General features: G+C 40.8%; 10 protein-coding genes and 1 long non-coding RNA gene across 14 annotated transcripts; 4 read left to right on the top strand and 7 right to left on the bottom strand.

Annotated features, from left to right (window-relative positions):
* The first annotated feature begins 46,270 nt into the window (after positions 1-46,270).
* Positions 46,271-48,988, top strand: glulb (glutamate-ammonia ligase (glutamine synthase) b). The gene is made up of 7 exons (XM_056379586.1): positions 46,271-46,428; positions 46,850-47,032; positions 47,143-47,304; positions 47,395-47,541; positions 47,649-47,776; positions 47,871-48,070; positions 48,159-48,988. The coding sequence occupies exons 2-7, from the start codon at positions 46,867-46,869 to the stop codon at positions 48,475-48,477; spliced, it is 1,122 nt and encodes a 373-aa protein (XP_056235561.1). The 5' UTR covers positions 46,271-46,428; positions 46,850-46,866; the 3' UTR covers positions 48,478-48,988.
* A 10,083-nt stretch (positions 48,989-59,071) lies between these two features.
* sec16b (SEC16 homolog B, endoplasmic reticulum export factor) lies at positions 59,072-76,475 on the bottom strand. 3 transcript variants are annotated; one of them, XR_008828139.1, is made up of 25 exons: positions 75,847-76,474; positions 75,450-75,758; positions 74,986-75,083; positions 74,769-74,871; positions 73,285-73,487; positions 73,042-73,193; positions 72,887-72,948; positions 72,566-72,704; positions 72,251-72,481; positions 71,742-71,839; positions 69,866-69,947; positions 69,629-69,746; positions 69,423-69,534; positions 69,154-69,259; positions 68,892-69,029; positions 68,692-68,808; positions 67,196-67,280; positions 66,891-67,050; positions 65,490-65,650; positions 65,362-65,390; positions 65,097-65,204; positions 64,918-65,010; positions 64,755-64,824; positions 64,408-64,459; positions 63,007-64,311 (listed from the first exon to the last, which is right to left on the bottom strand). XR_008828139.1 is itself a non-coding variant. In XM_056379455.1 (24 exons), exons 2-23 carry the CDS (start codon positions 75,719-75,721, stop codon positions 64,804-64,806), a joined length of 2,688 nt encoding a protein of 895 aa, XP_056235430.1. In that variant the 5' UTR covers positions 75,722-75,758; positions 75,847-76,475; the 3' UTR covers positions 59,072-59,321; positions 64,755-64,803. The 3 variants fall into 3 exon arrangements, 2 of the variants coding, with proteins under 2 accessions (XP_056235430.1, XP_056235431.1); XM_056379455.1 differs by lacking the exons at positions 63,007-64,311; positions 64,408-64,459 and adding an exon at positions 59,072-59,321 and having other exon boundaries at positions 75,847-76,475; XM_056379456.1 differs by lacking the exon at positions 64,408-64,459 and having other exon boundaries at positions 63,007-64,108; positions 75,847-76,475.
* znf648 (zinc finger protein 648) lies at positions 59,287-62,400 on the top strand. Its single transcript, XM_056379457.1, has 2 exons — positions 59,287-59,343; positions 59,694-62,400. The coding sequence occupies exon 2, from the start codon at positions 59,725-59,727 to the stop codon at positions 61,255-61,257; it is 1,533 nt and encodes a 510-aa protein (XP_056235432.1). The 5' UTR covers positions 59,287-59,343; positions 59,694-59,724; the 3' UTR covers positions 61,258-62,400.
* gadd45ab (growth arrest and DNA-damage-inducible, alpha, b) lies at positions 76,273-79,777 on the top strand. The gene is given in 6 exon segments (XM_056378582.1): positions 76,273-76,295; positions 77,515-77,634; positions 77,636-77,794; positions 78,330-78,431; positions 78,541-78,748; positions 78,984-79,777. Coding segments are annotated over 6 exon segments (726 nt in total). The 3' UTR covers positions 79,098-79,777.
* A 2,835-nt stretch (positions 79,778-82,612) lies between these two features.
* Positions 82,613-109,219, bottom strand: gng12b (guanine nucleotide binding protein (G protein), gamma 12b). The gene is made up of 4 exons (XM_056378251.1): positions 108,976-109,219; positions 102,998-103,061; positions 84,743-84,863; positions 82,613-84,658 (listed from the first exon to the last, which is right to left on the bottom strand). The coding sequence occupies exons 3-4, from the start codon at positions 84,833-84,835 to the stop codon at positions 84,533-84,535; spliced, it is 219 nt and encodes a 72-aa protein (XP_056234226.1). The 5' UTR covers positions 84,836-84,863; positions 102,998-103,061; positions 108,976-109,219; the 3' UTR covers positions 82,613-84,532.
* Positions 84,872-87,575, top strand: LOC130170698 (uncharacterized). Its single transcript, XR_008828031.1, has 2 exons — positions 84,872-85,236; positions 86,864-87,575. It is a non-coding gene; the product is annotated as an uncharacterized LOC130170698 (long non-coding RNA).
* Positions 109,220-110,218: 999 nt separating the features above from the next.
* LOC130170694 (protein wntless homolog) lies at positions 110,219-113,684 on the bottom strand. 2 transcript variants are annotated; one of them, XM_056378248.1, is made up of 12 exons: positions 113,515-113,684; positions 113,069-113,332; positions 112,842-112,966; positions 112,597-112,752; positions 112,350-112,486; positions 111,624-111,792; positions 111,437-111,534; positions 111,287-111,350; positions 111,021-111,164; positions 110,826-110,909; positions 110,539-110,704; positions 110,219-110,425 (listed from the first exon to the last, which is right to left on the bottom strand). In XM_056378248.1, the coding sequence occupies exons 1-12, from the start codon at positions 113,618-113,620 to the stop codon at positions 110,325-110,327; spliced, it is 1,614 nt and encodes a 537-aa protein (XP_056234223.1). In that variant the 5' UTR covers positions 113,621-113,684; the 3' UTR covers positions 110,219-110,324. The 2 variants fall into 2 exon arrangements, with proteins under 2 accessions (XP_056234223.1, XP_056234224.1); XM_056378249.1 differs by having other exon boundaries at positions 112,350-112,474.
* Positions 113,685-113,823: 139 nt separating this feature from the next.
* On the bottom strand, positions 113,824-118,091 carry dr1 (down-regulator of transcription 1). Its single transcript, XM_056378250.1, has 3 exons — positions 117,189-118,091; positions 116,890-117,053; positions 113,824-115,023 (listed from the first exon to the last, which is right to left on the bottom strand). The coding sequence occupies exons 1-3, from the start codon at positions 117,406-117,408 to the stop codon at positions 114,877-114,879; spliced, it is 531 nt and encodes a 176-aa protein (XP_056234225.1). The 5' UTR covers positions 117,409-118,091; the 3' UTR covers positions 113,824-114,876.
* A 472-nt stretch (positions 118,092-118,563) lies between these two features.
* On the bottom strand, positions 118,564-122,246 carry zgc:109982 (uncharacterized protein LOC553564 homolog). The gene is made up of 6 exons (XM_056379268.1): positions 121,920-122,246; positions 120,391-120,552; positions 120,045-120,224; positions 119,867-119,960; positions 119,197-119,380; positions 118,564-119,067 (listed from the first exon to the last, which is right to left on the bottom strand). The coding sequence occupies exons 1-6, from the start codon at positions 122,014-122,016 to the stop codon at positions 118,828-118,830; spliced, it is 957 nt and encodes a 318-aa protein (XP_056235243.1). The 5' UTR covers positions 122,017-122,246; the 3' UTR covers positions 118,564-118,827.
* A 103-nt stretch (positions 122,247-122,349) lies between these two features.
* Positions 122,350-130,085, bottom strand: scinla (scinderin like a). Its single transcript, XM_056379267.1, has 17 exons — positions 129,962-130,085; positions 128,544-128,737; positions 128,265-128,419; positions 127,048-127,209; positions 126,802-126,951; positions 126,559-126,648; positions 126,335-126,467; positions 126,039-126,127; positions 125,718-125,933; positions 125,497-125,630; positions 124,568-124,658; positions 123,985-124,155; positions 123,710-123,884; positions 123,506-123,621; positions 123,325-123,402; positions 123,166-123,226; positions 122,350-123,082 (listed from the first exon to the last, which is right to left on the bottom strand). Exons 2-17 carry the CDS (start codon positions 128,722-128,724, stop codon positions 122,913-122,915), a joined length of 2,172 nt encoding a protein of 723 aa, XP_056235242.1. The 5' UTR covers positions 128,725-128,737; positions 129,962-130,085; the 3' UTR covers positions 122,350-122,912.
* A 7,262-nt stretch (positions 130,086-137,347) lies between these two features.
* si:ch73-389b16.1 (uncharacterized) lies at positions 137,348-138,754 on the bottom strand. The gene is made up of 2 exons (XM_056379327.1): positions 138,197-138,754; positions 137,348-138,084 (listed from the first exon to the last, which is right to left on the bottom strand). Exons 1-2 carry the CDS (start codon positions 138,495-138,497, stop codon positions 137,867-137,869), a joined length of 519 nt encoding a protein of 172 aa, XP_056235302.1. The 5' UTR covers positions 138,498-138,754; the 3' UTR covers positions 137,348-137,866.
* Between the last annotated feature and the right edge of the window lie 3,042 nt (positions 138,755-141,796).

Below are 141,796 nucleotides of genomic sequence, written 5' to 3'. Positions count from 1 at the left end.
GTGAAAACAGCTTGCACCAAATCCACCTGGGTTTATGCTGTGTATTTATAATGTTTGCATGTGCGTGTGTGTGCGTGTGTTTATGATGTGTAGGTGTGTGTGTGTGTTCCTGTTTGTAGTTTGTCTTCTTTTATGCACATGGGCTCACGCGTTTCTTCCATTGATCCTCTCCTCGCACATTTTCTGCTCACCACGCTCCCTGAGCCCCCCATCTTTTACCAAAGAGGATGGGACAAACAAAAATAACTAATGCTGCTGCGGTACAGTAGAGATAGATTCCTCACATATTCTCCCCTCACACCTGTACAGCCATATGGAGACACGTCAAACATGGCAAAAAATAACTTTTCAATGAGCCTGTTGAGCATGACGTAAATGCTGAATGCAGCTTTCAGCTACAAGCGACAAAGGAAATCTGTTTCTTTACTTTTTTCAGCAATGTCAGTTCGAATGTGCATCGCATGTGATTTGATTTTAACGACTTACTTGTAAAAATTCTTTCTTCATTCTCCATACCACAGATGATCATGTGTGCCACGTGAAAGCCATGGTCTTAAAATCTATGTATTAATGAGAATTGATCAAAAAGTCAAGTGCTAAGCAGCAAGTGAAACAGACGAGTCTCCCGGCAAAATACTGTGGCGGGTATAAGTAGATGTTGAGTGACAGATTGATGGGGTTAAAGACATAATTGCTCGAGATAAAAAGGAGTAGAAAGAGGGGGATGTATAAATATAACACACAGGACTCATAACCAAGCAATATTACCCCTCCAGGGCAGAAGAGGAAGGCATAAAAGAGCACGGTGGGTTGTATCCAGTCAGTCATTCTGGATGCTAAATTAATATGCAACAGCAAACACTAATATGCCCTTTGAGGAGGCCCGGCATATTGTGCGAGACTTTAAGCTTGTGAAGTTGCCTGAAGGCAAATTGCTATGAATAACATAAAATACAATATCATTCTCTGTAAATTGTGGAATTTTTACGGTGCCGCATATCCTATCAGTAGTCTTTTTCTCCCTTCTTCTACTTGTAATATTCACTAAATATTTCATAAAATTATGGTGTAACATAATACAGTAGTCAATATTTGCTCGTACTGAATATTAAATGCTCATAACTTTGCCAAAAACAGACAACAAGAAGTAAAATAGTCAGTGTTTTTTTGATGCAAATGCAGAAGCTTTACAGCGATGGAAATAATGTGAACCGCATAACACCACTGCAATATAATTCAGCACTGTTCAATGTCTCTGTGTTTCTGGTCTTACAATTTGGACCATGCAAAAGACACATAGGAGTCGTTTCTGAAAAGTATCCCATTCCCTTTAATCAGTGTACAAAAAAAAGAGTGCTATCTAGCCAATTAATTTACACCAGCCGACATGTGTATAATAATGACAGGCAGCACAAAGGAGTCCATGTTCCTCCTTATGTAGGCCTTCAATATTTAAACAAGAGTACATGTTTTTGGCAAGGCTACGGCGATGCATGTCAGTTAAACTTCTTAGACGTCAGCGTTCCCTGTGAACATCACATCATCAAAGATGACATTTCATCAACTAACTCAATAAATAATAGAACACAGTGCCTGCCATCTTAACCTTGGATGACAGCATCTGTGGAAATTGTCACCCTGTAATTTGTTTTCTTATGTCTTCTGTCATCTTTTATTACAGTTATCACCTGCATTTGTAATGTCCCTCGTACAGAAAGTGTGTTGTTAATGTAAAACTGCAGGTACATTTAATCTGTGAAATCTCAATGATATCTGTATTATATTCCTCTTTAAAAAAAAAAAAAAAAAGCTAGAGTAATATTTAAAACACGTCCATAGAGCCTGACTTGATTTGACATCCTTGCTTTGACCATAGATAGATAGAAATCAAGTAAACAGAGTGGACAGGGAGTGACAGTACTGTATTTGTGATCTCTTTCCAGTAGATGGGGATTGTTAGGGAGGGGAGCTGGAGAAATGTGCCAGCCCTAATGCCTTATGGCAACTCATGCTCAGCTGATAAGACAATATTTCATGTAGGGTCAAGGCCAATAAGGAGCCTTTTCAACACCACATAGACAAATGGGGCCTGACTGCCATGATCAAAATGCCAGCTACACATGCTCTCACAGGCACACACATACACACACAGGCACACACACAGGCACACACGCATGCACACGGGCACACACACACACACACAACTACAGTCCTGAGAATATAAAACAGGTGAGAGGGATGAAGAGCACCACTTACTGATGATACAAACGATCTCAAACTGAGTGAGAGGGTGTAATCAGGTCAGTGTGTATAGTGATGCTGAAAGCTGACTAGCTAACACAATGACTTACGACTTTGTTGTAATGTAGAAAGATGGACGTATATACAAGCTAGGGTGATCCTCCTCAAAATCCTGCTTTTAGACTTGGCTACCTCTCTGATGGCCCTCTGCACGGATAAATGCAATAATGCTGTTTTATGGGACTGTATGAGTAATGTAACATTGTATTTCAGCCTACTGTTGATTTAGATTATGAAAAATATGTAGGTCAGGGCAGAGCTACTAAGTCTATTTATATTAGCCTCTTTATATATTCCAAATCTTTTGGAACGACTTGGGGCATTTGTAAAGGTTTCCATGTAATATCATGACACGGTTTTAAGATTCAAAGCTAAAACACAGCCACTGGCTAATTCTGTGATTAAATTGTCCAAAATACAAAATATTTTGTTAATCCAAACTCCCTTATTGTCACCTTATAAAGCTATTGGGGCAAATCTATTAATGAACCATTAGCTCTTTACAGACCGAATAAACACAAAATAAAATGAGCATTCATTTGAAGTTGTGTCTTTGACAATCAGATGAATAATGTTCACTCCAAATTTATAGGATTTTTTTTTTTTTTTTTTTTTTTACAGAAGACTATGGTGGCCTGCAAGGGCAAACGCGCCCAAAATACTTCCGATATGAGAAACAAGCTGCGAATTCATAAATGGTGCAGATTCAAAAGCAGTTGGCCAGTAGAAGAGAGCTTATGGCCAGCTACATTTAAATATTATACTTACAAATGCCAGCATGTTGTATATGCTACTGAAATTTCATGATTTATGCCGCAAAATGCAGCATTTTACTGAAAATATTAAACCAGTGGTAAAAACTTTTTTTAAAATGTGACAGTGATGCAGCAGCTCTTGTGTTACTTAGAATGTCACGAGGCCCGCCGGCCCATCTAAGGACCTGTTAGAAGTTTCTGAATCTGTTCTGACGGAGGAAACGCTTTGTCACGTTTGTCAATATATACAAGCTGTACCTCCTTAGATCGATTAGTATCTCTAGATTTAAAATATATTCAGCTAATTTCGCGCTAACCATAAGCACATAAATATGATTTATTAAAATCTACCAGCATTCTGTACCAGCGAAGTGTGTTAACTGCCTACCGTTTAGAAGTGTAGAACTCCGATTCTCTCTCCATTCCTCCAGTATTTGTATTCCTTTCGTCCGTAAGGGTCCACGGATCACAAAAATCAAAAGGGTTCCTTATAAAAGTATTCCAGGTTATGAATATCATCATGAGAAGTCCAAAGCAGACGACTTCCCTCAGTTCTCCTCTCTTGCTCTCAGTCCCTGTGCTTCCCTGGCGCCCGCCGTTGTTTGTTAGCTTTCTGGCTACAAAATGGAGGCGTGCCTGCAAAGATCCAATCAGATTACACTTAGGGGGGGCTCTTGCAGCGTAACTAGCGTAACGATCGTAAGGAGCGTAAGATGTAATGACGTCGCTCTGTCAGAAAAAGCCTGTTTTTTTTTTCTCACAACTTTTCTGAATGACTCTAGCTTGAACATAGACTCTCCCCTGACCAATCAGAGCTAACTAGGGGGGTGGGCACTTAAGAGGCAAGGCCAATAGGCTGAGGGACAGTATTGTGGAACTTTTACATTTTTCTTGTGCAAAATATATCCTGTTGGTAGTTATGTAATATGACTTTTTTTTTTACAGGCGCTGACTGAAAAATACAAAAGATAAAAATAAATACCATGTATGAGCTGATATAGTTTACGTTGGGTTATAGTACAGTTCTGCTGTTATAAGCTTATTACATTTTCATACGCAAATGGTTGCAAATTGGGTTTAAAAAAGGTGGGCTCTAAGATGTTAGAAAATTTTGATTAATGCTGATATTTGTTTTGCCCACTACAGTACATATTATTTTCATTTAATCCCACTTTTTTTCCTTCATTTTGAAAGAGCATTACAGGGAAGAAGACAACCCCTATATAATAAATAAGCCTAAATAAATGAATAATTCCAAAATAAATTTAAATTTAAACTTAAACATGGCTGCACGGTGGTGCAGTGGTTAGCGCTGTCACCTCACAGCAAGAAGGTTCGAGTCCCAGCTCGGCCGTGGGATCTTTCTGTGTGGAGTTTGCATGTTCTCCCCGTGCACTCCGAGTACTCCGGCTTCCTCCCACAGTCCAAAGAGGCTAATTGGATACTCTAAATTGACCATAGGTGTGGCTGTGAGTGTGAATGGTTGTCTGTCTCTATGTGTTTGCCCTGCGATGGACTGGCGACCTGTCCACCCTGCCTCTCGCCCGAAAAGATGCTGGGATAGGCGACCCTACTAGAGGATAAGCGGTAGAAAATGGATGGATGGATTTTAAACATGCTCCTAAAAATAGATCACAAATTCATATGGCACCCATTACTACTGCTGGCATGAGAATTGTACGAACTAAAAACAGACTCATGAGAGGTTGTAACCTTTATTAAAATATTAGATTAGAGTTGGATTAGATTAGAATTAGAGTGTGACTCACAGCCTAGTTTTATCTTTCATAAATGGCAGTTACATTCATATCAAAAATAATAATCATGTTCAACATTTTTAGCCCCATGCTGTTTCAGTGCACTGATAATTGGATTACAGGCCAAGGAAGGGTTAAACCTATAAAGAGATATACAGTACCTCAGCTGTGACCCCTTGCTCTCCAAGGTATCTCCCCAGTGCAGGATTCTTATTCAACTTCAAACTGACAGTGTTTTTAATCTTTTCTTTGCTTCTCTCCTGGAGATTGGGGAAACAAAAATCAATACATTGTGGCAGGCGATCTAGAAGCCTGTGAATTACAAGGCCTGGATCTGGCTGAGATGGCCTGCTCGGCAGCCTTGAGCAGGGGACCGCGGGAGTATCATCAGAGACCAAGGGGAGGTCACGGGTTCAGGTCAGGAGCACAGACAGAAAAGCAAGGTATTTACTGTCTGTGCACAAAAATGAGAAATAAGTTCCACACGGCACCAAGGGAGCCTCGAATCTTCCCTCTTCATTTTTTTCTTCTTCCTGAGAATACTTGTAGCCCCCGTGCTTCTCTCCCACCACACTTCACTGCTGACTCCCTTTGGATGATATACTGGGCCTGAGCCTGTGATAATGCCCACACTACAAATCTGAGCGCAGAACATATCGACACCCGGGTCTGTCATTATCCGTTAATCACGCTGCTGACGTACGTTTCAATCCAGGCTTCTTGGCAGCCCACCAAGCTACATAAATGACCTCAGATAAATCCTTGGAGCTACAGAGCACATACTTTCGTCTTAACTCCCCACACTAACCAAACTTACACACCAAAACTCATCATTCTGCTCATCAGGACAGATGGAGATAGATTGACTGCAAACTAAGCATGTAAAATGTGAGTAAATTTAATTAAATGGTCCCCTAATAGGAATTAAGTTCCTCTTAAGGGGACTTAAGTTTTTTTAAGCAAATTGTCATATTATTTCTAAATAGAGCTGAAATATGAAATCAAACTTCCACCCATTAAGTTACATGTTTGTGTCTGTGTGTGCATGTTTGTGTACATGCTTCAATATAGTCACAGTCATAGGACTTCTTTCTGCCTCGCTTTATTGGGCAAGTGAAGCGTCCACTCTCCCATGTTCATGTGTTCAGACCTGTGCGTTAAAGAAAGCGTGTTTTTTTAATCTATGTTCTCTCTTTTCGTGGTCACGAATCCTCTCTGGATGTTTCCAATCACAGAATCTGTGGATAAACACTTACCTTCGCTATTATCGCAGTCAGGAAATTTATCAGGAATCAGGAAACTCCTGACAGGAGTTTGCAGACACAGCAGAAGAGTAAAGCAGCTATTCCCAGTGAAGTAAATCATTGGTGAGGGAGTGTGTCCTGCATCCAATTCCTGACTCCCTCACTGATGCAGGATATTTGGCAGCCCGGTTCTGTAGGGCTGTAGACCCTCTGTGGATCGCCTCTCTCTGGAGCTGCAGAGGGTCTTGTGCACTTAAACAATTTCCCCATTGCTCTAATGGTTAATCCGGCCTTGTTTGCAGAAAACTACAAAGATCAACAGTGTTTTCTGTCATGGTAGATAGGTTAGATATTATAATATTTGTCCTTTGTAGAATGAGAAGAAATATCATGGCCAGTTTATCATGTCTATCATCCCATACGACAGATTATGGAGTGAAGTCCATTTTTATGAAGTTCGTAATACTCACTCTGTGTTGATTAAACTCTTAAGACCTCACCAGCATCATGGCATTACCAAAGCCTCACCCCTTTATTTGATGATGATGAGGAAAGTTAGAAAAGTTGTCATAATGTGACCGTTCTGCCAACCATGTGGCCTTGTTTACCCAAAATGCATCTGCGTGTCAGGATGAAGGAAAGCCCATTGTGTAAAATTTTCTGACGTGTCTCGGAAAATGCAAATTAAATTGTTGAAATCATGATATAATTTGATCTTTTTTCATTACACTTGCTCTGGCTCCAGTGGCAAGAAGTTGGTGGTGATTTTCAGTTTTACTGAGATGTGTCTCTGTGACTGTGACTGAATATTTTGGAGCCAGTTATTAGATGTCCTGCAATCTTTGACTTTTTGACTCGCTGACTGGACTGTGATAAGAGTGACTCCTGCACCCTGCATGTCCCTGCGTCATTGCACAGTGATTCATATTCCCTGATGTCATCTTATTTCAAGAATATTTGCAATAATTCAGTAAAAAAATATAAATATATATATATTGCTTTGTAAACACCACATCATCAACATCACATCAAACATGGAGCATTTTGAGATTTCATTTTTTTTTTCCTCAGCAGAAATAATGCCTGATTAATTTTTGCTTGAGAGTCCAGCCTTAAGCACTTTGATCAATATGTGTGCAACTACCTGCCAATGTTGGACTGACTGAGTAATTAGTCTATATGCTTGGCGGGCCTGACGGGGGTAATGAAGTCACACAGGCTAAGAGCTGCCAGCAAGAAAATCAGCCCATTATTCCAATCCAAATAAAGATGCTCTCCCTTCAAAGCTCTGCATGTATACACAGATAAATGGAGAGAACGCTAAAGATGCTCAGATATGCTTTAACATCACAACAACACAAATCATCTCCGTCCCCACATACGTTGTCAGAAGCAGAGATTCATTTGCACGAATATTAATTCCATCCAAGACTGAGGAAGAGTGCTATAAATATCTGTGACTGCGTGATTACTCTGGGAAGATCAAACAGAGACAAACAATGTGCTTTTAAACAGTTTGTTCTGAGAGAATTATGACAGAAATAACTGACAGCTCTTGATGAACAGGAACATCCAAAGATCAGACAAGTTTTTATTGCATCAGAAATTAATTCTAAAAATGATACATCACTCAATGGCGTATTAAAAGCGTTCAGCTCCTGCTTGAAGAATTTTTGATTTCCCTGACAACAGAGTCTAATTAGACCAAACACGTCTCTGTTTGTCTGACTGAAATAACTCAATTATAGAAACTCCAAACATCTGGCTGCACACTCGCAGAATTGATTAAAACAAATTTTTCCTGAAATGATTAAATAAGACAGTAATCACTTTAGAGCCAGTTCCATCTCCATTAGAAGTACGCAGAAGTCAAAAGATGTGGAACCTCAACTAATCCAATCACTGCTGAACCCACACTCTTCATTATGAGCCGTTACATGTAAGAATGACGAATAATCAACTGCAACTGTACGACAACAAAATAGCTTTGGAACCGCAGCCACGTCGTGTCTGAACTGGATACAGTTTACTTGGCTTGGTCTCTCGTCAGTAATACCATGGATTCCTATTTGCTTTTATTTTTAGGTTGTTTTGTTTGTGACAGATTACACAGAGCTGGTTTCTAATTATGATTATGTGCAAATTGCCATTGGCTACATGCTTTTGCCGATGCTTGCCGCGATTGCTGGGAGCAAATTCTGAACACCAGACCAATACAGATGTGTTTTTTCGAAAAGGCTTAGGCCTGTGGACTTGTTACCCCTTCTTCTTCCTCCTGCGTATCCTCCATCCTGCCATCAGCCCATTCATTACCCATGCCAGGAGGACAGAGCAGAATCTGCTGTAGCCTTTAATTTCAGGAGAGGAAAGAAAAAAAAAAAAAACCTAATTGAAACTTTCTTTCAATGATTTGCTACTTGATTTGATGCTGGACTTTCCCATTGTCACAAAATCGATAGAGGCAAGACAGGCAAGGGCCTAACTGGAAAAGGCTTTTGGCTTTTCATGCTGAGGAAAGGCGAGTGAGAGCGTCAGGGTTAAGTGATGTCTTTCTGACGCTGAGTGGGTCTGGGACACCCCATTCGCTCTGCAGCCCTCTGGAACTCGCGGGCCTAATGGCAGGGCAAATCACTCGGGGGGGGGGGGTGTTGGGGGACTGACTTGGTGTGATGTGTGTGTAAGTGCGTATGAATGTGTGTGTGCTTATCTGGTGTACATGTGTGGCTGTCCGTTTGTGTGTGTGTGTGTAGAGGAGTCTCTAGGGCATTGGATTGTTCATAAAACCAAGTGCGAGCTGCAACATAATGACTTCACTCACCTCCCGAAATCAAAATTAAAAAGTGGGACATCACAATGGACACAGCTATTATCATTGTAATGGGGTAGCCACAATCTGCCAGCTGCTGTGTGTGTGAGTGCATATTTTGTGTGTGCATTAGGGCCATCTTTGTCTTCCCTCGTGTCACCTTCTATCTAATGAATAAATACAAATACAAGACAAATATCACTGCTGTCAGGCAAAAAAATCTTCAAAATGGCAGCTTGACAGGTTAGTGTCAGTTAATTTAAAGTTGTAATCCTTAAGATTTTCATTGTCTCTGATTTGATTTTTGACACAATTTATAGCTGCGACAGTCATCCGATGTATTGAAATGAATGAATTGTGCAGTTAGCTCTGCGACTGTCCTCCCTGAGACAAACCATAGCAGAGCATGTGAATTACTGATTGTTGAGAAAAGGTGAAAAGTGGAAAGACTTTTGACATTAAAGGTGCCATGATGCTCAAAACTAACTTGTTTGTATAATGTGTTGTCCAACGAAAGGCAAAAATATCTCAGTGGCCACGCTGGAAGGTGAGGTGAAAAACGTGGCGTCATAGCGGTGGTTAATTAATACATTCTGTCCCACTTGCACATGCAATTAACTATTACATGTGTGATGATTTGCCTTTAGCTTTCAGAAAGTTACAGAAATTGTCAGATGCAGCTTGCAGTGCAGGTTTTATATGAAAGTCGTAATAAACTGTAATTTTCCTTCAATTATTATAATTTTGACGGATTTGACATGATTTCATAGACAAAGAAGTTTAGACCTCTCTAAACCCATAGAAGGTTGTGTAATCCTTCAAGGTAAATCGTGACAATTTCAAGGTTTTCCCACAAAACGCAAAACAAGTTTGACATTACAATGAATGATAGTAATGAAGCGACCGACACTGAGTTCAGCGGAAAGGACTAGTCAAAGAGGTTTGAACCAGGAGCGTGAATTCCTGAGAAGCCTGAGTAAATGCTCTTAGGCAAATAGAGAAGGCCATAGCCATTTGGGTAAGTAGGGAGCAATTACACACGAGGATGATTTAGGGGGATGCTGTCACTGTGGTGAGGAGCCAGGACCTCTGCAGATGAAATGAAAATGGCCCATATAATGGCAGGAGTGACAACGCAGCCACTTTGGATGGACTGACTATTACTGCACGTCAACACAGGCAAGAAAAAGGGCAAAACTATGAGGACGGCAATTAGAGAACATGAAGGAAAATGGATTGTGGTGGCATCGGTGCTGAGGAGAATGTTACAGCAAAGGACTTCGGAGCAGGAGTTAATGCAATGATTTATAGAATTTGTCATCACAGACATGTATGTTATAAATTTCCTGACTGCGGTAATAGCGATAATGAGGTCACCAACTGTACAGTGTCATCTCAGCACTTTGGGGTTCAGGCGCGGTACTGAGAGAGGTCACCCACCCCGGCATTCTGAATCATTAGGAGACAGCATCAGTCACCACACGTTACTTTAATGCAAATGTCAGTCTGACTTTGGGTTGGTCTCTGTCCCAGGACAGCTCATCGCTCTGGGACGCTCAGATTAGAGGAGGAACAGCTAGTGATCAGTTGGGGAAGGTCATCATTCAAAATCTACAGTAAAAACAGTCCAGATATAAACACTCATCATCATCATCATCATCATCATCATCGTCGTTGTCGTCGTCATCATCATCATTATCCACGCAACCATCATCATCATCATAATCATTATGTAAATATGCTCTCAACATTTTGCAGTTTGGATCCTGGACGGCACAGCAGGCCCTGTCTTGCATTTGCATGTGCATGTTTCAGTGTTTTCCAAGAACGCTCCACAGCAATTAACACAGGATTAATTGGCATCTTTATCTCATTAGGGCCAATCTGATCAGAGTATGATGAGGTTTCGGTGCACTCCCATTTGTTTAAGCGGATTGTGGTAATTGCTGTCATTATTATGGGCTCTTTAGCGTCATCCGTGGGCCTCCTCTCCCTGCCTGGACCCCATAAAGCCCAGCCATGTGTCACGGCTCAGTTTAGTTAACCCCTGGAATGAGCCCAGTGGTGCCGGCGTGCGGTTAACAGCCAAGTGGTGATTAGCGCTCACACATCAACCCATTAACACGTCGCCCCCCGCTCAAACTGCCTTTGTGTTCACTTCTTGTTACAGTCGTACCTCCCCAAAATAAAAACTTTACAGGCCCCACGTGTGTGTGCACTCACAGTGTGGAATTGGGCAAAGCTGCGTTGACTACATGGTATTGTGTTTTACAAAGCCCAGGGGCTTCATTTGTCAATCTTGTAATGATGTGCCTCACAACTGTGGAAACAATAAAAGAAACATAGATATCACTATATAGACAATGAGAGGGAATTGTGGTTATTTCACACGCTGATATTAAAGTTTGAAGAAGGGCTGATTAGAAACTAGGAAGAGGTTTTTCCTGTTCCCAGAATATATGTTTTACAGAATCCTCACCATAATAAATATACTGTGGATCTAAAGCATGCAGCATCAAAAGGCAGTATTTCTGAGATAGGGAGCTATTTCTTCAACATGAACACAGATCTACAACCCACCAGAGAGACGTAACAGACGGATATTGAGATATAGTGTACAATAGAAAAAGGAAGCCATTGATCCCACAGAGTGCAAACTTTACACTTGCTGCTAAGTTCTCTAAGGGGGGCAATCAAATTTTATATGCTCGTAACTATTTCACCCCCTCTAAATGTTAACAACTGTGCACTCACGCTATATGGCCCGTCCCCTTTGTTGATCCACCACAGTGATGAGCCACATCTTCATGGATTTGCAATATAATAACAATCTGAGCCTGTGCCATGTAATGAACTGTGAGTGTTTCACCTTGACAACCAGTGTCTTAAAGTAAATTCATAGGGCCAATATACTGCCCTCGCAAGTCAATCAAGTCCTTTGGGTGCTCTAAAAACATATGGGAGAAGATCTATCTGTCAAACTCTTTGAACAAGGGCAGTATTGAGAAACCCAGGAGGCGCTCTGATATATCATCTACTCTACTCTATTACAGCTATGCATCTTGGGAAGGCTGACAATTTGTTGAAAGAAGAAGAATTAGGAAGCGTAACTACTGCTGTTCATCGGACTTTTGATGCCACCGTAAAATATCCAAAAGAACATTGTTAAGTCAATGCCCAAGCCATGACATTTTTTGAAAATTACTGATTATTCCATGAAATCGAATGTCGATGTCTTTCTTTAGAATTACAAAAAAAAAAAAAAAGAAAGAAGAAAAACCACCCAAAGTGCCATATGAATTCTACATTTTGGAAAGTTAATTGGTTACGACACCCTTTCAAGGCCCACTTATGTTAATTTTTCAGGTTTGTAGACCCTTTTGACACTTGAGGAGACATAAGAAATTACATCGAGCTTTGAGAAGAGGATAGACAAATACTTATTGAGTGTGTCGTGAAGGAGAACTAGTCAAAATTAGACAACCATGAGCTCCATCAGAGCCCTGACAGCCTATCCTTATATGACAGCAGCCGGCACCAGTTGTACCCACTCACCTATGCCTCTAAGCACAAACAAAGCTTTGATTTCTTCAAATTCCCCCAAAAGTAACCCCCCCCCCCCACATCCCCCTCCTCCACCGTGCATACCACGACGACGACAACACACTCCACCCTGCCGCCTCTCATCTTCCCTAACACAATCTGAGAAGGCGCGTAGCCATCTGTACCTCCGGGGAAGCTTCTTCTTCTTCAAAGAGCAACATGATCAGCATTATGGCATCTGAAAGACACTCTCCATGACTGGGGAGAGTAAATCAGTCACATAGCTGTAGACTGACACACTCGTAAAAACGCACGTCAACACCCACAGCAAAGCTGTGAGCCCCTAAAAACTTTAAATGCAGTCTGTCCTGTTGTTTAGGCTGTGATGTCACCTGCTCCAGCCTTTTTGTTTGTCTAATTTTTCAGTAAGCGTACTTGCATGAATATAGAAATACAATACTCTCAACATAAAACTTCCAGTGAACGTTTACTTGGTTATTATTTCATACAACTGAAAATTCTTTGAATGAAATGTAAAAGGTTTATATGCGAGGGAACATCCAATGGTAATAAACAACACAAATAAAACTGTACACTAGAGGAGTGGTACAAAACTATATTCAAATAAAACAAGAACTGATATTAAACATTATATTTGGCATATGACCGATATCTTATTTGGTTTTCAGTGAGAATTTTATAGAAATTAAAAAAAAAAAATACAGTGTGTGGATGAAAAATAGGGTGACAATGTCTTCCCATTTCATCAGGACTTATCTGTGTGATTGTCCACTTCACATTCATCCATTTTCTACTGATAATAAGTAAATTACTTGGATACCACTTCTTTTTTTTCCCAACAACTACAGCGCATTCAAAGGTCAAATACATGTACAGTATATTGAGTGACAAACTGCTGGTCAGTCACTGCTCACAATAAATGCTGAAAATATTAAATATTAAATGTGAAATTAATCCTGTTGTCAGTGCTCAGTGTAACTTTTAGCTGCTTCGCTAATGTTATAATTTCACTATGTTTGTTGAATTTCAGTTCTCACTAATAAGATGTGCTTATTATTTTTTGCAGACGATACCTTGTTCTACATTTGTATTTGGTAAAAGCCATGGAATTTTCAAAATACAATACAGCCAAAACAAAAAACAAAACAAAAACATTTTTATCACAGAGGCTTCGCTTTCATTGAGATACACCAGACAGCAGTGTTGTAGTCCATAATGCAGCCAATAATGCAGTCAATATACTTTGTGGAAAGCTTCAGGGATCATGTGCTCAATTACAGTTGAAGCACTGTGGGGCATCGACAGCAAATGTCTCTGATGCAGCAGAAATATTCATGTCAGTGGTGCCCTACAGAATCCAATAGGCCTGGCTGCCTTTGAGGAGAGACAGATGAATAATCAGAAAGGGGTGGAGGGGGATCCAACACGAGAGGAGCTTTGGTGAAAAAAAAAAAAGAAAAAACTGAAAAAGCGAAGCAGCCTTTGCTCTGCTGGGTCTTTGAAGTCCTTCCTCTAGCAGACACTGGTATACAGACACACACAAAGGCACACAGGCTCTCTCTCCGTCTCTGTCTCTTTCTCTCTCTCTCTCTTCCTCTGTTTTCTCTCTGCCTCTCTCTTTCTTCTCCCTCTTTCATCTCCTCCACATCCCTTCATCTTTACCCTCGGTTTGCTCCAGGGATCCCCCCTGTCCCCCAGTACTTACCACTCGTTTGCTGTCCAGGCTTTGATATGCGTTCGCAGAAAGATCAACAGCATACTTTGGATCCATTTCTCCAGCTACCACGGCTTTAATAACAGCAACAAAGCCAAGGCTTTTCAACTGCACTGACTCACATCTATTTGTTATTCATAGCCACTATCATTTCCCCAAAGCACTGAAACATATGCATGTGGAGCTGACTTCATGATTTCTCTAAAACATGAAAAGGGAGCATACGCTGTGTGGGTTTCTCAAAAGTAGTGAGTACCACTCTGAACACAAGTTCTGTAAAGAAAAAGTTGACTATGAACTGTGTGTTGTTGAACTCTTACAGTGAGCATATGTCAGGATGAAGCTATAAATTAGAGTAAATAATTTGGTTTACACAGTGGATCAAAACACATCTAGCTAAATTCAGTTTTTAAACACTGATAAGCATCAAAAGCCAGAATTTCAACCACAGGTGCAGTCATATGTGCATGCACACAGTCCTACTGTGGTTTGGTAATGCTCTCTGGCCATGCAGACAAATGCAGCCTGGTTCTGTCTCAGTAAAGGTTCTGTGAGCCTCCAGGCCAGCCATCACACCAGGCATGAATCATGGAAATGTCAAGTTCAAAGTCTGCCACAGAACACAGTGAAGAGCCCCTGTACTGGGAGGCACCAACCACAGCACACACAAAGCACAATACTGATACAGTATCAGTAATAGTGTAGCAACAATTACCTCATTTTTTCTCTTAATGACAAATATGTTCAGTTTGATGATTCTTTCCACCAGCACCACAAACAGCCAATCAAATTAGAGGAATAATGTTAATCTCTCCTTTACCCAAATGTGTCTCCACCTCCTTCCAGTTTGTACAAAAACATATTAAAGGAGCTATTTCTAAGTTTTTCTAATGCTACATAGCCAAAGTTAGCATTAACAGCTGATTTCTTTACCTTCCAAGAGCAGTCTAGCTGCTTAGCGTGCTAACCAGCTAGCCCCGGCTCATCTCATCACTTTCTGATAGGGACTCACTGCAGCCTCCAATCTGCGCTGGACGTATTATAACCTTTTGTCTTGTAACTGCAAAAATGGCCAAAGCTCTTCTCAAGCAACAATCACCACTAACCGCTCCGTGCAATTAACCACATTTGACGGCAGAGAAAAATTTATAAATAGCTCCTTTAAGGAGCAGAGCAGGGCAGAAAAAACTGCAAAACAAAAGTGTGTGATAATGGCCGGGAGAGTTTTTAAACATGAAACAGTGGTCAAACAAATCAAACAAACATTGTGCTTATGTGAAATGCACCATTTGGCTAACACACCTTCTACATACGTAATGTTTTATCCATTGTGTTTTATACTGTATTGAATTGGACAGCCTATTAAATGATATTGCATACTACTAATTTGTAATTTGATGAAAAAAAGGCTACTGCAGCCAAGTCGTTGTTAGGTGGTCAGGGTGGATGGTGGATGTACAAAGTGTAAAACTATTGATAACAAAACAAATGAAACATGTGAAATATTCAAAGGACTTTCTTTTTGTTGTGATTACAAATGTTATCTCATTATGTTGCCAGAAAAAGTAATTTTGGCAGCGTTATTTCTTTCTATTCTTTCCTCTATTGAAGAAAGGACTTCAGTATTCTAATCCAGCAGGACAAATATGTTTTAAAGCAAAGTGATCCAAAGCTGCTTCCAAAGTTTAAAGTTCTAACCGTTCTATTAACTTGTTTTAATTATTTAATTTTGAAAAATCTTTGTTTCAGGAAACTTATTTATAATATGGATTTAACAAAAGTAGCATATATCATCTACCAGTAACAGGCAGGCAGTCTAATCTATTGCACTTCGCTTGCTTTTCGATCTAAAAAGGCAGGAACAATGATGTAGACAACAGATAGCGGTCAGAGGATGAGATTAAGACAACTGAGATGTGCCCCTCGGCTCTTGTACTAAAAAGTTCACTTAATAAAACCTGTTGATTAAAGCTGTAATGGTTAAATCAATGTTCGCTTGCTCCCAACACATACAGCACTAACCTTTATACCATATCACCTTGAGGAAATGGGCCAGATGATTAAGAAGGTGTTAGTGGGCTGCTATTTTTACACTTCAGTCTCTCTCTCTCTCTGCCTGTATTATTATCTCTTTTTCCTTGTTTCCGTGAAACAAATTGTTAATAAGTGCTGGCCAAGGTGGGATAATGGTCTCTCAGCTCACTTTAAAATATTAAGAATTAAAGGGGATTTTTACCCACAGTGCATCGTGGCACACTGTGAATGGGAGCAAAGCTAGCTGGGTAACATGGAGTCAGACACCATGAGAGCCAAACTTCTTTATGGTGACAACAAATGTATGAAGCATCAAATTTTGATCCGCGACAGATTGCCAGCAACTGCAGCAGGTACACTTTGCCATATATGAATGCTCCTCCAACAGATGGATCAAAGATGTGCAGTGCACAGCAAATCTGGAACTCTTAATAATTCAGCAACTTCTTGTGTGACATTGACTGCAGTTTAGCTCACTCTCAAACTGGGCACAGATGGAAAGGCAGACGCGTCTCTTACAGCAAACACTACACTAACAGGAGAAGTCCCCAAAGAGAGCAGAGAAGAAGTGAAATAGGTAAGGACAGACAGACTGCTGCATGAGTCCCCCGAGACCCGGGGAGACTGCTCCTCAGCTGCGCCTGTTCAGCTGCTAACAGCTTGAGCTGCTGTGCCACATGCTGCTGGAGACACTTCCTCCTGTTCACCGGTTTAATTTGTGCTGAAATCAGAGTACAGCCAAAATATACCTGGTTCAAAATGACCGGACACAAAACAGCAGAAGTTAACCTTACTAGATTCAAAAAACTATTTTCTACTATAATGCTATATGTAGCATACAGATGTTTCCCATGTTATATTCACCAAAAAGTAAAGTTTATTATTAATTATACAATAAATGATACTGAACACGGAAACATAGTCTCTCAATGAAGATTTAAAAAACATTTACATACCACAGCATGAAAAGCAAAGGTGTAGCTACTATGACATGCCAGTTAGCCAACATGCAAAACAAACACCTAAATGTAATGCAGCCATCGTTAATTTTACTGATAACACCTGTGTTTGACAAGTCAAGAAGTCATGTGTGAGAAAGTCCATCCATCCATTAGCTGTGCCACTTATCCTTTGAGGGTCACGAGGTAATTCGAACTGAGAGGGGGGTGCACCCAGGACAGGTCACCAGTCTATCACAGGGCGGACATATGGAGGCAAACAGCCATTCTCGCTCAACATTCACACCTATGAGCAATTTACCCAACAATGAACCTAACCATGTGTTTGCATGGCGGGAAGAGGCCGGAGCGCCTGGAGAACATGCAAACTCCACACAGGAACCGTGTGTTCGAACCCAGAATCTTCTCGCTGTGACATGACAATGCTTGTGTGAGACAGAATTAACAAGAGTTATTTCAAAGTAAATACTAATTGTTTTAACTGAATCAGTCATGGCATTGACATCCTGTAACATTTAATCAGAATTTTACTTCCTAGCTCTTGCTAGCTCTGGCTCTTTCCCACTGTCATGGAAAAAACATATCTTAATATCTGATTGACAGAAGTTTTGCTTAAGAGTATTTAAAGAAAGTTACAGATGTAGAGTGGAGACAGCTAATAAGCTTAAAGTGACAGTTCGGGTTAGTTAGCGTGGGGTTGTGTGAGGTAGATTCAGATCAGCGCACTCCCAGTTCAGAGAAGCAGCCGGGAGCACTGGCACAGAAGCTGAGCGATGTGCTGAAACATGTTTTAGTCACAGAAAATATTAGTTCAAGTGCATGCTATATTTTGAACGCTTCACCTTCGCCGTTGAACAGTTTTCCTTTGGAACTATATTTTTATATAATTTTTTTTTTCCTATATTTTATCTATCGTATTACTACACTGATCCAAATCAACTGCAGATAATACTGTCTATAGATAAGTACCTCACACAACGCTATCTATCACTTTAAGCTAGTGTTCAGTTCATTAGATGTCTTAATAATTTAACAAGCATTTTACTTTACTAGCTAGCAAAGAGGATACAGAAAGACAGCTAACCTGCCTGTGTGGCTGTGCAGCGTGGAGTTTTCCTCTGGACAGAAACACGGGTTGGAAACTTGTGGAAATCTGAATTATTCCACACACAACTGCAGTAACCTCAGCTTCAGTATCTCTGTCATCATCTTGTATTTGTTCACCTTTAACACTTCAATGCGACAAACAAGTGGAGTGAGACAGTCCTCCCTTGTTCAGTGTTTCTGGCATATTTCACACCAAATTATATCCAAGCATTAACATGCTCTCAGAAGTCATTTATAAATAACATAATGTAGTCTGGTACATTGTAATAAATCACTGATGAAATCAATAATCTATTTTATTATGCCTGATTACAAGCTAGAATATACAGTAGATAGCACAAAGCTGGCATACATGGCCAAGCTTTTTACCTGAGGCTCAGAGGTGGAACTGTATCAGTTATAAACTAATACTTTAGATCGGGATAAAAGCTTTAATTCGATTGTATTATTGTGGAAAAAATAGTACACTCTGTTTAATGATTGTCATGAGGTGTCATGATGATGTGTGATCAATCGTGGTGCATGGACAGAGAATCATTTGACTGTACAGTAATGGATACACTGTAATGCTACAGCCTTAGGAAAACACATGACATACCATGTGTGGTAAGATTTTTCAAAAGATGGCTTTCAGTGCCGTAACTGCCTCTCAGACTCTTGCCCACTAATTATAACACAAACAAAAGCACCAGTTGTACAGTATGTCAAGACTTAGTCACCAGGGGTGAGATTGGCTTTTGCTCGCTGGAAAGAGTAACAATAAGAAAGAATGAAAAGAAATCAAAGTTTTATGACCTTCGCAAAGAGAAGTTAACTAATGGTTTGACAGGCAAGTTTGCTGGCAGCAGTTTTTATAAGAACAATTAGATTTCTTAGGTAGAAAGGGGCTCTGTTGACACGGAGGTCTTTGCATTATCCAGAGTAATTGGGAACTGTTTCTGGAAAAGACACGTTGCAGCTGAATTTTTCAATGCTTTGAGCACCACAAACAAAATTTCCTTCTCAATTGTATTGGGAAGAGGCAGAAGTTTCACAGAAGGATATTTCAAAACCTAAGCAAAAAAAAAAAAAAAAAAAAAACCCAAACTATGTGCTTGGTGCAGTGAGAAAATGTTCTTTGTAACTTGCCTGAACCAACCTTTTAATTATGTGAATGACAGCACTGCATTCATTTCATGTGGGAAGACAGTAAGCAATGAAGAAGATTCCCATGGTTGTGACTCATGTTATTGGGCAACTAAAGATAGTGACTGCCAGTGTTATTTGCACCCCAGGCTGAGTTGGTCAGATGAGTTAAAAAAAAAAAAACAACAACCCAGTATCCCTAAAAATCACTGGCCTGATGTGCAAGCAGAGACGAACAAGCCATTACCAAACAACAAGACTGTCCTCCAGTAAGAAACGAGCCCATAGGTCATCTGTGCAGCGGGTTATTATGACCCATGGTTACATTTAGTTGTTAGGCGACACCTAGTGGCCGTAGTAATTATGACAGGAGCAGATGAAGAAGTCGTAGAAGCACAGTGTTATTGTTGTAACCATGACAGATCGTCTAATGTTTGTACTTATTTTAACCCAAACTGTTATCTTTTCCTAAACCTAACCAAGTAGTTTTTATGCCTAAACCTAACTAACCGTTCATTATTATAAGCATTATTGAATTCATTATGCCTCTGATTCTGACTGTGCGTGTTTATCATTGTTACCATGACAGCGAAGGTCTGGTATGCCCACCAACGTAGGGGCGCTACTTCAGGAGACGCTCCTATGGGCCTTATTTATTTATTATATTTATAATTTATTTGAACTGACAGTAAACATTTCAAATCAGAGGATGTATTATAACCTGTTGTACTCTTGCTAAGACTGGTAGGCCAAAGTAAACAGCTGTTAATGCTAATGTTGGCTATGTAGCAATAGCAAAACTTAACAAATAGCTCCTAAAGAATAATAACTCTGGCTGAGCAAAATTATATATATTGAACCCTTTTTGAGAATAATCGAATCCCTCTTTAGTAGCGTTTTCTAAAACTAACAAGCAACCATTGCAGAGACTTTGTAACGGGAGTAATGCAGTTCTCTTTCTGGTCTTGGTTTGCAAAGCAACACTGCTGCCTTTGGGCTGATCTGCAGGTTATCCAAGTCTTTCTTCACAGACAAGTCTTGAAGTAATCAAGCCTGCCACTGACACACTCATGCATTATCTGTTAGGGAGAGAAAGAGCTCGGGGCTTGATGATTTTTTTTTGTTGCCAGAAATCCGCGTGCTGATTGTCTTTCTGCTTCTTTTTTCTGTGTCCAGTTGCAGACCTTTTGTGAAGCTCATAAACTGCTGTTGCTCTGAACCAAGAGACATAACACTAACGGAGATGTGTATAATTCTGTCCAATATTTCCTATCGATTAAAACAAAAACTCCAGTAGTATAGTCAGTGATTTTATGTGCACATTAGCAAAGATTCAAACATGCTTTCTGTGTGACCGCAGGGAGGAGGCTTGACTGCTCAGCCTGTTGGCAACAAGAGAAACTTCCACACAACTTGGCACAGCTCCTTCAAGACCTCTGAAAACCCCTCGCAGTGCATGAGTCACACACACACACACACACACACACACACACACACACACACACACACACACACACACACACACACACACACACAGTTCATGAGGATAACTTCCACTTCAGCTGCTTAGGTAGACTGCCTGGTCTCTCTCTTTCTCTCTCACTCTTTTTTTTCTCCCCCCATTTCACTCTTTCTTTTTCTCACTGCCTATCTCACGGACATCCCCAGGGCACCAGTAGTTGTTAGTGTCTCCTAGTGGAGGTGGCGGCGGGGGCTGAGGAGCACCATGGTCTCATTACCTCCACACGCTCTCCCTGCAGCCCGCAGTGGGGGCCTGAGATGAGGGGTGGCGGACGGAGCCTGATTCGTTTTGATGGTGCGCACATAACGAGGCTCCCTAGTGTTACTCCCTGTCTGTGAGCGGTGCCCCGGGGAGCCTGACGCGCGTACGACGCCGTGGCTGCATGAACGCCTTGCCGTGGCGTCCCCAGCAAACCTCACAAAGGTCAGGGAGTAATGTCTGCTGAATTTCTGTGTCCTCGGGGCTTTTCTCATTAGCAACCCGAAGTGGGTGGATCTCCAGCGTCAATCAAGAAACACTCTAAGGATCTCCCAGTAGGATAAAGAGAACAAATCCATGCTGTACTGTCTCCGTAACAAAGCAGACATAATACAGTTGGGACTCCTCTGCAACCAAACCACAGGAAGTTGCAACTAACCCCTCTATCCCCTGCTCGCATTCACACACACTTCCTCCCAGCCCAATTCCCGACCTCATGCATCGCACCGTCACACATATCCCACACTTAATCTCTACGGCTCGGCCTCCAGCCTGACAGTTGAGCTTGATAAGGTATCTGGTTTTCCATTATTGTGTCTGAGATGATGGCTGAGTGTATGTACACATGTACAGCTAACACCGAGCTGTGTCTGCCTCACTGATGCTTCTAACTGGTAGAGCCTAATATCACCTGATTGCCAGCGCTCAGAGAGGCTTAGCTCCCAGTCTGCCACCCTCTCCGCTGTTTCCTCTCCCAGCTCTGTTGTTTGGTCTCTGGAATAATCTAATAGGCACATCACGCCTGAGATGTTTCGGCCTAATATTTCCTCTCAGAGGCAGCGTGGATGTGGCTGGGAGTGAACAGTGGCTGATTGTTGAAGTATTCAGTCATGACAGTATGAGGGAAATTCAGTTGTATTTTTTTTATATATATATTTGAATTAGAATCAAAAAGATTTATATCAGTATCAATTTGAAAGAAAATAAAGTAACATTTCCACCATTTCTACAGTGCATACAATAATCTGCCTTTATCATTCGGCTACTACTAATGCTTCACTCACTATAACTACTACTACTACTAACAGAATAAAAATAATAGATGGTAATAAGTCTGCATGAAATTAAAGGGTCACTTCAACAAAATTACATTTTCTCACCTCCTGCTAGTGGTGAGCCATGCACAATTATATTTTATATTATATAGTTTTATTTACTCATGTTTTGATAAGCCTCCAATACAATGGAAGTGAATGCAGTTTTGTTTGTGGTGCTCACTGTAGTAAAAAAAACTTTCAGAAAATATTGTGTCACCGTGACTATGAATAAACCACAGAACAAACACTGGCTTGGCGAACCTTCTTCATGCAGACTATTTCTTCAGCAGAAAGTAGTTCCATTAGAAAGTCTTCACAGTAGCCAGGAACACTATTTCTGGAAGGATACAATACAACTGATATCTTTTATGTTTTATGTTTCAAAAAATACCTCCCAAACTACTTATTTGGGTGAAGCAACCCTTTAACATCACATAACCTTTAAATACAACACACACACTCAGTTAGGAGTTCATTAGAGACACCTAGATGACACTAATGCAGTGTAATACAACAGCTCTGAGGATGTAGATTGCGGTGCTGTTGAACTGGACTGAATTGTACAGCGAGGTGCTTCTATTAATTATGATATTAATTATACTCATTGATATTAATAGAGTAGACAAAATAATAGAAACACCTGTTGTTATAACACAGTACAATTTAAAAGCACCACAAACTACATCCTCCCAAAATGAATGTGAAGCGACACCTCTGTCAAACAGAAGCTGAACACTTATTTATTGCAGCGACACCGAGATTAAACGTGTCGATTGTGGAGTTGTCGTGTTGGACTGCATCAGGTGGACCTGATAGACTGCCAGCTGTAGTGTACGCTCTATATCGTTCAATGCTTCCAAATGCATTTCTTCCCCGCATGTTGCATTCGCTGATTCAATCCTGGTGATATTCTCTGCTGATTGATCTTAATGTCAACAAATTGCCATGAAAGGACAAAACCAGCAATTCATTGATCGTACTAATAAGAATTAGAGTCTGATATATATTCTATTACTTGTACAGCTCTTTTTTTTGTCACGCCACACCATTGCTCTGTTTGACATATTCCTCCTTTCTACTAAACAAGGGCACTGGAGTTCATTTTGTACACTATCCTGCTGCACACAAAGGCATCAAATGTGCTTCACAGTAATGTTTTGCTGAAAATATCATTTTGACTTTACAGGCACTGCAGAAGGGGCCTGTCTAATTTCTCTGTTTCTCACCTTCACTTTCTTTCACCTGGTCACCCTGTAATGCATGTGTCTCCAATATACGACTTCAGCAGAACTGCGATTGATTCCTTTGTGCCTGTCCTATCAGATGGGAGTTTTAAAAAGAGAGGTTTCCCTCAGTCTTCAAGACATCCACTCAGTCCTATCCTCTCCTCTCCTCTCCTCTCCTCTCCTCTCCTCTCCTCTCCTCTCCGAGAAGCTGCTGACGGACAGACAGGCGGACGGACAGCAGCAGGCAGGATGAAGCACACTTGAGTTTCTTCCTGATCACTATCTGAGTCAGGCAGGGGAAAGCAATCAGCACAGCTACCAATTCTTACTTTTCTCCTGCACCAGTATTCTATCACAGCAAATTTTATCTGCAACTGATGCAGAGATACCCAAGGAGCTGAGGACAAAAAATATACTGTGGAGATCAAATCAGCTTCTACCAACACATTATACCACCTGTGAATAACAACCCTCTATAACCTGTTTATCCGTCAGAGTCCAGTTTCAAGCTTGTTTAAAGTCAAACTGAAATTAAATTAGTTTTTGATAAGAAATGAGTACACGTATCCTTCATGTGTGTTTTGAATTGTATGTGTATTCAGTTTTAATTGTTATCTAAATAGATAGATAGATAGATAGATAGATAGATAGATAGATAGATAGATAGATAGATAGATAGATAGATAGATATAGATAGATAGATAGATAGATAGATAGATAGATAGATAGATAGATAGATAGATAGATAGATAGATAGATAGATAGATTTTTCCTGCAGTGATAGCGCCCCCTACATTAGTGTTCTCCAGGCTGCATGACTTCTTGGCTCCAACTAAAAATGATGCTACTGTAATATGATTGGTGCGATATCTGTGTGGATGGACACTAAGTAGTTTGTAATGTCACTTCAGTTCTAATAGATACACTGCGAGTTAAACCAGCTAGGTGCTTGTGGCTGAGTCCCGTCTGTGATTCCAATCTTAACGTACAGAGGGCCGAGGTTAATATTGTAAAGGGACTGCGGCTTAAAGTAATAGTGTCGGGATATTTGTATCTCTATGGGTCGTGTGAGATAGGCTACTTATCTATAGTCAGTGTATTAAACCTGCGGTAGATTCGGATCAGCGCGCTCCCAGTTTAGAGAAGCAGCAGGAGCACAGGCGGAGAAGCTGAGCGATGTGCTGCTGCGGATGGGGCCACAGAAAATAACTACTATCAGTTGAAGTGTGCACTTTATTTTTTTTTATATTTTCATCTCTTTACCTTGCTATCAAACAGTTCTTTTGGAACTACATTTTTTCCCCAACCGTTGAACTACCATATTCCTACACACAAGCACACCTGCACTTAGCTCTGTTTGACTCAAACAGCTGATCTGCGAAGTTGTTGCACTTGCGCGTAACAATACAACAGTTCAACGGTTCACAAACCCCCAACTATTACTTTAAATGTCACTGTAGCTCATGTAATGTGTGCTTGTTGACAAAAGGGGAAAATACCTTGTGTCAGGCTGCACAGTGTGATGTTCCCCAGTCAGTAGTGCACCACTGAAGTTAACACAGAGTCTTCTAGCAGCACCAGTCCTCAGATATCAGTCATCTGCCGCCATGGGAAATACCCACTCAGGAGCTTAAAGGTTAGACGCTTAAACTCAAAGTCTAATATAAGTTTGACTTTAAAAGAACTAATTCAAATAGTCAATTTACTGACTTTCTTTTATTTGATCCTACAGTATGTCGCTGTGTTTTCCTCATCAGACTTTACGGTATGTGTTTATCAAAGTGGGTCTGCGTTTCCAGGCATTTTTCTGCAGCATTCTTAAAATGGTTTGCAGTATGGTCTGGAAGAACTGGTCTGTTTTCTCTTACTCCGAAGCAGGAGATGGGGATCAGAGGGTGAAAAGTCAGAGGGAGGACAGCTTGACAGATAGAGCCGGGGTGGTGGAAGGGTCAGCGCTGGGAGGGCCATTTCCTCGCTGATTTTTATCTGTCTATTAACACAATACACCACCTGGCAGCTATAAACACACATGAATAAGAACATAGCGCATGTATGTATGTTGTGCAAAATATACTTTAGGATAAAACTTAAAAAAAAAACTTAAAAAAAACAAAAAAAAACAAGAATAGTTGAACATACATCTTATAGAGAAAGCCAGGAGCAGCTATGCTTTCAAAATAAAATCTTCCAGTGCATTCCTCTCGTAGCTCCATTTGAGGAACTGAGTCCCACATTAATCAAAATAACTTTGATGACAAACTTTGAAGGTAACTCTTTGTCCCAAGCAACCGTCTCTTTGATTGCATTTTCCTTTTATTCTTTGGTTTAATCAGAGGAGTCTTTTCAGTAGAGAATTCAATTACTCCACACACCTGAACACACAATGCTTTGGACCTCATTCAACATGGGTCATTGTTGGTTTAAGCATCGGCGTCTCTAATAGGAAATATTGATTCAAACTTCCTCGCCTTCTTTGTGTCCAGGCACCAGCATATATTCTGTTCTGAGGCTGAACAGATTCAAATCATAAATGAATGGGTGTTTATTTCATTTGGGGCGTATTTCCCTGTAGACAGTCGACGCCTCTTTGCAGTTTATTGCTTGGATTATCATCCTGAAAAAGCAATTAGTATGAAATGATCCCTTAAATTTATCACTACTGGGAGAGAGATGAGGAATCAGGGCCGAACACGTTAACCTTTCTATGCGGTCTGAATACCATTTGTAATAAGAACTGAAGCACTGAGAGCTGCTTCGTGTTACACAGTTAATATCCTTGACAAAGGTAACCATGTTGTAGCAGCAGAGACTGTAAAAGAATCATAATGGCAAGAAATACTTAAAGGAATGAATGCCCTTTGCAAGAGTGGTGGCATATTTTGTTAAAGGTCATCACGGCAGAGTAGAGGCAGAGAATAAACAGGAGAGCTCCATCCAGCTCTGGAAACACGCAGCTTTCTCTGGACAGCACCAATTTCAGATTCAGCAGTCCAGCCAAAGCCAAGTGGAGTATATTCATCATGTCCAGGTCTAAAGTGAACAGCGTCTACAAAGGACTTCTGCACAGATCACTTCATAAATCTACTAAAGCGCACTTAATGAAGGTCTACGATCCCGGCCACAGAGATTTACATACAAGTTATGACACTGCAGAAGCCTGCAAGTCGATGCCGTTATCTACTTTCATTTGGTTTCAGCTGGTGCAGAGGGCACTTTTTGATCCAAGTCTCTACATGCCAAGTATATCAATTTCATATTATGGGCAAGAGACACTTGCTGCAAGGCCATGCCATAAAAACATTTCAGTCGGTATTTAGCTTAGCATTGGATTTACACCTATTGTACTGGTAAGAAAACGTACTTTTAAAGGTTAACGTGTGCTGTGGGTTCATTTTATCTCATCCCTGGATAATATGTGACATTTATTAAACAGTATTAACCAAATCTGCTGTTTGCTCAGGGATTTAATCTGTTCCAATTAGAACTGTTAGACTTCCTGAAAAATAGGAAACCATTGAATTACACAGGCTTTTAACTGTCTAATGTATAATGTTGATATTTAGGGTTAATTAAAAAATCATTACAAATCCAATATAACTGGATTTGCCAGCAAGTAAACTGGGGTCCAATCATTCACACAATTCAGACCTGAAGGCTCACTGACCTGGAGCAGTTGAGAAGCCGAATGCATCGCTTAATGAGGCTCAAACGTGTGGTGTAACATGCATTTGTTTGCATGCCTGGTCCGACTCAGACACCCTCCTGCAGATCGCACTGCCATGATCCAGTCTGGGACCAGGACCAGGACCAGGACCAGGACCAGGACCAGGACCAGGACCAGGACCAGGACCAGGCTGCTGAGGATGAATCTGCGTTTAAAAAACTTTGCCAGTAAATAATTTCCTAGTCATGATCTTTTCCTAGTTTCAGTATTCTCTCTGAGTCTGAGTCACTGATGCTTCTTATTTGGTACGAAAACGTAACAGTTGTGATTAGTCCACGTTGGCAAAAAGTTGAGTTGACAGCTGGGCAGAACAGCTACTAAATGGACCTTGAGTTGATTGAGTAATGTTTCCAAGGTCAAGGATGAATTCTGAAGCTCGGATAGCAAAATGAAACTTCTGGCCCAACATATGCCTGGGTCCTCGGCCCGAGTCCGGCCCATATACGTCCACAACTGGGCAGAATTGGCCCAGATGTGGAAGTAGCATCTTACAATCACGCTATATATGGTCCAGATTTGGGCCGTGGAGCTGGGTTTATACTGGGCCAGAAGAAAACAAGCATGTGGCCCATGTATGGGCCAGATTCATTTGTGCCATCTGGGTAGTATTCTCCTTTTTAAATCTCTTAGTGACAGTATGTTATGTGCTGGTATGTTCATACAGGCAGCATAAAATCTCTAGTATAGGTTACAGCAGGGATAATGAAACACATATGGAATGTTTTTTGAATATATAATATATAAAAGTCCTCATCGTGTGTCAAAACAAAAATATAAATACTGTACTTTTTTACTGTTTTTTTTTTACTGGTAAGCTCATCCCTTAGTAACACAGAGAGGATTACAGTGTCATGTCTACAATGGAGCCTTCCTCTGTGTTTTCAGCCCTAGAAGGGAGGTGCTCTGCAGAGCATGTAGGCTTCACTGAGTGTGTGTGTGTGTGTGTGTGTGTGTGTGTGTGTGTGTGTGTGTGTGTGTGCGCGCTGTCTACCTGCCTCCACCACTGAACCCATTGCAATGGGAGGGAGGAATCCGTGATCTCCCATCAAGCGCCCAGGAGAGCGCAGCCACGCAAGATTGATGACACCCTCCGGAAGAAACAAAAGATCTGCCGCCTGCGAGAACTGGCTTATGAGACCTGATAGACTCGTCTCTTAATAAACATCACTGATATGTCAGCCACGGCATGTTTCACCCACAGCTGCATCGTGGAGGGTGCAGTGAGCAACTACACCCCTACTGTCACTGCACTCTCACAGTGAAACGCCATAGTGGTAACATCCAGAGTAGATGGGGAGGAAAATACTAAACCGTTAATATCAGGGTGGAGCTTTTTTTTATTATTTTTTATAGGGAATTTCATGGAAATTCTGTCATTCTGCCACATCAATGGCAATATGTAGCCTATATTTTTTAAATTTATTTTCCTGTTTTTTTTTTTAAAAGGAGGGAGGACAGTGTCAGCTGTTTTTAATGGCATACACAATTCAAGATAAAGCGGATTTAATAAGCATTTCATCTGAATCAGTATCTTTGTGGTCAGGATAGATGGGCTGGATTTTGACAGGAGAAAATACAGCATGTCACAGAATATCTGCTGGTGAAATTACCTATTTGCATATATTTGCCTGTGCGGCATAGTTTATGGTTTTCCACTAACACGTAATCAATACTTTAAAATCTGTAATCTCTTAATGTTTGCGTTTTAATAAATGAGGCCTGAACAATTGCTGCTGCTGCTGCTGCTGCTGCTGTTGTTGCTTATAAACCCTGAATGAATGGGAGTCCTGACAGTGGACATTATTTCCACAGGGAGGATGAGACTGAATGACATCTATACATACATGAGCAGCTTTCCCTCTCTGAACTCTGCCATATTTATACACTCCGCTGTTTACAATATTCTGTATTTCCACCATAAAAAATGTTGTATCTGTCACAATTCTATCTCCCAGACCTTCCCTCAGTGCTGTATAATGCCTTGTTAAAGTCAGCCGTGTGTGAAATGGCGTTTTAAAATAAATGAAACCGAGCAGGAAAGTGAGGAGAGGGGGAATATTGCGATGTCAAGCTGACAGACAGGCAGTGAAAATGTAACAAGAGCTATCATCTTAAAGAAAACCGGATTAAATAAGAACCTAGGACCGTCGGTGCATCTCCAGCCCTGATATTGACATGTCACTGGCTAGAGCCATTTTTCATTGTCTCATCAAGACAAAGCATTATGGGAGATCAATCTCCCCCCTCCTTGCATCAGATAGGCATATCCAGTTTAAAGTGCTGGGTGTTGGTTTTATTATTCCTGGTAATCCACTGAATGTTTTGGACACTGCAACGAGAGCATCACTGTCACACTCTGGCACGCCAAGTGGAGGAAGCTTAATTTTAACCTGGGAGGATGTATAGCATCTGTTGTCACCGCGCAGCATCGTTTCCCGGTGTGACCTTAATCAATAAAACACACTTTGCATTTATTTAGCCATCCCACTGGCCTCTTACTTCTGAAGAATTTAGTCAATTCAGATAAGAATCATGGCAAACAACATCTTCATTAATCTACACTCGTAACCACAAACAGTCTGCACCGCACTATGGCAACGCAAACCTCTGAAAAAATAACAAAAAATAACATCCTTCTCTTTGGCAGCATCTTTCTACTTGGCTTTGAGATTGGATTGAAAATTGTGGCCAACAGTAATGATGAAATGAAATTGTACAGCAAGCCTTTAACCTCAAGAGCTTGTATATCTTTAGGGGTCGTTAACTTTAAAAGTCAACCATTAACCTCTGGTGTAATGTGGAATGAGAGAGGTAAGGCAGGTCTCTATAAAAACAAACATCCATGCAGACGTGGCTCAGAGAGACACTGACGTTCTGCATAAGTGAGTAAAAGTAGAACAATTATGAAGTACTGAGCTGAAGAACGTTATTTTCTATTGTACTTTTTACTATAACACAGTAATTTGACTTCTTCAGTCTTTGCAGTAATTACTTCACAGATTAAAATGTCAAAACATATGAGTTTATAGCATGTGATGCACTGTTGTACATTAAACTACCTAACACTATATCACATAGTTAAACCTTCTCAATCAACTACAACAGTGAAATTCTATGTTAACATTATTGCATCACTAATATTACTCCTGCAATTATATACAATTATACATCTAGACACCAACTATAGTTATCAAATAAATGTAACGGAGTAAAAAGCACAATATTATTATCTAGTGTAGAAATACAAAGTATAATAAAGTATGAAATTATAAAATGGAAATCCTCAAGTAAAGTGCGTCATAGTTGTAGTGAAGTACAACATTGAGTAAATATACTTACTTATTGACAGTGACACCCTGAGACAAAGTAGTCCCTCATGCATATACATCTTATATCCATGAAAAAAAAAACAGTGTGGTTGATTTACTATATGTTTTTAACATATGTGAGATTTGCAGTAGGTTTATTTTTTAATGGTTAGCAGAAGGACCAAGCTGTGCAGTGTGTTCATCACTATAAAGTCTCTTTTCTCTTTTCTCATCTGAGATAACAAAAAATTAATAATTTTGTATAATGATCCACAATTTTTTAAGAGTCAGCTTTTTGCAAAACTAGTTGTAATTGTAAAGAATTTCCCCTCCATATGATCACAGCTCAACTCAAGCAAACAAACCACCGGGCTCCTCTGGCTGAGTTCGTCTTCCCCCACTGAGGTTGGTGGTTTGGTGGTTTTACCTTCACAGCCCCGCAGGGAGTTAGGTATGAAGCTCTGGCTTCGCCTGTTGATTGCTCTTTGACCGATCATTTCCTTGAAGTGCTCCAGAATGTCACATACAAAAAGCATTCTTCATTTGGAGCCCAGAACCCAGTGTCCACTGCGATCAAAGAGACATGAGTGCATTTGGCACTTTCCCACTCTCCCACAGAAACATAAGTCCTGAGTGTTTAGACTGCGCTGTCTATACGACTATATTTGGCTGCGTCAGAAAAAAAACACACAAGGTTTCGCAACATTCATCTCTTTCTTGTGAATAGAAAAGTCCAAAATATAAAAGAAAACCCAACATGAATACTACTCTGATGTTTAGAAGCTTTTTTTCCTTACATGTTTTTCCTCACACAATGGTACAAACAACAACTAACACTACAATGAGATTAAGCTCAGTGTACAACAAAGAGCAAAAAGAGAACTTGATGTGTCCTTCCCGAGGAGAAAATCAGACCCAGAGCTGTGTTTGTGAGGATTAAGATGTTTGATGACCAGGACCCCCTGACCGAGGCGGTTTCTGACCACAAATAAACATCAGCCTCAGCGGGTCCCTGTGCTCTGGCCTCTGCACGGTCAGCAACAGGAGCGCATCAATCACAGCTGGAGTGGGGGCTCCCCAAGGCGGGTGCACTGAAAAAAAGCCTCGGCCAGCTGCCGCCCCAACCCTTCACTCACACACACACACACACACACACACACACACACACACACACACACACACGCACAGGAGTGCACAAACACATAGTGTATACATACACACACGTACAACCATAGAAGCTTAATCTCCCTCCACAACTTAACTCTGATAGACACCCCGTGGCCTCGCTGAGACACAGATGACTCAGAGGCTGAGCAGAGAAGAAGAAGAAGAAGAAGAAACAATAAAATAACAACTTACACTACATGTGTGACTTTGATGACACACGTTACACACTTTCACTATTTCCTCATTTCATTTATCATTTTAAACATATTTGTTTTTTATTATTACTTTCATTATCTCAAAAGTGTGTTTGTTAAAATATCACATGAAATAGGAGGAAGGACATAGATTCTTTAAATAGCGAAAATTAGCAGTTAATTAAAAATTTTACCGACAACATAAATTTAATACATTTTACAGTAAAAGTATAAGAGTATTAGCAGCAAAATATAAAGTGCTCATTATGCAGAATGATCCCTTTCAGAGGTAATAATTTACATATTTTCTCATTAATACATTAGCATGTAAGTAACATTTTGAATATGCAACCAGTCAGATCTAATTTTAACCAGTTAATATAGTGCTGGGAATTTTCCTTAATAAAAGTGCATTATATTTTATTTTTGTTTTGTATGAAGATTTTTAGTTTGTAAAAGAACTTGGCTGTCATGTAATTGTAGTGGAATGACAAGTAAAATATATTCAAAAGGTACTGGAGTAAAAAATATAAAGCAGCATAAAATAGAAATACCTGAGTAAAGTATTAGTACCTCTAAATTGTACTTAAGTGCAGAACTTGAGTAAATGTATTTAGTTACTTTCTCCCACCTTCTAGAAGCAGTTGCAGTGTATCAGAAGCAAAGGTGAAGATCATAAAAACAATAAAGATGAGTGTAAAAAATACTGATGGATATACATTTCAGGAAAAAAAAAACCTCTATCGTCTCCTTCATGTGTGTCAAATGTGGTGTTTTGGATTTCTGCTCTGTTTCTGGTAGAAATTCAAACTTTCACTTCACTTGTGAAGGTGAAAGTACATTATGCAGTGATAATAATCCACTGCTCATGTGGTAGTCTCACTCCTTTTTCCCTCAGGAAGCGCTTAGAAACTGTTACAGTGAGTGTGTGTGTGTGTGTGTGTGTGCGCATGTGTGTGTGTGCGCATGTGTGTGTGTGCGCATGTGTGTGTGTGTGTGTGATGTGTTGCCTTTCAAACAACACACGCCTTTTTTTTCATGTGGGGGTTTGGAACAAAACGTGAAACAAAGTTGGATTGTGTGTAGCTTCAGTCAGTTTATCTGGTATCAAAGTGTCTCGTGCCTGTGAAGCAGGTGTTTGTTTACTTTGTGCGTTTCACAAAAAAGAGCTGATCATTTAAAGCAGACTTCTCTCTGTCGCAGCAGTTGTACATTTGAGGTGTATTCTCAATATTCAGGAGCAGTTTATTACATTCTGTGAATCATCTATGTGCATGTTATAATCAGGGTCAGTTATGCTTGTAGGTTATTTTTCATTTTCCACATCATAGTTTATCTATTTTTTCATTTATTTTAGTTATTTTCCTGGTGTAAAGTTTAATTCATATCATGCAATGTATGATTTCGTTCTACTGTTTTGGTTTGAAGTAACAAATGTTCTTCTCCTTGATTCCAGTTAAACCCTCCTCATTGTGTTCTTCCTCCCTCCTGGTTAACATTGCCCCCTGCTGGAAAACAACTAATGTTGCCATCTTTATGCTCAGAAACCACACTATAATAATAATAATAATAATAATAATAATAATGATGATAACATAATTAAAGTGAGGCTGCTACTAACTAACTATTTTCACTATCAATTAATCTGCCGCTTGTTTTCTCAATTAATCAAATCATTGTTTAGTGTAACAATTTTTAGGAACTAGTGAAATTGCACATGTCTTTGTTTTGTCTGACTCCAAAATCTACATTTATTTAATTTACATGTAAAACAGGGAGAGGCAGCAGATCTTCACACTTGAGAAGATGTGAAAACTTTAGCTAAAAATGATTTAATGATAAACTGGATTTTCCGTCAGTTCACGGAGCAATTAACGGACTGATTGTTTCAGCTCTGAGTGAAAGAAAATAACGTTATAACAGAAGGATCCACATTATCGTCATTAACTTTTCAACTTTATTTAAGCGACGGTTTGGGTGAAGTTAATTCCAGGAGAGATACATTCTCTGGCATCCTTTGTATTAAATAATTAGTGTATTGTGTAATAACTGGTGTTGACACACCTTTACTCAGGTGACTGCTATGACACATTTACCACCTCACTCACAAGCATGTTTTATTTGTCTTAAATCAGAGCAGTAATACCACTCTGTAAAAATACTCCATTACGTTTAAAATGCTGCATTCAAAATGGATGTAAAGTGAAAGTATGTGAAGTGTTTTTATCAAAATGTACTTTAAATATCAAAAGTAATGCACTTCAGGAAAATGGCTGCAGCTGCAACTGAGGACAATGAGATCATCGACTTGGAGGGAGTTAACATTTTACAATTATAATCTTGATAAATATCTCACAGACTGAGTTTATTTAAATTTGACTTGTAGACGGATAGCTGGATCAAAGTAGTTGTAAATAACACGGTTCCTTATGTTCCCTAGAATTTTATTCTCTCAAACAACTTAGTACTTGTGTTGGGATATAAAATGAACCAATAGAATAACAGAATACAATACAAAAATGTACAGACTTGGGAGATTGAGAGTATTTTGATGGAACTTATCCAGTATTAGGATCATTATCATTGCTGAATTGTGTGTAAGTAGCATTTTAACTGTTATAGCTGGACAAAGTCGAGCTAAATTTGAACAATTTTATAGTTTAATCTGTAACAATGCCTCATATGTTAAAAGTCATTGTGTATTTTGTATGTAAAATCTTTATTTGAAAAGTAGCTAATAACTGTAGCTGTTAAACAAATGTAATCTACTGCAAAATACAGCATTCTCCTTCAAAATATACTGGAGTGAATCATAAAGTAGTAAAAAGTTCAGCTAATTTCTTTTATAAATGCAGATATATTTCTGGCAGTTGGTTGTGGTTTTCTCAGCACAACTTCACCTGGCTTTCATGTTGTAGTAAATGCACTGAAAAAAAAAAAGAAGAAAAATAGTGCTAGCAACTGAATGTCTTCAGCATGCATTAACTGCAACGCTCTATCATCAAAATGCTGAATATTCATTTCCCAGGACGCAGCGTGAGCAAATTAAAACAGCTGACCTCATCTGCTGGATTGATTGATATCTGTCAAAAGTGGAAAAGCAACCAGACAGAGCAAAGATTCACCTGACAGTGTCTGAAGCACCAGCTCAACCTCGACAATCTGAAAACCAACTCAACATTAACTGCTGTATATAACTTTTAACAATATACGTCGTTACAATGTCGCTATTTCTTCATAAATGTCAGCTGAAGTTTCTGTAATAAAACTCCATGTTGAACAAAGGCTGCGAATCCTGACCTAGATGTGTGTTAGTGCATGATTTGTGTTATAATTGAAAGCTGGTTTGGGATGCATTAATTAGTCAAGGGTTTTTTCCTCCTCTGCCATTTGCAGTCATTATGAACATTGCCTACACAAAGCTCTCCATGTAATTGATATTGTGAACAAAGATCATAAAATCTACCTAAATCAAATAAAAAATAGTTAATTGGCCGACTTATTACATTCCAGAGTCCATTATGAAGAATTACATTATATTCCTTTTTCTGGGAGGTAATTGAATTTCTAATAGAACATTTAGTTTTTGAAATGACCTTTTTCAATTAAAGCCTTTTAATTGAAACTATATCTTTTTCAATCACTGTATGTCATTTAATTAAACCATATCAGAGATATATAGGACATTCTGCCTTTTTTTTTTTTTTGACATTTGACACTTTCGGAATATTTGTGCCTTTGGCAAACTGACATCTGACAAAATAATATTCACGTCAAACTTATCATTGCATTATTAATTGTAGTAAAATAGGCATGTTACACAAAATCACCGGTTTCATTATATTTACACACATATACTATTGTAGGCTTGTCATAAATTTCGACGGAAAGAAAAGAAGAGCCAATACTAACATAATGACAAAGATCAAAAGAAAGAAAGAAAGACCCATCCCATGTAAATCTGGAGCAGACAGTCAGAAAATTTTCAAAGTAAAACACAAGGAAAATAACGATAAAACAATGAGGGGCATATAAAGAATAAGAAACAAAATCAGGTAAAAAACATTGCTAAATTCTGAGAGGGGTTTCCAATGAGAGTGAGTTTTAAGAAGTGATTTTAAAGATGCTACAGAGTGCCTGAGATACGCAGGCTGGGAGTTTCAAACCCGAGGGGCTGGAGCAAAAAGGCCGTGTCACCCAAGTAATGATTGAGTAGCTGGAACCACCAAGAGAGTAGTAACAAAAGAACATATCGATATTATTACCATAATGAAAGGGTAGAGGGTGAGTAAACGTCCATGGTCATGCCTAAAAATAACAAACAACAACAAAACAAACAGTTTTGTCGCTCTATGATGTCACCTGACTTCCTCCTTTGCTCTTGTCATAATTACCAGAGTTTTGTCACATGAAGGTAAACAGATGTTTTGTCGCACCGGCTGAAATGATTCATGCTGTCATTCTTCTCAAGAGGACAGACTCTAAATGTGTGCTCCTGTGGAGGTATGAAAATGTGAAAGAAGAGAGGGCCTAAAATTGATCCTTGTGGGACACCATCGGTGAGAGGGTTAGCCATGAGGCTCAATAACCAGAGTTGGCAGAAAGAAATGGTCTTGAAAGAAAGAAGAGCCAGAATAGCAAATTTTACTGTTGTTCATAAGGAGAATTAATTGAATGGAAATGTTTTTTTAATCAAAAATCTTATTTCTGTTAAAATTTCCTGCTCCATCTACAAGCAGGTTTTTGGTTTTCAATGTCAAACAGTAAGCAGCTATCTTCCACGGTTACATATTTAAGGATGAAATGTCATTTTGAGAGAGAAAAACAAGGCGGCGCAGTGAAAAATCCATCACCCATAAACAACATCTGACAAACAAAGTGCCCACTTTGCCCAATGCTGCTGTTGCCCTGAAATGTTTTTGTTTTTGTCTCACCTTTCGGCATTGCACTGTAATGCTCCATCGCTGTCTGCTCTCTTTCTTGCAGCAGCTGCCCTTGCGCTCCCCCTTTCCCTCCTCCCTTTTTTTTCCCCAACCCCCTCAAAATCACCTTTTCTTTTCGAATCAAGTTCGACATCTGGAGGAGGAAGAAGTCCCCGAAACTGCTTTTGTTCTGTGTCAGAACGGATTTCAGACAGGCTGAGGTACGACTCAGGGCAGCTGCAATGATTTGTCCTAAACAGGGTGGATTTTAGCAGCAGGGACCGACTGAGGAGGGCGTTCACAGCTTCTGTTTACATTTAGGATTCCTCAATTAGGATTTCTGCCTCAGTGTGCCCAGAACTGGAGTGCATCCAAATCTTATTCCAAGTCTATAACCTATTAAGTTTTGGAATAAATCACACTCATCCCACACAAAGAATCTTTGTCATCTCATTAAAACATTTTTATCCACACTCCCCTGACAAATACAGTAGAATGAAAAACTGAAAAGAGAAGATTTGACAGCATAACATTTTTAGTGATATCAGCGTAGGTGCTGTAATCCAGTGGCATATTCAGACTCTATTCAATAAAGGGACCCAACAGTAGGGCCCACACTGGATTATGTCAACTTGAGGCCTAAACTCAACTGTAAATGGTGCAGATCTCTGACAGTATTTGACCAAAAGGGTCTAATAACTAGGGGAAAAAAACAAACATCAGGGCTGCACAGCCGAGCGGTTTATTTCCAGTGTGTATCACCCCTCAGAACACAGGATGCCTTTACATGCAATGTGACAAGACTTCCTCTATTCTTAACTTCTGATTCTGTGGCTGCTGGGGTGGAGGAGGGCAGGGCTGGGGCACGAGGGTTGGGGCGGGGGGGGGGGGGGGGGGGGGGGGGCACGGGTGTGGGCTCCTGGCATTGGTCTGACGTAGGAATGTCTGACAAACAGCTTCAGCCTCAGCCTCTCCGCTCCGCGTCCGTGTGCCTGCAAGACAGCACACAGCCATCTGCTGGATCCCCCTCCGCCATCACCACCACCACCACCACCACACCCCAGACCCTCCACCCTCCCACCCACCCCCTCATCCGGATGCTGCTATAACCACTGACAATGCAACAAGCTAATTAGGAGATTTACTGTGCTAATTACACATGCACAGAAGTGTTGCTGGAGATTTCTATTTGGGGCTCGGCTCTGTGCACAATTTCCCCTCGATTAAAGGCAAATGTAGCATGTAAAACTGTGTGATTGTCTTTTACACCCCTGTGTGATGTTGATTCACTATGACACCCGACAGGCAGCTGGAATGGCTGAGGGCCACCTGACTTCCGAGGGCTGTAAGAAAGAGATGTGCTCCAAGCCCCTGCAACCAAAGTGAGAAATGAGTTGTGCGTTGAGCTGAGGGGATGCTAGACTGGAGATAACACCCACAATCCATAACATTCTGGTCTACTTTCTCTGTCAATTAAGAGACAAGGAACAAGACGACTACAAAGGCAACAACAAGCCTACAGTATGGAACGCCCGCCCAACAAACCCAGCAGCTTCTTTTTGATATCAAAGTCAGGTTTTACTGCAGAGCTTTTCAAAAGTTGCATTGAGCCCCAAAGGAGGAATAAAACAGGTATCAAATTTATTCTCAAGAAACGGAAATGGCAGTGTTATTTTGAGTAATATTCCCCTGAATCTTACACTATTAGGTACTTAAAATACTTCAGGTGAACAAAAAAAAATCTGTGACTTCTATTGCTAAACTCTGTGACCTTGTTCAAGCTGAAATGAACACAGTAAAAAAAAAAAAAAGCAAACTCCTTTAGCTGCTAGTTGCTCCCAGCTATTTGCTAACTGATAGCTGTTTGGTGCTGGGCAGTGTCACAGTTCATTCATGCATTCATTCAATCTCTGCCAGCTTTTTAAAAAAAATTTTTTTATTACTAATTCTCTGTCATTTCAGACCCTGCCACGCCCTCCTGCCCTGCAGCAACCCCCGCTTTCCCACCTTTCAGTCACCCGACTTTTCCCAACCCACCTGCTCACCAGGTTCTCCTCCCTAATCAGCTCTTAGTATGTGTAACAGCTCATTTCCACTCATTCCCAGACAGATTGTGTATTGTGCCTTCCATGTCGTGCCCTCGCTTTTGTCTGCTTTTGCCTGGTAAATCTGCCAACCTGTTAATGACCACTGCCCACGCTTTGACTTTGCTTACTGTTTGCCCTTGCCTGTATCAGCCTGCTGGGCCTTAATAAAGGTGAACTGTTTTACCAGTGTCTCGCTACAGAGGCCTCCTAAACCTGAGAGTATAAAAACAGCTCCTTCCTGTGATCTGAAAGAAACTAAAACTCTGTAATGCTGAAGAAAACCTGCAGAGCTGGGTGGAAACTTTCTCTGGGTTCGTTACTATGATTGACATTGTTCACATAATTACTTGATCCATTGCTAATAGAGTCGTGTGTTAAAGACCTTAACTTGAGCCCACACAATTAATGCAAAATTAAGGATTTAGAACAAAGATAGAAAGCTGAAAGCTTTTAAATGTTTTAAGTTTAACTTTTTCTTTTGCTGATTATACGATTGAAGGGTCGATACATGCTTGGTGAATTTTCTTACCTTACAGGCCAGCTGTGTCCTCCTGCTCCCAGTGTTTATGCTAAGCTAAGCTATGCAATTTCTGATTGTAATTTAATGGACAAATATGAGTTGATTTTCTCATCTAAAATGTCGCATAAAAAAAAGAAGCAAATAATTTAGCGTTAGAGTGTCTTATATGTGCAGTAATTCTACCTCTAACCAGAGCTAAGTGTACAGCCATTTAAAGGCTGCAGTAGCAGCATGCCTCCTGATGCCTTTCTGCCTTATTACTGGCAAAGGCCGAGCAGAACAGCAGAAAAAAAAAGCCTTGAAGCCCACAGGGTCTCTAAATATTAATGAACCTCTCCCTCGCGCGGGAATAGCAGGAGCATCTCCTTTTCTTTTCTCTCCTTTATTATGCCCGTTTGTTTAATTAAAAGAGTGTGTTTTAGGGAAATGAGCCGCTGTCGACAGCCTCTGGGGAGATTCACCAGGACGTGAGCTGCTGGCATTTAGATGGAGAAGCCGGGTGAAATTGATCAGACCTGAGACCTGGTGGAAAATTGTATTGTTTTTTAAGCCATGTACAACTAATTAGCCGGGGTGTGACAATCTGATCATTTAGATATAGGAGAAAAATAAAGACAGCTACATGTAACAAAATAATAAAAAATAAAACCAGCATGTTCGTGCTTTTTAAACATCTTTAACATGAAAGCATTATGCTATACAACTACTCATGAAGCGACTGGAGGATGTAAGGAGGAGAAATGTAGTCCAGCTGCATAAAAACATGGCCTTAGGCAGCTTTTAAGCCGCGCAGTCCTTCATCATTAATAAGAGCGAGGTATCAGATAAGCTCATCTCTTCCGTAACAATAACATGAGTAAACAGGACTTCCTTTGGCAAGAATCATCCTTGACTCGCTGTTATATCTTCCAATTTCTCCATACTTTATCCTTTCAGAATCCAATTCACTTCAAGGCTCGACATAAATGAGCCCGAGCCTCAATTTGAACAGATACAGCAGACATAGAGCTTTTTTATTTCCACTATATAACACTGACAGGTTTGTGGAGAATATGACCACACTCGAATCCCTGTTTTAATTGCTTTTCAACAGCGGTAACAAAGGAGTAATTTAGACCACATACAATAGCATTCTCAGCTGGCCTGCCCTAGTTATTCCAAAAAGAAACTTTTAATTCAAAGTGCTGTGTAGATTAATTTTCTGATATGTTAAACATTGTTCTGCATACTAATTGACACCTTTTTTTATTGTGCAAAGCAAGTCTTTTCATGGAGGCGTAATTAAAAGGGCTGGCGAGGCTTTTATGGCACACGTTAGAACAGAAATTAGCCAATTACCATTTCTGTTTGAGGGGTGAAATGACCATCACAGCGCCTGACTCCCTTTTATGTGTCCCACTTAATGGTTTTTTAAACCCCCCCCCCCCCCAAATATTTAGTATTCCAAGGCAAAAGAGAGAGACGGAGAACTCATAACCAGGCCAATATATCTGTCCTCAAACATGTGCAGGAGTTACATTACAAACGCAGAATTTATTTTTATGTATTTGTTGATTCATTTTAAAAGAAATCCACCAATTTTTTTGATTTTCAGCCAGTGACAGAATTATTCATCGTCTCTCACTCAGTCATGTTACAGGAGGCACTGTGGCACAAAACACTGTCCAGATGTCTGGACCGTCAACCTCAATAAAAACAACTTGTAGATCAACTTTGGATGTTACTACCCATGGCTTTCTAAAATAAGATTTACAATGTTTGTGGCTCTCAGCAGTCTCCCAGGAGAGGAAGAGTACTGTCTGTGGTAGGTGGAGTAATTGCACCACCCTGTGGTTAAAAGTGGGTGCATCAGGTAAAGAAGGAGACCTTATTCAGCCGCATGGAGTGACTGAATTTGAATTGAGAGCAGCTAAAATCAGCAATACATACAGAGTCCCCTTCCACGCTTATTGTCATTTGTATGTTTGACCTTCACTGCGCAGGATGATGTACGGTCTGTGCAGAGTTTCTCTGTTCTCACCTTAAATCTCACTTTAACATGTGAGCAGGATTTTGTGACGCTGCAGTAAAGTTAGGAAGCCAGTTGTGGTCCAATGTGCATCTTACACAAATGTGATGTGGAAACTTGAAACCTCCTGTGCACATATACACTGCAAATGCAGTAGGAGACATCTTGTTTCCAGCAGCCGAATTATCTGCAGAGGTGCCCTCCTCTCCGTAACAATCACATCAGGGAATTAAAACTAGTAAATGAATATAGCAGTTACATTTTAAAAATCATTGGACACAGGACAGGACTTCTGCAGGGAGCTGAGCTGTCTAACATTTGCCTACACTAACTCTGATAACTTAAGATCCAGATGTCTGATGACTAAAATCGCCGACCCATGAGCATAGGAGAAAATGGACAGTGAATGCTCGATATTTTACATGTCTAAATAAGAACAAGCAAATTTCTAATTACAAGTACTGACAAGAAAATGTTGTTTACAATTAATATTAGAGGGACAATTCTTGGTCTTCTTCCACTGAAGATCTCAATCTCTGTGAGTTTTCCCGGACCTTGAATTTTTTTCTTACATGTTTACAGCAGATAAAGATCTAATAAATGGCTTCGAGGGATTTTACTCTGGCTGCCCTTTGGACATTCCTTTGTTTGTTTTCATGTAATCCCTCCTCAACCTCAAACGCCTGCTCCCTGAACAATTTAAATGGATTATGACAGTTAGGAAGTTGCGTGGGTAACTGCCAGATCGGTTTCCCAGACACGTCAGCTCCTTGTTGGAATAATGTAACAGTCAGATTATCTGTAAGGTTGTGGGATGGAAATGCACCACAGAAACACAGTGACTGCAAACGGCTCGACAGACAAGGAGACATTTCTGCTCTTCTGCCTTTTAGCCACTAGATGTCACAGTCTGACCACAGATCTCATGTCGCTCATGACGACAAACACAAAGTGCAGAGAACATTGTCCAGTTGTTTTGTCGTGTAAGAAGATTGAAAGGTTTTTTTTAATAGTTTTAGATGATTATGTAATGGAGCATGTGGCAATGAGGAAATAAACAGCTGAGGGATTGTCACGCTATGGCCTGTAGAAAGACTTCAGTAGGCCCCAGAACACTGCATTATATAGCTTGCGTTGTATGAAATGTACAAACATGGACCCCTTTAGAGAAACGCCCTGGGGATCCTGCCAAAGGGTCAGCAGCTGCAGTCAGGCCAAAAAAGCAAAGGACGCGCACACGCAGGATGTCAGTCTGCATGTCGTGATGGTGGACTGACAGGGAGGAACAGAGAGGGGATTTCACACAGGTGTGGAGCAGCGCAGCTTCTTGAATCACTTGTTCTGGAGGTTTCATTTCACTACCGTTTCAGTTTCACAGAGACAGAGTGAAGCTTGTTTACTTGCTTGTATTGTTCCTTTGTTCAGGTTTGTCCTCTCTTCTGACTGTAACACACACTAGCTGTCTCAGTCTCAGGACATCTGCACTCTGGGCTGGTTTCCACTGAACGAATCTTGGTTTCTTTGGAAATTAATGGCACTACCAGGGGGCTCATTCCTCTTCTGCCAGCCTAGATCCGCTTCTCTGTATGTGAGCTCACCCTGATTTCACAAAGTGCCATGGCTTTATTCTGTTTCAGAGTCCTTCCACAATTAAAAAACAACAGATGCCTGTTCGTCATTAAAAAATATTATGTTCAAACATTATTGGTCTGTGTTATGCTGAGCACACAGTTACACGTTCCCCATGCTTCATATACCAATTGTCATTCTCATAAAGAGCCAAATAATTATAAAGCACTGCAGAGTTTTCCATAATCAAAGTGGAAAAAACCTGTTTCATTCACCTCTCCGTCTGCCAACATATTAACCTATCAGCTATTGGCAAGAAAAAGTGTGAATTTCTTCTGCTATTTTGAGCTTTGACAACCCCGTCTGAGGGAGTACTATACAGTAATAATGCTTCCTTCATGTTAAGTTTTCTGTAGCTTTACCTCATAAATAAAGTCACTCTTTTGTCTCACAGCAGTGCTTTAGAGTGCCTTTATTTTGAAGGTATAAACTTGTTGGGCATTATTGTATGTTATGCTTTCTTTTATTACCTGCAATGTGTTTTTTAACACTGTAAAGCATTTTATAAATGTGTTGGTTGGTTATTCAGGAATTATTTTATGTTAAGCTACTGAGAGAAGTGAAGACTTTTCTCATGTTGGATGACTGGCTTGTATGGGAGCAAAGAAAAGCAGCTGTACTAATAAGAATTTCTTTGTTGAATTTTTTGCACCACTAATGTATTGAGTCACACTTGGAAAGTATTTTAATCAGAAAATTCTGTTTCTCGTTTTTTAATTTTCATTCATCTTTAAGTTTTGCAATTTTTTCTTTTGGTTTCCAGATGATTGTTTCCAGAGATCTTAATTTTTCTTTCTTTTTTTCTTTTGTTCAGATTATTATTTTTATTTTTCTTGGATCACGTTATGGACAGAAGAGAACATTCAGGAATTGGTGGATTTTAATGTTTGTCTAAATTTCACTGGTCCAGTTTGAGCAACTGTTTCATTTGAATCTTTTGATTTGAAAAAATATAAGTTGAATTAAGTAGGCTAAACCGAAATTATGTTTCAGAAATGAAAAGATGGGAACTGCATAAAAAATATATTGTTTTTAAATCATATAAATTCAGTGTTGTTTACATTTCAACAGTAAGTATTCAGCATTACACCATTCTAATTATAATGGCCTCTCTTTGGCTCCACAGTTGTCTTTCCTTTGCGTGCAACCGCATCAACCTCATCATTCTCTGACAGATAACCGCCACCTATCAAATCACCTTTCTAATTTCAACACAACATAAAACTGTGAGCAGCAGGGTTCAAACGTTAGACCTGTCTTGCTTAAGTGTCCTCAAGCATAGATTGATATTGTGCTGCTGTGAAGGGAGACAAGTGAAAACATATCTGAAATATCATACGCTGTCTTCTCATGATCTCTAATTAAGCCTTCAATGACTGACCTACTTCAGTCTATGAACAATGACTCTTCCTGTTACCTTTTCTCAAAGTTGTTGAACCATCTTGAAATGCACAGACTTGTTTTCAACGAACCAGTGTTGTTTGCTGAGTAAAGTAAAAAAAAAAAAAAAAAAAAAACCTTGGCGTCCGCCAAGATTTTTCTGTCTTGTTTGGACAACTGCCAAATGCAGTGACAAGTTCACTAATGAACTACATGCCTGAGTCTGATACATTATGGTAAATATATCATATGCACGGCATATACACCAAATACAGTCAGCAATAAAGATGATGATAGCATATGTGTCTATATGTTAGCATAGCTTGATATGCCCCCAGACCAGCTTCAATGTTCCTTTGTATAGTGTCCTTGTAACATACAACAACTGTATTGAGATCTGGTGACTGTCAGAGTCATGCCATATGATTCATATCATTTTCATACTCAATCTGCATCTGCATTTGTTGTATTTATTTATATATAATTCTTCATTTTCTAAAGCATTGGTATCTCTCTACAAAAGATGAACACAATTAACTAATAGAATGAATAAAGTGATCATTGCTGGATAAGAAATTATTTTTGCCGTTTAACTTTTATATTGTTTGATCCTTTAAATGCACATCTGACTCAAGAGCTTGCAAAGTTTTACCAGAAACGTGTGTGTGTGCTGACACAAAGAGAGCAGACACCTGGAAACAAAGTGAACAAGCTACAACATAATAATTACTGTTTGTTTTATTCTATCGAGCAAACCTGTTTTAACAAAAACAAATCACAGGGTGATTTAAGGCCCTAGATGACACAGGATACATCCTTTAAGTTCCCCATTGCAACAACCCTGTAAATACTGACAGCAAAACCCCAATGTCCACAAAGCAGTTACCATGTGGTATAGTACAGCAGCACATTATGTAATATGCTAACGGGAAACAACATGCCGATGCATTAGTAGGTGGATAAGACATATTATTATTGGCAGTGGTGAAGGAAGTATTCAAATCTGTCACTCAAGTAAAAGTATTAATAACACACTGTGACTGTGATTATATTATATATATATTATTAGATTATTATTACTCATTTTACTCTTGTAGGTTGAGGTGGAGTTATTTTTTGACGATTTTATATGTAGGTGCAGCTGATTATTATTCTTACGGATTAATCTGCTGATTGTTTTCTTAATTAATCGATAAATTGTTTGGATTGAATTATAATAGTGAAAAGTGGCCATCACAACCACCCAGAGCCCAAGGTGACACCTCTGTGACAAGAATAAGGTGCAAAATCCTCACGTGTGAGAAGCTGAAACCGTGAAACGTTTGTATGAAAAGTTAATTAAACAATGAATAAAATGTCCTTTTAATGTTACGACTAATTGATTAATCAACTTGTGCACACTAATTCATGAGAAAGCAGAACATTTTCTAAGCTGTTCTTGTAAAAAATCTTGTAAAAGTGTAAAGTGGCGTGGAAAAGATAATACTCAGTAGCCCGTGCTGTTGGTGAAGCAGAGGTCCACGGTGGTTTGGATTCTGGGTCTGGTTCTCCACTGAACATTTGAACCTCTGAGAACAAATTGTTCTTGTTGATGAGAATGGTGTTCAGTGTGACTCAGTGTCACTAGGGGGCGCACGACTTGTTTATCACTCCCATACACTCACCACCAGTCTGAATGTGTGTCTTTCTCTCACCGTGTGCCACTTTTTAAATCCTGTTTGACTGTGTGTGTTTTTTGTTTTTGTTATTGTTTTCGTTTTTCGGGCTTCACAGATGTTAATTAAAGTATGGTGAAAAAGTGGAAGCTTTTTTTCTTCTTCTTTTTTTTTTTTACTGTGGGGGTGTTTCCCCCCTTTTGTTATTCACCAACAGTGAAGCCAGTGACTCCCACATGTCCTCAACACGGACCGATCACGTTTTCTTTTGGCCAATCAGAAGCGGCGGGGATGCTCTGCAGCGCTATAAATCCAACGTGGAAGCAGTGAAGCAAGTAGGAATGAACAACAATAGACACCTTCACAGCGACCACTTATCTGGAGACGCTTTTCAGCTTTTAATTTTTTTCTACACTTAACATAAGGTAAGAGCGTTTGGAAGTTTGCTGCTGGGTTTGTTTCCTGTTCGTGTGCTGCTGAGACTTTCTCTGTTTTAACCTGTGGTTTCTGTGTTTACATTCCTCGGATTTACGTGATCGTTAACGTCACCGGGTGCTAAAAGTTGTTTTCACTTCACTTGCCTTGTATGAGCCTTTTATTAAACATTTGAATTAGAGCAATAGAGGAGCAGATTGTTGTCTGAATCCTTGACGATGTTGTTGCTGTTGTTTTTTTTCTGTCATAAAGTAGTATCTCCCTTGTTAGTAACATTCAGTTTAACCTCTTTGTTCTGCGCCTCATGTGATTGGATTATCTTTTTTGTGGGTATACCATTTTAACTTGTGGATCCGGATAGAGTGGCTCTACTACTGTGTGATGCTTAGTGTGCCCTTCTTCACTCTGTAGGTCTTGGGGTCAAGAAAATGGCCACCTCAGCAAGTTCAAAACTGAACAAAGCTGTAAAGCAGCAGTACATGGACCTCCCTCAGGGGGACAAGGTCCAAGCCATGTACATTTGGATAGATGGCTCTGGAGAGGGACTACGCTGCAAGACAAGAACTTTGGATTCTGAACCGAAGACGATTGAGGGTAAGATCTGGCTCCGCTATGGTCAATAACAGCGTACAGGAAAACAACGATTAAATACAGTTTTAAGCTTCTGAAATAGATCATTGATATCAGTTGTTTTCCTGTGTCAGATCTTCCTGAGTGGAACTTTGACGGCTCCAGCACCTACCAATCAGAGGGCTCCAACAGCGACATGTTCCTGGTCCCTTCAGCTATGTTCAGGGACCCGTTCAGGAAGGACCCCAACAAGCTGGTGCTCTGTGAAGTGCTCAAGTACAACGGGAAGCCAGCAGGTGAGCAGAAGATGAAGAAACCCGAGCGTCGTTGCAGTTAAAGCTGTCTCGTACTGTATGGAAGCTAACTTCTGATTGCCGTTCCAACAGAAACCAACCTGCGTCACACCTGCAAACAGATCATGAGGATGGTGGAGAATAACCACCCATGGTTCGGTATGGAGCAAGAGTACACTCTCCTGGGCACAGATGGACATCCCTTCGGCTGGCCCTCCAACGGCTTCCCAGGTCCACAAGGTGAGTGTCGGTTTTTTCTGGCTTGTCTCATTGTTTACTGACAAATAATACGTTAGAAATAGTAACGGCCAGCGGAGTGGTAATACTTGGTTTCCTTGCTTGATTAGGGCCGTATTACTGTGGAGTGGGAGCAGATAAGGCATATGGACGAGACGTAGTGGAGGCGCACTACAGAGCCTGCCTGTATGCTGGAGTTCAGATCTGTGGAACCAATGCTGAAGTCATGCCAGCTCAGGTACTGTCCGGCAAAATGCTTCTTTTTTTCAGTTGTCAAATAGTTTAATAACCATTATTAATCAGTTAATGATACCGCCTGTGTTGTGTGTCAGTGGGAGTTCCAGGTCGGGCCGTGTGAAGGTATCAACATGGGGGACCATCTGTGGGTCGCCCGCTTCATCCTTCACAGGGTGTGTGAGGATTTCGGCGTGGTGGTGTCTTTTGACCCCAAGCCTATCACAGGGAACTGGAATGGCGCCGGCTGCCACACCAACTTCAGCACGAAGGAAATGCGAGAGGATGGTGGACTGAAGTAAGGATGACCTTTAACTGTATACAGTGGTGTGGTTTTGAATTTCTTGATTTTTGAGCGTGATCCTAAGCCCATCTGCTCCTCGCAGGGTCATCGAAGAGTCGATCGAAAGGCTGTCAAAGAGACACAGGTATCACATCGGGGCCTACGATCCCAAAGGCGGGCTGGACAACGCCAGACGCCTCACTGGTCATCACGAAACCTCAAACATCGAGGAGTTCTCAGCGGGCGTGGCCAATCGGGGCGCCAGCATCCGCATCCCTCGCTCTGTGGGGCAGGACAAGAAGGGCTACTTCGAGGACCGCCGTCCGTCCGCCAACTGCGACCCTTACATCGTCACGGAGTCTCTGGTGCGCACGTGTTTACTGAAAGAAGAAGGAGAAGAGCCCACAGATTACAGCAAATGAACAATGCGAAACAAACAGTCATTTCCAGTACTGTATTTAGCTTTGTGTCTAGTTCAGGAGCATGGATTTAAATTTTTTTTTTTTTTATTTTTTTTTACTTGACGGATGAAACAATGAGGTGTTCCTGCATTCTCTGTGGATTCAGTTGTATGCAGAAGTTCTTTGATAACATAAACACTGCCTTTCTGTCAGCAAGGCGTTCTGTCACGGTAGCTGATCATTTGTATAGAAGTACATTATTGTAATGATTTTAACTTGTACTAATAAACTGTCCAAGTGCAGCAGGAGATTGCTGTAGATCTTGTACCTCTGACACAAACGATCCCAAAGGCATCTGAATGTTTTTAGCAGTCCTTGGCCTCTGTCATGTGTAGATAGTTAAGGTCATTGTGTAAGCCAATCTACTTTTCTATGTTTTTGTTTTTTTTTAATTAATGCATGTCTTGTTTTGTTTTTTTTCACTTGTAAATGTGACTTGCAAGAACTCTTTAATAAACAGCTAACATTTTTACATCTGAGTTTGTCGGTTTAATCCAAACGTTTCCTGGTGTATGTTATATTCTGACAGAAACCAGTTTTGTAACATCCATACTGTCAGCTGATCTGAATCTCCGAAATGTGACCGGCGTTAAGGGAAAAATGCGACTGTAACACTAAACAAATGGTGCTTAATTAAGACAAGTGAAATCCACATCCTTCTACTTATTCAGACAGCTGAACAGACCAGAGTGTCGTCATTAGAAAATCAGTATGACGTCAAACCGGTCAAAGGGCCTGCGAACAGATTTATCATTTACCGCCCAGGTGCTGACAACTTGCACGTGAGCGCACAGACTTTTGCTGACTCTTCGGGAGCCTTGCTCTTCTACGGCACATTTCAGTCCAAAAATAGTGTGTGTGTCTGTCTGGTATGTTTTGACAAAAGCCTGGATAACCTATGCACCAGCTCTTAAAGTAGGTCAGGAAAGTAAAGGGAGGATGGGGAGTTCCAAACAAAATCTGTCTGAAGACTTGAAGTTAGTTGTATCATATGCTGTAACGCTCATTGTATTGCATTAGGTGTTTAGGTGACTATCACAATTTAGTAATTAGAGCTGAACTTGTCACATTTATAGAAGAACAACTGTAACTGATTATTAAAAGGCAGATTTTTTTCTTTTTTTTTTTTTACTTTTCACATTAAATTGCACATGCTGTGCTCTCCTACAGTGCTCCTCACCATGTTGTTTTTATTGCAGTCAAACTATCTGGTTCAGTGTTGTGACTATCTCTAGTTTCACTTAATTCATACCATGTTGTACGGTTCCTTTCATTTCGAAAACTGCAAAAAAACTGGATGTGAAGGCAGGTTAGGGTTTGGGTTAGATGATGCAGTGAATGTACGGTATGTACAGTATGTATGGAGCTGGTGAGGGCGACTCATTCCTCACGTTCAGCCTAAATGTTAGTTTTGGGTTTTAAAAAACCAACTTAGTTTCAAACTTTTTGGTGCCGAGAACAGTCTTAAATGGATATTTATCTTTACGCTGCTTGTTTTGCTTGCAACATGTTTTCGTAACTTGTTCTATTGTGCAGAACTCAGGTCATTGTTTCCTCTACCCGCCTCCTACAGGGTTACCACAAATTATTTCAAGTTCTAATTTTCATCACTGCTCATCATGTTCTCCAGGCACTGTTATCCATTCGTTTCACTCCGACGTGAAAATGAATTTGCAGAGATTTAAAACAGGCCTGAGTTTGTTGGAATTTTAATTGTCCGAAAGGCTGCGTTCTTGTTGTCCACTATGCATTAAAATGAAAATATAAAATCACTGACAGAAATAAAAGCAGACATTGTTTTCAAATTACTGCTATTAAATAACTCTATCATATTGTGCAACTTAAGTAAGTTTATCTTCGAATGACTTAACCTTCCTATTTAGGAATTTATCCTAAATTTAACATGAAAGAACTGAATGAAATGATTTGTGTTTCGTTTTTTATTTTAGTCTAAAGGTTATGAACTGGGATCACTGGTGTAAGCAGGGTGACAGGGTGACCTAAAGAAGCACTCCAGTAAAAGTTGCATCTGTCTCTTGTACAGTTGTGACCTTCAGTGAGACGTCACAAAGACTAGATTTAGTTTTCTCACAGGTAGCCGGTGAAGGAAAAAAGCTGTGGACATGTTCATTGCGCGGCCATGGGTCAGTCATGGACAGATCTTTATGAGCGGACGAAGAAAAGCTAAGTCTGAAAAGTATTTAGTGCTTGAGGGAAAACCATTGTCTGCTCGGGTGACCCCAGTGTTAGTTTCATGCCATGCTTTACTCGCTGATCTGTACAAAATTATACCATGACCAAGACCTGACCGTGCTCCGCTCTATTAAACCTGGTGTAAAGGTTCATGAGGGGAACACGTGGGATATAAAGGGTGCTGTAGATCTAAAGCAAGTTACCTAATCGCTTCATTCAGCGAGGATGAAGGTGTGTTTGTGTGAATTATGACAGCACACCAGAGGGTCGGGGACGGTTTTCCTTATAAGGGCATTCAGCTTGAGTTAAACTCAGCCTTCACTGAAGTTTAATTGAGGTGAGATGTTTAGAGAAGTTTACTTTGTCATGATCAGTTCCAACTAATATCATTGTCGGAGTGATGACGACAGTTTGTACCGAATTAAATCAAATTTGGAGATAAGATGTGGCGTTTGCAATCAAAATGAAACTACAGCCGAGCTTATTTTAGTTCATTTCCACAGAGGCACTAGATAACAGTTCTGGTAAATGCTCTGTATTTTTTTTCCTTCTTGATTTAGCACATTTGCGATTAAATAAACTGCAGTTGTAGCACGTGTAGCGGTATTTGCTTGCAGCGATGTGTTTGACATCAGTCTGAAAACACACCAAATTCAATTTGGCTCGGAGTCCACTGCCACAATAAGAAGTCCAAATCACGTTGCGTTGGCCTCCTTAAATTACATCCACAAACTGAGCTCAGGAAATGTTACTGTACACATAAATGCCTCTTGCAAAGAGACATATCAGACAAAATCCTAGCTGTGCAATTGGTTGCAGATTGAGCCCAATCGAAATGCCTTGTATACGTGTGCACATACTGTACTGCATATTTTACTGTTGCACAACCCATTCAAATGTTCCTACTGCATTACAAGTTGTCGCCCCCCCCCCCCCCTCGTTTTATCCTGTTACTTGATCCCATTGTTCTGTTTGTAGAGAGGGGTGTGAAAGTGTGTGAATGCGTCACCTAAGCAACAATGCAAGGATAAATGTTGATTTTTCAGATAGGATAACCTGGGCTGATAAACTGGACCAAATGGGACGACTCGTGAAGAAAAACATAACGCCTTGAGCCTCGTTTCCATGGCAGCCGGAGTCTAAGCTCAGGCAATCTGGTGTGTAGAGGAGAGGCGGGGGTGGTGCTCCATATGAGCCTATTACATAACAGGCAGGTCAAGAGTAGCTTATGTATAGTGCACAGAACAAAGAACATAGTTTACAAACCACAACTCTGCTTCTTGTTTTAAAACAATGCCCAGAAAAGTCAGTGTAGTATCGCATATCAAGACACACTACATAATCTCACTTTGACCTTTTCATCACACAACACAGACTATTCATTGTAAATAAAATGGTATCTGAACTGCAATTCAATCAGAGGCTCTAAACCTAATCAGATATCTTGAGTCCAATCAGCAAATGAAGCACCATCCTTGGCTGCCTTAGGTCTAATCTCATCACATGAATACAGTTCCTTCTGTTTTGGAGGGCCCCGGCTTTCGCTGCTATCAATACACTGGCTATGATTCGTCCCCACCCCCAACCACACCCCCACCACCCACCACCCACCCATCAGCGCATCTCGGGGACATGTATCGCAAACCGTCCCAACGTGGCTGTCCTAATGGACGGAAACTTGAGCAGCTGTGAAAGCAGAGTTGCACAGTCAGACAGGGAGGTTAGAGGACACTGGACACAGGAGCGTGGACAGAGATCAGACCACCACCAATTGTGACACACGTCATCAGCGTTTCAAACAAACACGCAGCACTTTTATGATGAGAACTGTACTGACTGTCATGATTAAATCTGACCTTAAAGCCTAGATCTTATTTTTTACTGATACAAAGTACAATACTTCGTCCAGCTGGATAATGGGACACAGCAAGGTTAAAGTCAGGGTACATCCAAATTAAGCACAAAAAAAACTCTGTGTGCCTGTGTCCTATTAGGTTTGGCCATTTTGCTGCACGTGCACCACAGCTGACCCGGTGATAAGAAACATGAGAGAGCAGGAGACGGAGAAAAAGCGACAAGCCTAAAAATAAGCTCCATGCATTTCAACATACAGAACATCATGTAAACGCGGGGAGACATTCTCAAATCATGGGATGCACTGGACAAATAAATGATTGGCACTGTCGTAAATTTAAAGTGCTGCAATGAAATCTGTCATGCTTGAGATGCAGGGATAGAAAAAATAAGTCTTAAAGGAATAGTTTGACATTTTGGGAAACAAGCTAATTTGCTTTCTTGCTAAGAAAGTTAGATTTCATTTAGTCATTTAGTCTCTGTTTTGATACCACTGTCTGCATGGTGAATTTGAAGGTGGTTAGTTTAGTAGAAAGACTGGCAAGAGGGAGAAAAGCCAGTCAGCTTCACAGTGACAAGACGTCAGGAGGTCACTGCATTAGGCCAAGCAATGTCAGCACACAAGTCCACAACTTTTTTTTTACACTTTGGTTTTTGAACAGATTAAACGCACAAGATACACAGTTAATCACGTGGCATTTCCAGGTTGAAGATCTTAAGGACATCCGGCAATTAAGATATCACTTCACGAAAACAACAGAGGTGTCAACAAACTGGTAGCTGCAAAGCCACCTGTATCAGTTACATCAGCTAATTTAAAGGGAGATACACATGGGTTCCCCTTTTTAATGAACTGCTGCAAAGATCTGCAAAATGCTAATTGCTGCTACAAGATCAGCAGTCAGAGTAACCATCCTTGGAACACAAAGTTTTCTTGTTTTCACTATTTTGCTGACACTACCTGAATGCAGTGTAGGTGGGTGTTTTTACCTTTGGACAGGGCTAATGTATCTGTTCCCCCCCAGTTTCCAGTCTATATGCTAAGCTAACCGCATGGGGAAAATGTTTAGCTAGCTTACTTGCCAAGGGTTACAAGAGAAGGTATACAGCCAACAGCCACTTAGCTTAGCATGAAGACCTGGCTCTGTCCTAAGGTAACACAATCTGACTTCCACCAACTCTAATTAACATGTCATATCTCATTGGTTTAATCCATACTAAGGCTACATCCACACGAAAGAAAATAGTCTGGTGCATCACACCTTTTTTTACATCACTGTCACAGTTTTTGTATGCATCAAATGTCTTCGAGGTAACTGGCTGCTGGCAGTTAACTAACCAACATGGGAGTGGCATTAATCTCGTGTTAATCTTGGCAGCGAAGTGCATATACGTATTATTTACATACATGCTACGAATAGCATATATGTAAAGTAAGATGACCTGCACTAAAAGTCATTGTAAACATGAGAAGTTGTAAACATGGGTCAAAGTTTCACCTGTTTTTCTGCTCAGCGTTTTGCTGACAAGACCAGGCTAGACGCTCTTAAAGAATTTTTTTCCTCCAGTCCTGTTTTGCTGAACTCCCCTGGTATCAAGTTGCCTATACACAGCGGGGACAAAACGTTCTTCTTGTGTGTGTGCGTGTGTGTGTGTGTGTGTGTGTGTGTGTGTGTGTGTGTGTGTGTGTGTGTGTGTGTGTTTACACATCTACAAGCCTGGGATTTACAAAAGTGTAAAAAAGCTTTGCCTTGTTTTTTCACATAAGAAACAAGTCTCTATCCTGCAGGGCGAATTCACCAGCAGTGTACGCCCCCTGCGACCATCTTTGTTTTCTTCACAGTCACATATCTGAATAGAATTTAAAAAACATCAATCAATCACTGCTGCTAACACATTTGTATTAAATAAATCTAACGCACACCCAGTTTTAACAACTGATTTTATTTTACTTGGACTTTCTTTCGGGACAGTTTGGTTCCTTGGTACTCTTGTTGCGTTTTCTCCTCCCCCACTGTCAAATCCTGTCCTGCAGTTTACGATCCCCCATTCCACGGCCTTCAGGAGCTGTGAAGGCAACACCACCCCCATCCTCCAGCCACAAAGATAATGGAATTTCACAAAGGTCAAACAAGTAAGCACAGGGTGAGCAAAAACCGAACAGAGCCGTCCCTGTGCAACTAGAACAACACAAAAAAATAGTCAAACAGCGATTCGGAGAAAAGGTCCTGTGACAGTCGTGCCTTTCTTCATGGGAATTTTCAGGAAAACATATTTTATGGTATTTAAGGGATTTTATTAAATCCAAAACGTCATGATATGTTTTAAGCATTCAGTTCCACAGTGGCAGTCGAAGTCTTAAACCATGTCAACAATCGTGTCATGCCCTACTGATCTTCACTGAACCACATGCGATGCTTTCCTACAAGAAAACCAGCCTGGAACAAATTTTCTAGTTTGCATCAAAGTATGAGGTCAGCTGAAGACAGGATGATTTAACGCATCATTTGGTTTTTGCAAACTTTGGCAAGTTTTGATGTACCTGTTCAAAAGATTCAGATTCAGAGATAGAACATTGTTGTGAGTGTCCACCTTCATATGAAAAACCCAAAAGAAAGATGTAATTTTGGAAAATTTGCCCTTTTGAGAAGATTGATACCACCATTTTTTTTTTTTTTTTTTGAAGCTTCAGCTGGGGAAGCGTTACCTTACCATAGCTTAAAGAGTGGAAGCAGGGGGAAACAGCTCTGTCCTCCAAAATCCACCAACCAGCACCTCCGTAGCTCACTAATTAACACAATGTCACAGTAATAGTCACGCATAATGCTGTAGAGATTTTACACTTCAGCTTTTTTACAGATTAAGTAAAAGAGATATAAGATGTCGAGTAGTGAGCATTAGAGGTGTTGATAAGTGTTTGGTTTTTTTTTTTGGTTTTTTTTACCATGAGACAGGCTAGCTGGTTCTCCCTGCTAAACTAAGCTGACCTGTTCTAATGCCCTTGGGTCACGTGTTTGGAAACTCACCTAACTATATTGAGTTTCAAAACACTGAGTCAGCTGGTTTGGAAATATGGAGGGGGTCTGTTGGACACTATATGAGGGACTGCACCTTTAAAAGTACAGCTAGTTGTATTTTAAATGAATGCGTATATGTGGACTAACACGAAACAACAGCTGAATCTAAGTTTGAGTACTTGCAGTTAACAATCTTATCTGCTATTAGAGAATACCCTTGTCCCACAAATTGGATTAGTTATAAGTGCTCTTGCATTTTACTGTAAACCTTTAATGACACTTAATTTCAAAAGCAGCTCAGACTTGGGCAAGCTCAGTCATGCCCTTAACTGACGAAAAATTAGATAATTAGCTGGTTTATAAAGAGTAAAAAAATAAAATAAAGTGAAAAAGAAGGTGTGATAATGTGCTATTATCATGTGTGTGATAATAATTTTAAATAGAACCAGTCCAGAGACTGAGAACAAAGAAGGCAGGAATTCTACTGGCAATGATGGTGCACGTTGGGAAATGTAAAAGCTCAGAGTCCCATCATTCCTTTAACTCGCCTCCACAGTTGTAATGATTTATGACAAACATGAAAGTGCAGCAAGGTGAAGATGGAAACTGATCATCAACTTGGAGCCCCAGTTCAACACCCTGTGTCAGCAAACACTGTCCTTCTAAAGTGATCCCGTCCCAGTACTCCCATCTCACTGTGAAGGCAAACAATACTCACTTTTTCTGTGAGATCGGACGAACAACATCGCGATTAGTTTTTCCTTTGAAAGCTTCACCGTCATTGTACTGTGGAAAAAATACAACAGTTTCCTTTATTGGGACTTTTTTTTTTTCCATTATTTTGAGAGAAAACATAAAAGTAATCAGTTCTGCTGCATTGTTAGTTTTCTGAGTAGATCAAAATAACCAGTGATTACATCTGATCATTAAGTCATTGTCTTGAAGACAATTGTTTTTTTCTCTTGTTTTATCCACCTCCTGTGATTCTATTGGCCACAATGTGCGGATATAATTATATAAAGTAAATAGTGTGCAATTTTATTTTGTTTAGTAATTAAAAACAAAATATATTGGTTTTTTTTTCAAGAAGCATTGGCCAAAAAAAGACAAATCTTCACAGTGATGAGAAGAAGAAGTATAACTACATCAAGTCTGCACTGAGAGGTACAACATGGGTCGATGTTCTGTAGGGTACAATTATGCAACTGGATGCATAGCGAAGCAAATCCAACAATTTCCACTGCCAGAAAATGTCGTTCTGTGGAAAATTCCAAAAGCGGGTATGTTCTCAATTAAGGCTCCACCATGAAATTCAAGACCCACCCCCAGAATGACTCTGCACTTTTTTCTGTGCAGTGTGCCGGTGGGTTAAGTATAAATCAATGAAATATTCATTCATGTTTCCCAGGATGCACAGAAATCCAGTATTGGTGTAAAATAAAGATTTTAAATGAATGAACAGCATTAAAATGAAGCTCAGACTTCTCAAGTTCAGTGTGAGGAAGGATGCACATGTCTTCTTTCTTTGAGGTAGTCATGAGGGAAAAACAACTTTCCTGACTAGGGGTCTGGAAGGAACACAAACACCCATTACACTAACAAACCACAGTGTTTTTAATCCCAACAGGCACTTCCTGGGTGATGCTCCTTGAGCTAGTTGTTAGTACAGCTTCGGCATCAGAGTTCAATTATAACGTCACCACGAGAACCACTTACGTAACATCCACCACAGCTTTGTTGTGACAGCTTCCAGTTGACAAACACAAAGGCACGGAGTCATGAACGTTTCAACTCGCTCTGACCAGCTCTAGGTTTGGATCACGTTAAAGGATTCACTTGAAATGATTTGTGTAAAAAACACGTTCACGTTTGGAAGCTTAAAATGTGGAACTTAATGTTTACTTTTGGAAACAAATATTTGATTTTCTTAAGTCATGACTTCAAATTGAGTTGAAACTCCTTGCAAACTGTGTTGTGCAACATATAGGCTACATATGCACGGTGATAAAGTTATATAACTACAACAGATAAAATCAGAAAGAATGGAGTTGCCAGTCATAATGTTCACAGTTTTTTGCTTTTCCCTGAGTTCCAGAGGTCATGTCATACACTTTATGTATTCGCATGACAGATTCCTAAACGTAGTTATATATTATATATTATACATGTACTGTATATGTGGTGTTGGAGTGTGGGAAACTGCAAAGAAGAGAAACTCCACAAACACCAAAACTTGATGTGAGCACATGAACAAAGTACATCTAAGTTTAAAACACAGCTTTGTAAAGGTGATTTATTCAGTGTCCAATTTCAGTCTGCTCTCCTGGGAAAACGCATCGAGTGCAGACCAGCACTGTCCATTTAATTATAGGATCAGTCTCACAAGAACCTTTCAATTACCTAATACATTCAGGCTGCTCAAACCCTGTCTGTCTCTACAGTGTAGAGGGGAGGGGTCACTGTTAAGGCAGGAGACTGTAGGCCATTGATTTTGGGAGGTGAACTGATGAAGACATGTCTAGTATAACTAGCAGTATAACTAAAAAATAAGTGGGGTATAGTATGTGTATAGTATGCGAATATAACAGTGAAAACAACATATACCCAACTTTTTTCCAAAATTCAGTGGCCCACATATTCCTAAACTTATGTTTGCTCAATTCATTAAACTTGTGTTTACGCAATTACAGGATTAGTGTGTGTGTGTGTGTGTGTATGTATATACTGTATGAATGTATATGCATGCCATGTATGTGCAAGTTCAGTTTTGACCTAGAGGTGTATCTCATAGATTCTAGATCTGCCAGGTCATCTACTGACCAAACAAATGAAGTGCAACTTATTTACCCAAGAAGAAGAAGAACAGCTGTACATAGTGTCCTCAAAATTATTCACACCAGATAAAAGACATTCCCCACTTTGATTGTTTTCAGCAGAAAGGACTCAGAAAATAGGGCAAATTACAACAACTGCTGCCATGGAAAGAGAAAAAGGAAGCCACCAAACTTGTTTTCTGTTTCAAATATTAATTGAAAACACAGTGTTAAGCAACACATGTCAATCAGATATATTCTAAGTTTCCTTATCGAGTTGGGGTTTTTTAACGGAGTGAGTGATTTTCCACAGTCAGTTAAATTAAACTAGTGCACAGCGACATCTTGTGGGCATTATAAAGAAATACTCAATAACTTAAAATAGAAATGAAAGCTGCTGGAGTTTTGCATTAATCAGAAACATTCATTTGAATTCATTCTTTAGAAAACGTTTGTTTTGCTCGCAGAAAAAAAGCAGACAGTTTCATCCGACTCCCAATTAAAGCAATGCTTTCGTAATGTAGGTTAGTTAGTCTATATACTGTGAGGGAGAGTTCTGTCATTTGTTTTAATTGGCTGAGTTCATTAACGCACGTGTGTGATCTCATAAGTCATAGGTTGGTTTTATAAAGCCCCCCCCCCCCCCCCCCGCTGTAAATGACCTCAAAGTTACGGGAATTTGAACATGTAAGTCTCCGACACCGACTGTATAACTTAAGACTTACACAAACAGGCGGTAAGCTAAGGCAGTTGAGGGTAAGCTGAGCCAGGCTGTGAAGAAATCATCGCTGTTGCTGACTAGCAGGATAGATGCTGACCCAGAGACGGCTGCTGCCAAACCCCGCCCGTTAACACCACTGGACATCTCCCTTTAGAGATATACCAGAGCCGGGGCTAGAATATCTCTGTGGCATCTCCTTGACTCGACCTGCACGGAAAGAGACCACAGGGTAAGTGCTTGTATATGTTTTTTGTTCTTCAACTTCTCTGCGTTTCATTTTTTGGGGGGAAGATTATCAAGACCTCTGGAGAAACACGTTTAAGATTTCAGGTGTCATATGCCTGCAAGGTGTCAGGAAATGTGTTGTGTAGGATGTTTTCCAAGAGACTGGTGATTGCAGCAAAGTATATGCAAGGACTGTGTGTGTCAGTGTATCAGTTATCTATAGAATAAAAGTTATTTTATGTGAACAAATCCTGATAATATATATTAAGATGTATAAAAATGGATGGTGTGATTAAACTCACTAGACAGTCAAGAGGATGCTAAAAAGATGTTGTGTGTATATTATTTTTCAAGACATTTCAAGAAGAATTGTGTCAGGAAATCCATGAGCAGCTTGAAACACATGCAGACCATCTCATGCCCCACTATAGAAGTGACCGTGGCTGAAGAAATGTCCAGCGGGATGGCTGATGAAAAAGGAAATAAAGGGAAGCATCAAGAAAGACACTGTGGCACTCCTTCTCTCCAGGATGGACAGTTTGTAAGCAGCACTCATGCTGTGAAGACTGACCCCTCATTTGATGGTGTTTGTGTAGATGTGAACTTGCTTTCAGAGAGTAGTGATGCTGGGATCCTTTATCTGAACCCTCAAACACCTAACTGGTCTCTCGTGGAGAAGTTCGCTGAGCTCACTCCGAGAGAAGAAATGGGAGTCTGTGATAACCAAGAACACAGTGGTCGAGCTTTGTCACAATGTACTAAATATCCAGAGAACAATAAAATACATGGATGTAATGAAGCGCTCTCGGCGGATGCTGCTCAAAAGAATTGCTCTAAGTACCTCAAGAGCCGCCAAGTGCAAAGGGATGCCTCAACCAAACAGAGGGCATCTAAACTCAAAGAGCTAAATGTGGAGGAATATTCTCCAGGTGGAGGTAGGAACAAGACCAAAAAGAAAAATGTGAATAGTCCTTCTGTTAAGAAATCACTTAAAAAGCATGACAATGACAAGATCCCTCGACTTTTGGAAGCAATGAAAAAGCGTAGTGGGGTTGACACAGAGCACCGTCCCTTCAAGTGCACACACTGCGACTGGGCTTTTAAGAAGCTGTGCAACCTGCAGAGTCACTTACAAACGCACAGTGGCCTCAAGCCACATGTGTGCGATATATGTGGCAAGTCTTACTCCCATCAGGGCACGCTGCAGCAACACAAGCGTCTACACACTGGCGAAAGACCATATCACTGCCCTTTCTGTGTCAAGACCTATATCTGGTCTTCAGATTACCGCAAGCATATCCGCACACATACTGGTGAGAAGCCCTACGTCTGTGACACTTGTGGTAAGGATTTCATTCGCTCCTCTGACCTGAGGAAGCACGAGCGGAACATGCACACCAATGACAAGCCCTTTCCATGCACACACTGTGGCAAGACCTTCAATAAACCCCTCTCCCTGAAGCGTCACGAGCGTAAGCACCTGGGAGAGAGGCCCTTCTCCTGCCCCGACTGTGGGAAGGCGTTTGCTCTGCCCAGTCGCATGGCAGAGCACCAGAAGATCCACACAGGAGTGCGTCCGTATGTCTGCTCGGTGTGCTCCAAGTGTTTCACAAAATCCTCCAATCTGGCCGAGCACGAGGCCATTCACAGCGGAGCACGGCCCTATAAGTGCACAGAGTGCGGCGTGGCCTTTGCCATGGCTTCTCGCCTCGTTCGTCACCAGTATGTCCACAATAAAAAGAAACCCCACAGCTGCACGGGCTGCAGCAAGAACTTCAGCCACCTAGCAACACTGAAGCTTCACCAGGAGCAAACCTGTGCCGGGAGGATCTTTGTCTGTGTGGAATGTGACAAATCTTTCCAGTGTGCCGCAAAGCTTGCGCAGCACATGCTGAACCACAGGGACAAAAATATCTGAGTCTGTTTTTACGACAGGTACTGTACACGTCCAGCAGCGTGCGGGTACTATTCACTCAATTTCCAATTGTAAATCTAAATTAATTGGTATGATATTTAATTAATGTTAATATTAATGAGATTCATTCAAGGTCATTGGGCACCAGTGTATTTTATGTCAAGGTTATTACTTGTAAGAATTGTACGTCATGAGTTTTTAAATGTATAAGTCACACACCCTCTCTCCCCACAGTGCTGGGTTCCCATGGGAATGTTATAGGATAAAAATTGCCACCAGCACACCACTGACACTTGAGCTGACAGCCTTCACAGTGTGAAATGACAGTGGTCACAAGAGCATTAGACCCTTTTAAAGTGGCAACATACACTCAGCTGGCAGTTTAGGAGGAACACACAGCTAAGGCTAATGCAGTCGAATCTGCTGTGGTTATAATTTTTAGTTTATATTGACATTGTTTTAAAAAAAAAAAAAAAAAAGAGGTGCTGATTCAACTGTATGATCATTTTGAAGGGTGTAATTTGTGGATCTGTTGAACTGTATTGCATTATACAGAGAAGTGTGTTTAGCCTTCTCCCATTGATATAAATGGGGTGGGCAAAATAATAGAAACGCCTGTCTGTATAACTCAATACTAATACAATTCAACAGCACCACAAACTGCAGCCTCATCATAACCTGGGGGGGGGGGGTGTCCCTGATACATTACTGTGATTGCATTCATAGACCAGAGGAGTTAAAGTTTCAGGGAAGCCAGCCAATTGGTCAGCCATTGCTTCTTCTTTTTTTGCCAGGAGACATTGTTCTGTGAAGTTACAGTAGTAATTTTGTACTCACTGTCATGATGTCTTTTGGTATGAGTAAAATGCACCATGTGTTTGATAATACAGCTATTTCAGAGCTGGAAGTTTGTTTGAAAGATGGTTTTATAGTTTTGGTCTTATGTTTAATTTGTATCGGACACAGCAACGTTTTTATATGCAATAAAAATGTGAGAATGATACGCAATTTACCCTGATGTAACAATGCAGCGATTGTGCTCTTATTTTCTAAGTAAACTAAAAGTATTTAAGATGTATGGTAGATCAAATCTCTTAAATTCACTATGCATGTTATGTCAGGTGTTAAAACTGTGATTCTTTTCAATAATACTGCCACACACACACACACACACACACACACACACACACACACACACGCACACACACGAGACGAATGTTCGGTTGATAAAAGTGAACCAACTTGAACCCAAACTGTAAACCTGTAGTGTTAAAACATTTTTTACTGTGAAGGTGAATCTCGATAAAATCATCACCAGGGGCAATTTCTGTTTTACTTAAGAATCATTTAAAACCAGGAAACAACAAATTCATGAAACTACACTTTTCTTTTTGAAAAAGAAAAAAATTTTTGAAAACGTCTTGCTAAGCAATTTTTTCCAAAAAATAAAGAGAAGGTCTCTCTTTAGGGAGATGTGTTGAAGGCCACTACTTTAAGCTATATGCTCTGACATGAAGTGGTGACACATCGTGGTGGATACTCTTGCCAGTGTGTCCCACTCACACTTGGCTACTAATGCAGACTAATCGTAAAAGGAGACGGCACCTGCCATGTTGTCACTCGCTCTATACTAAGTGAGAGGCCCTGCTGGGAGCGCCAGCTATTTCTTGGCACGATGAATTTATTCAGGATGTGACTTTTACTTTGCCCACTGCCAGAATGGTATGTCAAACAAACAAACAAACAACAGAAGACTGTGCTGAGCTTTTAACACTTTACAATACTGAGAAATTACTCTGAGGCAGAATTCCTCAGATGTTCTAGAAATTAATACATTTCAGGTGCTGGTACAGATGTACAAAAAAGCTTTCACATATATACTGTAATACATAAAACACAAAACCATATGACAGATGTAAAAAAGAAAAAATCTGTTACATCAAAACATGTTTACAAGGTGACAAAGTGATTAAAAAAAAACATTGTTCTAAAATGTATTCCACGAGTATATATTACTATGTGATGTATATTCATTTTAAAGAGCCTCCACTGGCTTTGTTCCCACAGTTATTTATATAACAGGGCTATTACTAAGTCCCTTTCTAACATGAAGGCAGTGCAAATACCTGTACAAGGAGGGTTTATAAACAGTTTGATCCTGTACATGTGTGCTGGCTGAGGGCGTTATGCATGTTGGCTGTTTGCCTGATGGGGGTCTTCCCAATTGCCCCTCTCCCCCCCGCAACCAAGTGGTATCGTCCATCTCGGCAGCATGACAACATGAGAACACATTTTAACTAAAACTATTCCATTTTTACACATTGTAAAAAAATTATAAAAAATAATTAAATGTTGCTCACATTGTGATATCATTAAGTCTGGCTACACGCTTTCTCCTCACTCAGCTTGGAAGATTAAAGCTTGCGTCTGTGAAGCTATCGAATGACCACGGCATTGGATTACATTTCAATTAATGCATTTTTGATATGTTGGTTAATTGTGTTTAAGAGCATAGATATTTTATCATAAAAAGATACGATCGGATTGATGGATACTCTTGAACAGTAGCTAAATTTAGCACATGCATACTGTCTTGCAGCGTATAGCATGGATAATCATTTAGTAATGATCTGAGCTGTGAGAGTCTGATGACACTGATACTCAGTGGGCAGATACATTGGTGGTTACAGTTACACCAACTATTCCAAACTTTTTTGTGCAGCTTCCCTCAGTCTTTCTGGCATTGATGTTCCAGGTTCAAGTTAAGATATCTCTCTCCCTCCACATGTCCTGCATCCACCGACAATTTCCCTGCTGTCAGCCTTTACAAGGTCCACCTCAGCTGTTTCAGTCACTGCAATATGAGTTACTGTGTCAGTCCATCAAGAGTATTTCTGTATCTAACATGCAACATGACGGTGGGCAAGCTGTGGGGGTTTCAAAGGGCACTGGTGAGTGGTATGGATCTCCTTCAAGCTCGGGTAAAGCTCTCATTAGACATATAGGCACTGTTAAGGTGTGAGGTCCTCTTATTTGGTTTTAGTGGTGTCAGTGATCCTGTAAACATGTAAGAGATTTAAAAGGTATTTAATGTATATCCTTTAAAGATCTTCAATATGGTGCAAATCTGTTTCTCAGTGAAACTTAATTTACCTGTGATGTAGGACAGTGGTATGTGCAAGGTTCCTATACCCCAGCTGCTGGCCTATGTGTTGGAGAGATTAACAGGAAGCCATCACATTGGCATGGTTTAATATATATGTAAAATGTCATCACTGGCAGCCAGGCAACTGCAATGTGTTCAGTTACAATACTAAAAAGAAAAAATGTTAAAAATGTTTAAGTCAGAAACACAGAAGGGACATGGCTTTTCTAGAAGGGTCAATGACCTCAGAAATCCAACATAACATAAAAAGAAAGTTGAGCAATACATTTAAGATGTGTAGTTTAAATGTATTCAAATATATAATCAATATTCTGTATATTATCACAGAACTCACCAGCTTTCCTTGAAAAGGAATTGATCCCTGCAGAGGAGGGCTGCTGGGGTCAAGCTGTGGGCGGCAGCGCCTAAGAAAATGTTCAAAAATATAGATCTTACATCACTGAATTGAAAACTTTGATTATAACTGATTGTGTAACGTAAATGAACTTGACTCTTACTGTCTGAGCTGGGCCTCTCTGCTCCGAAGTCTCCTTTTGGAGATCTTTGGGTTTTGACGTGAACCAGCCACTGAACCAGCCCCCCTTGGTGCTCTGCATGTAACACAGTTGAAGTGACTGATATCAAATGACTCTAATGTGGCTTAACCAGATGTCAGTATAACAGGGGATCCACCCACCTGCTTAGGAGATGTGTTCATCTGCTCAGAGGGCTCTAAACCTTGTGGTATGCTCTGCTGGCCGTGTCCCTGGTGGCGGATGTCGACCTCCAGGATCTGACCGCCCATCTTCAAAGGCAAATACACACCAACAGGTAACTTCTCAATGCTCTGCACACTTAAAGAAGGTAAAATCTTGAAAGACACAGTGATTCTTAGCAAAGGTTTACATTTTAGCAATATAAATAAACCCAGAGGAAGAGATGATGAATGAAACATTACTCACCAGGCCTGGTCCAGAAGACGACCCAGCCCCTGTAGGAGCAGTGAAATAAAAATATCACACAAGCCGAAGCCCATAGTAAATATCTGAATAGAGAGAGGAATGAATGGTCTCTATCATTAGAGCCTCACCCTCTGCTGCTGATGGCAGATCACTCAGAGGACAATGTGGTGAGGCAGTTCTGACTTCAGTACTATCTGTGTTATGATAACTTAAGTCTTGGCTCGGGGCTGCTGCGGGTGCTGGGGGAGCATAAACTACGGTTACTGGAATCGGAGGGTTGGCGAGTGGCCTAAACAGAGCAACAGGGAGAGGACGGTGATATAACAAGGAGTCTTTTAGGACAGGATATCACATGTGTTGTCATGGCTGAAGCCAGATACATGGGAAAGGACCCAAAAGCAGACACACAGAGGCAGGCTGGTGTAGGTGAGATCCTTTAATAAAGAGAAACCAGAGGCCTGTGCTACGAAGCGGGATCAACATACCCGGGATATCTTTTTCGTTATCCAGCTTAACTGAACCTAACATTGGCCGTCCTTGATAACCTGAACTACGAAGCTGGTTATCAACTGGCTCAGTGAACCCTGGGTTTTCCAATCCGGTGACGAGTGTGTTCATGTGAAAGAGGCGAGGTTGTTAAGCAACGTTGTCAGAAACATCAATTAAGTACTTAATTTTCTGGTCACAGAGTCTCCTCATGTGATTCTGAGCTGATGTGATGAAGAAGAGAGTAAAAGCATCAACGCTAGGGATTAAAGAATCTTTGTTCCATTAAAATGAAGCTATAACAGTTATTATGTAGTTATTCAGTGTGATAAACTCTCCTCTGTTTGTTAGACACTATGTTTTAAAACCAGAGTTTTAAAGAGACACATGGAAGGATTGGAGGAGCAAAACAATTCGACTGATATAAATATCTACTGGTTGTTACTATTTGTCACTTTATGGAAAACTCTTTTGTTCCCATCGGGATCCTCTAGGAATGATGATGACTTTTTCCAGTGACCTGATTGCTCTCAAGTTAACCGGCAATGAAGCAGGTTAGGAGTTCAGCATCGGTTGCCATGGTGATTTGCCTAGGTAACCCTGAAAACAGTTAAACCTCGCTGACCTCAAATCCTGCTTCGTAGTACGGCTTACAGGTAGGAGGTGGCTAACCAGGCAGATGACTTGCAAGGCAGGCAGGCAGGCACAGAGGAACAAACAACAAGAGCACGAGGACCACAAGGGAACGTTCCAGTAACAGAAGCGCACACACTAAATACACAAGGAAGGCAAGGATAATTAGGAACAGGTGAAAGTAATTTACGCGGAGCAGGCAAGGTCAAAAGCGGGAAACTCACAAGGGCAGGAAGTAAAAAAAAAAAAAAAAAAAACTATAGACACATAAGGCTACGCAATTTCAAAATAAAACAGGATATAATTAACACAGAGTCGAAACAGGGAGTAACACAGAGGGTAAGATCATGATAAGTGTAGTAAGAGTTTTCATCTATGAGGTTGACATGAGTGGACAGAGGATTTTATACCAGTTCGGAGCTCCTCTGACGTCCCATGATAACTCTGCCATTTGCTCAGTGTTTCCTTCAGTTTGATGCATAAGGCTTTCTTGATCCTCGCTGCCTCTGTAGTAAAGGAGCTCAGGCTCAGGACTATGGAGGTCACAGCTCTGGTCATCCAAGCCAGATTCTGTAGGTAAAAAAAAAAGAAAGAAACATAAGTAATAAGTATTTTTCCTTGGTATTCTTCTTTAGCAGATGCATAAGAAAGAAGACACTGTTCTTTAGTGGGAAACAAAGTAGATCATTCTAAGTAATGAGGTGACTAAAATTACCTGAGTACACGTTGCTATCCTCATGTGCAAAAGCGCGTCCCTCAGGAGCTGGTTGGTATGTTTCAGTACAGTCGTAACTCCCCGTCTGAGCAGAAGAACAAGTTTAGACATTTACAGTAGTTTTAGTGTCTAAACAAGACTAAGAACCTAGAACCTCTAACGGCGCTTAGTGAAGCTATACTGAAACACAGCATGCTAACGTCAACGTGCTAACATACTGACAATGACAATAATAACATGCCGATGTTTAGCAGGTGTAATTACCATGTCAACCATATTAGTTTAATTTTGTTAGCAGCTTAACACATTGCTTATTAGCTGATGAGAAAGTCATTTGGTATTGATAAGGTATTTGATCATAAACCAAACCAGTGGACAGATGAGAAACTGATCTGACGATGGCATTAGATGAAAAGTAAATTGATCACCAAAATGTGTAATTCATCCTGTGGGGGACATGACTTTAAATTTAATGGAAATTCATCCAGTGGTTGTTGAGACACGCCACGCATAACCATAAATTATTATTACTATTGTTACCTCTTTGTGGCATTAGAGGAAAAGTCACTATGCTTCATCATGTGTGTGATTCATCATCATCATCATGGATTTCTGTACAATATTTCATGGCAATCTGTCCAGTAGTTGTTGATATACAGTATTTGAGTGTGGACCAAAGTGTTAGACCGAAGGAACGAGCCAGACCGTCACTGCTAGCCTGGCTAAAGGATGTTTTGCCGCACGGTAAAAGCCATGTGGAAGCAAAATCGAATTTCATAGAGAAAATGAACAACAATGTAACCTGTAATTGGATTAAAAAGGTTCCAACGCTAACCATGCCCATCCAGCATTTGGGGACAGCAGTCAAGGGCAACAATTATTAGTCTGAGGGCACAAATTACTAAGTCGTCACATTAAATACTAATAGTAAATCCTATACAGTACAGCCATACAGACTGTGCTCTGTACAAATCTAGGTACAGAGGATTTGAATCTTTGGTCTTATCTACTGCAAATAGTGCCTCACACAGCTGCACATTTTTGCCTCTTCTCGTGACAGAAAACTGACCTACTTTGCACATGCTAAAAACTACATCATGAGCACCTGCATTTATTAAAAGTGTGGGCACTGAATAATAAGTTGTAGTACTCTTTTGTACTCAAATCTAACATGTCCTGACTGGGTACCGGCCCAGAGGGTACTGGCCCAATTCAAGGACTGATGTGCGATGTGAATGGAATAAAGCAGCTTTGCATCCTACAATAAGATCACTACTCACTTCTGCTTCTGGTAGCAACTGGTATCTAACAGCTTGTGATTAGTGTTAAAACTGAATTACTGATCAGCTAAAACCAAAAAATGATATCTCATTTCCCTATTTTTCCTCCACATCAGACATTTTTCTGTTTTCTGCAGCACTGCAGCCAGACGCTTCTCCTCTCAGACAGAGGGTAAACATTGTGTGAAATGAAAAAGGAGTGGAAAAGCTGATCACCTGGAAACTGTGGAGCCTAGCACGCAGTTGTTTCAGCCAGTCGGGTTCCTGCACGGCTCCACTAACACCTGCTTCACTAACGAACTGACCCTCAGAGTGTCTCAGTCTGTCTGCCAGCTGCAGGAGAAAACATACAACCATGTAGACCTTAACAGACACTGAATCACTTTGATTAGAGTACTCAAATGTCTAAGACATACCTTAATAACCTCGCCAGTCAGCACAAAGAAAGGCTCCCTCTGTCTGAGGATCGCCTGTCCTACCACCTCACAGTAATGGAAGGCCTGAGATGGGAGCCCACAGTCCAACAGTCGACAGGCATATAGGAACTTATACACCTGACCACGACACAGTGATATTCAGCATCACATACATTTCAAAATTATATTTCTTTATCTGAAAGACACAAATACCTTAGGCAAATGAGAAATACATAGAAGGCAGTAAGATCTGATGGGTTACCTGAAAGGCTGGTATTGAAAAACCTTTGCCCCCAAGTGTCTGGCAGTATTCATACAACTCAGTGCACTGGATGGCAGAGTTTGTGGTAAAGTCTTCAAAAGATTGTCTAAAGAAAAGGAGAGAGGAGAGAAGATAGTAATTGTAAACTTTAATAAAAATGGCAGAAAATTATATTGCTGCCTCTCAATCCTACATTTTACTTACAAAATGATGACTAGATGGACACCAATTAGACTGATAAGTAGCATCAAAGAGCAAGCACAGCTCACCTGTGGCTGCTGCCTAGAAGCACCAGTCTCTCTGCCTTCTGTGTGAACTGCCCAAAGGGAACGCCGGCTGTCAGGTAGCACATATGGGCGGCGTGAATGAGGCCTCTGGAGGCTGCACGTGGAAGAGAAGCACAAAACAACCAGCTCTTACGCCTGGGCAGAAACAGCATTACAACCAATCAGTCACTCAAACAGCGTGTCTATACCGAGTGTGTCTCCCATGGTGATGATGGCCTTCTGATGAACAGCGGGATCTCCCGTCTCATTGGAGAGCATGACGGCCAGATGGGGCTTCCAGTCTCCCGATTTTTCATTTACACAGCACTGGGCACAAAACATCACTCTCAGAACTCTTATCGGCTAACGAGTTATACACTGACATAGGATTTAGAATGCAATAAATGTGTTGTTTGAGAGCTTAAATTATGTTTTGCATGTTTTACCGTGGTTACAGCAGGGATTCTCCCAGACAGCAGCTGGAAGAGAGTCTGGAGGGGATCACTGGCTGTTAGCTGGCCTGTAAACCTGCCAATAGAACAGTTTGTGTCATTGCACATCTTTATTACAGGCTTTATTTCATGCTAGCAACAGAACCACTGTCCTAAAATGGGGCATTAAAAGAGCATCCCCACTGCTACTCTGTACAGAAGTGATATACCATGCTTATAGCTTAAATTCTACCCTTCTTGTCAATTACAAATCAAAATCAGCCTGGCGATCTGTCAGCCTTCCCCCAGACATTCCTCTACTGAAACATGCGCTGCTGTCGGACATATTGCTGATGCCAAAATAGACTGTAAAAATGGATTGGGTTCCATGATAAATAGTTCACATTAACTGCAGTTTAGCTATTTCTCCTTTCTCTGATGCTGGTGCACAGAGAGTAAAGTGCTTTAACTGAACTTACTAAATGTCAAGCCAGATGATTTACACTCTGAAGGAAGCGTTAATGGTCTCTGTTACTGTACTGTTATAAGATCACCCACGGCAAATTATAAATAACTCACAAGCCAAGATAAACATGACAAACAAGGTGCATATAATTCAAAATCAGAATTGAGTTACTAAACACTGATCAACAAACACCATGACAATTATGCAAAGATATAAAACTAATTTTCTTTTTTTGTTGAAAATGTTTACGAATATGAATCCATGTCAAATTATTCTCCACTACTTTCTACAAATTCTAAATAAAGCACACTATTTTTGGACACAGGGCTGTAGAAAATATTGACAGAGGGTGCAGTTAATCCCATAAACATGTCAAGAACAGATTTCAAATACATTTTTGTAAGAAAAAAAAAAAAAGGCCATGACCATACTACATTTGTTCCACAAATGAACAAACAGCCATGCTAGCAGCTCTGTGAGCTGTAGTTCAGCAAACCACTGCTCTGAGCTAAATGCTAACGTCAGCATGATAGCATGCTCACAATAACAACGATACCATGCTGATACTAATTGGGTTTACCAAATTCACCATTTTAGTTTTGCATTTTAGCTCAAATTTTCTAATTAGCACTAAACTGAAGAACAGCAGACGTTGATTAGAAAGTCATTATTTTTGCAGCTGTTTGATCAAAAGTTCTGCGATGTGATTAAAACTTTGTCTTGCAAATTTCACGGTAAAAAAATACAACCGTTGAGATTTTTTTTACGCTGAAAACCACAGACATTAATCCAGAGGAAAGAACTACAACAAGGCTAAGCGTGCTACAGCCATGCTAGCAGCTCTGTCAGACAGTACTGAGGCACAGTGGTGCTTTAGGTTAAATGCTAATGTCAGCAGACAAACATGCTCACTATGACAATACTATGCAATATTCACCATTGTCACCATCTTAGCTTAGCCTGTTAGCATGCTAATATTTGCTATTTGCCAATCCATCCAGTAGATGTAGAGACATTTCACAGGATAAGTGAATACTCTGACCTGCTGGTGGCACTAAAGGAAAAGCCGTGATCACCAGAGTCGGAAAAAGTTCACCCTCTGGGGACCATGAGTGTCTGTACAGAATTTAATGGCAATCTTATCCAAGAGTTTACGTAAGTGTCTGGATCAAAAGTCTGAACAGATTGCCGTCCCCAGAGCCATGTCGCTTACAAGACTAAAACTTACACACAGGAAGCTGAGGACATGCTCCAGATACAAGTGACAGAAATACTGCCCATATTTGCTTGTGGCTGTAACACAAGTTCAAAGCTGCATCTATGTTTAGTCAGAGGGAGCATTTCTTCACAAATTACCGCTCGTGCGCAGAGTTGTATAATGATTTCTTGCAGCTGTCACGTCTCAGATGACTTTGCTTTTCTCACCTGTTCAGCACAGTGGTGTAAGACCTGTTGTCCATTTTGCTGGCCAGAAAAAGTGCATGCCCCCACAGGCCGCTGCTCATAGCTGACTCCAAAGCCTCCTGGAAAGTGAGAGAACAAAACACTGAGCGAAACGCTGAGCACAGGATGACATCAGTGGCAACTAGTATAACACAGAAGTAATTTTGTCAACTGGACTAATGCTGTATCTATGATGGCCTTTCAAATATTGACCTGTGGTTATAGCTTTCAAATCATGCCAGTCAGTCATAAAAGTTGGCACCACTGACTCCTCTTTTATTTTTATACCCTGTTCTGAGGAAACTTGATTGGATGAGAGTCAGCCACAGCCTAATAAAACACAGTTTTATCATATGGTGATAACAATCCAAACACATGTTTACATCTTGTATCAGGATGTAAAAATAATTCATAATCTTCCATTCGGAGCAACACTGAGATAACCAGGAGAACCTAAAGAGAACATTACATGATTAGAGAGATAGAGAAACCTTCTTTCTTCCAGCCAGCAGCAGTTGAGTGTAGCTCTGCAGGGCCTTCTCTGAGGTCTCAGAGCTGAAGCTGCTCCAGTTCCCTGTGAGCAGGTCATCTCCTTTTTGAGGTGGTGCTTCAGCAATCGCGCCCTCATTGAAGTCAATGAGCGTGGGAGCCTCTGACTCCCAGCTTCCATCTGAATGTGAGCCCTGCATCAGCAGTTCTGCAATATCTGATCCAACTATTTGCTGAAATAATGGAAATTTAGTGAGAATTGTTTCAGAATAAACATGATCATGATGTTATTTGATGACAAATCATGATGCTCTTACGCCATTCTGCCTGCAGAGCAATATCAGTAGATTCCACAAGAGGGCAGCAGAGCTCTTATCAGGCAGCTTGTCGTCTCTCGAGCAGGCGCTTGCCTTCTGGTTCGCAAACTCTATGGCATCTACTTTGTGCAAATCTTCCCTTCAGAGATATGACAAACCAAATTCATACAAAATCAAATTCATACAAAATTGAATTTGAAATATAATCTTTATAAGTTGGACAAGACTAATGACAACTCAGCAGAATACATTCTGATTGTGGAGAAAATGTTAAGATTGTGGTGAGCATTTTCAGAATTACACCACAAATGAAAAAGTTACCTAGTTAGGGGACCAGGGAAGTTTCTCATCTCCTGTTGTTCTTGTGTCTCACTCAGAATGACCTGTGCAGACATACACACAAAATCTTTATCTGTCTTATTCAAGAAAGCAGCAATGGTAATTGAAAACAAGAAATTCTAAAAAGGTCAACCCACCTCCAGGCTGTGGATTTCCAGCTGGCTGATGTTTTTCTGTGTTGAAAAGCCTGGGGTGACCCGAATCAGCTGGCCTGCAGGTCCGAAGCTGACCACCGCATGAGGGATTGAGTATTTCAGAGGCGCTGACATCTGAGGCACAGCTCCATGCTCTGAGGAGATATGATGCATAAAAGAACATGTGTCATGATAAACACTGAGTGAGGGGAACCTGAGAGAAAACAGCTTCAACTGCAGACTCACCTGCACCAGGCTGTGGGACAGAGTCACTGTGTTCAGCTCCATTGATGTACTGACTCAGTTCATAGCTGCTGGAAGATAACCCTGAGGTTTTGGAACTCTCTAAAGTCCCAAGGTAATAAGAGGAAACCTCTTCATTTTCTCTGGAAGGATTTTCCTCATAGTCACTGAGGTAATGCTGGGAGTTGTCTCTCCCTTGATCATACCTGAAAGAATTAAAGGAATAATTAGCTATTTTTTCATATAACTACATGTCCATTTTGGTACTTTGTATTACTGCAAACTTGCACATTATTCTAAGGATTCCTGGACCAGAACGTCTGTCTGAGTTGAATGTTAACATTTCATGTTGGGAAGTCAGACAGAAAATGACAAAAAAGAGACACTATATGACTACAAAGGCATAAAATGACTACAAAAGAAATAAAATGATAGTCTGATAGTCTATGTCTGATCAAACACGGAGACTTCTCACAGAAAGCTGAAGTTCATCAGAGTACCTCTAGTCATTTTTATCTTCTTCATGTTTACTTAAACTGGAGACGTGCTTTTAGCTTTTCTCTCCTGGACTAATGTGACAAACTTTATTCTGTCAGTATCTGTATCTGTCAGAGCTCCTTCCACCAGCTCCAGCCTGGTGCAGATCAGTGCTGTCTGACTAATAACTGGGGCCCTGTTGGGTTTCACATTGATTTTAAAATTCTATTGATTTCTTTTCTTCTTGAGTGCACATGTCCTACTCTGCAGGTTATTCCTATGTCTCGGCTGGTGATCAAGGGTGCCTATGCCTCTGCAGTTAAAGCCCCCAGACTTTGGAACATCTTTGACATCTTTTAAATCGCTTTATAAAATATTCTTTTAAAAGAAATCTTTTGTGAATAAATTATATTCCTCTGGTTTTACCATTGTAACTCGGCCATTGTATGTTTTCTTCTCCTTTTTTAGGTTATTTTTGTCTTCCTTGTGTTTTATGATTTCATTCCATATCCTAGTAAAGAATTTGTACAAAGTACAACACAAATAAAGTTATTATTGCTCCAAAATTATTATTAGTATTATTAACAAACCATAAAAAATACACAATTATAGTACTGGTGAATGGCACCATTTGATAACCATTTGAAGTTTTCCCAAATGTATTATCTTACTGCTCTCAACTGGGGCTGCAACTAATGAATTTTTTTAAAAGATTACAGGTTAATATTCGATTTACGGTCACAATTTCTCAGAAACCAAGTTTACTCGTTTAAATAACTGTGCAACCAGCAGTCCAAAACTCAAAGATGTTCAGTTTACTATCATAGAAGACTAAAGAAAGCAGCAAATACTCACATTAGGGAAGCTGAAAGCTAAAAATTCTTGACACCTTTCTTTGAAAATAACTAATTTTTTGTAGATTGACCAATAGATTAATCAACTAATTGTTTCAGCTGTCTCAATCCAAGTAAAAGGGTTGACTTTCATACAAGTGTAGTATTGCTCCTCACCTGTTCTCCTCTGCGTAGTAGCTCCCTGAATGTTCCTGATTGTATTTTCTCTCATGATATCGGTCTGTTCTCCATGAGTCTTGGGGATCCCACTGGCCGGCATCTTAAAGTGAAGATTAACATACAGTACAGTTTACTTCTTTTTTTTTTATTTAATTTTTTTTTTACCAAGAGAGTGTTGTACGTTGCTCATGAAAGATTTTTTGTGTAACTGTACCTTGTCGCCCATGCTGTCCTCTGTAGTAGTCATGGTCATAATAACCATAGTTGTCTCTGTAGTCCCAGTGGCTGTGGGGTGGATAGTCGTACCCATGTCTGGAAATAAACAGCCTCTAGTTACATCAGTGCATTTGTTCACTTTCTTCACCTGTTAATCTTTCCATCCTGAAGAAGGCATAATGTCATAATGTGCTCAAATACGGATTTGAGCCTGAGATTTTGCACCACTACCCTGCTCCCAAATCAGTACACCACACAATAAAGTGGTACAACTTTTGTGTTTGTCTTGCACTGCATGATGACGTACTCTCAAATTATTATACACGTCTTCCTCATATTGAGCTGTAGTCACTTTGGGCGCAATCCATATAATGAGGGAAATCGGTGTGAGATAATTCCTGGTAAGATCATTAATAGAAAACTCTCTCCCACAAGCCTTTAGAGAAGTTTAATCGTACACACCTGGACTGGGGTCTTTGGTGTTCTGGTCGCCCATGGCCATATGGATACTGGTGGGAGTTGTAAGGATACTGCTCTGGTCTGGCCGGAGGACTGGTGAAGTTAGCCCTGTAGCTGGGATCAGGTTGAGCCCAGTGTCTGTCCCTCTCTCTGGGGTCTGGCGGTGGATAGCTCTGGTCCCTGTCCTGCTGAAAATACCTGTAGTAGTCCTCTCTGTCTTTTGTTCTGTGGGAATGACGGCCAGAGTCCTGCCTGGGGTGACCTCTGTGATCCATGATGACCCCTCCGCACAAGACCGGCCCACCTTCACACCTGAGAAGTTTGCAAATCCGTCTGTAGGAAATCCTATTTCAAAATAAGTCTACACAAAGATTTGTGCATATTCTGTTGGGGTACTTACAGCTCACACGTGCTGGCTGCAGTCAAAGTACATTCACGACTGCCACATCGTTTCACTGGGAAGTCACAACATGAGCTGATAACAAGACAGCATGATAACAAGAGGCTAAAGTTCACGAAATACTGTGGCCCATATAACCAGGTGTTGTTGCTGCGCAAACACCAGTGCTAAAAAAAAAAAGAAGAGGGTAAGTTAGAAAACAAAAAGCCAGCAGGGTCTCTGTGCATAATGCTTCATCTCCGTTATGTTTGCATTGTGTATCCCAGCCTGTGTCTTCTGAGCTGAGAGTAAACAGTGGAGCACGCCCTGAGGAGTTTGACAGCTGTAGTCCCACAAGGCAGGAACAGAGGAAATCCCGTCAATCTTCAGGCTAAACATGAGAGAGGAAAAACAAAACTACTGGCAGCCTCTCTGTGTCGTTTCGACATGAATATCCGTCTCATCGGATTGTAGCTTGCATGAGGAAAAAGGCGCATCTTTGAGTGTTGCCACGTTGCCGGTAGGGGAGGATGTAGAGGACGGTCACAGTTACTCAGAGTCGGCTGGTCTCCGGTCGGTCTTGTTACAGCGAACAGGGCGAGGGGCTGCTGAACAGGGGCATAAGGAAACTGATTCCGAGTCAGTGGTGACAACTGTAGTTTCTTGTAGTGAAAAACTTTTCACTACACCTCCACTAGAGGCTCTCCATCACAGTTTTTACTGTCAGATGAAAGGTTCACTCAAGCTACAGCACCTCCTGTCTTCGAAGTCTGTCCTGAAAACTTCTGCTAATTTCAGTTATTTCATTCTCCTGCTTACTTTACATTACAGTACACTATATATTAACCTCTATTTCCTGTCCTTTAAAATGTCCACGTTCTCCTTTTGTTGGATTCTCATTTCCCACCAGCATACAGTTTTTTATATCCCATATTCCACATATTTTTACTTTTTCTTTGCCCTTAGAAATATTCACTTTAGTTCCTCAATTTTTATTTCGTTTTGCGTAAATTTGATCTTTACAATATTGCTATTTTAAAAAAAAATCTGTCCTGTCATGTTAAGGATTTAAATCGAAATCGAAAAAAATTTCATATGTTTACATATATGTCTAGCCCCGACAATTATGTATCCTCTTGTATGTATACTTATATTGTAGACATATGTTACATAAATATATATCCATCCCAAAACCAGTCAATATATATATTGATATTCTATACCATGGGTTCCAAAAGACTTAGACCACTTTCCCAGGATGGGAAGATCGACTTGTTTAAAATGAATGAAACTAATAAGAAAAAAAAAACATTTATAAACAAAGAGAATTTTTATGTACTGTATGTTGTTTTAATAAACGTGCACATATAAGTTGAATATATTGTAAATATATCATATACGATGTAAAAAATTCATCATATAGGTATTTTTAATATATGTACTCATACACATTTTACTATGGGTATTTCATATATGTTATAAACTTAAATCTTCATATATCCAGAGGATGTATATATGTGAATATAATATATCTCCTTATAGGTGACATATAAGGCAACATCCCTTTTAATATAGGGACATATATGTCATATATTATATTTCTGTATGGGCTAATTTGCCATAACACTGACATGACTAATTACTGCTCGACGTGACCCTGAGCAAGTTCTTTTTTTAACATGAAAACAGCAGTGTAGTTGCGAGGTCACGACCACCGGGTGTCGCTATATTCACAAAGACACGAGGGAATTGTATTTTCTGTGTGACCAATAGACGAGTTCATGCAAATCAGTTCTGAGGACACAAGCTTTTACTACTGGAAACACAGAAGTCACCCGGCACACACGATCTCTGCATCCTTGCAAACACACAACAAGCCCGTCTCCGCTCTGGATATTGTGGGACACCAAGCCGCTCGGATGTGCAATATGACTTTTGAAGAAAACAGTGGAGATAATTCTTCAGAAAGGTTAGCTTTTGTTTTTGTATTGTGTTTTTTTTTTTTACTTTGCACTGTGTGCGTTTGCTGAGGTTGTGAACTTCTTTTTTTTTTTTTTTTTTTACCGTTTTTTCTTTTAAGACTCTTAAGTGGAACAACCTTTGCAAATGTTTTGACCCGGACACGTTTTTATTTTACTCTTTCAGATGAGGTTTTTTTTTTCTCCATACCGTTACTTGAGACTGTCGTTTGAAGTTGTTAGCTCCTACTGTATCGTCCGTCCACACAAGTGCAACGTCCAGCTAACATCAACGTCAAGCTTTAGTTATGCTAGTTAGCAGTTTTAGCTAACGTTAACGCTACGTGTTCATTATATATGTTTGATACAGGAAGGCTCTTGCAACGTTACATCACTGGATTATCGCTCACCTCACACGAATAGCATGCACTGGTTGACTTAAGCTTAAAAATCTAAAATAACAGTCAGCGGTCGCATTTAAACGTGTTGCTGTGTGTTTTAAGAGTTGATTTTTGACTAAATGTGTTAATATGATTGTTTCCTCAGGATGGAATCGGTGGCTAAAGCATTAGAGGAGGTGCTGAGCTCTGCATTGCCTCAGGGTTGCATCACTGTTGGAGTCTATGAGGCAGCAAAGTCACTAAATGCGTAAGTTAAAAGTAATATAACTGCTGCAGCTCTGGTAAATCTATTAAGTATAAGTGTGAGACATCTTTATTTCCTTTTCCTTACAACTCTTTCTCTTTGTTTCTTTCAGGGATCCAGACAATGTGGTGTTGTGTCTGCTGGCCACAGACGATGAGGAGGATGTGGCTCTGCAGATTCATTTCACCTTAATCCAGGCATTCTGCTGTGAGAATGACATCAACATCCTGCGGGTGAGCAACATGAGGCGTCTGGCAGAAATCCTTGGTGGAGTGAAACCTGGAGGGGAGCCTATGGACCTGCACTGTGTGCTAGTTACTGTAAGTGTCATTACTCATGTCTGTTTACTATAGATCTGCAGTTTATTGCTCACTTCCCCTCAGACTGTAAAAAAATAGTTTTCCGGCTGTCGCTGAGGTTTGGCAGGTTTTCACTACCAAGGCCTTTGTCATACTTGCAAGAAACTGTTGTGCAATCAGGATGATGAAGGATCTCACACTGTTTGCACATTCGTACGTCAGCAGATAGTAACTGCTCTGTCCCCTCTTTCTGCAGAATCCTCAGTCGTCACTGTGGAAGGACCCTGCACTGAGCAAAGTGAACAGATTCTGCAGAGACAGCCGCTGTTTGGATCAATGGGTGCCTGTCATCAACCTGCCCGACCGATGAATCAGTTTGGAATATTAATGTATTGTGTGCATTGGGGGAAACGTAACTTCACAAGGCCTGTGTTAATGTCTGTGTTGGATTCCTTTGGAAAGTGCCCGAGAGACAGAGAAAGGAGGGGCAGAAAAAAAAAAAGAGCACAGGGAAGAGAAACGTTCCAACAAATTTACCAGGTCAGGGTGAACGAGGGCCAACGAAGAGTGACTCAGCAGTCTTGGTTCCATGATTTCCAGGATTGCCTTTCTCTGCCGAGATAGACGCCTTTACAGGAAACTGAATCATGTGAGCGGACAAGCACACGTGGTGGGGAGCACAAGCGCAGGACTGGAGAAAAGCAGGAAGAGAGCCTCAGTTGACAAGACTCCAAGAGCTGGACCACAGTGGAGTGGACCAGTCAGGGCTCTCTGCTTGAAGAATTCCTCATGAAAATTTGACCACATCCAAGAATTTCTTTTAACAGCACATTTTTATTTAATAGTATTTAAGACTTGTCACTTTGATAACTCAAAAAGGAAAAAGTTTCACAAATTGATTGTTATTATTATCTCAAGGGCAATGCAATGTTTGGACTTGTCCACTAACTGATGTTTTTATGTTATTAATTTAAGGAATTATATTTATTGTGCATAGTTCATGGAATTTTGTTAAGTTGAATGAAATAAACAAACAAACAACAACAGTTCCCCGACTGGTTTTGCCTCAATGATTTCCTGATACGACAGGTTTAGTGTGTTGGTAGGAATAGTGCGTGCCCATCGTGCCCACAGCCAACTCATACGAAGCAATGTGTTACCTCACGGGGTTTGGATATTGGCCTGGCATGTCACTTGGCCGGCTGAAGTATTTACTCAGCGTGTGTTTAGCCTTTTATGCAACTTGCGTCTCTTGGATCAACGTCGAGTTTGTGCTTGCAAAAATTATGACCTTTTTACTTGAGTCAAAAATATTGTTATTTACAACTTAAAGTAGTTACTTATTCTGAGTTTCTTTCCATCTGCATGGGAACTCTTGTAAAATGTGACCCTTTGCACATTTTGAAGGTCTACATATATTGAGGGGAGGAGAATTCCCATTGTAGTTGAATCTGAGTGGGATGGGTCTCATCGTGACGGCTCATTCGCCACAGCCCTCTGCATCTACGCAATCACAGCTAAATTTACTGCTGAGGGATTAAAAATAGCAGAGAGGCAAGAAGAGAAAAATCCACGCTGAAGACCCATTTCAGACTGCAAAAAGAGAAAACCAGAACTTATTGGTGCTTGCGTAGTATGGGGAGGGACAAAGCCTTCTACACAGAGAGTCACGAGACAATGGATGTATGAGTCAGGGCTATTCAGGTCTCCCATTGCTAGAGCTGTACAGTACTTTAGCTTCATGGCTAAAAATAGCCCCATGAATAGAGGCGTTCCCCCTGACCACTGACACGCTAACAATAGTAGCACTTGTAATTAACAGGCAGTGTACGCACAGCAGGCTGACCTGTTGCAGAGGCGTCAGTGTGCAGCCCAGGATATTCGGAGAACAGCAAACCTCTGGTGGTGCAATCAGGTGGTCGATGAGGAAAAACTGGGTCACAATGCAGGACTGACTGGAAGACTGGAGAGGAATGTGGGTGTGATAGTGGCTGGAGGTTTTGAGGCCATGTTAAATTGACTGTTAAGTTAAATAGTGCCATTTGCAAATGTGACAAAGTGTGCACGGAGGCCAAAAACATGCAGATAAAACACACCACTGAACAGATGTTGGAGTCGCTTCAGTCCCACAGACTAGGGCAGAACACTCTAGTCTCAATTTTCCAATGACACTGTAGTTTTGCTGCTGTCTTTCTTTAGAGAAGTGGCCAGTCAGCAGAACTGAAACATTTTTAGTATCAAGTGCTGACTGTGCTTCTAGATGAGACACAAACTTGCCAAAGTAATGGTCGGAGTTTTGATTTTTCTTGGAAAACGCAACAATAAGAGCAGAAATACCACAGCAGGATGGCAGTAACGTGACACCTGAGAGCCAGTTTGATCATTAAAAGACACATTTTTTTTTCCCTTTGTCTAAACATTGTCCATCACACAGGGAGAGGTCATGAAAAGTAGGTGAGATAATGGGGATACTGGATTATTGGCTTATCGCTGAGCTTCTCCCCTACACTGACAGGTAACACAATCACTGCAAATGATGCTGCTACAAAGCCACTCCTATCAATCATCTGACTTGAGTGAGGGTTACTTCTATGTGGGCCAACATATATGGGCTGACCTTGTTGTGCATGTAACATCACACCTGAGGAGACTGGGAAAGGAGAGAAAGCGCTGCCCAGAGCAGCAGGGGTTGTTGCATAACAGGCTGGCTATGGCTCAGGGGCACAGAAACCCCTTTACTGAGAAATTAGAGCGATCCAGAATGTTTATGTGCTCCTGACCTGATACTAGAGACACTCGTCCACTTTTTTTCCGAACATGGTGACCTATGATTCAGACAAAGACATGACAATGGGATAACAACAGACCTAGCCAACCTCAAAAGACAAGACACTGTATCATGAAGACCGGCAGAGACTGTGTTGTGTCTGATAGATACTAGTGTTTAGTGTTGGATGCATCAGTGTACTTTCTCTAAAAGGGATGCTTTTCACTTGTCGATGACCAAAAGACCAAAGTCTACACTTTCACAATTTATAGCTACAGCATAACCCAAGGGGCTCATGTTCATGTGCAACAAACTACAAGCAAAAAAAGATGATTTGCAAGTAATTGGCTGAGTACCTACTCTTCCCACTTAGGGGAAGACAAGCCTCAAGGACTAATCCAAACACAATAAATAGTGACATTTTAAAGCAATATTATTTGATTTTGTTGGCTGCTTGGCAGCAAAACAAGCTGTAAATACAACACTGATATGTTATCACCTTACAAAGTTGATATACAGTAAACCAATCAGGCCGATCGAAGTATGTCAGCAAAGAATTGTCGAATCATCCAGTGGAGTCCTGTTTGTGTGTTTGACTTTTCTTTTAGCTCTGTTTTAGTCTCCATACAATCCTCAAGTACCTGGATCTTTAGCTGCTGTTTGGTGCCAGGCAGGTAGTGTGTACAGGGGATTTCATAGAGCTGGAAACATGATGAGAACTGTGGGACGGAGGCAAAGTGACATTCAGGGCTTTAAAACAAAACAATGAGCTGAAAGTTGATAAAATGCTCTGCAGAGATGAAGGCTACTGCAAAGTTGGTCGATAATTCTCTGTGTGTTTGTGACTGTGAGTGACCCTTTCACAGTGCATATCGTCATTTGACCCATTGTTAATGCCACAATAATGATTAAAGCAGCTTTATAGTCATATAAATGATGCTTTAAGCTGATTGAAGGTGTTACTTCACATAAAGACTAAAGCATCAGTTCAACACAGTCTTAGTTCACTAAATTCAAACAAATCGAATATTCTAGTTAAGCAACTAAGACCTCCCATAATGTGCATGTAAGGGGAATTAAAAAAAAAAAAAAAATCTTACATTAGTTGAAAAAAAGACTTATTTAAACTTAACCATAGATTTATTTGAGCTTACCACAAGCAGGTAAAACCACAAACATGACATAGAGTATGTTGTTACCATACTCACCATGTGTGAGAAACCACAAACATTGTAACTGTGTTTTTCTAATAAAAACACAAATTCACACTCACTAGTAAAAATCAATCAAATACATCGTTATCTAAAACAACACATTCGGTTTTAATTCAAAAAGTTGAATTAACGTCGAAATCTAAAGTTGAGGTTCAACTGAATCACGTACATCAAACAGTTACAAGCAAGCACATACTGTGATACATGGACATACATACTCTACTATACTTATGGACGTATGAGAGAAACCTTATTACAAATCATTACTGGACATTGTGTCATTTTGAAATAGGATGTCATACACAGGGTTCAAAGCCTACTGTAAGATACACTTCCTTCACCTAAAGGACCTTTTTCATTCACAGTATTAGACAACAGCACTTGTGTGACTAAAAAGTAGTCAAGAGGTTGAAGCAGGATTACTTCATTATTAAGGCCCTGGCTGGTACAATTGCAAAATTAGTTGCTTACGCTTTGTATGAGCACTAACACACACATGAAAAGTTACAGCTATATACTGCCGGTCTAACATACTCATAGTAAAGTCAAAGTAAGCTTTAGAGCAACTGTAAACATGGAATGTTTCAAACTCACGAGTATAACAGTCATCTGGTGTCTACAGGTTTCAAAGTGCCTGAATAGTAATGAGTAATAGTAAACAGTAATAAGCCAAGCCAAGTTTGTGGTGGGACACCAGAAGTCTGATAGAGACACTGATGAGATGGCACAGATTGGTCGTGAACATTTTTTCTCAGGAATAATGGCTGCAATATTTGTTTCCACATTTTTAATGAATAAGCACTACCTTATGCAAAAATTATGTGTGTCTCATATAAACAGATGGTTGTACTCAAAGGTCAAAGGTTGCACATTCATTTCTAAGGCAAATGCATGACAAATGTTCTGAGAATTAGAAAAATTAATCATCACTTTCAGACATGATATATAATGACTTTGCACTGGATTCAGTTGAAATGAGTGGTGGTGATATGGAGTCTGTTGCATAACTGGGATGCATTTCCAGAATGCAGCTGCACTGCACTACACTGCACTGCAAGACTACTACTATATATTGTATATTATACTACTATATCCAAAAGTCAATCTCAAAAGTGAAAATCCAATCAATGTTTTAACTTTGGAAATGTTAATTTATACATGTTTTTAGAAAGAGCTGGGAACAATTTAATATCTAATTCTTGACGACTAGTATTTCTGACTGTGACTAAATGCTGCAATAGTAATTTGTCCTCCTGTGATGGACAGCACAGTTTAGTCGTCTTACGACAGGACATCATTATCTCGAGCGCTCATTATCAGTAGCACACAAACTACAACAACCATTTCCTGAAGCAAGCCTGATGAAAGTAAGAGGTGAAAGCTGAAAGCCTAGATCTGATTGGACCAATGATTGAGGGGGCTTGTTTATGCATGCTGTGATAATTAGAGAGTCAGGAACTCTCCCTCAATGGCACAGTTCCTTTCAGGCTGAGGTCTGTGGCCTTCTAGATCTTGTAAGAAAGCACTACACAGAGAGAAAAAAAAAAAAGTTGCCACTGAGCCTCCGTACGAACTTTTGATCAAACTTCCTTGAGCTAAACCTTTGAGCCGAGGCCAGAGCTTCAGATTTGTGCCTGTTCTTTGGTGTAACTGTGATCTGGCTGAAAGGCAGAGAGAAATATATTCCTTATCAAACTGCAGCAGGCATGTGGAAAAAGTATGGGGGTGCACTGGCCTTAAGGCAGGTTGTGAACAGTATTACTATCAGCTTTTTTTCCCCTCATAAGCATCAAAATGAAAAGCAGCAAGAATTCAGGTGTTCCCCTACAAAACAGTGCAAGGCTTCTTGTCCTTGAAAGGGTTTTCTGAAGCGGGGATGCCCATGAGCAGCGGGTCATTCTTGGCGTGTTCTCCACAGTAACGCATTAGGTCCGATGAAGCCTTGGACACCTGCAAAGAAATCAGTCCACACACTCATCTAGCTTGACTTACATTTAGACCACTCGGGGTGAATGACTACGAATATAAACGCACCTTTATCCTCTCGATGCTGGCCTCTATCCTCAGCTGCTGCACTGTCCGCCTGGCCTGAGCGATGCTGCTGGAGCTCTGCATTTTTGATGACATTGCAGTTTTGGGACAGCTGTGCTTAAATCTGGAGAAAAAAAAATGCACTCACTTTATGTACATTAATTAGTGTAGATATACAGTGGGTATTTGCACAAAGGAACCCAACAAAGTCACAGTGTAATAAATCTATTCACATGCTGCCTGGCAACAAGCTGTTCCTGAGGGATTAAAGAAGCAACATAAAGGTCAAGCTGCTGCTAAAAATACTATACTGCAGAAGCTGCTATTGACTTTATAGGAAGTTCACTTAGATTTGTTGTTGTTATTGGTATTATATAGTAACTAGTAACTAGTTACCTTATTTATCTATCTTGAAAGCTGTTTGCAATTCCTCCCATTTAAAACATCCATAGCACCTGTTCGGCCAGGGTTAGTATGCATACGATATCTACGACTAGGTAAGTAATGGAATATATAATGCAGATATTTATGAGTGACAAGTTGTGAGGGAGCTAGTTGGAACAGTAAAGTCACCACTGAACATAAGGAGATGAAGACCAACTTCATCATACAGAGAGCAATGTATTTGCCATTCGTAATGAAGCTTAAAATTATGATGAGCATATGATTGACCTCGCCAAATGCTTCCAGGCCAATAACATGAGCAGCACAAAATTGTTTTTATCCTGTGTGGAGACTAACGTTGACGTGTCATGACTGCAACTTCTAGTGAAAACCAATTTGCTGTGGGTGTGGTACATTCAGTCGGCACAGGCACATGGTTGTAAATAACACATGCGTTGTTTGGCTTTTCCAAGGATTTGCTGGCAATTTTATTGAGAAATAGCTGCTGCTCATACTGACATCACCACTTGTTTGTTAAGGCATAGGGTTAGAATCACTGGACTTATCCACGGTATATTTCCATAAAACCTAGAACTACAACAAGGCTAAGCATGCTACAGCCATGCTAGCAGCTCTATGAGACTGTACTTGTGGTGTTTTAGGTTAAATGCTAACGTCAGCCGAATGGCATGCTCATTACAACAACAGCTTAGTATGCAACATTTACCATTGTGATCGTCTTAGCCTAGTGTTTTAGCATGCTAATATTTGCTAATTATCACCAAACATAAAGAACAGCGGAGGCAGAGTCAGCAAGTTGAGGAAAACTCAGGTGATCACCAAAGTCAACAGGATTTATCTATTAGACGCTGAGATATTTCACATCATATGTGATGACTTTGACCTGCTGGTGACAGAAGTCAGAGAATCACCAAAGTCTAACAGATATTTGCTGAGATATTTCAGTTTAGATCAAAGTCGTGGACTGACCAACAGACCGACCAAGGGACAGATCAACAGTCACCCCTGGGGCCATGATGCTAGCATGAAATTAAAAGAAATAAACATAAACATAATATAAAAACGATCAAAGCCTCATCTTTGGTTGCAGCACTTAATGTAATTGCATGAGCAGCTTCGCACAACATGGCAGAAATTATTAAGTGTGCGTACTAAGATGTTACTTCATGTTCAATCCATTGAGCTGTGCAACTTCTCAGAAGTGACAGTTGACCTATTCTGGAATTGACTCAATGTGCGTAAGAGTTGTGGCCCAACCTAACGGATTCCTGTTTCACAATTCCCGCTTCCAGGATACAATAGTTTACTTTTACCAGCTCACTACGTCACTTTCTGAATTACTTGAAGGAGAGGCTGCACAGTTGTAATTTTCTTCCTTTCACTCTGGCCAACTGCAGTGCAGAGCTCAAAGGGGAAGCAGCCTTTGAGCAAAAGAGGTGGTGCTTCTTTTTTGTTATGCACAAACGTAATTTCTTAGAAGACAGAGGGAAGAGGAACATCTTCTACTGCAAGAACAGAACACCATGTATTCAAGTTTACAGTAGAACAGACTGCATATGTTGTTGAACAATAATTGAGAATTTCACAGTCTTTCCAACAACTGCAGCTCTAGTTCCTGGAGCACATGAAGAAAAGACACCAGACAGTGGCTCTGTGGGACAGACAGAAATAATCTCTGACATGTGGTGTAGGAAATGTTTGCTCTGTGTTTTGGTGCAGGATATCACAAAAGAGGGGGACACACTGACACGGAAGGGTGATGAAACTACAGAACTGACAACAGACAGGAGTCAAGACTATGCATCCCTCTAATTCTCCCACCCACTCCCTTCCGCTTCCTCCACAGGAAGCAGCATCGCCACTCGCCCTCTGCAGTAAATGATTAAATATGGGGTGGAGACTTTAAAAATAGAAGCTACACACACCGGCCAGGAGCCAAGGAAACGGAACGCATAGCAGAACGTTGGCTTTCCTAAGAAGTGCATGCTCATGTTCAATTTAATTTTACCACTGTATAAACAATCTGTTTTCCCAGCCTTTTTGACCTTTGCGCTCACTGTTCCAGGGAACTTAGCACTTCATGGTGTGGCTCTGTTATCAACACAGCTGTAATTTCTAAACCCTCAGCTGCACTGGCCAGGCATGAGTGGACACAGGAAAGGGAGAGCTGCGTCACAGGAGGGCTGGAGTCCACTAACTGACATATGCAGAGACACTGTGACGCCAGCAGCTACTACAGAGCTCTTACAATTGGAGGGGGGCACAAGAGGCGTAACTGGTTGTAAAAGAAATGAACAAGGCTAAGTGTTTTCTGTTTTACTGCACTATTGTTCAGCCCCTGGTTGTACTAGTGTTATGAAAGCAGCACGAATGGAAACCAGTAACTTCACAGCACTGAAGAAATGTTATTAAATCATACTTGGGCTTCTTTTTTTCTTCTGTTCTTTCACTCTTCTTGTCATATTGTTTGCTCACAAACTACAGTGACATTGCATTTAGCCCAAGCCGTAATCACAATGCAAAAAGTTAAGTTGCAGTGAAACAACACATCCAGCAAGTTTAGCAGCTGGTTAGAACAAAGACTTTTATGCAAATATAGTCTATTCACTTTACTATCATAATTATAGAGATAAACAATTGTCCATGTGCAACTTCTACTAGAAGCAACAATTAGTTGATCCATAGAAGCAGAGCTGCAGTTCCACCAGCTGTCACAGAAATAGGGACTATAGAGACTCTTCCCTTCAGGCTTAAGATACCACAAGAGGTAAATCGTCTGCAGCAGTCAGCCTTGCAGGGGTGAATGAGTTTAGAACACACACTTGCATCAGGACTGGTTCACCCCCCACCCCCCCAGTGTGGGCACACACAGACTCTGCTGTGCAGCTCACCTCAAAAGTGCTGAACTTCAAATAATCCTCTCTCTCTCCGGCTGTGTGGTGGGCAGCTTTACAGTAATCCTGCTGGATCTGTAACAGTCTTACAGACGACATCTAGATTTAATGCACCGCATCAATGTGACTTTTCTACTGGACACTGTGTTTGTAGATAACACACACCGCAGACTCGAGGCTTTGTTGTGAAAATATAAATATACCAGTCCCGTCAAAAGTTTCGACACGACCTTCCCATTCACTTGAATGAGAAAGTGCGTCCAAACTTAAATTAAAGAAGTGATTCTGTATTTTGATTGATACCGTGATCCTGTGTGTATGCTAACTCTGCAGCTACAGCCTGATTAGCTTAGTTTAGCATTAAGACAGATGTTTATTTGTCGCTTTAATGTTTAATAACTGACACAACCTTCCATATGTGTGACCAACTCTGTGGCACGACATCAATTATATGCAAAACCTGAAGCTGCATAAGAAAAACATAAAACATATATTTTAAGCTATTGCCTAATTGCCATATAATCTTATTTTTGAATAGAGACCTCAGTCAAACAAATTAGAAAAGAGACCTCACTCCAGTAAAACAAACACAAACAAGCAGGGAAATTTGTCACTGTAGGGTGTGTAATTCCTGTATGTGGACTGAACCTTTAAAATCCTTCTGGCCAAAAGAATGTCAGCAATGCCTTCAGCTGTGGTGTGCCTTTCTGCCTCCAGCATGTGTACTTACGGGTGGTGAATGTAACATGTGGCACACTGAAAGCATTGATAAAAAAAAAAATACATTTGAAGTCTTACAGCAGGGAGACTTCTTTGATGTGGCTGCAGAGCTTTACACAGGTGGGCTCACGCAGTGCCAACACAGAGGTCCTGCAGAGTTTATGACACCACATTTTGCCCTGAGGAACTACTCGCTGCTTAGATCTGCTGCCTGAACAAATACACAAAGAACTTTAGTGTGTCTCAGCAATATTGATAAGATTTTTTCCTTTACATGCATCGCAATATGGCAGATGTACTGTGTGCAAAGTTACATAAAATAATATAATTGATGATGGTGCAATGAACTGTCTTCCCTTATTATATATTATAAGAGACATAGACTCCCATGTTCAAATAAAACAGATAAACAGAAATAGCAGAAATAAATATGTTTACAGGAAGCAGTTTTGGTGGGCGAGCGTATGCTTGCCATAAACTGGCAAGTCGCGGCTCCACACGCGTCCCACCTCTTTGCCCAGTTTTTGTTTAGCCAGGAGTAGGGCGGAGTCAGGCACTGCCATGAAGAAGACGGCGCAGCAGCCCACTCTGAGCTTCAAAACTGCTCTTCAGCCTTCATCCACCTTTATATACTGTACAGTCTATGGCTGCAACTGTTAAAGGAGCCTTTAAATTAGAATAAAATATATATATTGAAATATGTTTGCCATTCAAAAGTCTTTTGAATCAATCAAAAAAAAGAGAGAGCCTGTTTCAAAACCATACTCACATGTCCATCTATGTTGAAGCAGATTTAAGCCACTTTAAGGAGGATATCTACCACAGCTATTTGATTTTTAGTAGAAAAATCCCTTTTTGTGTCTCGACAGACAATATCTCTTTGCTGTGCAGTAGTGTAGTGAAGGGATGGAGGCACAAACAGGGAATCTTGTCATAAAAAGACTAACATTGCAAGATACCAACATGATTTGGCCAAGACAGACCGCTGAGGCCTCATTTTAGCTTTATCTGAACTTGTGCATTTTTTTTTTTTTTTGCGTAGAGCAAGAATTGTGGATTTTGCTCAGTATGAACAGTAGGAACAACTAAATTGGACAAAGATGGCTTCAGTGTATAAATGAGCATGAGTATAGACAAACCTTTAATATCACACTATCCCAATGAAAACAACCAGTTGTTGCAGCCCTATAATTTCACTGAACTGTGTTCCACTATTATGCATTATATCAGACATATCTCCTCACCAGTGAAAACAAACTTCCAAGCATTTATTAGATTAATTGTGTAACAAGCAAACATAATAAGCATCTTGTTGACCGATTACCGTGGTGTTTTTCAGCATCTGATAAACAGAAGGCAGGCTGAGAGCTGCAGCCTGAATGATTACTTATCAGCCGTCCAGTTCCAAAAGTGCCGGGCCGTGGGACACTGAGCAGCTCCATTATCTGTGCGTAACAGTGCTAAACTGCCTGGCAACAACAGCAGCAGCCTCCACAGTCCGCTCCTGGGCCAGGATCTGTGGCTGCCGCGACAATAAGCTCTGAAGCTTAGGCACATGTGAGAGGCGCAGTGACAATGCAGACGGGCTATCAGTATTGTGCCACACTCACAACTGCTGTTTGGGCATTGTGTAGGTCAGAGGCACCGGGACAGGAGTCTAGAGGAGCTTTTACAAGTTTAACTGCGCCCTCATGAGTGCTAATCTCAGACAGCCTGATGCTATCTGGGAGCCAGCCTGTCCAGTCAGGCGTGCAGAGGAAAGAGACAGAGGCCTCCCAAAGAGAAACAAACACAAACAATGTCTCTTCTGCGTTCTGGTGAAACAAACTGTATGACTACAGCTATAACCTTCCAGTCTATGCAACATATCATCAATTACAAGCTTTGATGGTGACAGATTTTTAAAGGCGTCATGGATGATGTCCAAAAAGTGTTCGGAGACGTGTGAAGTCAGCCGACATGAAAACAAACACAGGAGGCGTTGGTGTTCACGCTGAAGATTTAAATATGCGATGAGGCTTCCAAGACACTGAGTCACGGGCTGCGAGTTTCTCCCTGGACTCCACACACTTCACTGTACACCCCCCCCCCACCCCCCCACCCCCCCACCTGAGCTTTGCAGCGGCAGGGAACAAGCTTCGGCAAGGGTGGGGTCAGCTGAAGGACAACAGATTCTCACTCCAGTTTCTGTCATCCTGTCCTTTTCTTCCCACCTGGGCCCCATGTGCAGAAAAACAGGTTCCTGTGAGTGTGTATAAGTGTGTGTGTGTGTCCCTGCCAGACAGTCACAGCCGTTTAAAAGTTCAAAGCCTTGAGTAATGTGCTTCTGATTCCCTGAGATATAAGTTCATGCATGGCCCTTCATACACACCCTGTGGAGAGGTATAGTGAGTAACATCCACGGATTAGGGCTGTCTTTGAAGTTTTGGTGACTTTTAGAAATCAATGGAAGAGAAGCAGCTAAAACAACCGTGAACCAGGTGCTGCTCTCTTTTGCTACATTTCATCCTGCATGTGTTCAGTTGATTGTTTTTTTTTGTTTGTTTTTTTTTGGCTTTGGGGAGATTAGAGAAGTGAAAAAAAGTGACACAGAGAATCTGCGCTACCATGTCTGAAGTTAAATCTGGAAGGCCAGATGCAATGCAATGTGCCCCCAGCTGTTACTATTAATACAGAAATGCTGTCACACGAATGCATGTGGGTGGGGGTCATCATGCCAAGCTGTTGCATGCAGATCACTGCGTATGACTCAAGTGTAGTAATGAGAATGACGTTTTTTGTCATGACAGTGGCGTGGCTCTGTGGATGGCAGTGTCACACTCAGTCACTCCACCACTTTGGTCCAGGCTCAAATATCACGACAACTATTGGATATATTGCAGTGACATTCATGGCCCCCACAGGATGAATCCTGCTGCCTTTGGTGATCCCCTGACTGTCCCTCTAGCGCCACCATGAGGTTGACATTTATGGTTGTGTGTGAAATGTCTTGACAGTTATTCTCTGGGTGGCCATGAAGTATGGTAAAGACAATCACGTCCCTGTCAGGAAGAATTTGTATTCATTGTCTTCGGATTGTCTGTCCGTCTGTCCCATATCTCACATACGCCTTGATGGAACTTCTTTAAATTTAACACCATCATTTACTAGGACTCATGAATGAAACGATTGGATTTTGGTGGCTAAAGGTCAAAGGCCAAGGTCACAGTGACTTCACAAAACATATTATTGGCCTTGTGAACGCAGTATCTCGGGAACTCCTCAAGGGAATCTCTTCACATTTGGCACAAATGTCCACTGGGACACAAGGATGTACACAGCACACTTTTCAGCCGTAACTCAAGACTTCACACAAATGCTTAATATTCTGTATTATCCTGAATAAACAGGGATGTAATCTGAAACTAGTCTGAGTGGCGGAGGCATACAGTACAACCGCGAAGCAGTAATTCTAGTTTAACCCTGTGACTTTTCCTCTAGTGTCATCATCACATTGAAATTCAATTTGAACTACACAGCCCTGAAACAGGTGCTGTTATTATGAAGACTAATGATGTTCCCATCAGCCTCAGCTGTACTCTGTGTTCAGTGAATTTATCAACAACAGCAGCATAATGCATGCAAGTCCCTAACTAAGTTAATACAGTTAACATCTGTTTTAAAGGATGATAACTAACTAACAGATAACTCCTTTGGCCTCAGGGTTTTAGAAAGGGGATAACACCTCTGTTCGCCATCCAGTGGTGTGCAGTGAAGTGCATAACTGTGGGGGAAAAAAGAAGAATTAGAAGATAAAAATTATATTTCAGGTTGTGGGACATAAGCAGACTGTACTATTACATATTTTAAAGTTAATAAATCCTTTCTACTCCACTTAAAGGGTTAGGGTTATATTGGGTAATACTGGAGTTGGTATCTATGTCTACTCTCAGTTTTAAGTTCCTACTTTAAGACTGACACTAACAATGGGCCTAAACTTGTTGAATGGACTGCACTTATCTACTCAAACACAAAGTGCTTTACAATGGAAGTCACATTCACCCATTCACACACACATTCATACAGCGCTTTTCTGCTCAAGCACATTTCACAATGTGGACTGGAGGAGCCGGGAATTGAACCACCAACCTCCCGATTAGTGGACGACCCACTCTCCCTGATAGCCGCCCCTTGGCATACACAAGGTCCTGCAGCCTATAAGGGTTAATGTTCCTCCTCTTTTTCAAAATCCAGCAACAAGTGTGGAAAACTTTGAACGAATACAGTTTGGGTTATTTTTGTCTTTTTCCGGATCAGATTACTTTCTCCTAATAACTCAGCTGTCATCACTGTAAATCCTCTGAAAACAAGAAACTGCCTCTTCAGTGGAACAACGCACACGGCTCAAAGAAAGAGCCCTCAGGGCACAGCTGAGTGTAACAGTTAATGAACCCTTTAGTCTGCCCTGTCTGCTCCCTGGTCCGGCGCTGCGAGTCGTCACGCTGACGGTCTTTGTCTTATCTTGTTCACTCAAAGACAATAGAGCCGCACAGAGCGGCTCCACAAGCAGAGATATTGAGAGTTGCTTTTGTGGTTTGGTGTCAGGAGGTAAAAAGTTGCAAATTCAATGGATAAGACACAGTATCCTACACCAGTGAGTGCATGAATCCGTGTGTGTGTGTGTGTGTGTGTGTGTGTGTTGTGTGTGTGTGTGCGTGCGTGCGTGTGCGTGTGTGTGTCTGTGAATGCCCTGTGTGCAAGGTGGGCCAGGCTGCTATTTCCTGTTGAGTGGGAGACATGAAAGCAGTGAGAATTTTATGCCGTTGATATCTCTGCCCAAATGCACCAAACTGTCTCCACCCTACCATGGGAGAAAAACTCCCACCACCGACCAAAAAAAAAAAAAATGCTCTGAACAGTTGACTGCATTCGTTGAAATCTCCCAAGGAGGGAAAAGTTAGCAGGATGAAGAAAAAAGAAAAAAAAAAAAAGAGCCCGCTGTCTCCCACCAATACTTCCTGGAGACCGGGGCAGCCCTGGATCTGCACGGGTCTCCCCGACAACTGAGCTTTGTCTAGACAGAAACCAATGCTCCGCTCACCGGATAGGAATTCAGTAAACCCACAGTCCCACATTCTCACACCACCTTTAGCCTGACGCTCTCACATGGCACCGAACAAACCGAGTCACAGGTCTCATTGTTACAACGATCAGGCATTTACACTCCAAGCTCAATGCACCTCCCTGTCTTTCATGTGAATAACAGAAATTGGTGCATTTTGCTTAACAAGGTTTTTTTTTTTTTTTTCTTTCTGTGCATCAAAATCAGCTCTTTCACTCTAACTATGTGGGAATGTAAAACCAGCTGCAGAAAATTCCTCTCATTCCATCTCCAACTGCAACACACACCGATCGTGTTCTGCTCACTTCAGATCAAGCATCTAAACCAGTAATATGGGATGCAAACAGTGTCGGGTGAGGGCATGGGGAACTGAATAACATGTCAATCCGAGAGGGCGACACACTTTTTTTCTTTTTTTTCTTACACGGCCCGTTGCTTTAGGATAAACATCAGCAATTCTTCCTCCCCAGCCTCACCGAGCCTCCAGAGCCGACCTTTTCATGCCATTCCTTCGAGGTTACTAACAAGAGTTCTCTCACCTTTTCCCCACTTCCCGCCTCCCATGCCTTACAAGCAGACACCCACCCACACAGTCATCATTTTACATGCATGCTAAGGTTTCTTTGTGTCTTTCTTTTATTGATTCTGTTTCAAGGGAAGGTTTACTCAGCATGATACAGACTGCTGGGATACTGGGTGTAACGTTTTCCATTTTTTAACTTTTTAACTTTCATACTTCAGGTTTCATTTTAACAGCTGCAGGATAATAGATAAGTTTCCATGCAGGACAGTTGCAAGGATTTTAGAAATACACGATGTTGTAAGTCCAGAGTTCCCCTCTGCAACCCCTCAACCTTAAGGAAATTCTGACCACACACAAAATATAAAGGCTCTGAATACTCTCTCATTTTATGTTTTCAACTGATCAGTTTCTATTTTTCATAAAATAGAAACCATGAAATGTCTAAATGATGTTTCTGCTACTAGGACTAAATCCTGGTAGGGAAACAATAAATCCTATATCTATGTTTTTACTATAATGTAAAACATATATATCTAAAACTACTGGAATCACCCAGTTCAATTACTACTCGTGAAAAAATGTTTATCTGCAGAATTCCCCAGATTGCTAAAACTCCAAAATTCCCATAACAAAACAGGCTATGATACTAAAGACATAACTTCAGCATTAATGTTCTAGGATAAGATCAATAACGCAACTGCAGCTCTGTTTTATGTTCTCCATTTAGTAGCTGTCGTGGAGCTTCCTCTGCAGATGGAGTTCACCCAGTTCTCATACAATTGTTATGTGATTGAAAGCTCCACAACAGCTACTGTATATGGCAGCCTATTGCAAACTATTGTTTGCAAGGTTAGGGAATGAACCATCCCCCTTTAAATGAGTTGAATTTTTACTGGCATCAAAAACAATATTCTCAAATTGAAAACACAATGGGGGGAAGAATTTAACATCAAGCTTCCTCATGATGTTTCTCATGAAACTTGAGTGGAGAAATATCAGTCATGTCAGATACTTGGTTTGTGGATCAGAGTATTAATGAACTTCTTTACACTGGAGAAAGTCAGCTCCACCACTCGGAGCAATGCATTTCAATTCTAATATTGCACACAATAAAAAAAAAAAATGCATCAAATGGAATCAACTGTATGAATGTTGCATGACAGATTATTTGAACCACGCATATAAAGTGACTGCATCAACAGGGTAATAGAGACTTAATGGTTAGGAAATGACAGAAGTCTTGTGGTGTGTGTATTTAAAGAAGACGATCTAATCAGCACATGCCCAGCACTGAGGGACCGTGGTGGTGGTAGGTGATAGGGAGGCTTCCTCACTGCTGCCACCTGACTGCTTATCATGATGAACAAAAGACAGAGAGACAGAATAAGGGGAGGGCTGGGAAAAAAACACAGCCTTCTGACCTCAGTAACAGGAATGACTCCCCCCGCTTCTCCTTCCTGTGAACTTTGGAGTGCCCCAGAGCTGAGTGAGCACTAAACAGCACATAATGAGCAGCCATGGGGGAGGCAGAGGAGAGGGCTGTGGACGTAAGAGCCGTTGGGGTGGACACCACTTCCAAAGTGTCCTTTTAGGGAGGCTCCACAACTGGTTGCAGCTTTTGTCTCATGACATCTCTCTGTCTGGAAGCCACCTGATTGTGAGCCTGAAGTCTTGGTGCATTAGTAATCCGCCCTTTGGCCCTACACGTTATTACCAGAGAGTTTGCATACACGGTGAGCTGAGCGATTCAGAGCAATGAGGAAGGTATTATTAACAGTGAAAGAATCCCAAACATGCACCTCACCCAGATCCGCACAAGGTTCACTGCAGCACTGCAGGCACAAAGTGCACGTTTTCAGAGGGAGCACACACACGTTTCATTTACTTTCCTGCTGATTGTTTGTCTGAGAAACGTTTACAGCATCCCTGTAAAATATAACTCTCTCTGAGATGGAAAGTACATAAGTATTATAGTACTATTATTTTACTTGTATTTATTCGTTTTTGCACTTTATCCTTACACATTTTAGACATGAATATTGCACCTTTTACATTTATATTACAGCTATAGTTTCTAGTTCATGCAGATTAACATTTTACATACAAAACACGTGATGAGATTATAAAATATGATGCATATCAGCAATGCTCGCAGTATCCCATAAGCCACATTAGTTCTTTGTATTTAGTGCTGATTAGCGGATGTTAGCATGCTAACATGCTAAACTAAGACTCAACATGTTAAACATTGGACCTGTCAAAAATCAGCATGTTAACCATGTAAGCATTGTCACTGTGAGCATGATAGCATGATGAAATCAGCATTTAGCTCAAAGCAGCTGTGTCTAAGACTGTCATGCCTTTCTCTATCTCATCCCTTATTTTCTGCCTGGATTCATATTAAAGGCAAAAATGCTCCTGCAAAAAAATCATCTTTTTTTTATCGTTATGGAGCAACATTGTTTTAGAGCTTTTCCAGTGAAAACAGCTGCCTGCTGTGGCTGAAAGCAACAACGTAAGAGAGTGGTCTCTCTATGAAGCTCCATAAACCGAGGGAAGCTGTAGGTTCAGACAAAAAGTGTCTGTGGGTTCAACACTGCAAGTGACCACTTTTACATACTATCACATTGTTTCCATATTTGCCACTTGATTCTTTGATGATATGAAAATATTAATTATAGCCACTTTATGATATGAGTACTTCTTCTTCCACCAGGGAGCTGTACAGTTTCATTTTGAGGAAACTGAGAATGAAAGAGTCTCTCAAGCAGTGGGGGCAAAGACCTTTCATGTTGTGATAAGGCGAAGAGAGGAGACACATCTCTTTTCCTCCTTGAAGTTGTGGCAGTTGCGCACAATTCATCATGGTGAAGTTCTGCAAAATGAGAAAGCAGCAACAAGAGAATCTGAAAAAAAAAGAGTCTTGGGTGTAGGTTCAGTATAGACCTGGGTGTGACACTGTGGTGGCAAAAGCTAAAACCGTATGTCTCCTGTTGTGCCTTCACTCATGCAAATAGGCACATGTTTGTGCTCACGCTCTCTATGCTGCTCAGTAGCAGATGAACGCCAACACGTGAATCAGATGTGACAAGTGTTATGAGAGTTAAAATTCCAAGGAAACGTATAGATATTTGCAAAGGAGGAATGTGAAATATGCATTTATCTTAATTCAAAGGCCTGCACACATGCATACTAACTACCACAGTCTACTGAATCCACTCACAAGATTTATTACAGAACCTTTGTGTCACTGTCTGGAGGTAAAACTCAACAGCTTTTCTTGCTGAGTACAAATACCAGAATGTGGTTTGACAATGCAAGGTAAACACACTTCTGAATACACATTATCACGCTAGAGTAAATGATTTACGTGAGTGAAAACATTTATGCCATCATGAGGTTACAAAGACCCAGACAAGTCTGCTCCTTTAAAGGGCAGAGGTCTGTTATTTAATGCAATGTTAACCTGCTTATTATCTAAAATAAGGAACTCATCTTCTCTGCTTTACCTCAGCTAACAATGACATAGATTATATGATATTCATACCCTGTCTGGTGCAGAGACTTCAACTGATGACTGAGCCTTTTTCAGTCATGCATTTTGGAGCATTATAATGCTGTATTCATTCAAAGCACCGACCAGGATCTCACAGGGAAAGTATGTGCGGGCCGGTTGCAGCGGTTTGTTTTCAGAACAGTGTAACTCCAATGGAACGCGGCTGCAATGCTGAGCAGCATACCACCCTGTTTCGCCCCTAATGAACATCAATCAAAGGTGCATTTTTACAGCGCTACAGACCACCAAGTGTATACGTGCAAGGCAAAGCAGTCAAAGACAACTTATTTCTGGACTGGAAAATATTTCCTTTGCCACCGTCTGGTGGAGGAAAACGTTTCAGGAAAAAAAATCAAACCAGGAAAGAGTAGCTTGTAGAAAAGAATGTCAGGCATGTAACCAGTGGCTGGGCAGATTTTCTGGGCAGGGTGACATCCTGACTGCTGCTTGGTCTTCCTCTCCTAACTGCCAGACCCTTATGTTTGTTAACTGGATGCCGACATTCCCTGGACGGCTCCTCCAGCAAAGATCAGGGTGGCTGGAATTCTTGTCTGGCAGACACGTGGCACAAGAGTGTCTCAAAGTGGACACGGCAGCAACTGAACAGATAAAGAAAGTTGTGTGGACTGTTTATTGTCAGGACCCTGCTGCCATGATTACAGGGGTTTTTAAGAGAAACATTGTGTTGCTATGCAGAAGCACTTTGTAGGATATTGAACACAAGCATGTAGAATGACAAAGAACTGAAACAAGTCTACAGCACCACAGCAGCTCTGTGAGACTGTACTTCCAACACAGCAGTGCTTTGAGCTAACATTAGCATGTTGCTGATGTTAAACAAGGATAATGTTTAGCATGTTCACCCTCTTGGTCTAGCATGTTAGCATGCTGACATTTGCTAATTACCACTAAACAGAAAGCACTAAACAGGTATTTGGTCATAGACTAACGTTTTGAACAAATTAAAAATTTGACCTGATGCATCAGAGGAAAAGTCAAAAGATCATCAAAGTGAGTGAGAGTATAATTCATCCTGAGGGGAATATGAATGTCTGAACCATTTGGGATCACTAAAGTGATATTGTACAGATATTTGTGCAAATACATCTAATAGATGTGGAGATATTTTTCTGGATAAGGGAAAACTTTGACCTGCTGGTGATGGCAGAAGAGAGGTCAGGCAGTCGTCATCCTCTGGGGACCACGCATATCTCTACAAAATCTCATGCAACCCTTTCAAAAGAGCACCCCACCACCTCAGCAGTGAAGCATCCTATCATCTTTTTTTATTCCACACGTTCTTTTTCCTTGTCAACTCCTGGCACCTACATTACCCACAATGCAACTAGACTGATAACAGTTCAGTCCAAGATTGAAAGTGGGTAATGCTATTAGTGGCTAGCCTCAAGCAGAGATGCGGAGCGGGCTAACATCACAGCCTCAGATTTTTTATCTGATTTTCTGCAGCTGCCTCTGTGTCCAAAAAAGGTTTGAAACCACTTCACATATGCCGTAGCATTCCTCAAGACCTGTACAGAATTTGATGTGTAAAATTAGCGTACTTCCCTTTCAAGACATTTCACAAAAACAAAAAACAAAAAGGAAGTAAAAAGAGTAGTCAGAGCATCACCAAAATCTGCAGGGTTCATCCTCTTGCGACCATTAATGTCTGTGCAAAACTTGGTCGAGATTTGGTCGTCGTGCTGGACCTATAAGTAAGCAGTAGACCGGCCTGCTGACGTATCCATCCCCAGAGACATGACGCTAGCCTGGATAAAAACAATATATACACATAACCTTGCATGCAATTCCCTCCACAGACAGAGGTGAAGACAGCACCTGGCAGGCAGTTCTGTGAGAATCCTACCCATGGAAACAGGATCTGCAGTGACCTAGTTGTTGAGTGGGTTGATAATATGTCACAAAGAGGCAAGGGAGGGGGGGCATGGTAATTGCACATCTGAACCTGCAGTAATAATTCATCCACACTAATGGTTTTGTGTAGGCTCGATGTTGGCTCGGGGGTTAACATTCTGTTTTCTTCCCATAACTTTTCCCATCACATGGGAAACATCCCTGTGCTAATAAACTACATAACATTTATATTATTAATCTGATGCATGTGGTTCATGTTGTAAATATTTTTTCAGGTGAACATGAAAAAGGTTGAATTCAGTGGCTGAAGAAGCCCCAGCGGCACACTAGTGATACTTTCTAAGCCCTGTGGCAAAAAGTTAATGAGACTATTAGTCCTACTTCAAAGCCAACATGTGTCTACATTATAGCTGTGCAGATAGCACAGCTAATCTCAAGTGGTATTTGCATGCATCTAGGGCACTCAGAGGCCACCCAGTGCACACGGATCCTGGTTTGAATTTCCAGAATCGGGGGTCCATGTCCATAAATAACATTGAGAACATAAATCTCTGCGAGTCTAAGATTTATTTCTATAAGCAACACAAACTACATCATAGATCCTGGGAAGAGAAGAAAGCTTCTAAAGATATTGTACATGAGAAAAAGAATACATTCAGATCTGTCTCTCGCAGATCAAACAGGTTTTTTCTTCTGCTTCTAAAGAAATTCAAAGCGTAGCATGTGTGGCATGAGAGAAACACACAGCTTCACGTGCAGACATATAAGCTATTTCCATCTGTATTAACATATGGCTACAGATGGAACCTGCAACCACGAAAAAAAAAAAAAAAACCATAAACCATACACAACCAGTGCCGGCTTGCTGGTCATGGATGCAAGCCATCAGAACTGGTGATCAAATGAGTATTAACCACATTACTTCCTGCACAAGGAACAGCCACTCCCGCCTCTGCCCCGTAGCTAACCAACATGAGTAGGAGTGTGTATGTGTGTGTGTGTGCGTGCGTGAAGAGGAGGGGGGGGAGTGGGAGGAAGATTTGGAAGGAAAGAGCTGGTTGTTCAGGAAGCAGACGTAGTGCAACAGAGCAGAAGGAAGATGCCCATATATGAGCAGATACTTATGAAACAGGATGGAGAACATGCCTGAAGAGGCCTGAGATCTCCCCTGGGTGCAACAATAATGCAGTAAATGTGTAAACCTCCTCCTACATGTATAAACACACATCCTGGCACTGAGAAGCTCAAGTTGCAGCAAGCCCAAACTTTCATTCAACCTGACACCTACACCCCGGTCTAGTGTATTCAGTAAACATCCTTACCCGAAACCTTGTTGTTATGTAATGATCAATACAATCAGGTGTTCAAAATGCAAGCAGGGGTTTGGATGATTTATCATTTCCCACAAATAACCAGTGGTATCAGTGCTGAATCCATTAATAGGAAGCAGGTTTCTGTTTCTGCCAACTGTGCACAATAGACAGAGGCCCTGGAGCTGATTAGCAACACACCTGCACACTGGCAAAAAAGAGCCTTTGTTTAACACCTGCATGTCGACTGGGTCACTTTTTTCCCCTCTCATAATATGTGTGTGTTTAGGAAGTCACGTCTAGAGGTATTTTCCCTTTTTCTGAGCTAGAGCTAATTTTAAAAAGTTTTTGTCCTGTTCTTTCCGTTGAGTTGAGGGACTGCCCCACAAACGACATTGTACTTAACTTAATTCAAAACTACCTTGTACTGATTATTGGTCAATGTTTCTTTCTCTGGGTGCCGTTAGAAATCCACTGTCCTGCCTCATTTTTCCCTACGGAGGGGAAGTTTGAGTTTTATTGTGTTGCACTCACGTATGTGCAGAATATTTCCTGCGTGAAAAACCTTTTAATGCACTGCGATGATGAGCCTTAAAGCAACATATGCCACCACACATGAATGTCCATCACATGTGAAAATACAGATAAAAATAGAAAAACGGAGTGCAGCAGGTGTACATGCTAAAGTTATAAAAAAAAAAAAATTGATGACTCCCTGATTCACAGTGATTCAAAAGCAAAAGCAAATAAACAAAGAAAGAGGGTTTTAGCAAACTGATTTTTTTTCAAGCATTATACAGTATAGTAGGAAGAGCGCTACAACAGCTGAGTGGAATAGACTGCACAATGCTGCCATCATGTGGAGTAAATTTATTACTACAAGGCGTGAGCTGCTTAGAGGATACGTTCACATTTTTAATGCAGTACTGCTATACCCACATGTACACTGAAATAGTTACTGGTTGCTGTAATCACTCCTCCTGTTTACGATGGCTGTAAAGAAATGTCTTTCTAATGTAATTCCACTGTAAGTGGTTGGGGAAAATCTCCACACAGAGCTTCGTTTTAGTCTTTAGACAAATGAAGTACGCATCTTCTAAAGTTAAAGTAAGTGAGATGATCCCTGTTTCTGTTGAGCCACAGGAGAGGCACGGCAACAGAAAGAGTGGAATTTGTAATAAAATTACTGTGACTGTTGGAGTTTCCCACCTGATTCAACAGACGACCACTACTGAAACCTCATGTTAGCTATGGTTAACCTTCAAATGACATCATTCAACCTCTACACGTGACCGGACTTCATGTGTAAAATCTGTGGTATTCCCCTCAGCAAGCGATGATACCACGGGACACATTTCAGAATAAGAAAAAAAAACATATTCAAACTGCCACAGCCTGCTCGCCGCCATTTACAACAGCACTGTAAACTCTGTTTTTTATCACCAGAGGGCAGCACCTCACAGCACAGGCCGTTCATAGTGTGACTGCAGATATGAAAGATTTATGTATACTGGGTCAGATTAACCTCCTAGGACCTGGCGTCCACATATGCGGACCTCACATTTTGGGTTCTCTAGACCACAATACTAACTTTTTCTCAACAAAGGCCTGGTGACCACATATGAGGATATTATACTGCCACTCAGTAATCGAAATTTAAAACTAATGTCCTCATATGTGGACATCATTTTTCTCAGGTCCCAATCAGCCTATATAGCAAAGAATAGAGCTCGGGTCTTAGGAGGTTAATAATGGATAGACTGGTGTAGCAATGTTTGTAATCTAATCCTTCTCTCAATTACAGTAGAGGCCGGGGACGCTGGTGGCAACAGCTGACTCGAACGAGAGACACGGTCTACAACAGAGACACTGACCTGTGTGGGAAAAGGTCTCGAGGAGCATGTATTGGGTGTCCCAGTCTCTGTGATCAGCATAAATCTGGAAAAGAAAGAAAAGTGAATGTGTTAGAACTTGTCACTAGCTATGACAGCAAACCAACCAGTGAAATTAAATGGGTTTGCAACACCAGAGAGTTGGAAGTGAGCATAAGGTGGAAAACATCAACGTTCAAGACAATGGCAAATAGTTAAACCTCATCAGACACACTGACAAGATTTGTAGGAAACTGTTTATTTATCAGTCTCCTCAGCAGACCGTGAGACCATACGCTCCCACAGTGCGATGAATGCCAGTCCACTGACACCACTTGCCTCATCACTTAGGGAAAAACGCTGAGCGCTGGCAGGCCGAGTCGCTTGTGGGCGGAGATACTCGAGCCTCTACTCTATTTGCATTCATTACCACATTCCAGTGAAACCAGTTACATGGCCGGTCCTTTGGTGTGAGAACTCTCTGTGTGTCTTTGCACTCTCCATCACAACAAGTAGGGGTGGGGCTTGGTAGTGTGTGGTGTGAACTAGAGAGTAGACAGTCCCAAATACTGTTCAAGCTTCTCTCTGTTTGCTTTCAGCACTCACATTTCTCCCTCGTTTAAAGGCTTAATCCATCATACACATATCTTAAACATAAAAATGAGAATTTACACGAGGAAATTGCCCTGCAAAATAATAATAATAATGATAATTATCAATGGATTTTACGAAGGAGACTTTCTTGATCTCAGGGTCAGGAAACTACGCGAAGATGCTTACATATGCCAACTGGCAATGCTTTATACAGTATGTTCACATTTATTAAAGTAGCAATAATACAATATTGGCCACTTGAGGCAGAGAACGAAGCTATACAACAATATAACCTATTATCACCTTATAAAGTTGTTACAGAGAAGATGTTAGCAGTAGGCAGTGATAAATCTCTGTGTGTTTGTGACTATGGATGACACCTTTCACATTAGCGGTATCATTTGATCCATTGTTTATATAATAAATATGGGTTAGTGCATATTTAAGTAGCATTTGTGCTTTTACCATGATTCATTAAAAGCACAGTTTGGGATTGAAAACAAAAGCTTTACCGGACACCAAGTCTAAGATATGAACCTTCTTTCACTGCTACCATTCAATTATGACACTGCCACAGGTTTGTTTACATCAGGCATGTTCGTGAACACAGGACTAAAACAGCCCGTCTTCAATGAATTAGGATAAAACAACAACGTGAATATAACAAAATAAAACAGTTCAGGGTGAACCACAGCTTTGCTTGAGTCAGTGTGTCGAGCGAATCTCTGAATTATTTCAGCCTATATATAGCAGTCCAAGTTATATTTCACAGAAATACAACATATTATCACAGTAGGAAGAACTGTTCATGTGTTAAACTAACACCTAGAGCTCTGTTATTGTACAATGCTGAAACCAAAGATGTTTTACCTGCTGTGTTCCAGTTGCTAAGCAACCTCTTCCCTCCATGTAATTTACTGTGCTGTCCAGCATCAGTGCAGGGCGGTGGAGAATTGTTGTATGTCAGTATAAAAAAAATAACGGGAATAATGAAATCAATATAAAGCTTTACACAATAACTATTTACAAATGTGTTGATCTGTACATACAAACACTTCCTCACTAGGATATGAGTAACATCCTTACAGTTATCATTCATGCATTCATTCACTTCTGCAAGTATTTAGTTAAATCCATTTTTATATGTAGAATATCAGGGGGAAATGTTTTGCTATCAGTAGCCTAAGAATATTAAACATATTCATACAAATACCGAGTCAGTTAACCAGTTAAATCAGGGACACGTGTCATAGAAATTAGTTTAAATTTTTGATTATGCATGGTGTTCTTGCTTCAAAACAAATATTTAAATTTGCAGTATTTTGCTGTTACAACTTAGGTATTCTAATATCTTAGTGGACAGAAAAAAGAACAAGGCTGAGCTGTAAAAATCTGTGTCGTGTAATCTCAGTTTTCCTTCATTCATCATTTTAAATGTGTAATTTTGACTTTTTTTGTTATATAGTGGTCATCTGTGTTCAATAGGTCTAGTTTAATTGAAATACCCTGAGAGACATACATAGTACAACCTATCCAGCTAATTACACATCAGTGCATACCTGACCCACAGGCAGCAGCTGACCGGAGGGCGGGCATAAAGAGAAGATAATTAAATTTAATGACAGTGGCTTTATTAGGAGACTCATTCCCCTGATGCTGCACAGATGCACCACAGAGACCCGGAGTTGATCTGTGTAATTGTGTCAGTTGAGCTGCATGTCATGTGGGACTGCACAAAGCACACATCTATAAATGTCCTACTGCAGCAACATGACAGATCCCACAATGTCAGCGAGACCACATACAGGGCGACGCCGGCCGGTGACCTGGCTGCCGTCACTCAGGCCCGCGTGTCACTCGGCGGGGACAATGACCCAGAAGCTGCAAGGACGTCCTGCCACAGGGACAGGAAGAGCAGCAGTGAGGCAGCACTTTTTACTCTCACTGTCTGATCAAAGGCTAAAGAGTTTTGAAGTCCCAGGGGCTCTATGAGCTATAACTACAAAGACAAATTCAAAAGCAACCAAACTGCGCCCCACTGTGCTCTCTTAATTCAGACATCAATGACTCTGAGGTCAACTACTATCAATCAATACTCTGTCAAACCTACCACCAAACATATGCAGGAACATACGCACCACATGAGACTTCTACCTGTTGCTGCTCTGAATCAGAAACACATGACCCGAACAGACTGACAGTAAGAATAAATCATGAACCTGCAGCAATCTGCTAACTATTAGCAGAACTATTAACTAATTATTTCAAGGCAACACTCTGTTATTTGACATCGGCATCACATCCCAGTCGAACATATTTGCTTCCCCCAAAAAATGTGCTAATTCCTTCATCACAAGCTAAATCCATTTAAGATATTGTACCAACAAAGGCCAATCTATATAATGGACCAATATCAAACTAAATTCTTTGTTTGCACTCTCAGTTTTTTCTACAGAAACCAGGATGTTATTTTAACCTAATCCAGATTCCTGATCGTTGCCTGTTAGAGCGGGGCGGCTGTGGCTCAGGAGGTGGAGTGGGTGGTCCACTAACGGGAAGATCAATCCAGATACTGAACACCAAATTTCCTTCAATGAAGCATCGGTGTGTGAATGTGTGTGTATATTAGAAAAAGCTCTATATGAATGCATGGGTGAATGTGGCTTCCACTGAGTGGTTGATAAGACTTTATAAGTGAAGTCCATTTACCATTACAGCACACAGATACATCAACTGGAGTGACACAGTTTCTTTACATTAACTTAATGTAAAGAATTGCTCCTCAACTTGGTCACCGTGGCAATAAATATTGAACTTCAACTTAAAGAACACAACAGCTAAATATACTGTAACTACTAACAGTCAACCAGGACTTTGGTTTACAGCTGAAATCCCTGATTATTGTTTTTTTTATCAGGTATTTGGTTGATTTTTTTTTTCAATTAATGTGGAGTCACGGATTAATTGTTTCATGGAGGAAATATCAAATAAAGAGTAAAAAAAAAAACAAACAAAGAAAAGCAAAATCACAAATTCTCAGGTGACAACTTTGAGTTACTTGGTTTGTCTGACCAATGGTATAGAACCCAAAATAAGCAGGACATCCTCACATTTGCAAAGGTGGAACCAGATCATTTTAAGATCAATTACTGGGACAACAGTGTGCATGCAAACATATCATCAATTTAAAAATGTCAAGTATCTGTGACGGAAAGCCATTAGAGCCCGTCCTGAAAAGCCTGCATCACTTTCTGATAAACAGTTAATGCTCATGCTCCGGTGAGGAGGCCGAGACGTGAGCTCTGACGTGTGTCAAAGCAGCGCAGCATTTTTCACATATCGCTGTGGACTAACAGGGCTGGAGGCTGAGCGCGGCGGCTCCTCTGTGTTGACTGGAAGCATTCTCTGAAGGTCTTTGTGACCAGACCGGTGACGCACAGACGAGCTCCCAAGAGGCCGAGCGTGGAATTTGAGTCTAGGGATGGAGGGGGCAAATGGCGGGTGGGGGCGGCGGGGGCAACACTCTCACAAGATTAAACTGCACTAAGGTCTGCACCAGTGACTGTGGTGTAACCAGGCAACATGGTCAAACCCACGTCAGCAACCAGAAAATCACACAGGTGGAGTCACAAAAAAAAAAAACCACTTGGATTCCTTTCTTTTTCTGCTCCGTTACAGAGTTAATCAAGAGTCACATTAAGTGTTAATGTCAGATATTCCTGTTTAATCATCTTGAGATGCTGTAAACTCCACACACAGTTCTGTTGTAAACACGCTCACATAAATCTCATTCTGAAGATTTACAGACACATAAACATGTCGACAGCTCAAACCATCTGAACAGCCCTATTTATCCACATCAGTTTGGAGAGCAGCAAAACTCATTGTTACTGTGCTAATACCACGTGTTCCCCTCAGACAGCTCACTGTTAGACTACTAGGAAGGGTACTGAACTTCAAGCATGTCTGCAGCATGTTGCACCGCTTCCTAAATGTGAGTATTTGCTGCTCGTCTCTGTTTTATATCATTGTAAATCAAACACCTTTAGGTTTTCAGCTGTTAATGAGACAAATCTGAAAGTGACACCTAAAGCCCTGGGAAACTGTGATTGGCATTTTTCTCTCTCCTTTGACATTTTATAGACTAATTGATGAATCTGATGAACAGAGTAATTGATAATGAAAATCATCATTTGTTGCAGCCATACTTTACTGGCTCACTGCACAAAATGTGCACTTTCACAAAGGCCTATGTATTTCTCCACTTAAAAAAAAAAAGAAAAGAAAGTTTTATTTTGTCATTTTTGTATCATATTGACATCTGTGGGGACTCAAAAGCAGCACAAACCAGCATCAGCACCCGCAGCCACAACCACATCAGTGGAGCTTCAGGGCCAAGCTGAGTCTGACACAACAACCAAAGATTAGTAGTCAAGGTTAAAAAACAGACGTACTACAGAGACTTAACCGAGATAACAGACTGCCTTATTCTTCTTCTTTCTTTTTTTTTTCTTTTAAACCTTATTATTGCAATCGTAACAGTGACACTGAGCAATCTTCCTCTCCTGACCTCACAGCAATGTGCAATGCAGTGAGGTAAGGAGAGGAAGCCTGTGTTGTTTTGTTGCTTGCTTGTTAATATTGTTGATATGCAGCATCAGGCAGAAGTAAAAAGGCTTTGTACAAAAATAGTTTAAAAAAAAACCCACATTTGACCAGTATGAGTTTTTGCACTCTGGTTTTTGAACGCTGATTCTATTCCTCATGTAACCACTGATGTTTTTCCTCCTCCAAACATTTAACATGTTTCTCACAGTGTTTCCCTCACAATTTGTTGTGAGAGTTTATATAGTATTCTCTGGTTTGTCCATGCCTTTCCATATGACATAAACTTTTGATTCCATACTGGTTTTATTTTATCAAAGAAAACTGTAAGTCATATCACTGTTTGTAAATCTCTCTCTGGTATTCACTGCACTTTAACAACAGCCTGGAGCTTCACAGAAACACATTTCCACGTTACTGAGAAACAGGTCGTTCCCTCTTCTATTCCTCTCTTCTTATACGACCACCTGTCACCTACGCCGCTTCCACACACCTGTTCACCATCCAGTGTATATGCAGGATGTTATTTACTCACAATTTCACATCCTAAATCTCATATGGCAGATGAAACAGACATATCAACTTGATGAACACACATTTAGCTCATCGTGGTGTTGTGCTTGTTTCTTGTTTCCATATGCATGTTCGTGGTTTGTGTTAATGGGCTGGAGCTCCCAGTTCTCCAGCTGCTGCTGTTGTTTAACCAACACGAAGCTATCATGACATGTTACAGCTGCTCAAAGATCATTCATGCAATCTCTCCGCCGATACTCGATACTCACCTGGCCTCTGTCGGATCCGAATTTGATCACTGAATTTGTTTTTCGTTTTTCAAAGTCGAGCCATGAAATAATCCAGATGGAGCTTCTTTAATTTAATAAAGAAAAAAAAAACTGCTCTCTAGTTGTGTCGAACGAAAAGTTTCACAACAGCGAAAACACACATTGAACCCTGCTGATGTGAAAGCGCAGAGACACGGAGAGAGTCAGCTGCTGCTGGCGGCTGCTGAGCTGCTGAGCTGGGACCATGGACTGTGTAAAGAGGCTGGGACTCTCCTGTTTGCAAAAGACAACAGCGCCCTCTGTCGGTAACACTGAACCCTGATTCATCCTAGACAGGCAACACTTTAAATCCTCCTGTTTGTTTAGATAAGTCTTTATGACAGTGTTTTTACAGATAACTGAGGCCTAACTTCTCATGTGGGCACCTGTAAATGGAGACTAGTGTTCAAACAGATGATAAGGTAGAAATACGGATGTTTGCTCAAAGCCAGTTTTGCATTCACTGCAGTGATATTTAGGGTGAACACAACTCTACAGCGCTGCTGTTAATGCTGGAGTGACCGGGGAAAGTTTGTCCAAATGTTTGACTGGTACTGTATATTATAAAATGTGGTCAGGAGAGGCATTGAAAAGACACAGATGAACAGTAACCTGACACTGATAGAAACCACGCAGAGCCATGAATAATCAGGTCATGTTCTATATCATATCCTGAATATGGTTAAAACCAGGATAATAGGCTAAAGAACTGTGTGCACATGACGATATGAATTTACAGATGATGCTGATGGCATGGCACAGACCAGAAAACAGAAGCTGAATAGAGTTAAATAATAAAGTATTAGATTATTATCATTGTCATAAGATAGTCAAATGACAAAGTCAGACCTCTGGGGGGCGCCAGAGCACAGCACCTCTCTAAATCTGGTGATGCACATATCAATCCTGCTGCTGCTTTGCAAATTTGAGATATTAGTTTGAGTGAAAATGTCAGAGGTAAAGATGATCTGTCGGTACTGCCTCTCATCAGCACGACACAAACTTTACGGAGGCAAGATTGTAAATAGGACCTTGGGCTTGTTTGGAGGTTCTGGCAGCAGCGCCTGGTATATGGATAGATGGTCGTCCACTGGGAGGGACCCCATCTTCCTCCACCGCGGAGGTTACATAAAAACAGACATGAAAGAAACATTCTTATAGGATATATCCACATTTATACACGAATACTCGCATACACAGCATATTCACGCATGATAATTACAGGGGTGTTTTATTTAATGACGCCATGGCACAGGGGACAAAACTCAGGCAACGTCTACAGGTTTTCTAAACTGCACCGAGGCTGGCAGTTATTCCTCAGCCACCTTCCCAGTGATCCTGTAGGTCTCTGTGGGGCCCTGCTCTCCACATGTCAGCTGCGTGTCTTGGCTTTCCGGCTTCTCCGTCATATCTGTTAATAGTGAGCATGACCTCGTTATCTTGTCTCCTGTTCACCAAAAACTATCTCCTCTCATTTGCTCTCACAGAACTGGATGCTAAGTATACAGCAGAAACGTTACAGACCTGCGGGTCGACCGTCTCCCGACTTGTCTCTGTGGTGCTTGTGGGAAGGTGCATACAGGAAGATGATGGTGAAAACATAGAGGTTCCACATGCCGTAGATCCCCGTGAGGAAGGCACTGTGGACCTGGAGAGTGTAGTCTCCCCGGTGCCAGTGACCTTCACTGACCTGGTGAGAAATAAGAACATTTGGCATTATTTTAGGAGTTCAGTCTTGTGAAAATAGTAAATTATATTATAAAACCAGTCATTAAAACTTCCATGTTGATTATTATGGGAATAATACCTACTTGATTTAAGATAAAGAAGATGACAGTCATGGCTGCACATGCTAGAGTTACCAGCATCAGAAACTTGAACCTGAAGATTATACCCTGCCAATACCAGCGAGAGTGGAAAAACAAACCAGAATATTGTTTCATCCATCGTATAAAAGGTTTTTTTTTTTGTTGTGATAAAGATATTAGATAAAACAAAACAAAAACCTTGTAGTGCAGCCTCCTAGCCTGTGGCATTGACGGAAGTTGCTGTATTTTCCCACCGATGTTCCTGAACACACAACGCACCATGCAACACAGGGAAAGGAAATACAGGCAAACAGAAATCCCTGCCACAATAATAAAGGTAATCTGTGAGGACGGTCATGGAAAAAAAAAAAGCCTTGGTGTCACTGAGAGACGCACATTTAAGGTGTGATCTTAAAGAGAGAAATCTGACTTTTTATAATACAGTGTAAATATTTGAAGGATACTGAAATCTTTGTCCCAATTTCTGATGCCCACACACTGTAGAAAGGGTTGGTCAAATGAACCCCCCTTTAAAAGAAATGAAGCACATTAATACTCGTAGAAAACAACATCCGAGAAACACAAGACCTCGTCAAGAGCAGCTGCATCGTTACCTTTCACTCAGGTCAAATATGAGGAGAACAGATGAGCCGAAAACCACGAGCCCGACCTGCCACCAGTACGCTGAGAGACGATTCCTCTGACTTTGGTCCTAAAGGATTTGTTGTCGGAAGAAAACAGCGTTAACTGTCATGAAAGTATGGAGGAAGGTACGGTTGAGAACAAGTACAAAACGCTAACCATGAGATGCTCCCCGCAGAAGATGATCCAGAAACAGAAGAGCGTGGAGTAGAAGATGCCCTGTTGGACGTCCTCAAACAGCAGCATCCATGTCCACTCAAAGCCCAGGGAGAGCCACTCCACGGGTACATTCAGGAACGTCATAGAGATACCCAGAGCGAAAATCACCCTGAACAAGGCGGATACATGCTATAATGACTTGCTCTTAAAAAGGCAAGTAACATTATTCTGCAGGCAGAGTATTGACCTGGTTCTACCAGGCCAATCATGCACTCAAGATCAAGACTTTTTCATGCCACCCCTGAAGCCTTTCAAACCTCTTAAAAGGTATGATACAAGGTTCGTCTGTGGCTTTAAGCTCTCATTGAGAGACTAAAAGAGAGAAGAGGTGCACTTTAACTTAAGAGTGATGGGGCTGTTGCATAACTTCACCCTGCCTTTTAAAAAAAGATGACGCTGTGTTCAGTCTGCAATAAAATAAAGTATCTAAAGCCTGTACAATTAACTAGGTTTATAAAGTATAAGTGACATTATGAAGTAAGATGTGGCATGAAATAAAATGGTCAGTTGGGAAAATGCTATTATGATGTTTTGATAGATATATATATATAATATTGACAGTTTTGGGTTCTATATGTTTAATACTAAAATCTAGCAATATTCTTGATGTGGCTACACATTACTAGAAATGGTTAAATAAATGCATTCTTCCTTATTGACTCATACTTTTCCAAAAGGACTGGCGGTCTCGCCATCAGGCTGATTCTGTGCCAGTACCAAGCCGTTGCCACAAATATCCAGGGAGTGAACACAGTCTTGATGCTGATCCACACTTTAGTGAAGCCTCCATTCTGATGGATGCCCTTAGAGAAGGGGGACATTAAAATGTGATTGTGGCACATGCAGGCTCTGGAATTCAATTCAATTCAATCAAAGCATATAATGGAAGTAAAAATAGTAGAATTTAACTCACCACTATATGGATGTCCTTTATTTCTCCAATGCCAACATTCACTGTGTCATTCACTGGCAAGCGCAGGTTGATTAAAAAATATTTGTGGGCAACAGTACCCAGCTCCATGAATGGTATGGGGTCACAGTGATAAAAGCGACCTTCGTTGTCATATGTCTGCAGAAGCGTGGACTGTTAGTTACTGAGCAGAGACAAATTCTGATAGAACTTATCTGCATGCATTAAAAGCAGTCATGCAGGTTTACCTTGGGGACTGTAAATACACATCTGAGGGGCCTTTGCTCCACTGAGTGAAATTTTGCAGTCCACTCAGACATCAGATCATCCCTGTATGCGATGCCAGCATCAATAGTGATGACAACATCATCCTCTACACAGACAGGGACATAATCCAGTTTATCATATATCCACAAGAACTACAGTGGCTTGAAGCTATATTATTTATTTTCCTGACAAAGACAACACATCTTACCAATCTGATTGATCATCTTGAATGCAATGTCAAACTGTAGAACAGTCAGCATATACTGAAACCAGGGGCTCATCTCCATGTTGGGAAGAGGGACATGTACAGCAAAAACAATGTCATTGGCATCCAGTGTTTTTGCCAAAGGCTCATCAAAACTGCGGACCTGCTGGCATCGATTTGATCCCCACGGCACGAGCCAGCCGCGTGCCTTGTGGCGGTTTATACATTTGGTGGCCAAGTAGCGGATGGCACTGGTGGGGCTGGGAGCTACGGCAAATGGGAAATGATCTTTCATAGACAGCTTATTTATTTAGCAGCAATAGGAAAGCTGGTTCAAATAGACTTTTGGTGCACTTTTAACACATAAACCATGCATCACACTTTCTATGAAAAAAACAAACTATTTCTACTTACAATCAATAATAAAGTAATAGAATTTGTCTACTTACCTATTAAAGCTCCAATCATGATGGAAAGAATTTGAAGAGCAAAAATAAAAACACCCAAGAAAACCAATTTCTTAGTGCTCATGTTCTCTATGATTGCCCCTGCCATTTTTAAGAGATTGTTTGAAAGAGTAACGCTCGAAACGTCACTTGGTCCCAGCAGGCTAAGTGCTTCACTGCAGCTTGTCTACCTGCTCGCACAGATCTGACTGTCCTCGGGAAAACATCAGCAATCACTGTCAAACAGAGCGTGTGCAGGAGGAATGGTGGGTGTAACCATTATGTGTTTAGATTTTAAAAAATTTCAAACAATTGTCTATAAAACACAATTCCTTTATTGCTTAAAGAATACAAGTTTGAAGTATGTGTATCACAACTAGGTTACTTGCCTTTACACTGAGGACTGACCACAGTCACAATGCAAATGTTTGATACTGCACCCGTGCAGAGGGGAAATAACAAATTCAGCCTGAATATCAAAGCATCTTACAAAGTCATAGGTTGATAATCCTTAACAGACCTGGAGTCAGCAACAAGAATTACATTAGCACCTACACCTTTAAAATACACTAAGTCTGGGCTGTTAGTCTGTCCTCTGTCTTTGGTTCTATGAGACAAAAATATTCTGTTTCTGAAAGGTGCAGCTAATGAGCAATACTGTGTGTGGTTCAAGGTAGAAGAGTATGCAACATAAAATATTTGACTGAGCTAAAATTAAGCTAAATGTCAATTCATTCCTCTACTTGACAAAAACAATTCCAATATTCACAAGCGCTCAAATCATCCTCTGTTGAACAAATATACCAAGACGGGGTGAAGAAAACCCTTCCTGTAAAAATGACCATCAAACCACAAGAAACGAGGAATTGACATCTCTGAAATTATTCCAAACCAGTTCTCCTAAACCACCAAAGTGATCCAGTAAAATGGATAACAAAAGTAAGCTATTGAGCGAACACTTGCAGCATTATCACTGAAATTCACCGACTAATCCCAGGCAACGGCTGCCTTCAGGGTGTCCACAACACATCCAGATTTCTACAAATTACTCACAACATAAGATCAAGACAAAATTTAACAGAAGCAATTAGAAAAAAAGGGGGGAGATGAGACTAATCAAAAACTTCATCAACAGCCTCTCAATCCAAATCATTTGCAGGTACTGTTATATGAATGGGTGGCAATCTTCAAATCCCCCTCCATCATTCTCTTCACTGTCCATTCCAAATGTGCATTTCCCATGTTTCACTGATGTATACCAGCTGTGAAACACGCATCACGTCTCTGCCTATGACAGTACTGGGAGATTTGTGTGCCAACACTGTCCCAGGAAGGGAGTTGGACAAGTTGAACGGCGTCCTGGGATCACATGTCATCCTCTTCGTCTTCATCCTGAGAGGAACCGGCCTGCTGGGCGGCGCTGGCAGATGCTGCCGCCATCTGTGCCTGCTGGGCGGCCTGCTGCATCTGCAACCACTCCTGCTGGGCAAGCTCTGCCTGCTGCTGCCGTGCCTGCAGTTACAGTCAAACCAAAACAGGGACATAGCTATTAACTTTATTTATCCCACAACTGGGAAATTCATTTACCACAGCAGAAAAATAAACATCTATAGAACAAACATCTATGGAAATATACAACAAAAATATACCAAATATACACTAATAAATACAATATACATAATACACACGATATGTACATGAAAAAGTGCAAGTTTGCACATAGTCAGGAAGAGCAGGAGTTGTGGAGTCTGACAGCTGCTGGAATGAAGGACCTGCGGAACCTCTCCTTCTTACAGCGAGGATGTAAAAGTCTGCTGCTGCTGAAGAAGCTACTCAGAGACCCTACAGTGTCATGCAGAGGGTGAGAGGTATTGTTCATGATGGATGTCAGCTTAGCTAACATCCTCTTGTCACCTACTTCCTCAATGGAGTATAGGGGGGGGCAGCCCACGACAGAGCTCGCTTTCCGGATCAGTTTGTTGAGCCTCTGCCTATGCCTGTCAGTGCTGCCCCTTCTCCAGCAGACCACAGCGAAGTAGATGGCTGAGGCCATCACAGAGTCATAGAAGGTCCTGAGGAGAGCCCCACACACGCCAAAGGACCTCAGTCTCCTCAGCAGGTGAAGGCGACTCCGACCCTTCTTATAGAGAGCGTGGGTGTTGGTGGACCAGTCCAGTTTGTTGTTGAGGTGAACCCCCAGGAACTTGTAGTTCTCCACCACCTCGATGTCCAGTCCCTGGATGTTCACTGGTAATGGTCCACTCCCACACTTTCCAACTTCACTCTGAGCAGTGGCGGCAGGATTGTGTTGAAAGCACTAGAAAAGTCAAAAAACATGACCCTCACAGTGATCCCACTGTCCTCCAGGTGTAGCAGTGATCTATGCAGTACGTAGATCACTGCATCGTCCACCCCAACACTAGGCCGGTAAGCAAACTGCAGGGGGTCCAGCTGTGTGCTCACCAGTGGTCTCACGTGACTCAGGATGATCCTCTCCAAAGTCTTCTTTGAAGAGCTTTTTAGGCAATTAAAAAGGATCCTGGTGGTGATATCTGAGGTTTGATTAGAACTTGAAGATATTATGCCATTCTTCTAACAGGCATGAGAAAAAAACATGAGGGTTTTATGCAATACATTACTGAGGCAGGTGTGGCATACCATAGAGGACATGCTAAAAGGTTAGTGTTCAACATTAATAATCAACATCATAATAATTAGAATAGTTGTCTTAATAACTATGGCCAAGTTGCCGTTCCAATTCTCCACACACTGTTATCTAAGTTTTCTATAAAAATATGAAAGTGAAAGCATGTCACAATTCAGCAAACAGATACAGCATATGACTGAGTCCACCTATTTAACATCTATCTTCATGTATTACACTACAGTTCCAGCACAACACTTGGTCAGACCGTATTTTTGTTTTAATTTTTTTTTCATTATACCATCATGAGTTATTCATTGACCTCTTTATTGTATCTGATGTACCTTTCACTTATTGATCATACATCTGCATGTTTAAATGTCTGCTTCCTCCCCTGTTTGTAAACAAAACTTTAACCTACTATATAAACTTTTTTATCTAGTTGTGTAGAAGGGGTGATCAAACAAAAAAGTGTTTCAAATACTCTCAATGGAAAAACTCATATTAAAGCATGTTTTTACCCCTTCAATTACACAGACACCAATATTGCAATCTTACAATACGCCACATATAGCTACCACCCAATTATCCTATTGTTATTGTGGGTACTGAAACTATCATACTAGATTAAACCATATAGTGATCCCCAGTTCCTGAACATGAGATGTACAGTAACTTCAACACATGAAGAGCTGCAGACTTGTGTGTAACTTGTATTTTTTTTATAAACATACCTTGGCAAATAATTCCTGTTGTTGTCTGAGGAGCTCTTCCTCTGGGATGCCCAGGTTCTCAAGTCGAGAGCTGGCCTTCCTCCTTTTCAGAGCCACAGTTTTACACTCCTGCAGGACGTCTTTCACCTCGGTGATGTATGATGCGAAACCGAGGCTTTCAAGGGCTGTGGTGTGAAAACAAGAGATGAAAGCGAAAAAATGACTCCATGTGGTTTAAGACTCTTGGCGTGGAGCCGGACACACCCCCTCCTCTACAACTTAGTGTATTCGCTGTTGATCAAACTTGGACCAGGACTCACCGTTGATGACATGCTCAGGAGATATGGTTTTCTTGTCTGACTTGTTGCATATTTCATTGGCTTCCGAAGATATGAGGTGTATGAACTCTGTGCAACAGTTAACCACGAGCTCCCTGGCGTCGTTAGCCACTCTTACGTTAGGGAGAGTTTCTTTAATCATCTTGTTGATAGCTGCCCTGGGGATCGTGAGGTCGTCGTCGTTTCCAGAGGAAGAAGCCATCGTGGCAGGAAAAATGATCACAAACCAGATAAATGAAAACTCCGATCCTTGGCTGAGTGGTGGCAAAAGTTAGCACACGTTGACACCCTAACCCTTAATGAAGATAACGGGGTCAATACAACGTAAACACCGACTTAAATGTCATCAAGCCAAGAGACGTTTCCTCAAAGTTAGCCGGCTGCCTAGCTTGCCAACTAAGCTAACAGCTAAGTTTATTCGTTAAAGCGGACTTAGTGGAGTTCCTACACAGTGCTGCTTCTGAACGGAATGAGGCCGACAATGAGAAGTCCGAGAAACGTTAAAGCACAAATAAGAAAACACAAAAAACGACGTTGATACTGGAGAATATGCTTAGCTAGCTAGCTAACAAGCTAGCTAGTAGCCGTGGTCCCTGTCGCAAGCAAGCCGCAACCCAGAAGACAAGTGAAAGCGAAGTCTGAGAGCATGGCTAAAGCTAGGCTAACAATGAACTGTCCCTGCCATATGTAGCTAAATAGTTGGCCAGAAAGAGACGACGAGTAGAATAAAGTTGATACAACACAGCGAGTTATTCGTCCTTTCATCCACCAAATATGTCAAACATGTCAAACAATCTTAAAGCTACTAGCGATTCATTTATAATTTTGTATTCTGGACAATGTTAGCTTAGATTTGTCCGGATACAACGTCAAACAAAGAGCCGGATACGGGGTGTCACCAAGAGGTGTTCGAAGTCGCCTAGTTAGCGCTTACTGCCACCTACTGTCCACATAGAGAACTACACCTTTCTATTCCTTTTTATTCTATTTTATTCTATTTAATTGTGCATTATTTTCTGCCTGCACATTAAAAGCTTTGATTTTGTTTAAATAGAAATGTTCCTTAGTAAATGTTTATGAGGTGTGAGGCTCAAATCAAACAACTAAATCCCAGATTAGGCTGTGTGTAAATGGCCCATAATCCACTGTCATAACACAATATGTCTCTGATCAGCATGGTAATTAATGTCTTTAAAAGGTTGCTTTTAAATGTTTACAATGTCTTTTGAAATACATATAACTCCTCAATAAAGTATTTTAATCAACTTAACTATCTAAATGCTTCATCTGACCTTGCTGTTGCCCTTGAAATTCTTTTGCTTACTACTCACATATTGTATAAGATGGGGCTTGGAGGCTTAACGAGGTAAGACAGTTATGGTAGTCAGTTGAATGTTACCAGGATGTGGTTTAAAACCCGCAGCAGGAGCTTACAGACACATATGTGAAAAGAGATTACATAGTCACCATTAGTTATTGCTTTACAGTTTTTTAAATGTGTTTCAGCATTTCATCACAAAGAAGTCTTACAGCTGAAAATAAAGTAAAGGAAAATTACAGGAAACCATGCATGGATGAATTTATCTCACAAAAATAAGAAGGATGAGACATGGACTCTCTGTTATTCTTTGTTCTTGTCCTTTTCCAAGGTAAAACTTTTCCGACTTCTCCAGCGCAGAAGTTTGAGGAAGTTCAGACTGGCGTTGAAGACTTTGTCATGTTCAAACACCATTTTGTAAAATGTGTCGATTGGGAGGTCGCCATTGGGGTCAGCGTACTTGAGTGTGGTCATAGGGGTGTAAAGAGTGTTGGTCTGATGACGAAAAGGCGGATTCTCCATGGTGATGATCTTGAATGTGTGCTAGGAGAAAAAACACACAACAAACATAAAACAGAGGTATAGAATATGCTCACTAATTTATGTCAGTTGCAGTGTAGTAAAGACAAAATAATATATGATGGCTGGATTTTGTTTGTAGATGAACAGTACCTCTGCTACATCGTCTGCAGACTGCCCAAGGGTTTCAAAGATTTGTTTGTAGTTCTTCAAGTAAATGTTTGTGAACATGTCAGCAGTCACTTTGTCAGCTTTGCTGAGATCTGTTTTCAAGCCCTCATCATAGACCTTACGCTCAAACTCTGTTATCACTGGACCTGGCTCTATCAGGCTGATACTGAGGAAAGAAGAAGAAGAATGTCAGTGCAAACATAATCATATCGTCCCAATAAGAAACTGAAGGGCAGCAGGCTGAATGCTTCAGAGCTAATATTATTTTTAATACACTGTAATTGAACATTTTGTGTTAAGTAAATGCCCCAGTGCCTCAGTTCCTATTTGTAACCCCCCTGCAGAGCTCTTCACTTTGACATTCGGTTACTGAATGATGCTGTGTTTGGACTTGCCCCAAACCAGGGTGTGCTGTGGTTAGACGTGACATATTTTGCCTGGAATATTTTCCCCTCACTGGTGAGACAATGGATAATGGTAGCTCTTGTTGTGCAATAAGAGTGTACAGATGCTTCAGACATGGATAAGTGCTGGTTTGCAGGCATTTTCATGGTTTTGTGAGCACAATATGGTTCTCACTGAGAAACTAGAACACAATGAAGTAGCAAGTGTCTGTGTTCTGCAGTAGCAGTATAAATAATCTTTATCTTACTTGAGATTAAATCTCAGGGCTTGTACTGCCAAGCTTTCACAAAAGCCTTCCACTGCAAACTTCGACGCTGCATAGATGTCATTGAATAGAATTCCTAAAGCAGAGAAAGAAACAGTTAGGAGATTTTTTGTCACTATGAATAAGTGCTCTAATGATACACAGGAAGAACTATCCTTACCCTGAATACCCATGACACTGCTAATGACCACAATATGGCCTTTTTTCCTCCTCTTCATGTCAGGGAGGATTTCCTTCAGCAACCGCACGAGCCCAAAGAAGTTGGTATCCATGACAGACCTCATGTCATCAATTGACTGACACTCGATTGGTCCAATCATACCCATCCCAGCATTACTTACTGTGAGAGGAAGCCAAGCATGGCAAGAAATGTTATCAAGGTATGTACAGCACAATTGCAATGTATTGGAAAAATGTGCATATATGCAAAACAATACTCATTAAAGGCCGCGGTTGAAGAACGAATAATCTTTCTGAACGCACTGAACCAAATGATGCGGACGTACTGAGAATGTCCACCCTGCGCTCAGGCAGACTGTCCACACAGGCTTTGATGGAGTCCTCGTTACATACGTCCAGCTGTTTGATCTCCATGGTCCTGCCCAGAGTCCGACCTGCTGCCTCAACCAGCGCCTCACCCTTACTCAGGTTCCTCATGGTGGCGTAGACTATGACAAACAAAATTAATTTGAGGCAGTGATTTTGTTTACCACTTAGATGCAGAGGCGCTGGTGCAATGAAAGTCTACCAAAGTACATCAGACACTGATTCTTAAATAGCAAGTCCGCCATTACAAATTTATAACACATTTTTCTAACTTAACCGTCATGGTATCTCTGCTGCCACACCAATACAATGGACATGATAGAATTCAGTTTTTAAAGTTCAATGCACTGAAAAATGACAAAACCTTTTTCCAGAAACAATGTCCCAAAGACCTCGGGACTATTTCTTTCATAGGAAGTAGTCCCGTTGAAGAACTGTTGACAGTGTGGTGTGTGGATTATCCAAAGTGATTAGGACATAATTTCTGGAAAGAGGTGTTACTGGTGCCAGCACAAGTTTCACGCGTGAAAAACCAAACCAAAAAATTCTGCAAAATACGATTCCTTTTGTGATTTGGATAAACTGACCCTTGAACACACCAGCCATTTTCTTAAATGTTCTTTACTTATTTAAGGTGGAAATGTGCGCAGTACAAAAGCATAGTGTTCAAGAGCAATACATTTTGCTGTCACGTTACTGCTGACTAATAGTCTTATTAAAGTCACTTGTTTACCCACCATCTTTATTTTTGATCAAAGTTTTGGTTAAACAAGGGACTGCACAGAAATTATTTGGGTGTGGATGGCAGCTGAACCCTATGGTCCGCTTTTTTAAAAGGACCTCCCCAACTTTACCGAAATTGCCAACAGAACCTAACTTTGACTTAGAAAACACAAAACACTGTAACAGCCTCCCCTAATATCTCTAAATAATATATCAGCAGTTGATCCAACTTGTTGAATAATAACTTTATCTGTGCTAAAGATAAAGAATTGAAAATGGTGTATTATTTGAATCTGAACATGTAAATGGAACAATAATTTTCCATCAAATCCATCAAATTTCCCATTGGAGATTATGGCAAACGGATGAATTAAGAGCGCACCCAAGTACTACAGCCACTCTATTTTTAAACCAAGAGCAACTAAGTTATTACCACCAGTGACTAAATGAATAGGTTCAGGCAGCAGCTCTGTGTTCAAGGAAAGGATGAAATCTTGTGTGAGAAAATGTTAAAAGACCCCATCATATCCTTCCAAAAACTTCTTCAATAAAAAGAAAACCTATATTGCAAACTCTCCCCATTTGACCTCCCCTCTTTTCACAATCTAATACTTGTGCCACACCGACACCTTAAAGTGCAATTTTTCTTTCTTTTCATTCGATTTTTGCTCCTCCCTCTATTTTCACACCAGCTATACAGTTTCAGTAATGGATTGTCAACCACAGCAAGTTTCAACAAAGCTTTTTAAAAACATGGCAAATTTACCCATGAACCTCTTCTTCTCATCTTTTGCGATGCGGGTAGCCAAGGCAAGGCCAATCCCAGAGGAGCAGCCTGTGATGAGTACCACCTTCTGGTTCATTGTGCCTGGTTATAGTGTTTGTCTTGCAGATCCAGCGGCAGAGAATGAAAGAGGACAAAAGAGGAGCAGTAAGAGGTGACACGAAGGCACTTTTAAAGCCCACTCCTTAATCCACAGGTCTGCAACTCAGCAGAAGCCTTGTGCACATGGCCTGGAGATTACCATCAAGCATGGCCAACACACGGTGCTGAATAGCAGTGAGGATTTAGGATAATCATAACAAGTTTATTGTGGCAGTGAGTCGTGAGATCTGGAAAAAATGGTCAAAGACTCGATGGCAAAAGCTGCATGTTCTGGTTTGAATGAAAACCAATGCAATCAGAAAAAGACCACTTTCAAAAAAGGTGATGCTTTATTTAAAATTCAGCATTTCTTTATCTAAATTCATCTTTGCAATCGAGGCTGTGAAAGGTACAATTTAAGTAAAAATATACATTATTTTCGTCACAAAGAAATTTGTGTTGTTTAAAATTCCAGCACCTCATATGAAACATAATGCATCAGGGTTTTTTTCAACTGGATCGTAAACAGTTTACCATTTATCGTTTTAATGCACATGAAAGAATGAAAACAAGCTGCAAAGAAAAATCCCAGAAACTTTTCCAGCAAAGGTTCAATTTAATATATTTAAAATTCTGTGAGGGTGCAATAATAAGATCCTGTCTGTGTTCTTATATGACAGTGTGAATGTTATTTCAGACTTTGCCGTGTAATTTCAAATACAGCCTTTGAGATGCTAATTACACCTGTTTTGCAAAATGGGATGACAAATCTTCTAAAGCTCCGTGTATCTCCAAGCTGCCGTCCACCCACACAGAACTTTGAAATTCCAAACCCACCATGAGGATTCAATCTTTTCTGATGTTGTGCCGAAGCTACTGCTTTGTGGTTTTCTACTAATGCTTCTTGATACGGTCCTGTATGCGCTGCAGAACATCTTTGTCCCACATCTTGGGGTCCCAGGCGTGGAACCAGCCGGTGAAGGAGAATGGCTCCTCCCCCTGCTTAATGGTGGTGATGGGGGTACCACGACGACCAGAGGGGTCAGAATTCACATAGTCTTGGGCTGAAAAGGAAAACAAGGATACATTTGTGAACTAGGACTCTTCTGTAATTTCTCCCCATCTCTAATAGCTGTGCTTTTCTTACCGATCTTGAGAGATCCACTTTTCTCAGTCTCATTGGCCTCCGCACCGACCCAAACGAAGATCTGGTGGGAAAGAAATAATCAAACAGCATTTTAGGAATAAATCAGCAATAAATGAAAACTGAAACTGATCCATTTCATCAAAAGTGAAGACACCATACCTGATCCCAGGTGTCCAAAACCATGACATCATCGATTGCCAGATCCATCTGTGTGAAATCACCTGGCACCTCCTCTGCCTAAAAATTGAGCAGTACACATTTACAAAGTGGCTGTATTAAAAAAAAAAGCCAAAAAATGAATTCTTAATAAATCAAAATAGATAAAAAATGAAATACTTACTATCAGCCTGCCAGTCTTGTTAGAGCAGCCAAACAGTCGAGGAGGCTTAACTGTTTTCTGCAGGGTCCTGGAGGTCTGGTAGTCCTTCTTCCCACCAAGCGCAGCCCAGAAATCAGCTGACGATGAGGAGAAAATGACAGTTTTCCAAAGGAACTATTGTATTGTTATCATGCAGAGATTAAAAGCTCTACTTTGAGCACTCACCCGGCTCCTTGGTCTCCTCCACCTCAGTGGCAGTTCCTCCAAGCAGGCGGGCAACATGCTTAGCTGCTGCCATCTCCCCTGGATTTGCTCCCTTCCCCATCCACAGGATCAGGGACTTGGGTGACTTCAGCACGAAAATATCATTAGTGTTCAGAGAGGAGGCAGTGGGCTCCACCTGGGTCAATGAGAAACAAAGGGAGGGTGAAATGTTGTGAATTGTTAATTATTAAGTGTTGTTAAGTTTATGCTCATTCAGTGTGGTAAGCAACGCTGACCTCAACAGCCCGTGTGGCTTTGGTGGAGCTCTGGCGGATATGGAAGAGCCGTGTAGTGCCAGGCTTGCTCTCACCGCCATGGCGGCATGTCCCACCCAGGTGGATGACCAAAGGTTTGTCCTTGAACAGGCTCACAAGATGAGCGGGTTCTTGGCCCTGAGTGACACGAACCTGCAGAGACATGGCAGTAGCTCAACCTACATGTCTGATGAAGACGGGGGTGATAGCAGTTATGCTAGAATGGCAGGCGTAAGCCACTGAAGGAATAATTTAACAGTTTGGGAAATGCTTATTCCCTTCCTCGCTGAAAGTGAGATAAGAAGATTGATGGTTCTGTCCAGAGGTAAAAAAAAATAAAAAATCCAGCAGCAACATTAACAACTCTAAATTATCACCTGTCTAGCTGATTCCTCATTTCCTGTTTTTATGCTAAGCTAACCAGCCGCTGGCAGTAGCTTCATTTTTAACAGTCAATTATAAGGGTCATCAACTCTTGCCAAGTATTTCTCAAAATGTTGAACTATTCTGTAAGAAAGAAATACCCAAGTATTTTTTTTTTTTTTCACTGTACGAAATATCTTACCTGTGTAGCTACTCCACCCATGGAGTCGTCCAGCTTGACGGTGAGAAAGGCCGAAGCCGTCAGCTCATCCTGAGTGCACTTCTGCCCCTGCCTAAAGACAGCAAAGCCACATCCGTTATGCATTCCAGCTTCACACTAAATTAATTGTGATATTCACAAGAAAGTATGTGAAAGGCAACTTTCTTTCCATCAAGTAGTTATTATTGGTTCAGAGTAAAATGTCTCACTAACTATGGCTTGCCATGAAATTTGGTAAGACAGTTGCGTTCCCCTCAGGTTGTATTGCAGTACCATTTGGGATCCTGTCTTTTTTTTTATCTCACATCATCATCTGGTCAAAATTTCAATCTCTCCAGCATTTTTGGACTATGACTAACTACCTGCAGAAAAAAAAGCATTCCCATTGGCCTCAGCAGTCCTTTATGTTAAGTGTTAATACGCAAATATTGGCATACTAACCTGCTATACCAAGACTACGACCATGGTAAACACTATGCATTCTGAACATCAACATGTTAAGAAATTAGCATGCTGGTGTGTTAGCATTTAGCTCAACTGTGCCTAAGTATAGCCTCAAGGAGCCACTAGCATGTCTGCAGACTAGTCTTCATGGGGTCCAGAAACCAATATTTCTCAGATGTTATTAGGGTTCAAGACATCCGGCCATCCAGATATCTTGTTTGACTACAGCTAAACTATTTACTTCCTCTATTAGTATTCCTGTGTTATTACTTAATATTGTGAACCTGTCTTGTAGAGGGCGTCTCTGTCCTAATCTAGTTTTGAGACCTTTATCATTTTAGTTTAAATTGTGCTCACATGGTGCACATTCCTGATTAAAGGGGGGGTCAGCCGGGGGCCAACAACAAATCTTTGGTCCAGGCCGCCCTAATGGGTAAATCCAACCATGCTGAAAAGGGTGCACCCACCAGGTGTAGATGATATGCTTCCCTCTGCCTCCTGTGTTGTAGGAGTACAGCACCAGGTAACAGTCGCCTCCAAAGAACTGTCCATAAGTGGATGGGTCCACAGGTACTTTGTCACCTCCTTCCACACGCCAAATCTACAAACACCCACAGCTGTCACACCTACATTGACATTTTGAAGGGGTGAATATAAAGCATGAGTGCAACTGGGCTAGTGAACATACCTGGACTTTCCCAGAGCCATCGTCCACCATGCCATGCTGGGCAGCCATGATCTTGTTGCTGTGGAGTGTGGAGGAATCGAAGGGAATCTGCTCCACCTGGGCGATGCTACCGATGGTGTAGGCCTTGCTTGGGCCTGTAGTCTCATCCTTGTCCAGCCAGTTGAAGAAGAACTGCTTAAACAGGGTGGTCTCACCCCCTGCTGGCATGACCTGGATCTGTATATGTCGGAAATAAACAGAAGTGTGCGTGCATATTCATAAACAGCAAGACCAGGACGGATGAAGCTCTGTTAGTAGACTTTGACTACTTGGCCACATTACCTGAGTATTTTTGGGGTAGTTCTTGTCTTTAATGAACTTGTTTGCAGCAGTCAAAGCTGCTCTGCGCTCGTCAGCATTTGCATCCTTTCCTGCAATTTGGGGTGTGGTACAGTGGTTAGAGACTCTCTAAACAAAAATCTATGAATGACTCATTTGTTCTCAGTTGGAGAAGAACCACAGAGTGCAGACTAAGAGCTTGTTGCTATGATAAAACTGAACAATGATAAATACACCAAATAGAGTGTATCCAATGAACAAAAAGGTTGCAGAATTGAACAGATGTGCATGTCTCATACCTTTCCAGACAAATATCTTATTGTCTCCTCCGTTGTCCAAGATGTAGCAGTCGCTGCTGGAGAGCATGTCTTGTTTGAACGGGGTTTTATCAGCCACCATAGTTGTCTTCATGGAGCCAGCGGCATCAGAAATCTAGAAAGAAGAGGGATAAACAAAGCATCATCTAAAGTAAACTTTACTCACAGGAGGTCATTTAAAGGCTGATTATATTTGTGTTATTTACCAAATGGAGAGATGCCTGGCCCTTGTTCTTCTTATCAACAGATACATCATCTGAGCTTCCTGGTGGGAGGTTGGGCATTGCTCCAAGCACCTATAAATAAACAAACCCAACATTAGCCACATCCTTCCCAGCAGGCAAATGAGCCACCAGATAAATTCTTTGACACAGACACTGTCACAAATATTTCCAGAGGTTTCCTAAACAAAACTGTTTTTAAAAGTAAAAAAAAAAAAAAAAGCTCACTTTAATAACATCTTCCGGCTCAGAGCCTTCTTCAATCATGTGTACTTCAGCACGGCCTTTTCGCTCATTGTCGCGGATATCTATGGCCAGCTCAGTGGTTTTCAGGCGCTCAAAGCGATTGCTTTCACTGCCAGACCAGTGGTAGATGTCCTAGGATTTCACAGTGAGCAGCAGAGGAAAACAAGATTAGTTACAGTGAACCGCTGTCTAACATATTTTGGGTATCCAGTCCTAATTCTGGATCACCTTTCCCAAGTCGATGATGAAGCAGTCTCCTTTGTTGAAGCTGGTCCAGGACAAGTCCACCTCTGTGGCTCTGATCATCCGGCGACCTTTAACGTGCAGCAGGCGCTTGACATTTACGTCGTTGGTCACCACATGCTGGAAGCCTGAAGCTATTCCCCCTTTCTGAGACAGCGGCAAAGTCAAGTTGAACAAAGCATTAGAACTATTTGAATAAAAGCTGTATGTTATGTAGATTTCAAAGGATAGCTGTAAAGATTAATATTATTAGACTTTCTTGCCAAGATGAAGGATTAGATTAGATGAAAAGACTGATACCACTCATGTTTGGAGCTACAGCGAGGAGACGGTTGGCTTAGCTTAAACTGGAAACAAGGGGGAACTGCTTACACCGGCTGATATGGCACTTGGTCCGTCGTTTGTTTACTATGCACAAAAACCGAAGGAGTAAACTGTTTTACAGTTTGTTACATGGTGGATCTGTTTCTTGGCAGGCCAATGGAGTCTTGTCATCACCAGATTGTTGACAGGAAACCATCTGCAATTCAAGGAAGTCAGTTGGGCAAGAACCCACAACTTGTCAGTTTTACTGGTTTTTGTATAGATTTCACAACTGAAATGAAATTTAGAGGCACTGGTAGTAGCACTTTTTTTTTTAAACTTTTGGACAAAGTCAGTTTAGCTGTTTTCTCTGTTTCCAGTCTTTAGGGCTAATCTAAGATAACTGTGTCCTGGCTGTAGCTCCATAATCTTTCTCATAAGAAAACAAATGAGTAAATCTGAGGTGTTTATATCTGACTGGATAATTTGCACCAGCTGTGATACAAAAATACAACACAGGCTTGTCTATTTTCCAGTTGGCCACTTCAGATCATGACATCTGCAGCTGTTTGGTGTTTTGGCATTGGCGAGCATGTTCCTGCTCAGCTTGTTTTCTGGATCAAACTCTCCATGGAAACCTTCAGCGGAAAACCTGAGGGAGCAACCAACCAAAGCTCCAAACAATTCCCAAAATAGCACCGTAAGGAGTTCCACTTCCCTTATAAACATACAATACTTAAACAACCACTTTAGCTTAGGTCATAACAACGTTTTCAATTGGTAGCTCAAGACTTGTTTTTGTTGTTTGGTAGGCTACAAAGAAATGACTGAATCTCTTTTGTTTCCTAAAAGGAAATGTGAAAATATCTTTTAAAGGATTTACATGTATCATGTTTCACCTTGTATTTGATGCCGGACCTGAAGTAGCCCTGAAAGGTGACTGACTCTTGGTTTTGATACTCAGAGAACTGTCTTGGGGCTCCTCGCAGGAAATCGTCCAGCTGGGTCATAAAGATGGCAGCAGCGCCCCTCTCATCCTGGGAAGCTTCGTTGCCTATGGTATAACAGATAACGTGGGGGGGAAAAAACACCAAAACAAAACAATGAATGATGATGAGATAAGAGAGTATGGACAGACAAATGTGAGGAATAAGCCAGAGAGAATCTAAATCCCATACCAATCCACGAGTGGATGTTGTAAGAAGGAGCAGGGGTGGTGTAAAGCACTATGTAAGAGTCTCCGGTGAAGAAGTTTCCATGGAGTTGAGAGGGGACAGGTTTTAAATCCAATTTCTCCACCCGCCACACCTGCAGGCCGGGCTTCTTCCCTGCAGCCTCGAACTCTTTGTGGTACGCCATAAGTGCTAAAGGCCTGAGAGGAGACACATCTGTCTTCATTAACAAGTAACTCATCAGATCACAGCAAGGACAACAACTTAATATAAAAAATATATATAAATAAATAAATAAATAATATATATATATATAAATAACCATAATTAATCACAGAGAGTTAGTTTGTGACAGGTTCATACAGGGCTGAAAACAACGATTGATTAAGCAATTTCTTGATCTACAGAAAATTCACTCAACTTAAGTTTTCAAGCATAAATGACAAACATCCTCTAGTTCCAGCGTTTCTTTTTCTTACTGACATTTTATAGACTCAACTCAATGATGAAAATAACCAATTGTTGCTCCGGTTTCATATAAATTTTTATTCTGCCACTGAGACTCCTGAAGTCGGGAAACCGTTCTCATCAAGTTGGATTAGACTGAAGAAAAACTCCCAGAATAAAGAACAACAAGCAGTACAAACATATTGATCCCCACTTTTTACATTTTTTTTAACATCACAGATAGTCCAGATGTTGAGAATCTCAGGAAAATTAACGATGCACATCAAAAGCACTCAACTGCTCCCTCAAGCAGTTTTATCTTTTTATCAGTAATTAATTCAGTAATTAATCTTTCTCCTGTATTTACACTGCATATGTTGCTTAACCTGTAGTACAGGTGGCATGTTATTAACAGACATGTGGTGATATAAAGTGGTGCTAACCACCTGATGTGTCAGGGAGTGCCCTCTCCACTCACTGTCAAACTGCAAAGGAGAGTGTTATGGTATGGTAATTGTATTTTGGGGCATGAAGAGCCACTCCCAACAGACAAAGATAATGCATCTGTTTCAATATGTTATTACTGCCCTGCCATGTTCTGATCTAACACTGATAAAAATTTAAAAAATAGATATGACTTGATATCATGTTCCACAGGAAACAGTCGTTTCCCCCTGTAGTTAAGTGACAGAGTTTCTGGTTATTATCCAATGCCAGGCGAACATAAACAACTTTATTCACGCATTCTTTCATTGTCCTAAATTTGACGTACAATATATCCAAAACTTCTACAAATGTACTGTAAAAAAAAAAAAAAAAAAAAAAAAAAAGTTCCTGTCAGTGTAAGTATGCAGTGAATAATTTACTTTCTCAGACGCCAAAATAACCAGTTGCTCCAGAGAGTTTTTCTATCGCGTTAATCATTTTTGCAGAAACATGCAATAGGCCCGTGCAAATGATTAACAATTTTCCATTACCTGGTGCGGACAGAAGACAGATGTTGGATGTGTAGAAGGTGAAACTGCTGCTCTCTCAGGTTTTCCGCCCAGGATGTGTGCGCTCAGCTCTGCTATATAAGCTGCAGAAAACATCCGCGTTCCGGCCAAGAGGCGTGTTCCTCCCGAACCAGCCCACTCTGCTCAAAGTCTACATAACCAACACCCTGCATGCAGCCACGAATTAAGATATGTACATAACGACACAATACTTAGTTAAGAGTGAAACCTTAGAGTTGGCATATGCTTCTCCACGGAGGGAAATCCAGTGAATGAAATGATAGAAAAACTCAAAACAACAGAAAACTGGGCAAGACTAGTTATTTACGAAGTGCTCTGCTATTTTGGTATTTGTATTCTCCTGCTCTACTTCAGTATATTTCCTTAATCTGCTACTTCACCACACTTTCTGCGCTACTAGAGTTAGCCCCACCTCCACCGGCCTCAACATGAATGCTTAGAAGTTGATGCATCATTGACTGGCAACTGATCCAATAAGATACTAAAATAACACTCACATGTGTCATTTTTCTTAGTTTTAGTTTTGTACTTTCAGAACATTTGAATGATTTTTGCTTGAGTAGATCTGATCTGAATGCTTCTTCCACCAAAGCAAAAATCCATCATGATGCATTCATGAACAGTCAGTGCATGCAGCTTTTATAAATGAAAGATGGTTCATATGATGTAATTCTGACATCACCTGGGGGTATTTATGATCTGCAGAGGGGGAAAAAAATGAAAACCATATCAGCACTGTTATCTTTTTCATCATACAATTCGTAGTAGCCTACTGTAGGTAAATTAAAAAAAAAAAAACTAATTTTAGACAGGATTGTAAGTGTAGGAAACAGACAAATCAGAGCTTTAACATTGATGCCTGACTTACACAAGATATATGAGAATGTAAATGTTAGTTTTATGTCAGAAATTAAATGTAATGAAGCAACATGTGTCCGTTCTATAATCATTACATTAGTGAACTGGTTCTAATATGAACTGTTGACTCCTCTGCTTCCTCAGTCCCAGAGTGGATCTGTAGTGTCAAGACCAGCAGCCATCTCCTGGGAGTCATTAATCCTGTGTGAACTGTGCAAAACACTCGACTTATGTGGTTGCACAGTTGATTTGGTAATTGCGTTGTTGTTTTTTAGCATGTGTTTGGAGCGGCCGGAGTCTGTGACCACTCTGACTCCCATGTGTCAACGTGACAGAAAGGGAAAGCATAAATCTCCCCTCTGAGCCGCCACTTCAGGTTAGGGCTGGGTCCATCACTCCTACTGTTAGAGCTGCATCAGCACATTCTGCCTTGTTGTGTAGTGTACACACAACACACACATTCCCTGTCTGGAACATACCACTGTGCCTCCACAAGACTAAACACATACACAAGCGCATGCACGCGCACACACACACACACACACACACACACACACACACACACACACACACACACACGCACTCACACACACAACACACACACACACACGCACTCACACACACACACACACACACGCAATCCTAGCATGGTGGTTGAACACAAAGGCTGCCAACTACAGGCAACTTGTTCTAACTTGAAAATTAGTATTGCATAACTGTGAAGGATACTAGCGGCCATCATAGCCTACAGGGCCATAAAATTTCACATGAAGACACAAGCAGCCCTCTGCAGTGTTTTTTCAGAAGTCTGATACCGAGGCTTCTCCCTGGTTGGACAAGGGATACGTGAAAATTGTCTGCAGATGTGTCCCAGTTTTAATTTCCTGCCGCAGCACTTGCTCATGAAGAAGATCTTTTGCAGCTGTTAAAGGGAATTTACTTGCCACCAGTCTTGATCGTTGCTAATTCATCTGTTTTATCACGCGTTAGATAGGTTTGACTCTTCTAATCTAGATTAAAATAAATTCAGCTTTTTGAAAATACACTTAATTGTTTCTTAGGTGTTATCTTAACACAGGCTGGAAACAGTGGGAAACAGCTAACCTGGCCTCCAAGCATCTCTAAAGCTCACAAATCTACATGTCTGTCCATTAAATACAATTAACGGGCGTTATCGTAGCTCGGCAAAAAGACTGGACTGTTACTTTTGGACAGGCTAGCTTTCCCCCACTTCCAGGCTGCATGCTAAGCTAACTGTGTCCTGACTGTAGCTTTATACAGATATAATCTAGCTCAGAGACAGAAAGCAGATAAGTGTTTTCCCCAAAAATGAACTATTATTTTAAAGCAATATATTTTCTCTAACACATTCATTTGCTGATGAGAAAAAAAGCATAGCAACAGAACTGCTACCGCAAGTAGCAAGTAAAGTTCAGACTTATTTGAAAGAGAAATAAGAGTCTGCTTTTTATTATACATTTAGATGAATATTGTTAAGTAATATTCTTGGCCTATCTGCAATACCCCATAGAGCCCCTTACAACACCCTGTCCTTCATTTAACAAAGTTTACTTTTAATGTATATGGGATTTATTAAGGATACAAGGGAAGGGAACAATAACTTGACTGGAATACTGTATAATGCTGCAGAGGCCGAGGTCGGCTTTCAGGCAGGGTTCACCTGAAGAGTGCAGATGAAGCACAGGTCAGGAGTGGAGCTCTCGTAGGTGTAGATGCATGTGCTGGACCTGCTAGGTACATTGTATATGTTGAGTGGATGTGTTGATCTATGTTACAGTGCCTGAACAAAAACAGAGCGAATTCAGCAATTTATATCAAAAGCCAAAGAAATTAATAGAAATAAATAATAGAAATAAACGAAAGACAGTAGAGAGAGGAAACTGGGGGCAACAGTATGTCACCCAATCTTTCACAAACAAATGTGGGTGCAATCTGTGAGTGGTGTCAATTTCTCTGTTAGCTTAGTCCATAGTGGCTACATACATCTGTATACATCTGTATCTTCACAAAAAACTCTGCAAACTCTACATTTTATCCTGTTTTAGCTGATACTTAATCAATGCAGGCAAAATCGGTTGTCTGTGCCCCACGAGGAACGCAGCTTTGGGCTCAGCAGCCTCGTCTACCCATCGCTAATGAACCAGCCCTACTCCCAACTGAGGAATGAGGTGAGCAGCATTGTGATTCCTGCCTTCACCCCCCCACAATGTGGAGGTTTGTGGTGATAACAGCATCAGAAAATAACAATTAAAATTTCGACACCATCGTTTGTCTCCAAAACCAGCGTCGCTGTTACTCTGGATGGACCTGACCGTGAACCGTTTCCAGGAGAACGACTTTCTACATGTGAAATGCTTGTGCTCTGTGGATTAATCAGAGCAGCAGGGACACTGTTTCTGCAGATGCTGATTTTTATAAATATATTTTTTCAGTGTTGTGAGCACCAGATATGAGATTCCATTAACCTCCACTGTATTGAGGAAGCAGCAGACGTCTCAGAGAAGGGACAAAAAATTAAGTGAGTTCTTTCTCAAATAACTCGATTCTCACTAATGAACTTTTCTTTTTTTTAAATCCAGTGATTACAAGGTTGAGATCGCCACATTCATTGTTTTGATGCCTATTTCAGGGCTTTGTGGTTTTAGTGAATGTAAATATTGTAAAACTGTCACAACAAGGACACATCTGTCATAGCTGCGGAAGCATATACAGTATAAACTTAGCACCAACTCACACAATCCGTTCACTCAATCCTCTGAAGTTGTGTCACCAGTGCTGGCGCAATCTTACATGGGTTGTTAACTATGCAACACAAGTACAGAATAATTTGTGTGATGGAGGATGTTATATAATGCTTGTGGCGAATGTGTAGGTGGTGCCTCAAAACTCAAAGGCAACCCTTTAAAAGTCGTCAACGGCCACATTTAACTTGAACAAAGAGTATTATTGGCAGGCAGGCTAACCTGTTTTCTCTCCCTCCTCCTTGCAGTGGAAAAGCGTTGCTGGTGAAGTTAGATGGCATTATTTATAAGTAAATATTTACCTACACAAAGGTGAATGAGGGAAGGGGGAGAACACTGCATACAAAGCAAGAAATAAGAGTGATAAAAAAAAAAAAACCCTGTGCGGTTAAGTTATTTCAACATAAACACAAAAATGACAGAGGTGAAACCGTCAATATCTAGATGTGGCAAGAATTAAAGGAATGCTTCTAAATTTTGGGAAATACTCAGCCTAACTTAGCCAGTTAGCTTAGCTTAAAACAAAGACTGCAAAAGGATAGACACAACTAGCCTGGCTCTGTCCAATCTGCCATATGAGCACCTCAAAAGCTAACTAATTAACACATTACATTTTGATTGATTAATCCACGCAAAAACTAAAAAACTAAGGTACCAACCAACCAACCAGGTTACCAGGTAAACTTTGTTAGCTAGCCTATAGTTTGGACAGAGCCAGACTCGCTGTTTTCCCCTTTTCCAGTCTGAATGCTAAGCTAAGCTAACATCTCCTGGATGCAGCTTGACAAGAGTGGTATTGATTTTTTCACCTAAATCTCCATAGGAAAACAAACAAAAAAAGAACATTTCCCAAAACTTTAAGTGTTCCCAGAGCTATCTACTGCATGTAGAAACATGAAGGGTGAGAGCAATAACGACGATGCCGACGAGGAACCCTCTAAAGTCTTGCCAAATTATGTGCTTATATGACTGAGCACATCTGACAGCCAAATGCAGCCTGTTCAGGAGGGTGCGACTCCTTCACAGAGCTATGACGCAAACTGAATGTACAGTATTCAGTAAATGCAACAGTAGGGAAACCTTCTGGTCCCTTTGACTCCATTTTTGGTTCCTTGAAAATCAAGAATTACTGTGATACAAATATATTTCCTGGTTTTCTGAATTGTGTGAAGCTCTTCATACAGTTTTCTCCATGTCTGTGACTCTGGAAATGAAAAAGTGAGTTTTCTCACTATAGTCATGTCATCTGTTCTCAGTCAGGCATCTTGCAGAGAAAGGTTGTTCTGGTGCTAGTTAGTCTAGTATTTGAAGGGGAACAAATTGCATGATTGGACATGTAAAAGTTTGAGGATGCAAGTCTGGCCACGGACCTTTTGTGGCCTGTTATCTTACGGTCAAAAGCTCAACTAAATAGTTCCAAATAATACAAACCTAATCAAACAAGTCTCGACACTTGGTCTTAAAGGAGCACAGTAAGAACATGTTGCTTGTTGTTTCTCCAGACTCACAGAGAAGTCTCCAGTGCCCCCTGCAGGGTCATCTGTTGTGACCCTCTACATCTGATCTGTTTAAAAGCCACCTCTGTACTTTGATTATTACAATTAAAAATCAAACAAAATGATTAAATTCTCCTTTGGAAAGGATAGGAACAAGGGCGATGTCCTTAATTCACGATGTGATGATGGATGTTTGAGTGTTTCCTGTGGTTCCTCGTTATCTTGCTTCTTCCCCTAATGATCACAAATCAGCTTCGGTTCACTTTTTGAATCTCAGTTAAATATACAGACATGAGCATCTCACACGTGGCAACAAGGCCACACACATTAATGTTTATAATGATAAATATTATAATAGATAAAGCTGCCAGCAGCAATTATCAGGGTCCAAGCAGCTCGCAAGCATTTTAATTTTTTGCTGATCAGGACTGAAGCAGGACTTAGGCCATCTGGGGTTTTGACCCCCTGACCTTGGTATCCCCAGAGAAGGTGACTTACTGATTGCACCTCTGGTAACCATGTGCTCCACCTGCCTTCACACACGTTGAGGCAATGACATCACATGTGCAAAATGGGAGCATTTTTGCTTGTTACACTTTAAAACACTTAAATAGCCAATTTTTTTTATTTTTTATTTAAGAGCGTTTTAATAACATTGATCTTAACTACACAGGTTTAAAAGTTTATCATTTCAAAACAGATTGACAAACGGAAATTCTTTTAATAACTTTTCATCAGCATTGTCTATAGATGATTTAGACCAAATCTCATGAGAATCAGATGAACTGGGTCTTGTTCGCTTTGGGTTTTCGTTTGATTTTTTAGAGCAGAAGACCATATGAGCAAAGATGCAGAAGATTTGGGAGATCAAAATGACAAAAGAATTTTAACAGTAGCCCAAGCCGTTTGAGAAAATTTCAAAAACGTATATTTCATTATTGTAGCGCCACCTATCGGGCAATTAGTTTCATTTTTGGTACCTGAGTAGTGGTTGGAATTTGCAATCAATGTGCCAATGTTTCGTGAGTCTTTCTCCAGTAGTTTCTGTTGCACAAACACTTTTAGCTGAGAAAAATAATAACTAGAATATAAAAATAATGGGGTCCCATTAAGAACACTTCTCAGTACATCCCAGAACACTTAAACATTACCACAATTACAATTACAGTCTCCACACTGACCATTAAACTAAACCAACACTTCTCAAACAGATTCAGTAAATACTGTATACTAATCCTCATGTAGGAGGATTTACTGCAGGCCTTTTCCATTACACTGCATTAGTTTCAACGCTGTTGCCGGCACATAATAATAATCATATATAATCATCACTTTCATGTATTGATTAAAATCAGAGACAGGACACATAAGAGAACATGCAGCTGTATATAATAGATACCAGTACCTTCGGCCTGTGATGGTGTCATAATTACAGTTTTGGTCTTGGTCAGGGTCAGTGAATGAAATCCCCTCACAGCCTCACAGCATGTGACACTGTGAGAAAACAAACTGTGCTAAATTAGATGTGATCACATCTCAGCCACAGGGAAGGCACATATACAGCTTTCAGATGACTCACCACAGGAAACAGACAACAGACTATTGATCCCAGAGGGAGTCGAAACACTGGAGGGATCTGCGCAGCACTGAACACACTTTTCTGTCATCCAGGAAAAAAAAAACTGTGTTACAAGACAAGAAAATGTAACTGTGTTTCTCTTCAGATCTGCCTGTAATTTATCATTTAATGTTCACATCTCAGGATGGTTTTATTTGTTTTGCTCTTGACAATAAATGATCAAACAGTTTTTAAAAGACAAATTAGTGCAACTATTTGTTTTTTTTTCCTTTATGCCAGATACAAAAGATAAATACAAGGATATTAAAGCATAATGATCTCTGTGCTGTTATCACACATATTTTCTGTTTATATGATGTGGACGTATAGATACAAATAAAGCTAGAATTTATAAACTCGTCATGCATAAGAATCAGTTTGTTATATCTGTTTTGATACTATCGCATGAACTTGTTGGTAGGCAAACTTACGTACTACTTACATTATAAAATACAACTTGCATGTTATGTATTGGCAGGGTTAAATTCATTAAAATTGGATTCATGAAGCAATAACACTGAGGGGATCCCTGGGGCTGCAGATGGAAAAGATATTTCCTTTTTATAATAGATGGACATACAGAAACCAAGAGGAAACATTTTGATGGAGATGATGTATTTTTATTTATTTATTTATTTTTGGAGTTTGAATGCTAGTCATTATTGCCTCTGATAAAAATAAAAAAATCTCCCCAGTTCTTCAGACAACAATCTTCAAATTGTTTCCAGAAGACACAACAACTTTGTCAGTGCTCAAAAAAAAAAACCCTGACAAATTCAAAGCATGTCAACATGAAGCCCTCAGAATATGAGAGTAGTAAGACAATGACACATAAATGGGGAAGGAAAGGAAGGAAAAAGAAGATGATATTTTTTTTAATCATTTGTTAGAAGCAGCTTCTGAAATACCATGGGTAGTCTTTTTAAATGTAGTCTTTAGTGATGCCGAATGATGGCCTCACTGCAGAGACGGAGAAGAACAAGGTGAGGACCAACACAGCAGCTCAAGTCTCTTTCTTCTACCATTTAACCAGTGTATGGGTGCGGTCTTGTTAGATGTAATCTCTGCACAGCTTCTCTGGCAGGATGCAGGACGTCGGATCGGACATTCGGTTGGTGTGTTTAAAGGTGGTTCACCTGAGCCCCGCTGCCAGCTTCTCCATCGCCGCTTTGCGCTCTTCTGCTTTCTGCTGTGAGCGACGCAAGACGTTCCTCAGCTCCTGTAGATGGTCCAGTGTGCCCACCAACTCACCTTTCACTGTTTTCATCTGGCTCTCCAGCATCTGTGTGTGATGGAGGGAGTTTCTCCTGTACCGTCTGCTGGAGCGCACTTTTTCCTCCAGATCCTCCACTGCAATAGGTGACCAGAAAACACAGTGACAAACAGATACAAGTTTTATACAAGTTAACATATAGGAACTGTTTAAAGTATGAAGGTAGATAAATTTGTTTGTGATACAGACCCATGTTCTCCTGGTAGCCCATGCTATCTGAACCAGGCTCTGGCTTCTTTTCCATCAGGTTCTTGGTCTGCTGCAGCATCTTCTCCATCTTGACAAGTTGAGCGGCTTTAGTGTCGCTGTCTCGACGCATTTTCAGTAACTCCTGCTCCCTCTGGGTCAGCTCACTGTGATACTTACTCATATCTGGTGTTAAAGATCTGAACAGCCCAACCTGCAACACCTGGACACTGAATGGCTTACGACACAACAGCCGGTGGACATAAGACGCAAGATGAAGCTTCTTAAAAAACGATTTCAACATCCACTAATGTCCCACTTCTGGATTGTCTGAAGAGCGTGGACTTCTCGTTCCTCTGCTGCAGCACATGAAACGCTGGTTTGCTTGCAAATGAAGTGTACTGCTGGAGATATCTAGCTTTTTATAGGCCATAACCCCAGCACGTGTCTGGGAGTCATCTGAAAACAGCCAACTCTCAGTACACACCGTTACAATAGGCGAGTCATAAGACCGGCTTCACAAAGCCTTCGAGCAAAATTGATAATGTTTACACTTAGTCGGTGGTGAAAAAGCTCTGAGGAAGAACAGAAGTCGGCCAGCTTGTCCCTCTGTATGATTTAAAACAAATGAAATAACTGTCTTTATTCACACCTGAGGGAGAGTTTTAAAACTGTTGGGGAACATGAGCTGACTATTAAACCAATGCAGTGACAACAGTGTGTTATTCATGATATTACACTGGCAGGAGCATGACACATCTAAAGCATCTAGAATAAAAAAAAATATTTTAAAACACCAGCAATGGCAGCAACAAAACAGTTTCCTTCCAACTCACACTGTGTAATCTTATTACAGAGCATATCATCTGTGGAAGCAGTCAGTCAGTGAGCATGTCAGTGAACTACTTAGAGAGAAAATGAGGCTCTATTCTGCTCCATGTGAATGATCCTGACAGCAGTCATGCTTGTTCCCACATGCCAGGCACACTCATTCTTACTGAGACGAAATCTATTCAGATAATATAATCTATAGGCTAGGATATAGGCTATGTATATACGTACATGTGGTATTGATTTTATATTGTGTTGTTTATTTGTTCTGTTGTTGTCTTCATTGTTTATTTTTCTCAAGTGCAGACGTGACTCCTGACTCCACTAACGCTGATAAGAGATTCGACCTGACTTTGACTTGATATGAGACAGACGACTTGAAAGGATTTGACTTTTTGTTGCTAAATACTCACATTTTTCTATTTAAGTTGCATTTTATTTTTGACTGATGATTGGGTGATTTCTAGTGCGATGCCTGCAGACCGGTTCTCACGGGTTAGGTTCCACAAACGCTAAAACCTGGATTGCAGGAGGAAAGAGAACACAGCACAATGCAAGTATCACACAGAGATGTATTGTAATAGCTATAATTAGAATGGTACTCAGTAAAGCACATACCTCCACCGAGGCCAAACAATCCTAAATATTAAAGAGCGTGATAAAACATCATTTAATGGGTTCTTTCCTGACACATGCACCATCACTCCGTCAAGTTTGGTGCAAATCAGATCCGAACTTTTTGCTGACAGATAAACAGACACAGGTGAAAACATAACCTCCTTGGTGCAGGTAATAATAATAATAATAAGACTACTGATAATAATTGTAGCAGTGGGTGCCACAAAATGTCACACATCAGTAAGATTTATAGGGTGTAAGCAGTTCAACAGGTTTCATTCATGTTGAAAGTAAAAATTAAACTTTTAATGACCACTGTCATCATCACAATTTAGTATAACTCGACTTGTGTTTTGCTCGATCTGAGCAATGACGTGACTTGACTTGTTTGATTCTTGCCACAGTGATTTGAGAATTGCTTGTGACTTGCACGTGTGAGACTTACTCCCACCTCTGCTAAAGAGTACAGGGACACTAAATTATGTCTTGAGTTCACTTGAGGTGGGAGTGGATATACATAATAGAGTATCAGTGGAGATCCTGTACTGTATAACTTGTGTTAAGTTTTAGAAGATTTAGTTCCACCCCTGCCCAGCAAGTGGATGGAGCTCCTAAAGTCTTAATTCTCAAAATTAGATCTTGTTCAGACAACAGCACACCTTTATGTTTCGGGCTTGGCAGTTAGTCACATTTGCGAAGACGTGCCCGAGCATCCCTGGACGTTTTGTTCATTTACAGTCGGTCCTTCACACTAAGAGTTGGGCGTGGTGACAAATCTTCTCACCTGACCTCATAAGGTGCGTCATAACAGATGTAGCAATCACCAGTAATATCTGACATTGCTTGTTAATGGAGATCACAGTGCAAACTAATTTCTCCAAATCCAAAAAGGAGTTGTTTTTTTTTTACCTTGTCCCGGCTATACTAGGATCGGCACATTGGACACCAGTCACGAACACACAGGTGGACAAAACAGACTGTACTCTGACCTATAGACACTCACCCTTATCACAGCAGGGCGTTGTATGGCCGTGATCCAGAGCCTCCAGATAGATAAAGTCACATCAAAGTTCATTCTTATTGTTTAATTTTATCTCATCCCACTGACCAGCAAAACAGAGACAAACAATAGTGTGTGATTCAGGTAGCAAAACAGCAACAGTAAAGAACTGGAATCACCTCCTCACTGTTGTCTGCCTCCTCCACTCAGACTAGTTTCAGGTTACATCCCTGTTTATCCAGAGTCATATAAAATATTAACCGTTTTACCACATATTAACCATTAACCACACCGAAGTCTATCAGTTTGTCCTCAAGTCCAAGTGCACATTCGTACTATATTTGAAGAAATTCCATCTAAGGTGTTACGGAGATAATGCGTTCACAAGGCCAAAACCATGTTTTGTGAGGCCACCATACCCTTGACCTTTGACCCATGACCCCCAAAATTTAATCAATTAATCTGTGAGTCCAAGTAAATGTCTGTGCCAAATGTGAAAGGATTCCCTCGAGGAGTTCTCAAGATATTGGGATCACAAGGCCAAAATCATGTTTTATGAGGTCACCATGACCTTTGACCTTTGACCTTTAGCCACCAAAATCTAATCAGTTTATCCTTGAGTCCCAGTGAATGTTTATGCCAATATTTGTAGTGGAAGCAGGCTCATTCAAGTATTGCTTTTTATAAGTAACATAAATATCACTTGCCAGTTACACATTAATAACTTAATGTTAATGTTAACTTTACGACCTGTGAATCAGGTCATAGCAGGTGCCAGTTTTGAATTTGGCAGTAGGGTGACCATATTGTTTACAACTTGCGTGCATTACAGATTGTTCCCCTTTCATGTGCCGCCTTTCTTCTTTACTGGCAGGAATTTGTGACGCTGTATTCTCACAAGGGCCCGTTGCAAAGAGACATATTCCTGAGGCACAGTGAGAGTCTTTCTGGTGTTTTGATGACTGGCCGTGGGAGGACAGTAGCTGTAGCTAGTAGCTGTGTACTGCAGTTATGGTGCCAAGATTTAGTGCACAAAAAAAAAAAAGGCAGAGAGAGTTATTATGGCTTCTGTATGCTGCTCACTTGACTGTGTTGCACCATGATTGATGAAAACAGAGCCTTTTGTCATGTTCCTCTGTTGCTGGTGCTGCTTC

The sequence above is a fragment of the Seriola aureovittata genome, chromosome 6 (assembly GCF_021018895.1).
Source record: "Seriola aureovittata isolate HTS-2021-v1 ecotype China chromosome 6, ASM2101889v1, whole genome shotgun sequence".
Taxonomy (NCBI): domain Eukaryota; kingdom Metazoa; phylum Chordata; class Actinopteri; order Carangiformes; family Carangidae; genus Seriola; species Seriola aureovittata.
Note: the sequence above shows the minus strand (reverse complement) of the source record. Positions and strands in the feature narration are given on the sequence as shown.

Bases quoted from the DNA above. Each gene is read 5' to 3' on its own strand.
- glulb (XM_056379586.1), top strand. From the start codon at position 46,867: ATGGCCACCTCAGCAAGTTCAAAACTGAACAAAGCTGTAAAGCAGCAG. The intron at 47,033-47,142 runs GTAAGATCTGGC...TTCCTGTGTCAG, and splicing joins TGAACCGAAGACGATTGAGG to ATCTTCCTGAGTGGAACTTT. The intron at 48,071-48,158 runs GTAAGGATGACC...TGCTCCTCGCAG, and splicing joins CGAGAGGATGGTGGACTGAA to GGTCATCGAAGAGTCGATCG.
- znf648 (XM_056379457.1), top strand. From the start codon at position 59,725: ATGAGCAGCTTGAAACACATGCAGACCATCTCATGCCCCACTATAGAA.
- sec16b (XM_056379455.1), bottom strand. From the start codon at position 75,721: ATGGATCACAGAGGTCACCCCAGGCAGGACTCTGGCCGTCATTCCCAC. The intron at 73,488-74,768 runs GTGAGGAGCAAT...TAATTCTTTCAG, and splicing joins TACTACGCAGAGGAGAACAG to GTATGATCAAGGGAGAGACA. The intron at 67,051-67,195 runs GTAATTTTAGTC...TTTTACCTACAG, and splicing joins GGATAGCAACGTGTACTCAG to AATCTGGCTTGGATGACCAG.
- gng12b (XM_056378251.1), bottom strand. From the start codon at position 84,835: ATGTCATCAAAAATGCAGAGCTCCAGCAGCATCGCTCAGGCCAGGCGG. The intron at 84,659-84,742 runs GTGCGTTTATAT...ATTTCTTTGCAG, and splicing joins CCAGCATCGAGAGGATAAAG to GTGTCCAAGGCTTCATCGGA.
- LOC130170694 (XM_056378248.1), bottom strand. From the start codon at position 113,620: ATGGCAGGGGCAATCATAGAGAACATGAGCACTAAGAAATTGGTTTTC. The intron at 111,351-111,436 runs GTAACGATGCAG...TTTCTTTTAAAG, and splicing joins ATATTTGACCTGAGTGAAAG to GGGGGTTCATTTGACCAACC. The intron at 110,705-110,825 runs GTAGGTATTATT...ATTTCTCACCAG, and splicing joins TCTTCTTTATCTTAAATCAA to GTCAGTGAAGGTCACTGGCA.
- dr1 (XM_056378250.1), bottom strand. From the start codon at position 117,408: ATGGCTTCTTCCTCTGGAAACGACGACGACCTCACGATCCCCAGGGCA. The intron at 117,054-117,188 runs GTGAGTCCTGGT...TTCACACCACAG, and splicing joins TCCTGAGCATGTCATCAACG to CCCTTGAAAGCCTCGGTTTC. The intron at 115,024-116,889 runs GTATGTTTATAA...CTGTAACTGCAG, and splicing joins AACAGGAATTATTTGCCAAG to GCACGGCAGCAGCAGGCAGA.
- zgc:109982 (XM_056379268.1), bottom strand. From the start codon at position 122,016: ATGAACCAGAAGGTGGTACTCATCACAGGCTGCTCCTCTGGGATTGGC. The intron at 120,553-121,919 runs GTAAATTTGCCA...TGTTTGTCATAG, and splicing joins TGAGAAGAAGAGGTTCATGG to TCTACGCCACCATGAGGAAC. The intron at 120,225-120,390 runs GTACGTCCGCAT...TTCCTCTCACAG, and splicing joins GCGCAGGGTGGACATTCTCA to TAAGTAATGCTGGGATGGGT.
- scinla (XM_056379267.1), bottom strand. From the start codon at position 128,724: ATGGCGTACCACAAAGAGTTCGAGGCTGCAGGGAAGAAGCCCGGCCTG. The intron at 127,210-128,264 runs GTGAAACATGAT...CCGCTGTCTCAG, and splicing joins GGTCCGGCATCAAATACAAG to AAAGGGGGAATAGCTTCAGG. The intron at 126,128-126,334 runs GTATGAGACATG...CCCAAATTGCAG, and splicing joins TAAGATATTTGTCTGGAAAG to GAAAGGATGCAAATGCTGAC.
- si:ch73-389b16.1 (XM_056379327.1), bottom strand. From the start codon at position 138,497: ATGTTGAAATCGTTTTTTAAGAAGCTTCATCTTGCGTCTTATGTCCAC. The intron at 138,085-138,196 runs GTCTGTATCACA...CACCTATTGCAG, and splicing joins GGGCTACCAGGAGAACATGG to TGGAGGATCTGGAGGAAAAA.